Here is a 136,776-nt window from a genome sequence, read left to right as displayed (position 1 = left end):
GTTCCTTTTACACCTCCGTTACGACCTCTTTCATGTCAGCTATGCTGTGTATAGTAGCATGAACCTGAAGCATGAACCTTGTCCAGAAATAAAGCTTTCCCTCTTATGTTTCTCAAAGTGTGTCTTTCAAGGGGTCTACCGCTAGATAAAAACAGTGTTGACAATAATACTAAGTTGTTATCTGCCTTTTCCATACTCCTTCTTTCATGAACGTACAATGGATTTTTCTAAAGGTTATGTGTCCTGTGATAGTGCAATGAACTGAATGCAGAAGGAGTGATGAGACTCCAGATGTCTTCTATTAAGGCAGAGGTTAGCAAAACTGTAAAACAATGCCACTCTTCTCACTATATGTATTTTTTTGTTTTGGAAAACACAGTATCTATAAAAAGATTATTTATGTTGCATATAATGGGTGTATTGTTATCTTAATGGACAAATTAACATTAGAATGTTTTCATTTCTACTAGTAAATATTGATAGGTATAACTCACATAAACAAAAGCTCTTCGTGGTCCTCAATAATATTCGAGAGTGTTAAGTGGTCCTGGAACCAGAAGTGAACTGTTGGCCTATACATTCATTCAAGAAATGTTTACTGAATGTTTATTAGACCCCAAGCATTGCCCACTAGGAATACAGAATTGAGATATCCCTTAAGGTAGCCAGACATGTTACCAGCAAGAACAGCAGGGTATTAGTTAGTTTTCTATAATTCACAGAATCTATTGCAGAGATAGCTGGGAGGGACTTTTTCCAGAAGGATATCAAATTTATTTCTTCAATTTATGTCTAAATGAGGTTATGCATACAGTTATATTTTTGTGTAAATCAAAAGCTTTAATCTACTGAAAGTAAACATTAAAAATATATCAGAATTTTGGAAACCTTTTAATATTTCTTAATTTTCTAAATACAGCAAGAACTATAAGAAGGTACGTGGTTAGGTCTTATGATCTTTAAGAAGTCCTGTTAAATTCTGGTGTGATAGAAAGGCTATAAATTTCAGAGCAAACTAAATAAGTATATAAGTTAAATAAATGCATTACAATGTCAGCTTCTTTACTAGCTGTCCAACTTTGGACAATAATTCTAGTAGCTAACCTTGACTGATTATGTGCTTATTAGGTGCTACATGCTGTGAAAAATGCTTTAGATGGATTATTTGATTATTTGATTTCTAATTCTGGCTCTGCCACTTGACTAGCTGTGTGACACTGGGACAAATTACTTAATGCTTCTAAGCTTAATATATAAATTTACCTCATACGTAAAAATTGGGATGGGTAACAATGGTTCCTCCCTCTTTAGCTTTTTGGCAGAAAGAAATGATATAATCTAGAAGACAAGGACCCACAGGATTTGGCACATAATATTTAATTAATGTGAGAGACAATAATAATATGTGACAGGGCTTGTGACAATAGCTGTGTACTGGAAACCTAATAAGAAACAGTCCCTGCCCTCCCCCATCCCAAGGAACGCACAGGCTAGTGGGGGAGGGGAAAGGGGGGATAAAGGCACTACTGAGCCTAAAGGAAGAAGCAATCCATTCTTTTCTTTTAACATCAAGAAGAACAAACATCCAGTTGGACCAATTTGGTAGATCTTCACTAATAAGATATTTGAGTTAGTCTGTTGAAAGAGGAATAATTCATTAAGAGGACAAAAACTGGAGAGGCTGAAGGACATCTTGAAAATATTAGGAGCATTCTGGGGAATGATAAGCAGTCGGATGTTGCTGAGGTAGAGAGCGCAAAGCAAGAAACATTTTTAGAGATGCAAGCCCACCAGTCAATTCCGGGAACCATGGAGATTTTGTCTCTTTGTGCTTACAACCCCTCTGTAAAAGGAAAAGAAATGTTTTTCATCTAGAGGGCAGTTCTGTTATTTTCCCAGCGCAAAGACCATGTCTGTCTTGTTTACAGTTGTTAAGGGGTCAGTGAACATCCTGTTATCACATGGGTGAATGAACCTCTTTCAGGAATTTATGGCCAAAACACTGAGTAACTCAGTGCTCTGATGGGCTGTGTAAGAAGATTTTGAGACTTCTGGAACTTCCTTATACCATTGTTGTAAGAATTAAACACAGAAGGTGAAGGGCTTAAGATAGAAAAAACTACTTTAATATAAATAGCACTTAGCGTGGCAAGTGCCCAATAAATATTTGCTGTTATTGTAATCATTATTATTAACGAAGGTATTATAGTATTACCACTCTTATGACCAATTACTAATAGTAATTTAATTATTACTTGTGTTACTAATGATAACCAATAATATTATTAATAGTGATAATATGTGTGAAGTTTTCATTCACACCCCCCCAGACAAGGGACTGAGCACCTAAGTTTGTTGAAAGAGTGGAAGCTGAACATGGATGAATAGATAATGAATGAATGAATGCTAGGCAGCATACTAGACCCTGTGGTGGGTACAGCAATAAATCTGGAGAGTAGTAAAATAATCATTTACTCTTTGCTTTTCTCCCGGGGGGGCGGAGCAGCTGGGTGTTTTCTTAGTGGCACATGCCCATCTCTCAATCATAAGGAGTTGCCCACTTGGTCTGGGCCAGCTAGCTCTGGGCTGGGAGCAGAGCAGGGACTAGGAAGGGGGTAAGCAAGTCTCAGCAATGGGTAGAAGTGATGGAAGATATTAGAGAAGGAGTCTTATACTCAAGGGTGCTCCTCTGGGTCACTGGCATGGCAACGGGATTGTTGCCCAGTATGGTGGTTAAGAGTGTAAGTTCTAGTGTCAGACTGCCTGGGTTTGAATCCCTGCTCTGCCTCTTAGCAGCTGTGTGATATAATTTTGGACAAGTCACTAAACCTTAACACCTACCTCGGAAAGTTTCATGAAGCTTAAATGGGATAACGAACCTAAAACACTTTGTACAGACCCCAGCTCAAACTTTAACTGTATTTTAAATTAAAGCAATTTATTTTAATTGCTTTGTGGAGAATCTGCAGGCAGAGATGGAAATCACTCCTGCCTCTCCCAGTGACTTATTATGTACACACTGTACTAAAACTTTAGGAGGCTCTGTGCATCTATGCTCCCTGGAGCTAGAGATTTAAGTCTATGCTACACTGATTCAGTCCTTTTTGTGCTCAATGTGAATATATTAATACCACAAGGCTACTGAGCCCAGCTTTGGGGACAAGCTTTACACTCTGGTATCCTCTAAGTCCTGGGCTCCTTCTTCCAGAGTTGGGGTGCTTGAATTTGCTAAAGCAGGGTCCAATATCCAGGAATAGTCAGGGATGTATATAAAAATATATAATTAACAGGTAGATCCTGTATTCTTATAGTGTTTCCAAAGGATGCTATGGCTTTTTATTTTTTTCCAGTTCTAATTTTCAAATTGATAGGAGACATAATCAAGAGCTAACATCCTGTGCATGTAAATTTCTAGATTTCTGTTTCCCTGTGATCAGCATGTCCAATAGTAATAGATGTGAGACATGTATGTGTAACAGAGAAGAACAAACCTGACCCCATGTTAGATCTATTCCTTTAGCTCTAAACCTTGTGCTCTGTCGCCTGTGCTTAGTCATGCTGGCTCTGTACCTTCGTAAAAGAATGTTGCCTATAGCCTGCAGTAGACCAGACAGCTCGTTCTCAAGGCTCTGACCTTTAAAGGTATAACACTTTCCCATTAAAAAGTTGCAGAACAGAGAATAACATTTGGCTTGTTGGAGGTTTATAGGAACATTGTGACCACATCTATGTGGACAGCTGCAAGAATAAAGGATTTCTGACATAAGAAGTTTGCAACAACTAGCCACATCCCCTCCCCTTTTAGTATGAAAGAAGCCTGAATTCTAACTCAGGTAAGATGGTTCTTTGGGACACTAGTCCACCATCTTCTCGGTCTGCTGGCTTTCTGAATAAAGTCACTATTCTTTGCTCCTCGTCTCTTGATTTATTGGCCTGTCGTGTGGTGAGCAGTACAAGCTTGGATTCGGTAATGTATGCAATTTTTAAAGTTCTAGCAGGGTGCTTCCTTGGTGGTGCAGTGGTTAAGAATCTGCCTGCTAATGCAGGGGACATGGGTTCAAGCCCTGGTCCGGGAAGGTCCCACGTGCTGCATAGCAAGTAAGCCTGCGAGCCACAACTACTGAGCCCACGTGCCACAACTACTGAAGCCTGCATGCCTAGAGCCTGTGCTCCACAACTGGAGAAGCCACGGCAATGAGAAGCCCGCGCACTGCAACAAAGAAGAGCCCCCGCTCACCGCAACTAGAGAAAAGCCCGCGCACAGCAACGGAGAGCCAACGCAGCCAAAATAAATAAATTAATTAATTAAAAAAAAAACTTGAATCTGTACTCAGATTTCATAAAATTTACAGTTAAAAAAATAGATTCATATATCCAAAATTTTCAAAAATACTTCCCAAATGACTGAGTCAAATACTAGTTTTTTAATTTAAATTTAATTAATATGAAATAAAACCATTAATATGGTTGCACTAGTCACATTTCAAATGCTCAACAGCCACATGAAGCTAATGTCTACAGTACCAGAAAAGAGAGGCTTAGATCTTCCAGAAAAACAGCTAACTAACATTCATAGAGAACTTAGGTGTGTCGGGGGTGTGCGCATTATTTTACATTTGTAATTGTAGGTAATCCTTACAACAACCCTGGCCTCCCTACTTTCACCCTTTCTTCCTATGATCACATCACCATGCAGTAGTAACCAGACTGATCTTTTAAACACACGAGTCCTGTTCAAGTCTTAACCATTTTCACTGGCTTCTCAGTCTGATTAGAATAAAATCTAAAATTCCTTGTCATGACCCATAAGGCCTATGTAAGCTGCTCTCTACCTACCTCTCTGACCTCATCTTGTACCACTGTCCCTCTTGGGTGCTGACTACTCTCTTCCTTCCTAAAACACAATATGTTCCCCATCTCAAGACCTTTCTGTTCCACTTTCCCTCTGCCTGATGCCATTAACAGCTCTTCCCATGGTTTGTTCATTCTCATTCTGCAGGTCTTGCCTAAATATCACTTAAGTAGCTCACTCTATTACATCACCCCGTTTCCTTCATACCATTTATCACATCTGTAACAATCTTGAGTATTTATTTACTTGATTATAATAACTCCTTCTACTAGACTGTAAGAGCCACAAGGATTGAGCTCCTGTCTGTCTTCTTTGCTGTGAAATCCACACAGCCCAGCACAATGCCTGCTGCACAATAGAAACTCAAATATTGTATAAATGGATGACATAGATAGGCATTATTATTACAAATGATAAGACTGAGGCTCAGAGAGGTTAAAAGTTTTCCCCAAGGTCACACAGCTAGTCAAACAGAACAAGGACATAAAGTTGGGTCTAACCACAAAGTCTGTGTTTTTCTAAAGAACAAAAGGGGTGGGCAGATATAGTCACCTTAACTGTTAAAGGAGAAGTGGCTTTGAAGGTGATTTATATCTATAAAAAATATGGATATATACTTGGCAGGAAAACTCAGCAGTTTTTCATTGTCAAGCTAATGGCTCAGAGCCTGGTTAAAGATGAGGCCTTTAATGTTGGTAATGGATGGATGAAGGTACCATATAAAATGGAGTCTGACAGTCTTGGAGGGAGTCATGCAGAAGACTGCCAAGGCAAGCATCCTGCACCCACTTGCCCTACTGCCCAACCCCCCTCTGCCCTCAATCTTGGTCATTTGGATCAAGAAAGGGAATTCGTGCCCCAACCACAAATGGAATGACTGAGCTAGGACATTATTTTCCCCTGGGACTCATCCGCTGGACCAAATAATTTATTCTGAGTTAGGACACATACTTCCAACCCTCACTTTACTATATTAAATGTCAATGCTTATTTTAAAGCAAAAAGCATTGTGTTCAGGATGTATAAAGCTTTGCAAGTTCAGGCAGCAGGCCAATTTTGGTCCAGCAGGTGTCAAGGACGGGAGTCAGAGGGAAGAAGGGATTGTTTGCTGAGTGCCAACTGGTCGTCAGGCACTGCGCTGAACATTTTCATCTGTCATTCCCCTCACTGAATCCTCCCAGGCTCCCATTTAAAGGGGGAGGAAATCTTTTCACTCTAGAAAGGAGACTGGTTTCTTTGTCATCCTTTGTTCAGGTCAAAGCAGAGCCAGTGGATATTGGGGGAGCTAAATAACCTACAAATTCCACAGCAAGAAGCTCTGTCCCAGGTTTCAGATCTCAGCTTAGAGGTCTCCTCTCTGGGGGCTCACATTTTAAAGAGGATGCCTCTAACCACACCCCACCACTCCAGTGATTCTCTTTCACAGGGCTCCATTTCATGAATCATGGCACATTAAAAAATTATTTTCAATTATTTTACTTACTTCTTGTCTTTTCTGCTACAGATAAAGCATAGCAGTTTTAGAGCAAGAGTTGGCAAACTTTTCCTGTAAAGGGACAGGTAGTAAATATTTTAGGGCCTGTGGGCCATGTGGTCTCTGCTGCAACTACTAGACTGCTATTATCACCTGAAAGCTGCCAAAGACACCATGTAAATGAATGAGAACATGTGTGTTCCATTAAAACTTTATTTACAAAAGCAGACATTGGGCTGGACTTGATCAGTGACTGTAGTTTGCCAATCGCTGTTTTAGAGCATGGATTGTGGCATCAGACTGGCTGAGACTGAATCCCAGCTCAGCCCCCGACTAGTCCTGTAAACTTGGACAAGCTCCTTAACTTTAATAAACTTCTCATTCCTTATCTATAATGTAACATGGGGTAATAGTATTTTCCTTCTAGGGTGATTGGGAAGCATAAATGAATTAACATAAGTAAAATACTAGAACAGAGCCTGTCTCTTAAAATTTTTAATGTTAATGACATTAGTCTTAAGTGTCAGGAGGGCAAAGTCCACATCAGTTGTGCTTGGCACAGTGCCTTGCAAAATGTAAGCAGTCAAGGAACACTCGTAAACAAATGAATGAGTAAATGAATGAATGAGTGAATGATCTCTCACTAGGATCATAAGAAAACCAGGGTTTATTCTCTGTTTTTATATATATATATATATATATATATATATAAGAAGGCTTTTCTTTTTCATTTTTAGTAGCATAAAAATTTCCCCTAATCCTAACTTTTAGCTGGGTTCTTCTCTATGAGGCTCAGACACCAGAATCAGATTGACATTTTCTCAAAGCCAGAAAAAAAGGGCAGCTTCCATTGTGCAAACCAGACATCCTCTGCGACAAAAACATCCCAGAGTATTTCCATGAATCCTTGGGGAAACCAATCAAAATACCAGCTTGTTTAGGAACCATCTTCCTTGGCCAAGCTGACTACCTCCCAGTATCCTGTGTCTTTGAGTTTAAGACTGTGAAAGCACTAAGTAACACCCCAAACATAATTTGAGGTCATTTCTAAAATATGATTTAGCAAGTTAAGATATTTGTAGATATTTACTTTGCTATTTAAAACATTAATTATGGGGGCCTCCCTGGTGGCGCAGTGGTTGAGAGTCCACCTGCCGATGCAGGGGACACGGGTTCGTGCCCCAGTCCGGGAAGATCCCACATGCCGCGGAGCGGCTAGGCCCGTGAGCCATGGTCGCTGAGCCTGCGCATCCGGAGCCTGTGCTCCGCAGTGGGAGAGGCCACAACAGTGAGAGGCCCACGTACCGCAAACAAACAAACAAACAAAAAAACATTAATTATGGTCACCTCAGCAGATTTCTTGGATGAATAAATATTTGATAAATATTCACAGGTATTTTAAAGGCACAGATTATGAAACAAACCAACTTTCTCAATTTTCCTGTCATTTGTCCAATTATCCCTGTATTTAGAGATTACAGAGGAAATGACTGGCTGATCTATCATTTTTTCTTTTAAGCATGGTACATTGGCTTAAGTTTTTCAGAGCCTAAGGTATGGAGTTATATGACCCATTGGAGAAATCTCATTTTATCTCCTTGTGTTCATAAGTAGTTCCATCCGAGTGCATTTAAGGTGCAATTTCCCCTTTATTATTGAATTTTATACTAGTTCAATCCCACTCTGGCACTAGGAAAATATATGGCTGTCTCAGGACACTTGTCTAGAAGTGATAGAAAAACACCAGCACCTCTGGGAAATACGTCTAAGGTTGGATAATTTAATAACCCTTATCATTTACTTAGTACTTCAGAAGCTGACTGTGCATAATTGAAAAGGCATAAGCTCTGCATCTGTGTGTGCTCACATGCAGATTTCTCTGGTTCTCCTAGCAGTGCTTAATTAGATAAGGCAAGTATTATTCTCATTTTACAGAAGAGAAAACTAAGGAAATGGAGAGCTGAAGGGTCTTGTTCAGGATGACCATGATAGCTAGTGGCATAGTTTCATTTACAGCCAGAGGGACAAAGAGATCTCATGTTTCAGAAGCTTTGTCTCATTTGTTCCATGGACTCCTTGGTAGTCTGCTGAAGGCTATGGACCCCTTCTTAGAAAATGTTTTTAAAGGCATAAAGCAAAATACACAGGATTATGAAGAAAATAAATTATTCTGAAATATAGTTACTAAAATATGAGAAAAAATTTGTAAGGTAGATCTATATAAATGTATGTCTCTTTATTAACACATTAAATATGGCAGGTCTAATAACTACCATAGTTTTTTTTTTTTTTTTTTTGCGGTACGCGGGCCTCTCACTGTTGTGGCCTCTCCCGCTGCAGAGCACAGCCTCTGGATGCACAGGCTCAGTGGCCATGGCTCATGAGCCCAGCCGCTCCGCGGCATGTGGGATCTTCCCGGGCCAGGGCACGAACCCGTGTCCCCTGCATCGGCAGGCAGACTCTCAACCACTGCGCCACCAGGGAAGCCCACTACCATAGTTTTGAGGTAGTGATGAACATAAATGATAACTTAACATGTCTGAAACAACTATAATATGCTCTAAAATATCTGTGATTTCTTTTGGAGAAAAAGTCACAGATTCTCCTAATATTACTGTGGTCCGTTGCCTACAGTCATAATAGAAGGAAATGCTAAATTTCAAGTAGAGGTTAGGGAAAATAGGAATGAAATAGTTTTCCCCATCCAAATTCACAACCCTTCTCCCTGAATTTTATCCATGGTCCCGACAAGGTTCTGTAGACCTTAAGTTAAGAACTCCTTCTCTAGTCTAGTCCTTCATAAAGCAGATGAGAAAACTGGGGGCCAGAGAGAGAAAGTGATTATTTAGGATTGCTTAGCTATGTAATAGCAGGGATAAAACTAGAACCCAGGGCTTCCCTGGTGGCGCAGTGGTTGAGAGTCCACCTGCCGATGCAGGGGACACGGGTTCGTACCCCGGTCCGGGAAGATCCCACATGCCGTGGAGCGGCTGGGCCCGTGAGCCATGGCCGCTGAGCCTGCGCGTCCGGAGCCTGTGCTCCGCAGCGGGAGAGGCCACAACAGTGAGAGGCCCGCGTACAACACACACACACACACAAAAAACAACAACAAAAACTAGAACCCAGGGGTTGAAAAGGCCTTCCTTACAGGGCTATTATGAAGAGTAAATACAATAATATATGTAAATGCTGGCACAATATCAGGCACACAACAGCCATCTTGCAAAAAACATGGCCACCTGATGCAGTGGAAGCACACAGAGATGGGACTTTCTGGAAATCTCCTTAAATAAAAGGGGGACAGAGTCAGCTGTATGTGCCTTTTGCCCGTGTCCCTTTCCTTTTCCTGCCTGGAAGAGAGACATTGCGTCCACATTAGAAGGACAGTACAGGCAAATGCTAGAAGGGACACGGGGCTCTCCTCATGGTATGGAGCGGCCGCATTAACCCTGGGTCACCTACCCCCAGACTTCTCACACGACAGAAAAAAATCTGACTTGCTCAAGCCACTGCTACTTGTGTTCTGTTATGTGCAGCCGACTCCCTCACTGACACACAGCTCTTGCTGGCTGGGTGGCTGACTGTCTCTGAGCGTCTCACTCTGTAAGCGCAACACCAAGGTTTTCTGGTGAGGATCAGGGGATACGTAGAACTTAACGCAGTGCCTGGCCCAATTTCAAGTGCAGAGTTAAAGGCAGCTGTTGCTACTATTTCTGTTTCAGTGTCTCGCAGTTCAGTGCTCTTTCTTCCGTATTGGCTCACAGCTTCAAAACCACACTCACCATTCCCATCTACCCCCCACCTACCCCCAGCACCCCTCTCCCCTCCCTCTGGTACACATGCCTCTAATTCAGCCTTGATTAAATGCTTATCATGTCTCACAGAAAGGAACAGTTTATGAAAATGCTGACAGAGGCAGAACACCTAATAATTAGTGGCTAACAACCACAGACATGGAAGCAGTTAGGAGGTTTATATGAATTCAGGGGATGAAAGCAACTTCTCATTTATTCCTCAGATTTCTTGCATAAGCCCTTGAGATGTTATTTCTGCCAGCAATGCTGACTTCACAGGAAGAATGTGGGATGAGAAGTGAGTGGTTGTAGGGGGCTGTGAATACCCCTTCCACCCCGCTCCAAACACCCCTTCAACCCCGCTCCTGTGGCCACTCTGCTGGACCTTTACCATCAGAGCTGGGGCCCTACGGGTGGTCCTCTTGGCCTATGGTCTTGTCAACAGGACGGCACTATTTCCCCACCTGGTCCTTTCCTTCCTTGGACATCCCTTTCCCCAGCACTGATGGATTGGGGACCACTTGGGATGCTAATGCCTTCCAAAGTAGGCTTCCTGAGCCATGGGGCCTAGAAGCGAGGCACATGGCTCTCTACACTCAGGGCTGTCTGGGCCTCTGAAAGTGTACTGGGCAGGCTAAAATTTGGCACCCCTTCCAATTAATATCCTCTTATCATCATCTGTTAAAATAATATCACTAAAAAAATTCAGGTAGGAGGAAAAAAATGCCGGTAGAAGAAATAAGACTAAATTGGAATCCCAGCACCACTCCCCAGAAGTGATATTAGCAACAGTTTGCTGCATATCCTTCCAGAAAATTTTCATACACTGTAATGGACTGAATTGTGTTTCCCCCCTAATTCATATGTTAAAACCCTAACTCCCAATGTGACTGTATTTGGAGATAGAGCCTATAAGGAGGTAATAAAGGTTAAATGAGATCATAATGGTAGGGTCTTACTCCAATAAGACTGATGACCTTATAAGCAGAGGGAGAGACACCAGGGATGCGTAGGCCAGGGAAAAGGCCATGTCAGGACATGGTGAGAAGGCAGTCATCTGTAAGCCATGGAGAGAGGCATCGGAGAAACCTACATTGCCAACACCTCGAGCTTAGACTTCCAGCCTCTGGAACTATGAGAAGATAAGTTTCTGTTATTTAAGCCACCCAGACTGTGGTATGTTGTTATATGGGCAGGACGATTTATCAAAATATTTCATTGTGCTTAAACTCTCTCTTTCTTCCTTCCCCCTCTTACTAAGGAGGCAGTCGGCATTTGCAATTCCTTAGCTCAGGGGTGGCTGAAGTGTCTACCTCCTTAAGAGGTTTTCTTCACTTCCATTCCCAGGAGTACTATACATGTTTGCCAACATTCTCTCCAAAAGTATATTGTCAAACTTTGCCCTTCAGATTTTGTTTAGTGGGGATGAATGAACAGATTTTCTACAAATACAAATGCATAGGGAATTCCCCGGCAGTCCAATGGTTAGGACTGCACTGCCACTGCAGGGGGCATGAGTTCAATCCCTGGTCAGGGAACTAAGATCCCGCAAGCCACGCGGCACAGCCAAAAAAAAGAAAAAAAAAAAAAAACCAAAACACATAGAAATAGATTAACCACCCAGTAGGGCCTATTAATGTTCTAAGAAAAAAATCCAGGGGAGCATCTCTTATTGTTCCATGTACTTATTCTCTTGTTAACTCTCTTTTGTGATTTTTCTGAATCAGACAACTTTTGGGGAGGTAGGTTAAGGGGTACAAAATTAAGATTATTTAACAAATTATCCAGGTCCATTATTTAGTTTCAAAGTTTCACCTCTGGTGAGGTGCCCACTGATTTTGTGAGGCTAACTTCAATTATTTTCAGCATACTTTAGTTCTACCCCACCTGCGTGGTTCAAATGAATTAATCACTCTTTACCACCAGGCACTTAGGAAGAAAACAAATTAATTATTTTCTGGTGTGGGCAAAAAGGAACAGCAAGAAGCAACATCAACTATCTACCTTCCACTCCTCTTTCGCCTGACTTCAGGGCAGAAGACACCCACAGATTGAGACCTATTTTCTAGGTGGAGGTCTCTTACCGAAAGTTTAACACTCCTTCTGGATCAGTGCGTAGAACTTTGGTCTCCCCCTCCTGTGTCTGGGAGTCCCAGGATAGGGCTGCTTGTGAGGCCATGTGCTGATGGATACATACAAACAGTCCCGGGGTTCAACAAGGACCCCTCCCATGCCTGACCTTCCAGTCTTGTCCCTTAGCTTCCCACCACCCATCTCTTCCAAGTTTGTAAACAGGACTTTTCTACTCTAGGAGCTGAGTTCAGTTAAGGAGGCTCTTCTTTTGTCTGGGTTCTGCTGGGGAGTTGTACGAAGTTATATCTTGACTTGTGATACCTTTTGAGCCAAAACATAATCATCATTTGAATACCTATTTTTTTTTAAACTCTGTTTTTAAAGGGAGAAGAAACATTTGTATGAGAATGTTCCCAGGCACAGGCAGAACTAGAGCTTTACGCAACCTACTCTTTGCCATGATTACCAATGTTTTGTTGACTCTGATCAAACACGTGCACTGTACAGAGTTAGGTCTATGTTAGGAAAGAGTGGATTCTAAAAAAAATCTCCCCATCAAGAACTGCCTTTTAGAGCAGGAATGAGACCAATTAACTTGTCCACTAATTTATCCCAGTGATGTTTTAGCATTTCTTATAGATCCTCCCTCCCCTCAGGAAGCTACAGAGCTGGTTTGCTATTTAACCCAGCTGTCTATGCTAAAGTCCTTGGGCTCTCAAGGCATCAGTTTGAAGGACATTGGAAACTCCTCAAAATGTTTTATCTAGGAAGATTTTTCTAAGAACTAAAGCACAGAGAGCTGCTTTTATTATACCTTAAAATGAACGGCCCTTTAGATCTTAGATTTAGAAACAGTACTTATTTGGGGGCTTCTTAGTAATCCCTGCTCTGAGGGGCTCCTTGAATAGGATGAATGATGAGAAGAAGTCTGAGTGCTTGTGGAGGCTGCCTGGAGAGCTATTATGACCTCTTCTCACAGGAACGGACTCTGCCAGTAGCATCCTCTTGGGAGGGTAACTGGGACAAGCAGGGTGAGCACAACTCATGAAGACCTGTTTCTAACAGATCCTCTCACTTCGGGAGGATGAGGTGGGGTTTGAGAAGCAGTGAGTCTGATCAGGTTGATTGATTCTTTTCACCATTCATCCATCCCTTCCCCTGCTGAGGATTTCTGTGAGGGAGTCACAGCTGAGTCCCCAGTTACCCTCAAGGTCAGCTTCAAGGGCCTTGGATGAGAAGCCAGTTCCTGTCTCCTCAGCTTTAATTTCCAAGCCGCAGGCCTCCCTGGCTCACTCCCCTCGCTCCATCACAGTGACACAGTGACAGGGTGGGAGATGGGTGAGGGCTGGTACTAGCCGAGTCTTAGCCAGAACTTTGTCCACAGCCCATAATTTACACAGGTTTGCTGGCCTCTAGACCCTGAGAAGTAGCAGCAGTAATTGAACACTGTACTGTTTCCCACACTTCAGTCATTAGCATAGCCACACCATGATTTTTGCTATTTCTGTGGTCCTCTATTATTTTAAAATATATATTTAAAAATAATTTCCCCACTTAATAAAATTTTTTTTTTTTTTTTTTTTTGCGGTACGCGTGCCTCTCACTATTGTGGCCTCTCCCGTTGTGGAACACAGGCTCCGGATGCGCAGGCTCAGCGGCCATGGCTCACGGGCCCAGCCGCTCCGCGGCATGTGGGATCTTCCCGGACCGGGGCACGAACCCATGTCCCCTGCATCGGCAGGCGGACTCTCAACTACTGCGCCACCAGGGAAGCCCTAAAATCTATTTTAAAAGAAAAATTTTATGTAATCTGCATAGTTGAAATACTAGTGCCACTTGCTCCAAAGAGAAGTTTTCAACAAAAGTAAATACAATGAAAACAAAACAATATGATTAAAATTGAGCTCTGAGGCTGCCTATCTAAAGGGCTGCGCCTGAGGTGTGCTTTCTCTGTACCTAAACAAGAGATGGGGGGAGGAAGAGAGAGAGAGAGAGGTTGAGAGAAAGCGTTAGAGGGGTGTTAGGGCTTTACTAGTATCAAAGTCAGACTTTCAATTTGACGTAATGGGAAGGACTAAAAGACACTGAAAAGAGTTACTTCCTCATTTTATGGTCTAATATTATTGCCTATTCAGTGTTTTACTTAAGTCATCCTGTGGGTGGTCAGAGAGCAACGTACACTAGCTGAGCAGTTATGGCATCTTAAAAAGTTAGGACCAGAAGCATGTAATGAAATCAACTTCCTTCTTGCATAGATGAGGGGATATGAGGACAAACTAAAATTTTTTATTATAGTAAAATACACATAACATGAAATTTACTATTAGTGACATTTAGTATATTCACAGTTTTGTGCAACCATCACCGCCATCTAGTTCCAGAACACTTTCATCACCCCAAAGGCCTCCCTGTACCCATTATCAGTCATTCCCCATTTCCCCCTCTCCTAGCCCTGGCAACCACTAATCTGATTTCTGTCTCTATGGATTTGCTGACTCTAGATGTTTTATATAAATGGAATCATGCATCTGGCCTTTTGTATCTGGCTTCTTTCACTTAGCATGATGTTTTTAAGGTTCATCCATGTTGCAGCATGTATTAGTACTTTTCATTCCTTTTTATGGCTGAATAATATTCCATTGTATGGATATACCACATTTTGTTTATCCATTCATCAGCTGATATACATTTGGGTTACTTCCACCTTTTGGCTATTGTGAATAGTGCTGCTATGAACATTCACATACAAGTTTTTGTTTGAGTCCCTGTTTTCAATTCTTTTGGGTATATACCTAGGAGTGGAATTGTCAGGTCAAATGGTCATTCTATGTTTAAGTTACTGAGTAACTGCCAATCTGTTTTCCATAGGGGTTGTACCATTTTACATTCCCACCAGCAATGTACAATGGTTCCAGTTTCTCCATATCATTGTCATCACATGTTACTTTCTGGGCTTTTTGTTGTTGTTTTAATTATGGCCATTTTAGAGAGATGGAATAACTAACTTTGATGGAACACTAATTCTCCGTTTCTTCTCTAATTAATTCTCCACTCAGCAGCCAAATTAATCTTTCCAAAATGCACATCTGATCACATCACCCACTTTTTTGATCCCAATCTCTTAGGATGAAGACAAAAAAACCCACCTAAAGTCCTCCAGACCCTGCATGGTCTGGTCCCTATCTGCCTTTCAATCAGCACCATGAACCCTGGCCTTTCAGAAAGCATCCTCTTGCCAGAGCATGGGCTGTTCCCTCTGCCTGGAATGCTCCCTTTCCCACTCTTTCAAAGCTTAGCTCAGGCTTCATTTCCTTAGGAAATCCACCCCCAACCAGGCCAGAGGGCTGGTCCTCAGCTGTCAGAGCACTGTGCATCTTGCCTTTTTAACACTTACCCCTGTCTGCAGTTACACATTTATTCATGTCATTATTTGATCCTGTCGGGGAGCTCCACCTTCATTCTACTTGCAGAGCAGAGTCAGCCAACGAAGCTTTGGACATTGCTTGAACATGGAGCAATTGTCTTTTCTCTTTTCCATTCAGTCCTCCCAAGGAAGGAGGACAAATTTTTCCTTTCTCTGCATTCCTTTGCTCAAAGACCAACTTTTCCTCCCCAAAAGCCTCATCAACCATGCAGAGCTGTCTGCCGGGTTTGCTTGATTCTTAAATTCAAAATTTACTTACAGGACAATAAAAAGCATGAACACTGTTAAGGAAATGAAAAGACAAGACAAACTGGGAGAAAATATTTGCAAAGCACGTATATATCAAAAGAATTGGGCCTAAGATATATAAAGAGCTCTTAAAAATGAATAAGAAGATTTAAAAAAACAATAAGAATGAGCAAAAGATTTGGACACATGACCAAAGATGTACGGAGGGCAAATAACACAAAAAAGATGTTCAATATCATTAGTCATTAGGGAAATGCAAATTAAAGCCACAAGGGAAACTATACACCTACTAGAATGACTAAATTTGAAAGGACTAACAATACCGATGTTGGTGATGAGGTGGAGCTTCTAGAAATCTCACACATTCTTGGCAGGAATGCAAATGGTACAGCAATTTCAGAAAACAGTTTGGCAGTTTTGATAAAGTTACCATACAACTCAGCAATCTCACTGCTAGGTATCTACCCAAAAGAAAGGAAAACAGACATACATTCACACACAAAGACTTGTAGGCAAATGTTTACAGTACTTTTATTAGTAATACCCCCAAACTGGAAACAACCCAATGTCCATAAACTGGGGAATTAATAAACAAATTGTGGTTTATCCATAAAATGGAATGCCACTCATCAATAAAAAAGAAATGAACTACTGATACATGCAAAACATGAATGAAAAGCATAATGCTAAGTGGACAAAGCCAGATACAGAAGGTTATATACATATGAAAAAGTTTTGTGTTTCAGATGCTAGAAAGACCTCCAAACAGCTCACAAGATTCCACTCTGAGAGACACAGGGTCTGGACACCAAGGTGGGGAAGCAGCATAGGGTTGTGGCGGTGTGACGTATTGGGAGATTGGGATTGACATATATACACTAATATGTATAAAATAGATAACTAATAAGAACCTGCTGTATAAAAAATAAATAAAATTCAAAAAAAAAAAAAGAGAGACGCGGGGTCTGATGAGGTGACTAAGACTCAGGTTTCCCATATTTAGTTCCTCCAGGGAGGATTTCATCTGTAGGACACTGGGGAAAACTGTAGGGAAGATCAGTGGTTTCTAGGACTGAAAGTGGGAAGAGAGTGACTGCATAGGCGCATGAGAGAAATCTGGGGAGTGTTGAAAATCTTCTACATCTTGATTTTGGTATTGGTCACACAAATGCATACGTTTGTCAAAATTTATCAGACCATACTCTTAACAAAAGAGTTAAAAAATTTTTTAAACTATTAAAAAAAAATTGAAGTATAGTTAATTTACAATGTTGTGTTAGCTTCAGGTGTACAGCAAAGTGACTCAGATATATATATATATATATATATATACACACACACATATATATACACATATATATGTATATATATATATTCCTTTCCAGACTCTGTTCCATTATAGGTTATTACAAGGCATTGAATATAGTTCCCTGTGCTATACAGTAGGTCCTTGTTATCTATTTTATACATAGTAGTGTGTATATGTTAATCCCAAACTCTTAGTTTATCTCCCCCAAGAGTGAGTTTTATTTTATATAAATTATACCCCAATAAAACTGACTTAAAAACTTACTTGAGGGGCTTCCCTGGTGGCGCAGTGGTTAAGAATCCGCCTGCTGATGCAGGGGACACGGGTTCAAGCCCTGGTCTGGGAAGATCCCACATGTCGCGAAGCAACTAAGCCTGTGCACCACAACTACCAAGCCTGTGCTCTAGAGCCTGTGAAACACAACTACTGAGCCCCTGTGCCGCAACTACTGAAGCCCGCGCTCCTAGAGCCCATGCTCTGCAACAAGAGAAGCCACCGCCATGAGAAGCCCGTGCACTGCAGCGAAGAGTAGCCCTCGCTTATCGCAACTAGAGAGAAAGCCCGTGTGCAGCAACAAAGACCCAACGCAGCCAAAAATAAGTAAATTAAATAAAAATTTATATTAAAAAAAACTTCCTTGAAACTCAACAATAAAAAATAATTTAATTTAAAAATGGGCAAAGGACTTGAATAGATATTTCTCCAGAGAAGATATACAAATGGATAACAAGCATGTGAAAAGATCCTCAGTGTCACTAACCATTAGGAAAATGCAAATCAAAACCACAATGAGATATCACCTCATACCCATTCAGATGGTTACTATTTAAAAAAGAAAAAAACCCCAGAAAATAACAACTGTTGGTGAAGATGTGGAGAAATTGGAACCCTTGGGCACTGTTAGTGGGAATGTAAAATGGTGCAGTTGCTATGGAAAACAGTATGGCAGTTCTTCAAAAAATTAGAATTACCAGATGATTCAGCAATTCCATTTATGGATATATATATATGTAAAAGAATTGAAAGCTGGGTCTTGAAGAGGTATTTATACACCCATGTCCATAGCAGCATTATTCACAAAAGCCAAAAGATGGAATCAACCCACATGTTCATCAGTGAATGAATGGATAAACAGATTGTGGTATATACATACAAAGGAGTATTATTCAGCCTTAAAAAAAGGAAACTCTGACATATGCTACAAAATGAACATTATGGTAGGTGAAATGAACCAATCACAAAAAGACAAATACTGTACATGAGGTATCTAGACTAGGCACACTCATGGAAACAGAAAGTAGAATGGTGGTTGCCAGGGGCAGGGGCGGGGAGGTGGAGGGTGGATGAACTGTTGTTGAACGAGTTTCAGTTTTGCAAGATGAAGAAGTTCTGGAGATTGGTGCACAACAGTGTGAAATGTAGATATATTTAACAACACTGAACTGTACACTTAAAAATAGGTAAGATGGTAAATTTTATGTTATGTGTATTTGACCACAATTAAAAAAAAAACCTTAGAGTACCTTAGGAATATATATATATTTTTTCTATATACAAAAAAGCCAAGATAGGGAATATATGAAATAAAAAGAGAAGACCTCCTCTGTTCCTCTTTTTTTCCCTAGTACATACTCTCACTCCCATTTCCGGCTGAGAATCATACATTCAAACATACAGCTTTAAAATGTACGTAAATGGGATGAAACTCTATGTATGATCATGTAATCTGCCTTTTCCATAGTGTCCACCTCATTTTAGAGATTTTCTATGTCAGTATACAGCCAGGGACCTCATTCTTGCTAACCACCACATTGCATTTCACAACAGGGATGTGCATAATCTATCTAAGCGTTTTTCTCTGGATGGACAGTTGCATCATTTCCATGTTTCCCTTCTACAGACAAAGCTGCAGTAAACATCCTTGTACATCCCTGGGGGCTTGTAAGAGTCTCCCTGTGGGTCAGAGGCCTACAAATGCTCTGCTGAAGGAACGTTTACTTGAAATATTTCAGATATTGCCAAACTGTCCTCCAAAATGTCTGCACTAAGATCACCCCTTAGCACTGTATGAGGTTGCCTTTGTCTTCACACTCTCAACAGATTATCAATTTAAAAAATATTTCCTGGGCTTCCCTCGTGGTGCAGTGGTTAAGAATCTGCCTGCCAGTGCAGGGGCCATGGGTTTGAGCCCTGGTCCGGGAGGATCCCACATGCCGCGGAGCAACTAAGCCTGGGCGCTACAACTACTGAACCTGCGCTCTAGAGCCTGTGAGCCACAACTACTGAAGCCTGAGTGCCTAGAGCCTGTGCTCCAGAACAAGAGAAGCCACCGCAATGAGAAGCCCTCACACTGCAACGAAGAGTAGCCCCTGCTCACTGCAACTAGAGAAAGCCCACATGCAGCATCAAAGACCCAATGTAGACATAAATAAATAAATAAATAAATTTATAAAAAAAAAAAGAAAAAAATATTTCCTGCTGTGCTTTCAGAGGCCTCCAGAACACCACAGCCACGCTGCCCACTTTTTCCACTGACAGTGGGGACCAGCTAGGTTGTGTTTCTGTTGTCTCTCCCTCTAGGAATACCCTGCCTTCCTCTCCCCTCACTTCTCCTCCACTTTGCCTTCCCAAATCCTTCCAGGTGGGCTGCAGCTCCCCCTCCTCAGCAGTCTTCCTGGATGCCCCTGCCTCACCTTCTCCCTGGAGGCCTCCATGTAGTCAAGCCTTACCTAACTGCACTTTCCACTGCTTCTTCAACAGCTCCTGTTTCTTTATCTAGAGCTTCTCAGCTTTTCCCACTAAAAAATCCCTAACAGCAGGAGAGAGTGAATGCAGAACCCAGAATGTCTGGGGAGGTCAACTGCAAGTGGCTATAGGGAGAGGAAAATTTCTTTCAAGTCCCTTGTTTATCTTAAAATTCTAGTTTTGTATTAAAAGTGTTTTAATTCTTGTCTCACCCCATAAAACTGGCACTCCAGGAGATGCTCCACATTTATCCCATAGTTTTGTGAAGTCCCTGGCACGCCTCTGTAAAGCCCAGGGAGAAAAATGCAGTCTGAATCTGATCTTCCTCACTAGTCCCAAAGCTCTCCAGAAAGGGACTCAGATGTACACCTACCTGTCGGGTACAGGGAAGAAGTTCAGTAAATCCACTCCCTTGGTGTTTGGTGCACTTCCGTCTCTTCGACTTGAATCCTGGGGAGGCCAGGGAATTGCAAAGCAACTTGGTGCGTTCACACTCCCGTCGCTTAGGCGCGTTGGACGGCAGGTGGCGCCCGGGTCCTCCTCAGCGCCGAGCTTGCCCCACTCCCAGCACCAGCTCAGGGGAAGGGGCAGCGGAGCGGTCTCAGTCACTGCGGTGTCTAAAGAACTGTTTCCCCGTCTCTGCACGTACAGAGGAAGGAAGGCCGGCTCTGGGCGGCAAGGAGAGGCCCCGGAAGGCTTCGTTTCTGCTGCGCGCAGATGGAGACGCGGCGGCGGCGCGCGGCGGCGGCGCCCGACCCCGGGCGCCCGCAGGAGAGCCCCGCGCACCTGGGCGTGCACTGCGCCCCCGCCCGGAATGGCGAAGGTAGCTTCCGGCAGTTGCAGAAAACACAGAAACCGAACGCCAAATGTTTATGAGCCTGCAAGAGGAGGAAATTGAAACTTCCTGGTGTGACTGGAAAGGCATGAAAACAGCTGCTGTTTGGTTTCTGGAAACCGTCTCTCCGAGCTTGTTACAGCATCGCCCTTTTACCCCCTGGCCTAGCTTCTTCCTCGCTGGAGGCAGGGGTGGGGAGGTCAACAATCTGGGGCAGGAGGGTCAGATGAGAGTTTCCCTTTCTCTGAAGCCACCTGGGCTTAAGGCAGGTGGCAGACAAAAGTCAGTGACCAGGGGAGAGAGGAATGGCTCTTCCAACTCAGTGTTTACCCAAGTGGGTCCCCGAAGACAGCAGACCCTCTAGGGGATCTGGAGGGGAGTAAAATCTGATCCTTTTCCTGACGGGGTGCAGGTTAAAGTACAATGCTTCTTAACATGTTGTCTACAGACCACCTCGATCATTTGCTAAAAATGCAGTTTGTGGAGCTTTACTAAATCAGATGGAGGAGGCCAGAGGTGGTAGTGCTGAGTCTGTATTTCTAATAAGCCCTTGAGTAGCTCTTCTACTCTCTGAGTCAGAGAACCACAGCCCCAGCCCTGTGTACTAAAAGCTGGCAGCTCAGATACAAGAACCAGCCTCTGAGTGCCCATGTCCTTCCAAACTGGGCTAGCTCTAGTCCCACCGGTCAGAGGGTGCAAATTTGGTCACACGAATAAGTATAATCGATATTTCTGCCCAGTAAACCCCCATCTATCGAGCCTCAGGCCTTCTGAGTCTCCCCCAATATTTCTGGAGCCCCTGTGAGTTCCTTTTCTCCCCCCACCTCCGTAATAACTGCTTTCCGCAAGTTGCATGAAAGAGTAGCCGCAAGTGTGACCAGTGCGGCTCCCTCACCTGGTGCTTCCAGAGCTCACCCTCTCCTGTGGGGTTAAGTCCCCACCCGCCCAAAGCTGCAAACCCTCAAGGCCAGATGGAGATGTCTTCCCTTTAGGTCTCACAGCACCCAAACCAAGCTTTGCTCCAAACAGAATGCTTCCGTTTCTAGCTCAGGATCAGATTTTGTCATCAGGGCCCAGAGGTAGTGCTGCTTGGGCTCCCAGTGTCCCAAAGTTCTTTGAGGAAAGAGCTTCTTCAGAGATTAAAAGTGGTGTACTGGTAAACTGCTTTCCAAAAAAGAAAAATCAAAGCCCTGATTTGTCACGTTTACCGATTCCTGTGGTATAAATATTCCCATCACTGCAGATTTTAAGCAAAGTTGGAAAGAGGCGCTCATCATCAGTCTCACAGCTGGGAAACGGCGGCACTGGCACAGCACTCCCTGAGGGCTGGCCAGGGACCAGATACCAGAACATCATTCATTCATTCAACAACTATTTACTGAGTGCCTGCTATATGCCAGTTGCTATTCTCTGATCTGAGGATCCGGAAGTAAATACAAGGGATCAAGCTCTTGCCCAGGTAGAGTTCACCTTCTAATGGAGGAGACAGCCCATAAATAAATAAGTAAACAAACAGGTCAGCTCTTGATAAGTGCTATAAAATAAGGAAAGCCAGGTAAGGAGCTGCAGCGATGGGTGATCTATTTTACAACCAGTGATCAGCAAAGGCGTCTCTGAGGTGGTGACATCTGAATTGAGTCCCAAAGGGGTGACAACTGTAAATATCTGGAGTAGCACAGGCAGAGGGAACAGCAACGGCAGAGACCCTAAGAAAGGCGTATCCCTGGTGTGTTCATCAAGGGGGCCAGTGTGTTTCTAGAGCAGAGGGAGGGGAGAGTATAGCAGAGGAGGTGGGAGAAGAAATGGGGGAGCAGAGCATTGCATGCAATGTGGATTTCTTGTAGTGGGAACTCATTGGAGTGTTTGAGCAGGGGCATGGTCTCATTTACTTTTCAAACGGACCATTCTTGCAGCTGGGGAGGGTGGTACAGATGGACAGTTTTCTAAGCGGGAAGCAGGGAGTTGAGTTGGGAGGCAACTGCTGGAGAAGGTGATGGTGGCGGCGGTGAGAAGTGGATGGATTCCAGATACGTTTTGCAAAAGAGGCCATCAAGCCTATTGACGGTTGATGTGGGGTTTGAGATCCACAGGGAAGTCAAAGAGACTCTGGGATATTTGGTTTGTGTAATCAGGTGAATGGTGATACAGTTACTGGGATTCGGGAGGAACCAAGAGGTCAGCTGGGAGCATGTGAAGTTTGAGCTGCCTATGAAAGGCCTCGGCTGGTGACATGATTTGGGAGTCATCACGGTGTGGATAGACTTTAACGCCACGGGACTGGATAAAGTCACCAGGGAGGGAAGAGGAAGGTCCAAGGACGGAGCAGTGGGGACCTTCAACACCGAGAGGATGGGAAGATGAGAAGGCTCTCTGCTGAGAAGGAGTAGTCAGCGAGCTTGGAAACTGTGCGAAAGAAGTGCTTAAAAGTACAGAGGAGCCTGATCAGTTGTGCTAAATGCTGCTGAGAGGTGCGGGAAGATGAGGACTGAGAAAAGGCTTGGCTTTGGCAGCATCGAGGCCCTCCATGACAAGCATGGTTCCCAGGAAGTGGTGGGGATGAAAGCCTGTTTACAAAGGACGGGAGAGGAAACGGGGGAGAGCAAGTGAAGACATGGAGTGTAAACACGAAGGGGGGTTCTGTCAAGGGAAATAAAGTAGGTCGGCAGCGGGAGAGCGGTAGAGACCAGTGATGCTGGGAAAAAGAGAGCATTGTCTCTCTGTCCCCTGATGCCCACCTACAAAACTGCCCTTGTGGACTCCTTTGATTTCCTGCATGTCAATTCATGCCCAGCAGATGCTGGGGAGGGCCCCTGGGCCACCGGCGCAGGAGGCACAGTCGGGCTGTGAATTCCAGTTTCCATTCGGCTGGCACTCCCGCCACATCCCCCTCGCCGAGGCAGAGAGGCTGGCTGGCTCTGTCTACTCACCACTGTATCCTAAGCATGGCTGGCTTGGAGGAGGCCTCAGCAATATGTAGCAAGTGGTTGAAAGAACACCGGTCCCTCAGAGACCTTAGGGACAATGCTCAAGGACAGCTGTGCTGGAATAGCTGGGGCTTCAACCTTGCAGTGGGGAAGATCCAGTGCCTTCTGACATCTCCGTGTAGGTGATTTCAAGTGGGGGGCAAGTGAGGGGGAGAATCCTGCCCGGGTGTTTCCCTGGGTGCATCACAGCCAGGGGCTGGCCAGCCTCTCGGGCTCGCTGGGGCAGCAGAGTGTTCCAGTTGGGAAGGGGAAGCCCTGCTGACTCTGCTGTGTCAGGACAGCCACCGGTCTCTGCCCTGGGAGCCCCTTCCTGTGAAACCTGCTGGCTTGTCCTGGGGTCAGCTAGGGAGGGATGGAAGGAGGCTGCTTCAGCCCTGATGCTGCAGCAGGTGCTTCCTCATCAATCCCTGCTTTGCGGACGCTCATAAGGGATGGTCTCGAGCTAGATTAGCTGTGTGGACTGGATTCCTCAGCCAGGTGTGGAGTCAGCGAGCTACATCCTGACGTGTATCACGCATGCGGAGCATCTAAGTGGCTGGATTCACCCTTTGGATGGGGATTGATTGGACATTTGGGTCGTGAGTGACATTTGTGATTTTCACTCACGTTTCTGCCCCACGCCTTTCTGCCCTTTCCCTTCATTCAAGCAGACAGTAGGCTTTGTGCTTCATTCCTTCCAGTGAGGCATGGATGGCGGAAGCAGGAGAAGCTTGCAAGGTTTCCCGGCTTTTGTTTTCTAAAAGCTCAAGACCAGAGACAGGGCAGAGTCAGAGGGAAGGAGTAGGGAGCTTGGAGAAGCAGGAAGGCGAGAGGTGCTTCCTTCAACATACAAAGAAGGTTGTTCCAGGTAAGGGGCGTGTAGAGCAAAGTCAGAGGGGCTGCTCAATTCAAATTCTGGCTTTGCTACCTGGAAACCACCTAATCTTGGACTAGTTACTTAAACTACTCTAAGCCTAAAAATGAGACAGTAATAATGTCTACCTCACTGATGTGTTCTAACATTTTGGCTTTAGTCCCAGGGCTCTTGGGATACCTGTTAAGGACTGAATTGTGTACTCCCCGCTGCTGCCCGCCCCCTTCCGCCAAGTTCATATATTGAAGTCCTAACCCCCACTACTTCAGAATGTGACTGTATTTGGAGATAGGGTCATTAAAGAGGTCAGCAATATAAAATGAGGTCATTAGAGTGGACCCTAATCCAATATGACTGGTGTCCTCAGAAGAAGAGGACATTTGGACACAGACAGGAACAGAGGAAAGACTGTGTGAGATCACAAGGAGAAGTCAGCCATCTACAAGCCAAGGGGAGAGGCCGCAGAAGAAATCAACCCTGCTGACATCTTGATCTGACTTCTGGCTTCCAGAACAATGAGAAAAAAATTTATACACACACCCAGGACTATTATTCAGCCTTGAAAGAGAAGGATATCCGTTTGCAACCGTATGGATGAACCTGGAGGACATTATGCTAAGTGACATAAGCCAGACACAGAAGACAAATACTGTATGATCTCACTTACATATGGAATCTAAAAACATTGAACTTACAAAAACAAAGAGTAGAATGGTAGTTGCCAGGGGCTGGGAGGTGTGGGAAATGGGGAGATGTTGGTCAAAGGATACAAAGTTTCAGATATGCGGGATGAATAAGTTCTGGAGATCTGATGTACACCATGGTGACGATAGTTAATAATACCGTATTGTATACTTGAAATTTGCTAAGAGAGTGTTCTTGCCACACACACAAAAAGGTAACATGTGAGGCAATAGATATGTTAATTAGCTTGATTGTGGTAAGCATGTCACAGTGTATGCTTATATCAAAACATCATGTTGTACACCTTAAATATATACAATTTTAACTTGTCAATTATACATCTATAAAGCTGGGGGGAAAAAAATCAAACCACAAAGTGCAAACCCTTCCTGGCCCTAGGGGTAATGGTTGTAAGTGTGGGTTCCAGGGTCATACTGTCTAAGTAGAAATCTTAGGTCTTCCCTTATTTAAGAGTTATCTGTTGCCGTAAAGCAAAATTGGTGGTGCAAAACAGCAATAGTCCTTCATTATTATCTGTCATGATGCTGGGTGTTAATTGAGCTCAGCTGGGTGGTTCTCACTCAAGGGTCACTTACATGTCTGGGGGTTGAGGCTGGCTGTTGGCTGGGACCTCAGCTGGCAGGTACATCTACTGTGGCCTCTTCATGTGGTCTGGGCTTCCTCATAAAATGACAGGTGGGCTCCAAGGGCAAGCATCCCAAGAGAGAAAGACATGGGGATTGAATTACGTTACATGACTTTGGAAGTCCCACGGGGTCACTTCTGCTGCATTCTATTCAAGGAGTGAATAATTAGACTTCACCTCTTAATAAGAAGAACCTGCAGAAATATTTGAAAACCACCACATCTTCCAAAGTCTGCATCCTTAGCTTCTCCAAGCTTCAGTTTCCTCATCTATAAAGTAATGGTAAACATAGTCCCTTGTTCATAGAAATGCTATGAGAATTAAATGAGAAAATGTGTATGTAAACCCCCTAGCACAGTGCCTGGCACATAGCAGTTGCTCAGAGATAGTGCTTATTCTAGGGATAGGGATTATCTCATTACTGTCCACCCAAGCCTTTTGAGGTAGGCATTTGATCTCCATTTTACAGAGGGTGGGACAGAGATCCTAAGATGATATGTAACTTTCCCAACCCAAACATCTGCCCAATTCTCAATAAGGGTTCCCCTCTGGGAAGGACAGATGACATTGGAAAACAGTTACAACTGAGTTTCTGAAGGCCAGGGATAAGCAGAAAGCCTCGCCTGGAACAGTGTTCCTCAAACTACTACGGTTCTTGCACTGTAAAATTAAGTTAGTGAGCCACAATTGGCACTTTAAAAAAAGTGACATCTAATAATACAAAATGAGAAATACCAGAGTACATTTTGTAAGTAAGGATAAATTTTATGAAACTTTTGTTCCTTATATCTGTGTGCATTAGTGGTTTTCAACTGTGGGCAATTTTGTCTCCCAGGAGACATTTGGAGACGTCTGGAGACAATTTTAATTGTCACAACTGAAGGGGGCAGGAAATGCTACTGACATCAAGTGGGTAGAGGCCAGGGATGCTGCTAAATATCCTACAATTCTCAAGACAGCCCCCTCCCCACTCCATAGCGATGAATTATCCAACTCAAAATTTCAACAGTGAGGAGACTGAGAAACCTTGATATCTGTATATCTATATCTACATGTACTGAGTTGCAATGTGCAGTGTTCCATCCTGTGGGTTGCAGTCAAAGAGTGTGAGAGCCCCTAGACTAGAAGACTCCTTGTGAGTCCAGCTCCTGAATCTAGTTCTGCCACCGAGATTTGCTCACCAGGCCCTGGTAGCATCTGCCCCTACTCGGATGATCTGAACGCACTATTCATTTTCTCCTGGTTTTCTTTTATTCTCACCTCTCCCCAGATAGGACTTCTCTCAGAAGAGTTGGAGTGTGGACATAATGTAGCTTTAGAAGAGAACCCTCTAACACCTGTTAATCCTGGTTCAGACAAAAGCTTTTAACTTTCCTGTTGGCCAGTGCTGAGACCCTAGGTTTCTCCCTGTTTCCTCACAGCGAGGATACTGACGTAACCGCTATTACTAGTTGAGCATTTCCTATATGCCCAACACTTCTCAGTTCCAAGCATTGGCTCATTTATTCCTCATAGCAACTGTGTGAAGAAGATTCTATCATGGCAGTCTTTCTAGTGTGGGAACTGAGGCTCAGGGAGGTTAAATCACTTCACTGGGACCACACAGCTGATGAAGAGCAGAGCCAGGGTTTGAACTCAGCCCTAAGGACCAGGGTGTACCACCACTTTCCAAGCTATGTTTTGATTGGAATCTAGGCTTGAAACACATCTATCTCACAGACAGATCCAGTAGGAGAGAACAAATTCTAGGTTGGGGCCAGGCAGTGTGGAGTCTTGTTCTGACTATCCCCTTCATCAGCCATGGGACCTGGGAAAGGAACAAGTGGTTCAGCTTCCTGGTCTGTCAGGTGGGGATTCCTGTACCTGCTCAGCCTGTCGTAGGAAAACTGTGCTCTGGCATCACTTTGGACATGCAACTGCTTGGGCCAGACCTTTACACACCCACCCTGTCACCTCTCACATCTCTCACCTCTTTTAGACCCCTCCTCGCCCGGGTTCTCATCTCTGACCTCTTAGATCCTCCTGTATTCATCAGCTTGGGCTGCCAAACAAACTCCACAGACTGGGTGGCAGACATTTCTTTCTCACAGTTCTGGGGGCTAGAAGTCCAAGATCAAGGTGCCAGCAGACCCTGTCCTTGGTGAGGACCCTGTTCCTGACTTGCAAGTGGCTGCCTTCTCACCGTGTCCTCCCATGGTGGAGAGAGGAAGCGCTGGTATCTCTCCATCTTTTATTTTTTTTGGTATGCAGGCCTCTCACTGCTGTGGCCTCTCCCATTGCGGAGCACAGGCTCTGGACGCACAGGCCCAGCGGCCATGGCTCACGGGCCCAGCCCCTCTGTGGCATGTGGGATCCTCCCGGACCGGGGCATGAACCCGTGTCCCCTGCATCGGCAGGTAGACTCTCAACCACTGTGCCACCAGGGAAGCCCTCTCCCTCTTCTTATAAGGGTACTGATCCCATCATGGAGGCCCTACCGTCATGACCTCAGCTAAACTAATTACCTCCCAAAGGCCCCACCTCCTAACACCATCACATGGAAGGTTAGGGCTTCAACCTGCATCCTTTCTCCCTTGAATTCCCAAAGCCCTTTACTTACATGCCTCCAATGGCACTGACAATGTCTGTGTCCCTTCAGAATTCTTGTTTGGAGGGAATGTCCAATCTCCTCTTCCAGACTGAAATGTTCATGAGTGCAAAGGCTGCGTTTTATTTGCCTTTGTTTCTTTGGCTCCCAGATCAACAATCATTTGTAGACTAAATGAAAGAACAAACGGGGGCGTGACATACAGGTGTAAGTGGTTGCCGGATTTCAGGTGGTGTTTGGTGGAGACACAAACATGCTTTCAGCAGAAGCAACTGGCACTATATGTGAGGGCAGTCACCAGGTTTTAGCACGTTCCTCTGCTCCCGAGCAGTTCCGGAAGCTTCTTATATAGATGCTGCTTTTCTGAATGAGGCCATCAGCAAGGGCCAATGCTGTTTATCTTACTAATCACTATGACGTTGTCTCCAAAAAGTAACTCGTCTGTGAGGATTGTGCATTGAGGAGAGAACAAAAGCGGCATCATAGATCAGCAGAGCTTAGGGGTGTCTTTGGCTCAATGCTTCTGATTGTCAGACAGTAGACAGAAGCCTAAAGAGGGGGGAGACTTAGGAGCTGGGCTATGACCAGATACCTGGCCTTTAGACTCCCATCTCCACCCAGGTGGTGTATGAAAGCACTAACAACAGAACCACAGTGGGTGTTGGGTAGGCAGGGCCCAGCTGACATTCTTCAGATGCCACTTCCTACAGGAAGCCTTCCCTGACCAGAACTGCCCCCTGCCCCAGCTCACATCATCAAGTTAGAGGTAGGAGCCCCTGCCATGAGCTCCCCTAGCACTCTGTTCTCCTACTATGATAGCACTCCCACACTCATGGTGAGGTAACATACACTCGTTCATTCAAAAATATTCGAACACTTAACCAGGTGGCAAGCACTACTTTAGACGCTGAGGATACAATGCTGAACAAAACAGAAAAAAAATCCCCACCCTCATGGAACTTGTATTTCTAGTGTGCATGGGGAGACAGACAAACATAAAAACAGATAAAATATAAAACATGCTAGGCAGCAATAAGTGCTATGGAGAAAATAAAAGTGGGAAAGGGCTATAGGAGGGGCTAGATGACGTGGGCAGTGAGGAGGTCAGTTTTAAATAGGACAGTCAGAGGAATCAGATGACCCCTGAGAGGTGACCCTTGAACAAAGATGCAAAGGAGGTGAGGGAGGAAGCCGTGTGGAGAGAAGGAGAGCTAGGTAGAGGGGCCAGCAAGTGCAAAGGCCCTGAGTGGGGAGCCAGGCTCCCCAGTCTGAGGAACAGTAGAGGCCAGCGTGGCTGGAGCAGAGCGGGGAAGGAGAGGGCTGAGAGGTTAGAGCAGGAATGGGAGCAGATTGAACATCTGTCCCCTCTCCACCTCCCAACACCCACACTTCAGCGAACTAACTCATACACTGAGGCTCTGACTGTAGCCAAGCCAGCCAGTCCCATTGACTAAGGGAAAGCCAGCTTAGTCCCATTGACTAAGGGAAAGGTTTTCCAGGGGAAGCCAAAGAAAAACATGGCCAATGCTTGGTTCTTAAGTTTCAGAAGGCAGGTCCAGGTGTAATGTGGGAAGGCTGTGGAAGGACGCAATTTCTTCTAAGTTGACCCAGCCATGCCTTTGTATCCTGACTCTCACCCTTAGCCAGACAAAATAAAGATTCCATGGACTGGGGGGGTAAGGTGAAGACCATACTGAAGGAATCTGCTGAGAGAAGGTGGGGTAGCTAGAGGCTGCCATGTCTGTTTCCAGGTTTGGTTGGAAGCCAACCCCTAATTTGAGCTGAGGAGTGGTTGCTGTTCTACTTTTTGGCATCTGGTGAGGACCTCTTGGTGACAGCAGGCAGGAGGAGGCCTGTTCTTCATCTGGAGGAGTGATGCTCAGTACTTTGCCTAGGTCCCATGCAGCCCACTCCCAAGATCCCAGGGCACTTATCCATCACCTCCATGCCCCAAATGGAAGATGGAGCCTGACACTTGGGGTCTTACCAAGTGAGGGTGGTGGTAGACGCCCAACTCCTGTCACACACTCAAATTCCCTGGTGACCTGCCCACCTCTCATCCAGGCTGGGCTCCCTGAGGGCTAGCATGTCTCGTGTGTATATTTCTCTCTGGATTTGGCTACTTCTGTATATCAAGGGAGTAAAATTTGTTGAAAAGTTTATGGGTTCCATATGTCTGTTGGGAGATTTGGGGGGCATGAATTGTAGGTGACATTTGGGCTGTTATGCTTACTTTTCTTTGGTTTTCACCAGATTCTTAAAGGAGCTTCTGGTTTAAGAAAGTTGAGAACTGCGGGAAAGAAGGATATGTAAGGTAGCCCACAGGTAATAAAAACAGTGCCCAGTCTGGGCCAAGCTCTTTCATATGTTGTCTCATGCCAACCTTGTGAAGTCAGTGCTGACCACATCCCCTATTTCCACACAGGGCAATCAGCCTCAGGCCTAAGTAGCTGGTTCAGACAGTGGAGCTGGGCCTTGAACCCAGGTACATGCTCAGAGCAGCCCTGTGTCCCCTCCTCCCACTACTTCGTCACGGGATGCACTATCCCTAAGACATCCAGACTTCTCTCAAACACCTATTCTGGCTTTGTCACTCTAGAATGTTCTATAACATTATTTGATTAAATTTCACTTTTCCTTTTACTTTGGGCTGATCATCACCTTGAGTAATATGTTTTTTCATGCTGTAAGACATAAAATTCTTTTACTCTGTCATAAACTTGTGTCTTTCTTCTTCAAGGTGGACCCTGAGTCCTAAAACCCTGATATCTGACGAATAGTACCAAATTTGTTTTGTCTTTTTACTCACATTTTTTAAACTTCATATATCAAAGTAATGAATTAAATAACTAATACCTCTGCAAATAGCTACCACTTATTGGATGTTCTCCAGGTGACTGGCATGGTGTCATTTTTACCCTCATGACCTCATTTGATCCTCCTAATGCCCCTATGAAGTAAGTACTATTATTATCCCTATTTTACAGTTAAGGAAACTGAGGTTTAGAACCCATGGCAGGAGTGGGATTTGAGCCCAGAGCTGCAGGATTAACTACTACCCTTGCCAAGCCACTTCCTTCTTTACTTCGGTTGGTGTAAAGAAGTATCCCTGTGCATGCCTCAGGGGTGACAAACGACCCAGCAGTATTTGGGTAGTTAGAGATGATAAAGTAGGCTGCTTTGTGGCCAGTTGTGAGGTCAGAGCAGAGAGGACATGTTCACTCCAAGGGCTCCTGAGGAACTCGAGGCCTTCCTTGGGGTAGATAGAACACAGTGAGGCAGCCTGGAGAGGTCAGCATAATGCAGGCCCTGGCTGGGGGCACATATGGAACCTAGCCCTCTACAGGGATGTGAGCCACTGCTTGGCCAACCTTCCTTCTGGAAAGAGGTAGGAGGCTGCCACTGCTTCTTTGTGCTGCCTGGGTGGCCTCCAAGAATCAGTAATGTGTGAGGTCATTGTAACTGAGCACCTCAGGAAATACCTTTGGTGACTGTGGCTTCAGATATCTAAAGTCCAAATTATAACTTGCATTTGCCCAGTGATTCACAGTTCAGTATTTATGCCACAGTGATCTCATCAAATCCTTTGTGCTTCCTGCTAGGCTGTGAAGATCATGTCCATTTGATAGATGGAGAAACAGATGAGAAGAGGCAGGTAAATTGCCCAAGGTCACCCAGAGCCAAGACTTGAAGCCAGGTCCTACTGACTCCAAGTCCCATTCACCAGGGATTTTCAAACTTCACGCCGTGGAGCCCTCAGGTGCTTGGGGTAGGCGAGGGGAAGGGGCTGAAGACATGGAGGAGGAGGCCAAGGGGGCGAGGCTCTGTCCTCTTTTCTTCACTTCACTGCAGACTGCACTTGTATCAGGATTCTGTGTCAGACTTGTTTGAAAGACTTGTGTTGCTAAGCAAATGTTTCCAGAGGACTATCCCAAACTGTTCCTTCTTCTCTGGGAATTGGGTGCAGGCTCTTTCTTCCCTAGGACTCCCTTTTCTCTACAGCAGCAAGAAGAAACCTACTCTCTGTTGGAGGATATACTCAACCCCAAGATGGCAGCACAAGGGAGGAGAAAATGTACTGCACAGGGATGTAGCAGATCCAGGTCTTAGTCCTAGGTTAGTGTGACTTGGCAAGTTATTTACCTCAGTCTCTCCATCTGTAAAGATGAGGGGATTGGCCTAGAGAATTCTGAACATTGTTTTTTCAAACAACTAGTGAATCTGGGGTATCATGCTTAGTTCATAGGATCTTAAACAGAGGTGAGTCACTTGAAATTGTATGAAAATGTAATTTTTTTGTATGTGCATTTTTTTATCTGGAAGGTATATTATAGCTTTCATTAGAGTCTCAAAGGGGTCTGTGATACAGAACATCTAGCTTCTCTGGATTTTTTATTTTTCTTTTTTTGGCAGATATGCTGGGAAATCTTACTTCTCCTTGGGGAGGGGGCTCAAGTTGTAAGAATGGTGTGAGAAAGCTATTTGCAGAAAGGAAACAAGTGTAACATATAAAGATAAGCAGAGCTAAAAGATGGGAGCTAGATGAATGATAAGAGCCAGTGAGCAAGCTAACAATACTGTTTAAGCCCCTTGATCCAGCCATGCCTGATACCCCTACACTTTTCAGCTAAATGAATGACTGCCTCTCCCCCACTAAGGGATTTTCTATTTCAATCGCCTATAGAATAAATGACTGATGTGCTAATATTACTGGGAGAAGCTCTCACCATTTGAAAAATTAATGAATCTCAACTTAGAAAAAGCAAAGCAGGAAGAGAAAGGGACTGGGGTGGGGGTTTTCCTCTTAGGTTCTTTTTTTTAATTTCAGGGAAGAAAAATGCTCCCTGTTTTGTTCCCTATCCATTATTCTTTTAGCAAACTGGTGGCTTTTAGAGGCAGAAAAGACCTTAGAATCAATCTTTTTTTCTTTTGCGGTACGCGGGCCTCTCACTGCTGTGGCCTCTCCCGTTGTGGAGCACAGGGTCCGGACGTGCAGGCTCAGCAGCCACGGCTCACGGGCCCAGCCGCTCTGCGGCACGTGGGATCTTCCCGGACCGGGGCACGAACCCGTGTCTCCTGCATCGGCAGGCAGACCCCCAACCACTGCGCCACCAGGGAAGCCCCTTAGAATCAATCTTGTCATTACATAGATGGGAAACCAAGATCCAGAAGAGATGTGACCTTCTCAAGGTCATAGAGTAAATTGGTAGCAGCGCTGAGACTAGAACGGAAGTTACCTTCTTCAAGGTATGCTCCTCTTCTCTGCGTGACTTTCCTCAGTGCTTCTTTCCCAGGCAGGCTGGCCAGTTAGCCGAGCTTAGGAGGGTTCCTGTGCCCATAGGTATTGCATTGACATACGGATCCTTATCTTGTCCAGAAAATTCTGCAGTCTGGCTCTCTTTTTCAGGTTCCATGGGCACAGGCAAATAATGCAGTGTTTGGTCAGAAGATGCTGGAGGAGGTAAGGGACCAGTCCCCTCACAGGTGACAGGCCCACCTAGGGTGCTGGCCTGCTAGCTCCAACTAGGATCCGGGTCCTGGGGATCAGGGCCAGGCCAGACATTGCCCTATGTTGTCCACAGCAGGAAGATTTGGATATGGGAACGGTCAAAAGCAGGCAGGAAGGATTCATGGGACAAGTCCAGGGCGTCACTTTCGGCCACAGGGTCAGATTTGTTTAGCCCTGAAGGGCAGGAATGGCAAAGGCAGAAACGGGGTCAAGGGGGGCCGGCACAACCACTGCCCACAGGGCCAGCGGGAGAGACGGGGGCACACCTTAATGTGAACGAAAAGGCAACTCAACATCTGCCTGCCACCCCGTTCACAAACTACTCAAAGCCGCACAGAAGAAATGACCTTTAATGTCCGACTTTGCTTCCAACCCCGCCAAAGTGCCACCGTTCAGTGAAGTACAGGAGGGGCTTGCGAGGTACTAAGTCACGAGACAAACAATGCCCTGGGTGCCTCCTGGGCACCCACTCGCTCTGCCCCCGCGCGGGCGGCCACACACACGCACACACGCAGACCACACGTACACCGCACAGACACACGCACGTGCACCCACGGTTAAATACATGTACAGAGGGACTCGTTTAGATATATACACAGAGAGAGAGACGGAAATCCCGGCTGGCGTCGGGTCTCCCAGGCTCTCAGCATGCTCGGCCCAGCTCTCCGCGCTGTACCTGGCACCCATGCCCCTGCCAGAAAAGCAGCTGCCCCTCTCCCCGCCCCCTCCCCCCGCTTCCCCGTGGGGCCCTGTCTACCGGGGCCGACACTCCCCTCCCCCCCTCCGCCCGCCCGCCCCCCACGATGATTGGCTCCCCAGGGAAAGGAAGCGGTGCGCGGGGCCCTAAAACTGCCCGGGCGCCAGGGGCATGTTGCTTTTGAAGCCGGGCTGCCCGTTGGCCACGTCGGCTGCGGCCTCGTGGCCCCCGTGGCTGGCGTCTCCGTCGGTCCCGGGGCTCTCGTGCTCCGCCAGCAGCTTGAAGGTGAAGAGCGGGCTCGAGTCGTGGCGGCCGCGGCGGCCCGGGGGCTCGGGCGCGGGCAGGCTCAGGAGGGCGCCAGGCGCCTTCCACTCCGGGAAGGCGCACAGCTCGACGGGCGGCGGCGCGCCGCGGCCCAGGTAGCCGGGGCTCGGCGAGGCCGAGGGTAGGGTCCGCTGGCTGCCGCTCAGGCAGCTGCCGCTGTCATCCAGCGAGTCCTTGCGCGACTGCGACCGCTCCAGCGAGCCGCCGCGCGTCCACGGCCGGTAGGTGTAGGCGCAGCCGCCCAACAGGCGGCGACGGCGGCGGCGGCGGCCGCCGCGGCACTGGCACCCGAGGATGCGCACGAAGGCGCGCTTGAACTCCTTGCTGGAGCACGGGTAGATGATGGGGTTGAGGCAGCTGTTGAAGTAGCCCAGCCAGAACACCACCTTGAACACGGCGTCAGGGGGCTTCAGGGTGGAGAACAGGGAGCCTGCAGGGGGAAGGGGTGGGGTGGGTATGGGCAGAAAGACAGACAGCAGTTGGTGAGTAGTCAGACCCCTCTCTTCGATGTGATCGACCCAAACATTGTCAACCTGTGGCATTCCTGCCTCCAGGCCTTTGCCCAGGCCAGTTCCTCTACCTGGAATACTGCCCTTTACATCTCAAAATAAATGACTCCTACATTCTTTTTTCAGGCCAATCTCCATCACTTAACCTTTGCCCATAAAATCTTTTCTGATCTAGCTAAAACAGCATTCAAACTCCCGTATCTCTAGATTTCCTAGGGCAGTGCTTACCACTTTCTACTCAAATGATAATAATAATCACCCACAATTGTACAGCTCTTGGGTCTGAGGCACTGTATTGGCACTTTACCTGTATTATTTTATCCTTCACAAAATGCCATGAAGTATTTTCCATGGCAAATATGAGATGTATTAAAGACCTAAAGGTGAAAGGTAAACCTTTATAAGGTAAAAGAAGACAAGGTAAAGGATGATCTTATTGATGGAGAGGTGAAGCTTAACACTTCAAAAAGATAAACTATGGGGCAAGAATGGGAGAAGATTATTTACAATGTCTAAGACAGTCAAGGGATTGATATTTAGAATATATAAGGACTCCTGAAAGTCAACAAGAAAAAGACAGCATTCCTAGTAGATAGTGGGCAAAGAAAAGGAACAGGCAACTTACAAAATAGGAAACCCGAGGTCTAATGAGCATATGCCAAGATGCTCAAACTATTAGGCAGTCAAATAAAGTGAAAACCACAGAGTGATAGAACATCTGTTAGGTTGGCAAAAATTAGAAAACTCGATAGTGCCAAGTACAGACAAGGGTGTGGAGACATGGGAAGTCTCCTGCTGGTGGAGGCAGAGGCTGTGAAGACCTTCTGATCCCATTAGGAATATAGATACCTCCTGACCCAGCAATTCTGCTCCAGGGCAGAGCTCTCAAAGAATTTTCACACAGGTCCATCGGGGGCCATGTACGGCTATGCTCAGGGTGGTGTTTATGGTGACAGAGAGTTGGAAAACACTTGGGTGCCCCTCACTGGGAATTATGGAAAGGTAGAGTGGAGTACATGCATAGCACAGCAATTATGCAGTACTTAGAAGTCCTGGATGACATGTCCAAAAAGCAATATGGAAAGATCTTAAATACATTGTTCTTTGTGAAAAAAGTAGGAAACAATGAGATTTATACCATAATATCTTTTGTTATAAGATACAACCAACCACACACATTTTCAAAAACATTTTCAAGTTAAAAAATATTATACATATCAAATACAAAATGGGTGCCTAAGGGTGAGGCAGAAGGAAAGGGGAATAAGGGATGGGAATAAAAGGAAATAAATCAATAAAGTAAGAGAGAGGCCTGGCTTAGATCGATGACAATGAGGTGCTATGAATTGGGAAACATGATTAACTCATCCCTGTGAATTTGAGGTCCCAAAGCATCTAATGGCAATATTAAGTTAAAAACAATTCCATTTTAAATGCAAGGCAGTTGAGACTTGGAGAGGTTAGATGACTTGCCCCAGGCCACGCAGCATGTTTGTAATATAGCTGGGATTTAAACTCAATTCTGTTTGAATATGAAACGTGATTTTTTGTTTTGAATGCTATTAATCATACCCTCTGTGGAAAAATGAGAAACTATTAAAAAGCAAAAAGGAAAGAAAAAATATTTTAAAAGCACACATACCCATAATGCAGAGACATCACATTTTGGTACATAAACTTTCAGATTTTTTTCCTGTTGTATATATGTATGTAAATGCTTTTAAAAATGCAAATATACTTTACAGAACATTTCGTAACTTCAAACCGTGTCCCTAAGCCAGCCACTCCACCTGCAGTACAGTGACTTTTGTATTCCTGTCTTATCTCCTCTGTTACAGTGTGAGCTTCCTGAGGACCTGGTCTTTGGGATCACCTTTGAATCCATTTGTTGAAGGAAGAACAACTGAATGGGAGAAATCTTAGCAAATCGTGAAGTCCAACCTCCTCGCTTGGCAGATGGAGACACCGAGACCCAGAAAGTGGCTGAAGATCCCACAGTTGTGGCATAGATGCTACAAGAATCCCTATTTTGTATTGCCCTTGAGTTTCCCCCCTGTAGCACTTGCCCTTCTTGATTATTTGAGCTTTGGCTTGTTGTTACAGGGAGCCTCCAACTTCTCTGCTTGGCAATGCAGGGGTGGTGGCTGGGGGGAGATGGCCAGAGTTCCTGGTGCGGGGTTAAACCAGAGAGGGGTTAACTTGGAAAGAAGGTTATCCATAATCCGGGTAAGTGCTAACTATACATAGAAGTATGCTGACCCTTCTCAACTGTGGGTTAGCTCTAGGTGGGGGGGGGCCAATGAGGGCGCCACCTCGTGGCCTGATTTGTGACAAGGCTTGCACCATTAGGTTTTTGTCCCACTGTCCCAGATTCTCCTTTGGAATAAGACACTGGACAGAAGGCCCCAGTGGAAATGCAAATATGACGTGTGAACACCTAGTACCCATGATGGGGTGAGTTGTTTCTGCCTAGGGGGATGGTCTTGTTTCTGTCACTGAGTCTAAAGGGCATAGTTAAACTGGTCTTGACAAAAATGGGAAACTGGAGAATAAATTTGGGGAAGTGGAGAGAGAGAGGTAACACTTGGAAACCTTGTGAATTACCCTGGACGGTAAATGCTGGTGAGCGTGAGCACAGGTAGGCACACCACCCATGAGGACATGTTAAGGCCTGGGATAGAGGCTGGGGAGGCACAGACAGCTGTGGCAAAGGTGGGCAGGATCCAGAGCAGGAAAGCATACTTGTAACTCTTGACAAACTTGTAACTCTGCTTGCCAATCCTGTTGAAGATGTTAGTAAAATGGTCAATAAATGGCTTAAAGGGTGTGTATCCTGAGGGACCAGCTTTTAAAGGATACACAAATAACAATAGTGCTAATAGCTAATATCAGAACCGTCAATCACATTGTGTGTGCTCTTGTACACATCTTACACTAAATCCTTTACACCATTTGCGCATTTAATGATCACAGTAATCCCTAGATGAAAGGACTACAGTTGGTCCTATTTTTTTTTTTAAATATTGACATATGTCCTGAATTTTAAAATTTATTTATTTATTTATTTATGGCTGTGTTGGGTCTTCGTTTCTGTGCGAGGGCTTTCTCTAGTTGCGGCAGGCGGGGGCCACTCTTCGTCACAGTGCGCGGGCGTCTCACTATCGCGGCCTCTCGTTGCGGAGCACAGGCTCCAGATGCGCAGGCTCAGTAATTGTGGCTCATGGGCCCAGATGCTCCGCGGCATGTGGGATCTTCTCAGACCAGGGCTCGAACCCGTGTCCCCTGCATCGGCAGGCAGATTCTCAACCACTGTGTCGCCAGGGAAGCCCCCAGTTGGTCCTATTTTATGGATCAGGACACCAGCATATAAGAGTCGTAGCTTTTTACATTTTTATACATTCATTCATTCATTTGTTCATTCCTTCATTCCACAAATACGGAGCTCTGCTAAGTGCCAGGCATGAGGCCAACCTGTGGGGATACAGACAAACAGGGGTGTGGGCTCTGCCCTGTGGCAGTCCACAGGCTTGTGGAAAGGCTGATGCATTCACAATTCATTGCCACAGAACACACATGGCTTTATGATAGGGGCATAAGTATCATTCTGTACCCCTGTGCCACGTGGCATTTCTTTCTAGGTTCTTCTTCACCTCCATCACAACGGAAGCACCTTGTCAGGGATAAAGACTGTCTGGATCTTTGTCTTTATTTTCTTACAAAGCACTCTCCAAGGACCATGGGGCTGAGATGTGCTCAGCCAAAGGGAAGGGGGTGATGCTGACTTTTCTCATGGCATTTACTTACAGCCACAATTTGAGTTTGGGCTCCCTGAGTTACTTGTTCCTCTGAGAAGAAGGTCATTCTTTGCCTTCAGCCGCTTTAGGCAATGTGGCCTGGTGACTTGAGCTCAGAGCTTGGGATCACAGAGGCCTGGTTTTGCATCCTTTTGGTGTATTGGCTGTTTGACTTCTGAAAAGTTAATTGGCTCTCTCAGGCTAAATTTTCTTATCCATAAATTGGGGATAACATCTGCTTCATAGGGTTATTCTGAATACATGAAAATATCCATGTAAACATACGTGACACAGGGTCTGGCACCTTGAAAATTCATAAATGGTGGCCATTTTCCAAATATACTTTATATCCTGGCCCATTCATTGCCCTCTTCCAGGAACTCTGCTCTGATTAACCCTACCCGACTCAGACTGAATTCTTCATTCTGTACCCCACAGAACATATACAATCAGACCTTATTCTGTTATTTTATTGTTTGCCTGTTAATTAAGCCATCTCAGGGCTGGCTGAGTCCTTGTTTACCACCCAGACTGTAAATTCCTTCTGGGTAGAAACCATATCTTTATTTCTTTTCTTTTCCTTTCCAGATTTGTATATTTTTATTACAAAAGTGACACAATGGAGAATGAATAGGGGGAGCACAGAGAATTTTTAGGGGAGTGAAACTACTCGGTATGATGCTATATTGGTGGATATATGCCATTATACCTTTGTCAAAACCCATAAAATGTACAATACCAAGAGTGATCCCTAATGTAAACTGTGGACTTTTGGTGATTATATGTCAGTATGGGTTCATCACAGTACCTTCCTGTCAATTTGAATATGAACCTAAAACTGCTCTAAAAAATAAAGTCTATTGGGCTTCCCTGGAGGCGCAGTGGTTGAGAGTCTGCCTGCCAATGCAGGGGACACGGGTTCGTGCCCCGGTCCGGGAAGATCTCACATGCCGTGGAGCGGCTAGGCCCGTGAGCCATGGCTGCTGGGCCTGCGCGTCCGGAGCCTGTGCTCTGCAACGGGAGAGGCCATAACAGTGAGAGGCTTGCGTACCGCAAAAAACTAAAAAAATAAAAAACAATAAAGTCTATTTAAAAAAACCCTCACTGACCCTTAAAAAACTAAAAATAGAGTTACCTTATGATCCAGCAATCCCACTCCTGGGCATATATCCAGAAAAGATGAAAACTATAATTCAAAAAGATACATGCACTCCAATGTTCATAGCGGCACTATTTATAATAGCCAAGACATGGAAGCAACTAAGTGTCCATCAACAGATGAATGGATAAAGAAAATGTGGTGTGTGTGTGTACACACACACACACACACACACACACACACTGGAATATTACTCAGCCATAAAACAAAATGAATGCCATTTGCAGCAACATGGATGGACCTAGAGATTATCACACTAAGTAAGTCAGAAAGAGAAAGACAAATACTATGTGGTATCACTTATATGTGGACTCTAAAATGTGGCACAAATGAACTTATTTACAAAACAAAAACAGACTCACAGACATAGAAAACAAACTTATGGTTACCAAAGGGGAAGTGGGGGAGGGATAAATTGGGAGTAGGGGATTAACAGATGCATACCACCATATATAAAGTAGATAAACAATAAGGATTTACTATATAGCACAGGGAAGTATATTCAATATCTTGTAATAAACTATAATGGAACAGAATTGAAAAAAAGAATATATATATATCCGAATCACTTTGTTGTACACCTGAAACACAATATTGTAAATCAACTATACTTCAACTAAAAAACCCCTCACTTACACCTGCTAAATTAAAAAATTACACATTACAAAAAATCTATATAATATACAGTGAAAATCCTTTCTTCATTTAAGTGGACAGGACCAGAGTTAACAGTTTTGTTTTTATCCTTTCAGACGGATCTTTTTTAATGGGGTCATATACATACCTTTCCCCAAATTTCTTTCTTCACTTAGAATACATAAAAGATATTTCCCCATGTCACAGCATTACATTCTGTCCTCTGGATATAGAGTAGTTCACTAAACTCTTTCCTGATGATAGTCAAGTAGGTGATTTCCAATTTTTGGCTATTACAAACTGCAGTAATGACAAGCCTCATGCATTTCGCTTTTTGCACGTTTGAGTGTTTCTGCAGGCTAACCTCCTTCACGAGCAATCACTGAGTCAATTCCACATTTAAGTCCTGACAGCTAGCCAAACTGCCTTCTGAACTGGTCGTACCAATTTACCCTCCTCCCATCGACTGTGTATGAATGTGATATTTTCCCTACACCTCCACAACTCTGGGTGTGGTCAGTTCTTAATCCTCACGTGTTTGGAAGCTGAATAATGACCTCACCTACCCTCTTGTTCCATTTGCATTCTACTTTGCTTCGTCCTCCTGCAGACCCCAGCATGACTCTCGCACCCTGAGCAAGCCCTCAGTGACTTCTGACAACGACTGCCCTTTTCTCGTTAGATTCCGATTCCTGGGACAGAATCCTGGTTCTCTCACCAGACACATGACCCTGGGCAAGTTTCATACTATACCTAAGCTTCAGTTTCCTCATCAGTAAAATGGAGCTAATAAGAATACCACCTTCCCTGGGTTGTTGTGAGGATTAAACATGGTAAAACATGTAAAGTTCTTACTAGCTTGTTGGGTACCAGGTTCCTGCCACCTCAATCAACTCTGCATTAATGCTTAGTAACCAAATAATAATTATTCCTGTAAACCACTCATTGGGCTGGAAATCTAATTACAGGAAACCTGTTTGATAACTTGATGTATCATTTTGGGTAAGTTGCTTTCCCTTTCCGGGCCTCAGTTTCCCTCCTTTAAAAAAATGTATTTTTTTATTTTACTGAACTAGAGTTGACGGACAATATTATGTTAGTTTCAGGTGCACTACATAATAATTTGACATGGTTTCCCTCCTTTAGTTGAGTGGTTTGATCTGAGTCCTGTCCAGCCTTAACATTCAGAGTCTCCTCGAGGCCAGAGCTAGAAGTCCTGCCCATCTCCAGACCCACCACAGAGGGGCAGTGCGGGTCAGGGACTGGACTGCCAGCTGCCTTGGATTCCACACATATGTTGAACCCTTCCCTCCTCCCTCACCTGCCAACAGCACAGCAGCCACGTGGATTAGTGGCCCTGTTTGCTACGCCAGCCTGCCCTGGGGGGGAGCCAAGAAGCCCTCGTTAATTAGGGAAGGTGCTGAGGCCCTTGGGGCGTGAAAGCGGATTGGTGACAGGGATCTTTTTCTCTGGGCACCCAAACAGACCTTTGGGGGCCAATGAAGCTGCCAGGAGAGGAAGCAAATACCAATGGGAAATGTGGGTTCCTGGAAGCCTGCTCTCTCTGCTGGAAGCCAGGGCTATGCCTGCTCTTTGCCAGGGCCACTAACTCGCAGTGCATGTCCCTGAGCCTGTCTCCACTTCTCTTGCTCATGAAATGGTCCCACGCTCTTTGCCCTGTGTCTTAGCATCATGGCTTGGCAGGACTCCGAAACCTTCTTCCTTAACAGAAGGTCAGTCAGGGTGAGTAACTTGCTCAAGGTCACTCAGCTGGTGAATGGCAGAACGATGGCCAGAACCTGTTCAAATGTCCTTCAATTGATCCAACAGAGATTTATCGAGACAATGGAGTCCAGTGGTTAAGGACCTGTTCAGACATCACAGGCAGGTACAGCTGGGTTCAAGTGCTGACCCTGACTTCCCAGATGAGTGAACTTGGGGAAACTACTGGAGCTCTGTTTCCCAGAAAGTGGGGATGGTGATAATTCTTTTCTGCATGGATGAGTCGAGCTTAGGCTTGGTAAGTGCCTGGCATGTTGAAAGCATGCAAAGCTGTACTCAAAGTACAGTCTGACTGCTTCAAACACAACTACTGTTACTATTGCCAACACTGCTATCACTGCCAGTACTACTGCCAAGAAGATGAAGAAGGTGGCGAACAGGATTAGATCTCCCGTGCAGACCAGGCCTCGGGACTCTCACCCTGCTGCTCTTTCCAATACAGGCCCAGGAATGGGACTCCAGGTAGTTCTGGAACTTGATGAAATTGTATGTGATGTTCATGCATTTTTCTGGGGGAGAATCCATAGCTGTCATCATGGGCTTGGGTCAGCAACCCTGAAAGGGTTAAGCCTCAAGTCTAGGCTAGACCCATCTCAAGTCTAGGGCTTCCTAAGCATCAGTCATTCTACCACCCGGACCACCCGTTACTTAATGCTTTTCTTTAAATCAACTCACTTTCGGTATCTAAGCTAAATTTGTTTTAAAAAAGGAAGCTTTCTATCATCATTTAAAAACCTGCATCATTTGCTATAAACAGAATGCAATGGTAGAGAAAAATAAGATGAAAACTAAACAATATTAGCACCTCTGGATGCCTCCATACAGTAGTGGGTCTGAGCCTGCTCCCTTTTTCAGAAAGGGAGATTAGCTGGGGTTGAGGGGTGTTGAAGACTTGCTGGCCCTAAACTGAGAGGAATTCATTCCTCTTTGAGGACCCAAAGGATTGAAAGAGAAGTGAACAGGGAATATTTTCTCACTGGAGAACCCAGCCCCTGGCACACAGTAGTGCTAAATAAATATCTGTTCACTGACCGACCGATTGAATATGTGACTCAGAGTTTTTTGTGCCATCTCTAGCTGTCACTTCAAGCTATCTTGCACATCACTCAGATCTGTAGTCATTTTGAGTAGCATTATGGGTGCAGCCCTGGGAAACCGCTTGCGGGAGGCCACATGGCTCCACTCGGTTGCCTCTTGCTAGCCTCTTACTGAGGTTTTTTAAACAGGTCAAATGAGACAACACCTCTGAGAGGGCTTGGAGGGGTTGAAAGCTGCACACCTGGATGGGGTGAGCAGGAGGCAGAACTTGAGAGCGGAGGGATGAGGCAGCAAGCAGATGGTGCAGTGAGCCCACTCACATCACTTGGGCTTTGCATGCCTGAGGGCGACTTAGAGGCATGGTGAAGTGCAAGGATCAAAAGCTAAAGTGGCGACTTCCCTGGTGGCACAGTGGTGAAGAATCTGCCTGTCAATGCAGGGGACACAGGATTGCGCCCTGGTCCCGGAAGATCCCACCTGCCGCGGAGCAACTGAGCCCGTGCGCCACAACTACTGAGCCTGAGCCCTAGAGCCCACAAGCCACAACTACTGAAGCCCGTGCTCTGCAACGAGAAGCCACCGCAATGAGAAGTCCGCGCACCGCAAGGAAGAGTAGCCCCCGCTCACCGCAACTAGAGAAAGCCCGCACACAGCAATGAAGACCCAACGCAGCCAAAAACAAATAAATAAAATAAATATATTTTTGAAAAAAAGCTAAAGCGGAGCAGGACCAGCACAAGGAGAAGGACTTCTTGGCTGGACCATGGTCCCAATGGGTCACCTTAAGGTGCTATTTAACAGATCTGAACAGTGAACCTCCCTCCACTCTTCAAAACCCCAGGGTTTGTTTGTGGAGTAGTAGCTACTATTTAACAAGCTCTTATCCTGTGTCAGCCACTGGCCAAATGCCTAAATATCTTTACGCCCATTACTCCTTCAACCTGTCTGCTCCAAAGGCAGCCCAGCATGACTGCGCCTGGCACGGCTCTAGGGGGCGCCACTTCGCACTGCAGTCTATAGCGTTCCTGGTGACTGGGTCCAACCTGCCGCGCCCGCTGGAGGCCACAACTATTACACTTGGGGGAATGGAAGGCAAGTTGCTCCAGGTCACAGACCTAGTGGGGGATAGAGTTTGAATATGAATCCAGGAAGCCCTAACAGAAGCTGTCAATCACTTCCAATACAGTTCATGGGGAAACAAAATACACATGTTGGTGTGCATAAAGGACAGGAAAAATATACATGAAAGGAGACATCAACCATGTATATCTTTGGGTGGTGAAATTATGCATGAATTTTCCCTCTCTGGGCTTTTTGGTGTTTTCCAACATTTTCTCCATAAACACGAATTAGTTTTGTAATTGGGAAAAATCCAATGAATATTATTTTAAAAAAATGAAAAATGAATCAAAAGATACTGTGTGTATGGGGTCCTAGTTATATGTCAGCCAACTATCTTATGTTCTATTTCATTTAATCCCCCTGACAGTTCTATGAGCAAAGTGGGATTATCCCTACTTTACAGATGAAGAAATGGACCTGCAGCTAGAAGGCAACACTTGCGCAAGGTCCTCCACAGGTAAGAGAGAGAGAGAGGTTGGAAATGAGATTTTTTGTTGTTAAGCCCAGCAGCCTCCTCTGTTAGTTCCTGATGTGCCTGTCAGTTCCCTGATGTGCCTTATCCTCTTACTATAGGGCTCTTTAATATTCCTTCATTAAATACCGGTTGAAGGAATGACCAGTGGGTGGGCTTGGAGACTGCAGCAAGGCATAGAGGGATGTAAAGCATCATTTATCTGGTCCCCCCAGGGCTGGGTGGTTTGTAACATCCCTCTGAGCTCTGATATTCTGGGTCTGTAGGATTATCAATTTGATTTGACTTATTTCACAGTCAGCATCACACAAGCAGACATCTCAAGGGAGCCAGTGGGCGGTGAAACCATTTTGATCAGCTTGTAAATAGAGTGGAGCTCCCTTTCAATGTGGCTGTTATTAGGAGCACTTGGCTACACCTTTAGCCAAGCCAAGTCTCCCCAGTGGAAACAGTCTGGTCCAAAAAAATTCAAACATTGAAAACACTAGTTGCTAATTCTTTCAGCACTGGCTTTGTGAAGGAAGTTTCCTTGGATTTGGAAATTCCCTTCGAGGTTTTTCCATTTTCATTTGCTGCTTAACCCTGGAATGAGATCACAAAATTGTCTAACAAATACAGTATCCTTGGGGCCAAAGAGACACATGTTAAGATTTACAGCAAATACTGAAAACAATAATAATCACCAGAGCTACCATTTATAATGAACTAGGAACCAGTTATTAGGTACTATGTTTATAAATATTCTCTCATACAATCCTTCCAGAAGCCTTGCTATTAATATATCTCATTTTACCGATGAGGAAACTGAGGTTTAAGACATTAATGAAGTCACATGTCTAGTAAGTGGTAGAGTTAGGATTAAAGTCTAACTCTGAAGTCTACTCACTGGTTCTTACTCACTGTTTAATAATAAGAAAAAGAAGCTACTATTCATTTCCTTAAGCACCAGGCAATTTCTCCCTCAACTGGGAACAATCTTTCTCTTCACCAAATTGTCAAAGTATTTTATCTGAGGCTAAAATATGGCATTTATTACTTTCTATATTGAATTACAGCTGCTTAGGGCTATGCCACATCTCCTCAGATTAGACTGTGAGCTTCTAGAAAAAATAGTTCATGTCTGATTCTTCTCTTTCTGCTCAGGGCCTAGCACAGTGCCTGACACAGGACAGGCACTCAGCCAACATGTGTTACAAGAATAATATTAGTAATAAAAATGACAAAACCAAAAATACGTTAGCCTCTGGCTACTCAAAGTGAGGTTCATGGGTAAACAGCATCAAAATCACCGGAGTGCTTGTTAGAAATGCAGAATCTCAGTGATCCAGTGAATCAGAAGCTGCTTTTTAACAAGATCCTGAGGTGAGAAGCATTGCCTTAGTCCACATTATAATTTTATTGTAAAAATTGTTTTCCTGGGTGTCTTGGGCTTCATGATGGGCAAAGGCTGGGTTCAGAACCACCTCACCATGGGACTGACTTCCTTGTCCCAAACCCTCCAGCGGCTCCTGTAGGTTATAGGATAAAGTTCAAACTGCTTCGGCTGGAATTGAAGACCTGCTCAACTTGGCTGCAACGGACTGATTCTTCACAACACGAGTTGACCTTTCCGGCTCCTTTCCCTGTATCTACTCTGTCCACTGGTCTGAGATGCCCATTCCTTTCCCCTCCTCCTCTCCATCCCTTCCAGGCCTGGCTCAGATTCCTCCTTGTCATAACCACAGCCCATGATGCAGAGCTTCCTGTGAAGTGTGAAAGCAGAAGGAAGGAGTGAGTAGGCTGTGAAGACCTGCTCAGATCCAGGTAACCCGACACACCTTAGCTAATTTCACTCCCACAATAAGGCATGAGGGAGAACTGGGTTCTGTAATTCTCAATTTTCAACTTACAGATGAGGAAATAAAAGTCTTCAAGTGTATGGAACTCACCTGATGTTATACAGCTATTAAATGGTAGAGCTGGTATTCAAACCCAAATCTGCCTGGTCTCAAAGCTGGGCAGTTTTCACAACACATGATACTGCCTCTCAACTCTTAGAATAGTTCTGGTTGGGGGAAGGCTAGAATTATTTACTTCTTATTTATAATGGTCTTTCTATATATTTTATATGGTCATTAAAACACAGAAGCCAAGAATTTTGTGGCACTCTACCTCGATGGTTCTTAACCTGAAAATGCTGGTTATGCAAATAATTTAGCATCATATAATTTCAGGGGCTCACAGACTCACTGAATCCCATCCATGGGTACCCAGGAGGTGCACAGTCACCAGATTAAGAGTCTTCTGCTATTCTCTCCACAGAATTCTATCACAACAGCTGTTGAACTTATTTATTTAAGAGTCTGTCTTCCTTGTTTACAAGCTCCTCAAGGCCAGGGTCAACCTTACTTTTCCTGTTTCTCTAGCACCAAACACAGAGCTTGGGTTATAGTGAATGTGTAAAACTATTTGTTGAGCACATAACCTCCTCTTCATGTGCCTGGCTCAGTATCTGGTTCATAGTAGGTGCTAGGTAAATGGTTGTGGAGTGATTCTCTTGCTTATAATGTGCTTCCTTCCTCTTCTGTATTTAAATGGTAACCACAGGCCAATGCCCAGTCAGTTTTCATCTTCTTCCTGAAATCTTTCCTGACTGCTCCAGGCTGCTTCTCCTATTTCCCATCAAAACAAAGGCCATACCACATGGATTCATATGGAATGTCATTCTTAAGAGATGTGCCACTTGTCTCTTTAGGCAGCATCAAAGCTCTTTGAAGACGGAGTCTGTGTTCTGTACTTCTAGCACAGGACTGGGCATGGGGTCCGTGCCATCAGTTGCCTGCTGGTTACTTGATGGACCCATTCCAACTTCAAAGAGGGAAGCGACCTCTTGGCTTAGGCCCAGAGTTGGGAGCAGATGGGATGGAGGACTTTCTGCAGCACTTAAGGGTCTATCTTTGATGCCAAACTGAGTGTGTTCCATGCTTTGACCTCAATGGCAATTTCCCCATAGAACCCTTTTAAAACTGAGTGTTGGGGGGAACATATGTGAAGGAAGCGATACAACTTTATGAAGGGGCATAAAAAGAAGACATGTATAAATGGAGAGACATAGCTTGCTTTAGTATAGAAAGTCTCCAAGAAAACTTCAGTTCTTCCCAAATTCATCTGGAAATTCAAGATAATCTCATTAAAATACCACCAGGTTTTTTTTGGGGGGGCGGTAGAGGGGGAACCTAAATGATCCCAAACTAAATATATGGAAGAATACAGATTATAGAAGAATAACCATGAAAAAATAGCCAGGTCAATTAAAATAAATAAAGAGGAATGGTGGGAGTGGTGTGGGAAGATGGGGAAACTTACCCATACAGAGAGTAAAATCGATCATAAAATCATATCATACCATAAAAGTAATTAAAAATACCAGGGCAGGAGGTGCAAGAAAATGCAGATAGATCAATGAAATTATACATTTATAAACAGAACCAAATATCCATGAGAATTTTATATGCCATTTCAATGCCTGTGGGGAAAAAACAGATTATTCTCTAAGTGGTGTTAGGACAACAGTCTCTAGCTATTTAGAAACAAATAAAGCTGGATCTCTACTTTCTTACATTAAAATAAACCCAGATGGATCTAAGATTTTAAATATTAAAAGATTATTAAGATATAAGAAGATGGAAGTGAATATTTTTTATGATTTTGAAATAGGAAGGATCTTTTTAAGTATGACAGAAGTTCAGGTTCCATAAAGAAAAGTATTGCTGTGTTTCCCTAGACATTTTTATAAGGTCATAAACTTTGAAAACAAACTTATCAGAATTGAGAGAAACATTTGTAAATTAAAGGACAGTAAAAGGAATATTTCTAATACACAAAACTCTCTTTCAAATCAAGAAGACAAAGCAACTCAATAGAAAACAAAGCAAATCATATGGATGAGGAAGTAACAAGAATAAGTACAATGGACAGCCAGTGAATTAATGAAAACCTCATGAAATCATTTACAAAGCAAATAATGCGAATTAAAAAGCAGCAAAATATTTCAGGTCTATTAGTTTGGCAAAAGTATGAGAAAACAGACATTTGCATGCATTCTGTGTGGGGCTACAGATTTTGGGTGGAAAACTGGTGTTATCTGATACAATTTAAATGAGCATAACTTTAGCTTTTGATGTAAGTACTCAACATCCAGGAATTTATCCTACATAAGTACTCTTAAAAGGGAGCAAAGATAAAAGTACAGGAAACTGCAGTAATGTTCCCCCCAAATGGGAAATAACCTAAATTCCAGCCATAGGGGATTATGAAATAAACCACATAGCATCCACGCATTGAAAAACCATACATCTATTAAAATGGTAAGCTAGGTCTACATGGAATGAGGCCCATGCCAGAGTTAAGTAGAAAAAATAAAATTTCAGGAGAGAATGTCTAATATCTGATTTTTATAAAAAACATTTTTTTTGTGTGTGTGCGTGTGTGTGTCTTCATAGAAAAAAATCTGGGTGAATGTGAAAAAAACTGTTCATAATGGTTATCTCTGGAGGATGGCTGTATGGGAAGATTTTCACTTTTTATTTAAAATTCTTTTTGCAATGAACAATCATTGCTTTTGTAATTAGAGGGAAACAGGGAGAGAGGCAGGCGGGAAAATGAGAGAGAGAGAAAGAGATAGAGAGAGTGGTTGAGAATATAGGGGGAAAGACCCAGCCTAGGGCTAGAAGCTGGCCGACCTTTATTCAGGGTCATCACAGTTCTGGGCCTCGTTTCCTCATGTATGAAATGAGGGGGTTGCATTAGCTACAGGGGCTCCCTGCTTCTTGGATTGTCAGCTGTGTTCACTCCATTGCAGAGGTGGAACAGATATGAGGGGGAAAATTTACAGATATACCTGTGGCCAGAGTGTCTTTGAGCCTATAACAAAAAGGCTGTGCAATACTGGATGCTGCCCTCAGAGGGAGCAGATGAGCCTGCTGCTTGGCTGAGAAGCTCGGTACCCTGGGATGAAAGGCTCCAGAAAGAACAGGGACAGTTACTGGCTTTGGGGAATCAGGCGGTAAAACGCTGAGATTGGACCACTTAAGCCATTAGGCACCGTGCAACGCCTTTCATCCCTTCTCTCAGCAGCTGTCCACTGACTCCCCTGCCTTCCTCTTTCTGACTCATCCCTCTGATCTGTCCTTTGGCTGGTGGTAATCCAAACTTTTTCCTATAACCACTGGCTTGCCAGGTTCAGGTTGGGACCCCTGCACAGCTCTGCATCTCCTCTCCACTTGTCAGGCCTGGTCTGGGATGCACTCCTCCTCTGGGGGCCACACCTGGGCGTCATGCCTGCCTTGTCACCTGCAGCCCTTAGAGTGAATGATGCCAGCCTGCTGTCTCTAGGGCGTCTTGTCTTCTCACCAGAGCCCTCGCCTGCCTTTCTTTATCCTGAGGGCCAGGCACATCGCTGGTGTCATGAATATTGTATGATGAAATGATTAGTCTTTGCCACTGCATACGTGCCGCTGTCCAGATTTTAGCAAAGCAGGGCCTTCTCCTGCTTCTCAGTCCAGGTCCACAGACATGCCATAAAATGACCCTGAAATTGCTGCCCTTTCTCATAGCTCGAAGGCTCCTCATTGCTAGGAAATTTGCAGATGCAAGTGCCCGAGGGACAATTTACTGCTCAACTCAGAGATGGCCTATAGGACAGAGAGCTGGCTGGACTTGCTGCATCCATGGGAGAATGTTTTCTGAGAGTTTCCCTGAAGGGACAAGATGTAATTCAGTATTTACTGCCTATGCTGTTTATATATGTGTAGCCCAGACATCAGCTGGGGGCCTTTCCACCCCTTGAAAGCTAGGCGAGATGATTGTGAATGTCCCTTTTCCATAACCCTGGGATGTCCAAAGCCCTCCCTCAAAGTCTCTGGATTCCTGGAGTGGGGCAGGGGGAATAACTTCATTCCCACCACTCTGCTTCTTGGGCTCTATTTCCCTTGATGCCTGCTCTGCTTATACCACCTGGAAGCAGTGCTGGGCTCCCTGGCCCCCTCCTTGTCCTCTCTCACCTCAGCTCCTCTCCTCGCAGATTGCTCCAAGAGTTCCAAATTCTTATTGATTTTTTAGGCAATAATTTCTGTTCTCTCTTCTGGTAGCTTTGGCATCAGCCTTGTTGAGGGCAGCGAGGAAGAGGGGCATGGAGGTTGTGATGGGGGGGGAATGGGTTTCACTTTCTACCTTCAGCTCTATTTAAGATTTTTCCTAAAGACAGTTCCTTTCCTCAAATTACTAGATTTTCAGAAAATACAATTTCTTCACCTCTTTCATGTAAATATACATGAAATATATTCTCAGTTTGATGCAGGTTTTTAGATTATTGCTTGCAGCGGGAGGTCCCCAAGCTTTGTCCCACTTTACAGAGAGTCTTTATCGAACATCCCTTAGGTACCTGGAACTGGTTGAGAATTTAATCCAGGAGATTAACATTGACTGGGGAAGCAAGGAGATTTCAACAATTATTTTATTCAGTACCTATAAGCCGGTGAGGTGAATACAATTTTATGCCCATTTTATGGATGAGAAAAACTGTGGCTTAGTGCAATTAAAGAAATTGCTCAAGATTACACAGTGGTGGAGATAGGATTCAATTCCAGGTCTGACCCTGGAGCAACTGATCTTTCTGCACCTCAGTGCTGATTCCCACAGACGGGGGACTTGTTATATCCCTGGAATGTTCTGTGTGAAGGCACCTAGAAGAAAACCAGGAGGTGCTGGTCACATGTTGGGATGGAGAGATAAGTGTGGGTGATAGTTTGGGAAGGAGGAGTTACTTGACTTTGCTACTTTCAGAGAACTTTCCTGCAAAAACGATTTCATCTTCGCACATTTTGAGGAGACAGGAGTTGGAAAGGCAGGGAATTGCATCCCCTTTGTGCATGAGGGTGCAACGGCAGTGGGGCAATGTGTCTCAGAGAGCTGGTGACCTCAGGATGTTTAGAGCCTGAGAGAGGAGGCCTGACTTCCTGTGCAGTGTCCTGATCACAAGTTAGGTGGAGAAGTCGTGCTGACTCTCGTGATAGTTCGAAATGGACTCAACGTTTACGATGGTGCCCAAGAAAATACAGAAGATGGTGGTGATCTGAATTTAATAACGACAACAATAAGAATAGCAGTTACCGTCTACTGCTTACAGGAGGCAAGCACTGTATCAAACTCCTAACATACATTATCTAACTCTGTACTCAGAACATTTCAATGTGGGAGGTAGAGTTACTGTCCCCATTTTACAGATGTTGAAATTGAGGCTTAGAAGTAATTTGCTCAGAGTCACAGAGATATTAAGTAGTAGAGTTTCTGCTCTCCCATCTTCTGCTATTTGGACCTGGTGAGGAAGGCCATCAAAACACCAAAGACTAAAAGGACATGTAAAAACACTGAGCAGATTCCACAAGGGAGTACAGGGTGCAGGGGGAAACAGAAGAGCCATGTTTGGGTGTGAATATACTAGTTTTCAGATGACTTATGTTCCCAGCCAAATCCAGGAGGAACTGTAATTATTTAGAATTGAAAAGTCATCGTCTGCCATCTCCTGGCCTTGTGAATGTAAGTCCCAGGGACCCAAGAAGGTGGGAGGAGAATGGATGCTTAACTCACAAATCCTTCCATCATCTGTAGATGGGCAATGCCAAGAACATAAGCGAGAGGACAGGGCATAGGATGGAGAAAAATTAATAAACAGAGATCAAAAGATAGAGTTAAGCCAGACAATAAAAGGGCAGAACAGCCCCCTTTCCCATCACCACCCCTCCTCACATTTCTGACGAGGATATGGTGGTCTTGTGCAAAATGAGACCCCAAGGTGGCCATGGACGGGCAGCAAGGACAGGGCAGCTCAGGTTCCAGCCTGAGGAGCTGCCTGCATCCTCTGTGTGTGTCTCGTGGTCTGGTAGCCCTAGCCTGTCTATCCAGATGGAGCTGAATTCTCCACTGGGTCACCCAAAAGGTGACCCAGTGAATTAGCAATTCACTCCAGAGTGCTAATTCCTCTGTCCACCTCCTTCCTCTCAGGCTGGGACCAGATGTTCCACCCCCAATTCTGAAAATGCTACTGAGCCTCAATGGATCATTATTAAACACGGCCCCCAAAGCACATGCTCAGGCCAAGGAAAGTTCCCAGAAAAATCTTCCTGGCAAAGCAGCATCACAGCAGATGGATGGGCAAGGTCCTGGCCCTCATGCTCCCCTCCCCTCTTGTCTTCATCCAATGCTTCTGATAGGAGAGGGGTGGGTAGGGTTGGTGGAGGCTTGACTGATCTGGGATGAGGCTTTCCAGACCATAACGGAGCAAGATGCGAGGGGAGATCGTGAAAGACACTAGTGTGTGAAGAAGAGCATTTGGCAGAAGGAGCCTTGTTCTTTGGAGGCTGCTGAAGCGCACCAATGGGGTCAGGTCCAGTGATGGCCTGTCCATCTGCTCGGAGGTCTTACTGGTTTGGTGGAGGACAGCATGACCTCAGGAGAGAGTTTTGACCGGGGTACCTCCACTCCACAGGGCAAATGAACTATTTTAGTGCCTAGGCATTTTATTCCAGCATCTTCTGATCTGGTTCCTTACACTGCAGGATTGTTAAAAAGAACAGTCTGGTGAAACCAGCATTTGACTGGGTTCATTAGCCCTGTTTTTAGTTTTAGTTTCAGTATTGTTGATATATCGATCCTCTAGCAAGCATAGGAGTTCTTAATGGTGTCTGTGAACTCCTGAAAAATATGGGGTTATTTGATGTGCACATGTGCATTTTCTGTGTAGCTGCTTCATAGCTTCCATCAGATTCTCAAAGGGGCCCATGTACCAAAAAAAGGATAAGAACAATTGGTTTAAAGAAAATCAATGTTTCAGTTGGGAATTGGGTTGCACGCATGCTCTAAAGAGCATGAATAAGCTATCAGAAGTCTGAGCTTCATTTCTCTAATGACAGTACAAATTAATAGTGTCCTGTGCTGGCGATGATGCAAGTGAGTGGGCATTCATATCCTGACGGTGGGAATATTGATTGGGACATGCTTTCTGGAGGGCAATTGGATGATATGACTCAGAGACCTTACAATTTTATGTTTTTAGTTATCCTGAAATTACAATTCTAAGAATTTATCTTAGTGATTAAGGGTGCTGCCTCTGGAGTCATTACCTATGTCACTGTGGGCAAATTACTCAACCTCTCTACTCCTCAGTTTCCTCACCTGTAAAATAGAGGTAATATTACTTATTCATAGGACTCCTGGGAGGGTTAAATTAGATAATATGAATGAGGTATCACCTCATACCGGTCAGAATGGCCATCATTAAAAAGTCTACAAATAATCTAGAAACAATAAATGCTGGAGAGGTGTGGAGAAAAGGGAACACTCCTGCACTGCTGGTGGGAATGTGAATTGGTACAGCCACTATGGAGAACAGTACGGAGGTTCCTTAAAAAACTAAAAATAGAACTACCATATGACCCAGCAATCTCACTACTGGGCATATACCCTGAGAAAACCATAATTCAAAAAGAGCCATGTACCAAAATGTTCATTGCAGCTCTATTTACAATAGCCCAGAGATGGAAACAACCTAAGTGTCCATCATCGGATGAATGGATAAAGAAGATGGGGCATATATATATATATATATATATATATATATATATATATATAATGGAATATTACTCAGCCATAAAAAGAAACGAAATTGAGCTATTTGTAATGAGGTGGACAGACCTAGAGTTTGTCATACAGACTGAAGTAAGTCAGAAAGAGAAACACAAATACCGTATGCTAACACATGTATATGGAATTTAAGGAAAAAAATGTCATGAAGAACCTAGGGGTAAGACAGGAATAAAGACACAGACCTACTAGAGAACGGACTTGAGGATATGGGCAGCGGGAAGGGTAAGCTGTGACAAAGTGAGAGAGAGGCATGGACATATATACACTACCAAACGTAAGGTAGATAGCTAGTGGGAAGTAGCCGCATAGCACAGGGAGATCAGCTCGGTGCTTTGTGACCGCCTGGAGGGATGGGATAGGGAGGGTGGGAGGGAGGGAGATGCAAGAGGGAAGAGATATGGGAACATATGTATATGTATAACTGATTCACTTTGTTATGAAGCAGAAACTAACACACCATTGTAAAGCAATTATACTCCAATAAAGATGTAAAAAAAAAAAGTCTACAAATAACAAATGCTGGAGAGGGTGTGGAGAAAAGGGAACCCTCCTACACTGTTGATGGGAATGTAAGTTGGTCCAGCCACTATGAAAAACAGTATGGAGGTTCCTCAGAAAACCAAAAGTAAAATTTCCATAGGCATATACCCACTCCTGGGTATATGCCTGGACAAAACTCTAATTCAAAAAGATACATGCACCCCTATGTTCATAACAGCACTATTCACAATAGCCAAAACATGGAAACAACCAAAATGTCCATCAACCTATAAATGGATAAAGAAGATGTGGCATATATATACACAATGGAATACTACTCAGCCATAAAAAAGAATGAAATAATGCCATTTGCAGCAACATGGAGGCAACTAGAGATTATCACACTAAGTGAAGTAAGTCAGAAAGAGAAAGATGAATATCATATGATATCACTTACACATGGAATCTAAAACAGGGCACAAATGAGCCTATCTACAAAACAGAAACAGACTCACAGACATAGAGATATGAGATATATATATATATATATATATATATATATATATATATATATATATAAAACTGAGTCGCTTTGCTGTACAGCAGAGACTGGTGCAACACTGTAAATCCACTATACTTCAATTAAAAAATAAATAAATAAAAAAGATAATACATGTAAAACAGTACAGTGCTTGAGTAATAAATACGCAATAAATGTTAGTTATTATGATTTAGATACAAGGATTTTATTGCCACATTATTTATCATAACTAAAATTTTGAAACAATCCCAAATATTCAACATAACTGATTGGTTTAATGATCCATATATCTCAACCATTAAAGATTAAATTAGTGAATATGATTTGAAAAGTGTTCATAATATAGCAAAAGACAAAGAGTAGGTTACAAAATAGAATGTACGATATCATCCCATAGAAAAATGGCTGAATAAATATGCATCAAACATTTCAGTAGTTATGTGTGAAGGATGGCTTTTTTACTACCTTCTTTTTGTTTTTCTGTATCTTCTAAACTTTTCTATAACGAGTATATATAACTTCTTGCAATAAGACAAAACAAACCCAGTAAAAGTTACTTGAATTAAAAAAAAGGATGACTGGAGATTGGTTCAAGATGGCGGAGTAGAAGGACGTGCTCTCACTCCCTCTTGCGAGAACACTGGAATCACAACTAACTGCTGCACAATCATTGACAGGAAGACACTGGAACTCACCAAAAAAGATACCCCACATCGAAAGACAAAGGAGAAGACACAGTGAGATGGTAGGAGGGGCTCAATCACAATAAAATCAAATCCGGTAACTGCTGGGTGGATGACTCACAAACTGGAGAACACTTATACCACAGAAGTCCACCCACTGGAGTAAAGGTTCTGAGCCCCAAGTCAGGCTTCCAAACCTGGGGGTCTGGCAACGGGAGGAGGAATTCCTAGAGAATCAGACTTTGAAGGCTAGCGGGATTTGATTGCAGGACTTCGACAGGACTGGGGGAAACAGAGACTCCACTCTTGGAGGGCACACACAAAGTAGTGTGCGCATCGGGACCCAGGGGAAGGAGCAGTGAAACCAGGGGAGACTGAACCACACCTACCTGCTAGTGTTGGGGGGTATCCTTAGAGGTGGGGGATGACTCTGTCTCACCGTGAGGACAAGGACACTGGCAGCAGAAGTTCTGGGAAGTACTCCTTGGCGTGAGCTCTCCCAGAGTCCGCATTAGCCCCACCAAAGAGCCCACCAAAGAGCCCGGGCAGGCTCCAGTGTTGGGTCGCCTCAGGCCAAACAACCAACAGGGATGGGACCCAGCCCCACCTATCAGCAGGTAAGCGGATTAAAGTTTTACTGAGCTCTGCCCACCACCAGTCCCGCCCATCGGGAAACTTCCACAAGCCTCTTAGCCTCATCCACCAGAGGGCAGACAGCAGAAGCAAGAAGAACTACAATCCTGCAGCCTGTGGAATAAAAACCACGTTCATAGAAAGATATACAAGATGCAAAGGCAGAAGGCTATGTACCAGATGAAGGAACAAGATAAAACCCTAGAAAAACAACTAAATGATGTGGAGATAGGCAACCTTCCAGAAAAAGAATTCAGAATAATGATAGAGAAGATGATCCAAGATCTCGGAAAAAGAATGGAGGCAAAGATCGAGAAGATGCAAGATATGTTTAACAAAGACCTAAAAGAATTAAAGAACAAACAAACAGAGATGAACAATACAATAATTGAAATGAAAAATACACTAGAAGGAATCGATAGCACAATACCTGAGGCAGAAAAACGGATAAGTGACCTGGAAGACAAAATGGTGGAATTCACTGCTGGGGAACAGAATAAAGAAAAAAGAATGAAAAGAAATGAAGACAGCCTAAGAGACCAATGGGACAACATTAAACGCAGCAACATTTGCATTATAGGTGTCCCAGAAGGAGAACAGAGAGAGAAAGGACCAGAGAAAATATTTGAAGAGATTATAGTCGAAGACTTCCCTAACATGGTAAAGGAAATAGCCACCAAGGTCCAGGAAGCGCAGAGACTCCCATACAGGATAAACCCAAAGAGAAACACGCCGAGACATACAGTAATGAAATTGGCAAAAATTAAAGACAAAGAAAAATTATTGTAAGCAGCAAGGGAAAAACGACAAATAACGACAAATACAAGGGAACTCCCTTAAGGTTAACAGCTAATTTCTCAGCAGAAGCTCTACAAGTCAAAAGGGAGTGGCATGATATACTTAAAGTGATGAAAGGGCAGAACATACAACCAAGATTATTCTACCTGGCAAGGATCTCATTCAGATTTGATGGAAAAATCAAAAGCTTTACAGACAAGCAAAAGTTAAGAGAATTCAGCACCACCAAACCAGCTCTACAACAAATGCTAAAGGAACTTCTCTAAGTGGGAAACACAAGAGAAGAAAAGGACCTACAAAAACAAACCCATAACGATTAAGAAAATGGTAATAGGAACATACATATCAATATCACCTTAAAAGTGAATGGATTAAATGCTCCAACCAAAAGACACAGGCTTGCTGAATGGATATAAAAACAAGACCCATATATATGCTGTCTACAAGAGACCCACTACAGACCTAAGGGACACATACAGACTGAAAGTGAGGGGATGGAAAAAGATATTCCATGCAAATGGAAATCAAAAGAACGCTGGAGTAGCAATACTCATATCAGATAAAATAGACTTTAAAATAAAGAATGTTACAAGAGACAAGGAACGACATTACATAATGATCAAGTGATCAATCCAAGAAGAAGATATAACAATTATAAATATATATGCACCCAACATAGGAGCACCTCAATACATAAGACAACTGCTAACAGCTATAAAAGAGGAAATCGACAGTGACACAATAATAGTAGGGGACTTTAACATCTCACTTACACCAATGGATAGATCATCCAAAAAGAAAATTAATAAGGAAGCACAAGTTTTAAATGACACAAGAGAACAGATAGATTTAATTGATGTTTATAGGACATTCCATCCAAAAACAGCAGATTACACTTTCTTCTCAACTGCGCACGGAACACTCTCCAGGATACATCACACCTTGGGTCACAAATCAAGCCTCAGTAAATTTAAGAAAACTGAAATCATATCAAGCACCTTTTCTGACCACAACGCTATGAGATTAGAAATCAATTACAGGGAAAAAAACGTAAAAAACACAAACACATGGAGGCTAAACAATGCGTTACTAAATAGCCAAGAGATCACTGAAGAAATCAAAGAGGAAATCAAAAAATACCCAGAGTCAAATGACAATGAAAACACGACGATCCAAAACCTATTGGATGCAGCAAAAGCAGTTCTAAGAGGGAAGTTTATAGCTATACAAGCCTACCTCAAGAAACAAGAAAAATCTCAAGTAAACAATCTAACCTTACACCTAAAGGAACTATAGAAAGAACAAACAAAACCCAAAGTTAGCAGAAGGAAAGAAATCATAAAGATCAGAGCAAAAATAAATGAAATAGAAACAAAGAAAACAATAGCAAAGATCAATAAAACTAAAAGCTGGTTCTTTGAAAAGATAAACAAAATTGATAAACCATTAGCCAGACTCATCAGGGAAAAAAGGGAGAGGACTCAAATCAATAAAATTGAAATGAAAAAGGAAAAGTTACAACAGACACCGCAGAAATACAAAGCATCCTAAGAGACTACTACAAGCAGCTCTATGCCAATAAAATGGACAACCTGGAAGAAATAGACAAATTCTCAGAAAGGTATAACTTCCCAAGACTGAATCAGGAAGAAATAGAATATATGAACAGACCAATCACAAGTAATGAAATGGAAACTGTGATTAAAAATCTTCCAGCAAACAGAAGTCCAGGACCAGATGGCTTCACAGGTGACTTCTATCAAACATTTAGAGAAAAGCTAACACCCATCCTTCTCAAACTCTTCCAAAAAATTGCAGAGGAAGGAACACTCCAAAACTCATTCTATGAGGCCACCATCACCCTGATACCAAAACCAGATGAACATATGTCAAAAAAAGAAAATTAGAGACCAATGTCACTGATGAATATAGATGCAAAAATCCTCAACAAAATACTAGCAAACAGAATCCAACAACACATTAAAAGGATCATACACCATGATCAACTGGGATTTATCGCAGGGATACAAGGATTCTTCAATATACACAAATCAATCAATGTGATACGCCATGTTAACAAATTGAAGAATAAAACCCATATGATCATCTCAATAGATGCAGAAAAAGCCTTTGACAAAATTCAACACCCATGTATGATAAAAACTCTCCAGAAAGTGGGCATAGAGGGAACCTACCTCAACATAATAAAGGCCATATACGACAAACCCACAGCAAACATCATTCTCAATGGTGAAAAACTGAAAGCATTTCCTCTAAGATCAGGCACAAGACAAGGATGTCCACTCTCACCACTATTATTCAACATAGTTTTGGAAGTCCTAGCGACTGCAATCAGAGAAGAAAAAGAAATACAAATTGGAAAAGAAGAAGTAAAACTGTCACTGTTTGCAGATGACATGATACTATACATAGAGAATCCTAAAGATGCCACCAGAAAAGTACTAGAGTTAATCAATGAATTTGGTAAAGTTGCAGGATACAAAATTAATGCACAGAAATCTCTTGCATTCCTATACACTAATGATGAAAAATCTGAAAGAGAATTGAAGGAAACACTCCCATTTACCATTGCAACCAAAATAATAAAATACCTAGGAGTAAACCTACCTAGGGAGATAAAAGACCTGTATGCAGAAAACTATAAGACACTGATGTAAGAAATTAAAGATGATACCAACAGATGGAGAGACATACCATGTTCTTGGATTGGAAGAATCAATATTGTGAAAATGACTATACTACCCAAAGCACTCTACAGATTCAATGCAATCCCTATCAAATTAGCAATGGCATTTTTTATGGAACTAGAACAAAAAAATCTTAAAATTTGTAGGGAGACACAAAAGACCCCGAATAGCCAAAGCGGTCTTGAGGGAAGAAAACGGAGCTGGAGGAATCAGACTCCTTGACTTCAGGCCATACTACAAAGCTACAGTAATCAAGACAACATGGTACTGGCACAAGAACAGAAATATGGATCAATGGAACAGGACAGAAAGCCCAGAGATAAACCCAGGCACCTAAGCTCAACTATTCTACGAAGAAGGAGGCAAGGATATACAATGGAGAAAAGACAGTCTCTTCAATAAGTGGTGCTGGGAAAACTGGACAGCTACATGTAAAAGAATGAAATTAGAACACTCCCTAACACCATACATAAAAATAAACTCAAAATGGATTAAAGACCTACATGTAAGACCGGGCACTATAAAACTCTTAGAGGAAAACATAGGAAGAGCACTCTTTGACATAAATCACAGCAAGGTCTTTTTTGACCCACCTCCCAGAGTAATGGAAATAAAAACAAAGATAAACAATTGGGACCTAATGAAACTTAAAAGCTTTTGCACAGCAAAGAAAACCATAAACAAGACGAAAAGACAACCCTCAAAATGGGAGAAAATATTTGCAAATGCATCAACGGACCAAGGATTAATCTCCAAAATATATGAACATGCAGCTCAATATTAAAGAAACAAACAACCCCATCCAAAAATGGGCAGAAGACCTAAATAGACATTTCTCCAAAGAAGACATACAGATGGCCAAGTAGCACATGAAAAGCTGCTCAACATCACTAATTATTAGAGAAATGCAAATCAAAACTACCATGAGGTATTACCTCACACCAGTTAGAATTGGCATCACCAGAAAATCTACAAGCAACAAATGCTGGAGAGGGTGTGGAGAAAAGGGAACCCTCTTGCACTGTTGGTGGGAATGTAAATTGATACAGCCACTATGGAGAACAGTATGGAGGTTACTTAAAAAACTAAAAATAGAACTACCATATGACCCAGCAATCCCACTACTGGGCATATACCCAGAAAAAACCATAATTCAAAAAGACACATGCATCCCAATGTTCATTGCAGCACTATTTACAATAGCCAGGTCATGGAAGCAACCTAAATGCCCATCGACAGACGAATGGATAAAGAAGATGTGGTACATATATACAATGGAATATTACTCAGCCATAAAAAGGAACGAAATTGGGTCATTTGTAGAGACGTGGATGGACCTAGAGACTGTCATACAGAGTGAAGTAAGTCAGAAAGAGAAAACCAAATATCGTATATTAACGCATATATGTGGAACCTAGAAAAATGGTACAGATGAACCGGTTTGCAGGACAGAAATTGAGACACAGATGGAGAGAACAAATGTATGGACACTAAGGGGGGAAAGTGGCGGGGGGTGGCAGTGGTGTGTGATGAATTGGGAGATTGGGATTGACATGTATACACTGATGTGTATAAAATGGATGACTAATAAGAACCTGCTGTATAAAAAAATTAATTAAATTCAAAAAAATAAAAAAGGATGACTAATCTTAGTTGAGAAATGCTTTGTGGCCTTGGGTAATCATTTCTGCAAAGGTTCCTTTCTTCGTGTCTAAAATGAGAGTTGTACCTCTTTCTTCTTGAGAAACTGGGAAACCCAAATGAAAGGGTGAGGGTGGATGTGCTTTGTGTAGGGTGAGACCTGGCATGTGCAGAAAGGCAGGGGTTTTTAACCTGAGAAGCTTTCACAAAATAATCTGTGTTGAAATGCAGGAGGGCCCCAGAGACCCAGCTGTCTGAACTTTGAAAACCTGCCCCTGGCTCTGGACTGAAGTCCTGCTATGATCAACTCTGGGGAACTTGGTATGGATAGAGGATGCAAGGCACAGCGACTTTCAGCTACGAAAATTGGTCTGCAGTCAGGATCCCAAGTTTCATCTCTGTGAAACTGATTGGCAAGTGTGGCCACGCTTACTAATTAGGCAGCAGCAATGTAATTAATCAAATCAATTCCCTTCATGATGCAAAGCCAAAGAACCCAGGGACAGCTTGAGCTTGGAAGAGCTTCCAGAAAGCCGGAGAACATGACTTACTCTGCCAGAGATGTTAACGTGGTTAATCTAGATTGCTTTGTTAATTGCTGGCTCCCTTCTCAATAATGGATAATATGGTGACACAGTGTGGCTCCTGTGTCCCTCACGTGGCCAGGCTCTGGGTTGGGTGATTTAAATGGTGCCTGTTTATTTTTTCCCTGGATTTACAGCAAGCATTAAACTTCATCTGGCTTCAAGAGCCTTTGCTTTCTGGAAGGAAGCAAAGTTATAGCCAGGTTCCCCATTTCATTTATGAATAGCTTTACCATGAATTTGAAAGTCCATGCATTAAAAAAAAATGTAAATGGGAAACCACTAGCAGAAATGCGGCTTATTGCAGGAACCAAATGTTGAGACCAACATTTTCAATTTCTTAAGTACTGATCAGAGGAAGAAAAACATGAGAGAGGTTGCTTTGGTTGAGTGAAATGAGCTTGGGATAAGAAGACAGACAGAGCTGTTTCCAAGTCTGGTCACTATGAGTCCTGAGAACTTGGGCCAAATAGCTCACCTTTCCTAGCCTTGGTTTTCTTAGTTATACAATGAAGAGAATGGTAACCTCAAAGGGTTGTGAAGGTTAAATAAGATCACATACTGAAACACCTTAGCTCAGTGCCAGAGACATAATAAGTGCTCAGTAAATATTAGCTCTCTGCCAGTGTCTTGTCCCCTGAACAAAGCCCGGAAATCATGGCTTTGTACTATTACAGACTTGTGTATCCCAGTCCTACTGTCTGTGCTGTTAGATTTCCAGACTGTTCTTCTAGACAACAGCAACTTGCAGTCTTTCCAGAATTTGCACACGTGATTTTTAAGAGGGGGGCCTAACAGAATCTGGGAGTGGGAATTTATATCAAGTTTGAAAAAAGCACATTCAACATTACATTAGATTTTTTTATATGAATACACTTGTTGTTCTCATACTACCCATCACAGAATACAAAGCTCAAATCTCTTGGCTGGTTGTATAAGAGAATCTCTGACTGCAGAGGGCATGCAACTTTCAGTTTGGAAAAAGGGGTCATGGGTTAAGCAAGATGGAGAAAAGTGATTTACAGAATGTCATTCTGGAAAAACATACTTGGAATGCCAGAGACTGATAGGAAGGGGGTATGAGGGGAGCTTCAGGGTGTGGATAATCTTTTCTTTCTTGTTTTGGGTGCTGCTTACAGGGATGTGTTCACTTTGTGAAAACTGACAGGGCTCTACCCTTATGATTGGTGCACTTTTCTGTATGTATGTCAGACTTAAATAAAAAGTTTAAAGAAAAACAAGTGGCACATAATTTGCACGCATTCAGCATGAGATGGGACAAGGCCTGAAGATATCTCACGTCAGCTTAGTAAGGAAGGTTGGGTTCTCTGTAAAGCCTAGATCATGTTTTTTCCTGGATGGTTTCGCTTTTTATATGTAAGGACAGAGCACAATCCCAAACCTCCATCACCTCTCTCCTGGACCACTTCTATAGCCTCCCAAGCGCCCTCCCTTGCCTCCACTCTTGAGCCTCTACAATCCATTCTCCACTTACCCACAGAGGTCTTTAAAAAACATAAATCAGATTATATTTTTTCCTGCAAAACCTTCCAATGACTTTCTACTGCACTCAGAGAAAACCGTAAACTATCATGACCCAGCAGGCCGTACAGAATGTCCATGTTATCTTTCTGCCTGACATCCTTCGTCATCTCTCTCCTCTTTCTCCTCACTCCAGCACTCTGGCTGCCACTTTCTTGTGCCCTCTAGTACACCATCTCTTTAGTACATACAATTATATACCATTTTCACTTATATATCGAGTATTTGTCCATACCCACCCCCCAAGAATGGCAGCTTCATGAAAGTGGAGGCTTTGCCTGTCTCATTCACTCTTGGAGCCTTAGTGCCTAGAAGAGACCATGACATGTAGTAGGTATTTAACATGTGATCTATGGGATCTTTGTCAGCCTCTCAACCTCTGAACTTCAGTGCCTGTGTCTGTAAAATAAGGCTAATAATAAGTCTCTCCTCTCATCTCTAGGGCTGTTGTGGAGATTGCAGGAGATAATGTATGTGAGGCACTTAGCACAGCACCCAGAACATTGTACAAATGGTGGCTGTCCTCACTGGGTGCTAATTGCAGGGCTTTGTTAATCTTACACCTACTAGAGGCCTCTGATTCATTTATCATGAGCAAGCAATCATCTTTTGTCAGGGACACTTTGACAAAATTGTAACATAGCATGTCGAGAGACCAGATTTCCCAACATCATTCTGATGTTTCTATGGCTGTTAGCCATTCTCTCCATGTCAATCAATAACTGACTGATTAACAGAGATCTTGTGCTACCGATCATTCTTCAAAAGACAGGGCAGATGAAATTTGTATCTAGAAGAATGAGCAGCCTGTGGGACACTGCGCCAGGGACAGACATATAAGAAATGGAAACACAGGAGCAGGACACTCAGGCCAGGAAATGTTGGCTGGTGAGAAAGCAGACTGCCAAGGCTCTCCACTGTAAAAAATGGGATCATTTGTTCCTGGGGCATCCCGAGTACATTGGTATCTTTAGAAGTGCTTTGTTAAAAAAAAAAAAAAAAAAAGCCTGCTTGAAAGGTTCACAGGGAATAGGACCTGTCTGTTTTAAGAAGTTCCCAAAGGTAAAAGTGGTCTCTATAAGATGGGGATGTAAATAAATGGGCAAATCTTGGGTAAAGACCCTCATTGAATGATATACAGCTACTGATCTGAAAGGAACAGAAGACCCAGAAAAATAAAACTGGGGAGTGAGAGTCAGAGAAAGAGAGAGAGAATGAATGAGAATGAGAGCCAATCATGGGTGTAAGTCAGTCACCCAGTAATAATATACTGATTGGAAGAAAACCATCACAGAATTTTAGCTACAAAATGAGAAAGTATTCCTTTGTGCTCTTTTTCATTTTATCTTTTTCCTTGTGATCTGGTGAAGAGAAGATTGAAAAAATTTGGGAAAAATCAAGTGAAAAGCAAATCTCCTCTTCTCTCCAAACCCTGAAAAAAAAAATCTGCTAAATAGGTCACATGCAATGTCTTAACCATCTCAGCAGAGGCATAGGCTACAGGAAGCATAAAAGAATTTCAAGGTTTTACCTAGATAGAGCTGGTTAGTGAGAGGTGATGACAGGTGACACAGAGAGGAAATCATCCAATTAACAAGTTTAATCAGGTTGGAGCTCAGGCCCTTCAGGTCTGGAGCTCTCTCAGCAGGGAAACCAGAGGAAGTAGCCCCACGGGAGTATTTTCAGCTCTAGAGGGTTCAGGAATAGGCAAAGTTTAAGAGTAAGTTTGTATTCCTGGGAGAATATATGAGGTCAATTAACAAAGTATCTGATTATACTTAGGTAGCTTATTTCTTTGAAGCATGCTCTTTGTTATATCTTTCTTTATTCCTACAGGGATGATCTAATTTATGCTTTTATTTTTAATAAAGAGAGCTTTAACACTTGTTAATTACACACATAAATGAATACTTTTTCTTTGTAAAAATCAGAACCTATCTTTTGAACACTGCCCCTAATTCCAGCCCCTTCCTTCACAGGTGGCTACTGTTATCTTTTTGGTGAATAACCTTACAGTTTTTTTTTTTCTTTGTACAGGCATTCGAAGATATTGCAGGTTTGGTTCTAGACCACCGTGATAAAGCGAGTATCACATGCAGTAAAGTGAATCACCCGAATTTTTTGGTTTCCCAGTGCATATAAAAGTTATGTTTACATTATGTACTCTATTAAGTGTGCAATAGCATTATGTCTAAAAAACAACGTACATACAGTACCTTAATTAAAAATACTTTATTGCTAAAAAATGCTAACCATCATCTGAGCCTTCAGTGAGTCATAATCTTTTTCCTGGTGGAGGGTCTTGCCTCTATGTCCGTGGCTGCTGACTGATCTGGGTGGTAGTTGCTAAGGCTGGGGTAGCTGAGGCAATTTCTTAAAATAAGACAACAATGAAGTGTGCCACATCGATGGACTCTTCCTTTTATGAAGGATTTCTCTGTAGCATGCAATGCTGTTTGATAGCATTTTACCCACAGTAGAACTTCTTTCAAAACTGAAGTCAATCCTCTCAAACCCTGCTGCTGCTTTATGAACTAAGTTTACATAATATTCTAAATCCTTTGGTGTCATTTTCAACCACAGCATCTTCACCAGGAGCAGATCCCATCTCAAGAAATCACTCTCTTTGCTCATCCATAAGAAGCAACTCCTCATCCATTAAAGTTTTATCGTGAGATTGCAGCAATTCAGTTACATCTTCAGGCTCCACTTCTAATTCTCTTGCCATTTCCACCACATCTGCAGTGACTCCCTCCATTGAAGTCTTGAACCCCTCAAAGTCATCCATGAGGGCTGAAATCAACTTCTTCCAAACTTCTGGGTTAAAAAAAATTTTTTTTAATTGAAGTATAGTTGATTTACAATGTTGTGTTAGTTTTTGATGTACAGCAATGTGATTTGGTTATACATATACATATTTTCATATTCTTTTCCATTATGATTTATAACAGGATATTGAATACAGTTCCCTGTGCGATACAGTAGGACCTTGTTTATTTTATATATAGTAGTTTGTATCTGCTAATCCCAAACTCCTAATTTATCCCTCCCTCACCCCCTTTCCCCTTTGGTAACCGTCTATGTCTGTGAGTCTGTTTCTCTTTCATAGGTAAGTTCATTTGTGTCATATTTTATTTACTTATTTACATCTTTATTGGAGTATAATTGCTTTACAATGGTGTGTTAGTTTCTGCTTTATAACAAAGTGAATCAGCTATACATATACATATATCCCCATATCTCCTCCCTTTTGTGTCTCCCTCCCACCCTCCCTATCCCACCCCTCTTGGTGGTCACAAAGCACCAAGCTGATCTCCCTGTGCTATGCGGCTGCTTCCCACTAGCTATCTATTTTACATTTGGTAGTGTATATATGTCCATGCCATTCTCTCACTTCGTCCCAGCTTACCCTTCACCATCCCTGTGTCCTCAAGTCCATTCTCTACGTCTGTGTCTTTATTTCTGTCCTGCCCCAAGGTTCTACATAACCATTTTTTTAAAATTCCATATATATGTGTTAGCATACAGTATTTGTTTTCCTCTTTCTGACTTACTTCACTCTGTATGACAGACTCTAGGCCCATCCACGTCTCTACAAATAACTCTGTGTCGTATTTTAGATTCCACATATAAGTGATACCATATGGTATTTGTGTTTCTCTTTCTGACTTATTTCACTTAGTATGATCCTCTCTAGGTCCATGCATGTTGCTGCAAATGGCATTATTTCATTCTCTTTTTAATGGCTGAATAGTATTCCATTATGTATATTACCACATCTTCTTTATCCATTCATCTGTCGATGGACATTTAGGTTGCTTCCATGTCTTGGGTATTATAAATAGTGCGGCTGTGAACATTGGGGTACATGTATCTTTTCGAATTATAGTTTTGTCTGGATATATGCCTAGGAGTGGCATTGCTGGATCATATGGTAATTCTATTTTTAGTTTTTAAAGGAATCTCTATACTGTTTTCCATAGTGGTTGCACCAATTTACATTCTCACCAACAGTGCAAGAGGGTGAGAATGTAAACTTAAAGTCACCTTTTCTCCACACCCTCTCCAGCATTTATTGTTTGTAGATTTTTCGATGATGGCCATTCTGACTGGTGTGAGGTGATGCCACATTGTAGTTTTGATTTGCATTTCTCTAATAATTAGCAATGTTGAGCATCTTTTCATGTGCCTATTGACCATCTATATGTCTTTGGAGAAACGTCTATTTAAGTCTTCTGCCCATTTTTGGATTGGGTTGTTTGTTTTTTTTGTTGAGTTGTATGAGCTGTTTGTATATTTTGGAAATTAAGCCCTGTTGGTCACATCATTTGCAAATATTTTCTCCCAGTCTGTATGTTGTCCTTTCTTTCATTTGCTTATGGCTTCCTTTGCTGTGCAAAAGTTTATAAGTTTGATTAGATCCCATTTGTTTATTTTCAGTTTTATTTCTATTGCCTTGGGAGAGTGACCTAAGAAAACACTGGTATGATTTATATCAGAGAATGTTTTGCCTATGTTCTCTTCTAGGAGTTTTATGGTGTCATGCCTTATATTTAAGTCTTTAAGTCATTTTGAGTTTATTTTTGTGTATGGTGAGAGGGTGTGTTCTAACTCCATTGATTTACATGTGGCTGTCCAGCTTTCCCAACACCACCTGCTGAAAAGACTGTCTTTTCTCCATTGTATAATCTTGCCTCCTTTGTCAAAGATTAATTGGCTATAGGTGTGTGGGTTTATTTCTGAGCTCTCTATTCTGTTCCATTGATTCATATGTCTGTTTTTGTGCCAATACCACGCTGTACCAAACTTCTGTTAATGTTGATATTTTGACCTACTCCCATGAATCATTAATGTTGTCAATGGCATCTAGAATGGTGAATCCTTTCCATAAAGTTTTCAATTGACTGTGTCCAGATCCATCAGAGGAATTACTATCTATGCTGGTTACAGCCTTATGAAATGTATTTCTTAAATAGTTAAGAGTTGAAATAGAAATTCCTCCTTGATCCATGGGCTGCAGAATGGATGTTGTGTTAGCAGGCATGAAAACAACATTAATCGCATTGTACATCTCCATCAGAGCTCTTGGGTGACCAGATGCATTGTTGATGAGCAGTAATATTTTGAAAGGAATCTTTTTCCTGAGCAGTAGGTCTCAACAGTGGGCTTAAAATATTCAGTAAAGCATGTTGTAAACAGATGTGCTGTTATCCAGGCTTGCTGTTACATTTGTAGAGCACATGCAGAGTAGAATTTAGCATAATTCTTAAGGGCCCTAGGATTTGTGGAATGAGAAATGAACACTGATTTCAACTTAAAGTCACCAGCTGAGTTAGCCCCTATCAAGAGAGTCAGTCTGTCCTTTGGAACTTTGAAGCCAGGCATCGACTCTCTAGCTATGAAAGTCCTAGGTGAAATCTTCTTTCAACGTAAGATTGTTTTCTCTACATTGAAAATTTGTTGTTTAGTATGGCCACCTTCATTAATGATCTTAGCTAGATCTTCTGGATAATTTGCTGCAGCCTCTACATCAGTACTTGCTGCTTTACCTTGTACTTTTGTGTGATGGAGATGTCTTCTTTCCTCAATCCTCATGAACCAACCTCTGCTAGCTTCAAACTTTTCTTCTTCAGCTTCCTCACCTCTCTCAGCCTTCATGGAATTGAAGAGAGTTAGGGCCTTGCTCTGGATTAGGCTTTGGCTTAAGGCAGTGCTGTGGCTGGTCTGATCTTCTACCAGAACACTAAAACTTTCTCCACATCAGCAGTAAGACTGTTTCACTTTATCATTCTTGTGTTACCTGGAGTAGCACTTTTAATGTTCTTCAAGAACTTTTCCTTTACAGTCACAACTTGGCTAACTGTTTGGTACAAGAGGCCTAGCTTTTGGCCTATCTTGGGTTTCCACATGCCTTCTTCACTAAGCTTAATCTTTTCTAGATTTTGATTTAAAGTGAGAGATGTGTGACTCTTCCTTCCTCTTGAACACTTAAGAGGCTACTGTAGGACTATTAATTGGCCTAATTTCAATATTGTTGTGTCTCAGGGAATAGGGAGGCCTGAGGAGAGGGAAAGAGATGGGGGAGTGGCCGGTGGGTGGAGCAGGCAGAACACATACAATATTTATTGATTAAGTCTTAATTACACAGGCACAGTTTGTGCCCTCCCCCCCGCCACTGAATTACTATAGTAACATCAAATATCACTGATCACAGATCATCATCACAGATATAATAATAATGAAAAAGTCTGAAATATTGTGAGAATTACCAAAATGTGACATGAAGACATGAAGGGATCAAGTGCTGTTGGAAAAATGGTGCCCACAGACTTGCCACAGGGTGGCCACAAACCTTCAGTTTGTAGAAAACACAGTATCTGTGAAGTGCGATAAAGAGAAATGCAACGAGATGCCTGTATTTTCATACATACACTCATAGGAAATAGAATATTGGGGATTTTTTTTAATGTTACATTTTATACTGTATGCAACTCTCTGAAACTTGTTTCCCCCTGCAACAATTTGTCTTGAAGATCTTTCTTACCTACATCTAATTCATTCTTTCTAACTGCTGCACTGAAGTTCACTGTATGGATGTGTCAGGGATTTTTCCTCACTTGCCTACAGATGTACATTTATTTAGGTTGTTTCCCAAGTAGAAGAGTTTTTTTTTTAAATTACAGCTTCACTGAGACTTATCACACACTGTAAAATTCATCCTTTTAAAGTGTACAATTAGTGGTTTCTAGTGTATGCACAGAGTTGTACAACTATCACCACCAGCTAATTCCACAACATTTTCATCACCCTCAAAAAATACCTAGTACCCATTGGCAGTCACTCCCATCTCCCCCTCTCCTCAGCCTCTGGCAAACACTAATTTACTTTCACTCTCCGTGGATTTGCCTACTCTGGACATTTCGTATAATGGAATCACAAAATATATGACCTGTTTGGTTTCTTTCCCTTAGCATATGCTTTTCAAGGTTCATCCATGTAGCATATATCACTACTTCTTTCTTTTTTTGGTCTAAATAATACTCTATTGTATGTATATATCAAATTTGTTTATCCATTTTTCAGCTGATGGACATTTGAGTTATTTCCAATTTTTGTCTATTATGAATAATGCTGCCGTGAACGTTCACATACAGATTTTTGTATGAGCATGTGTTTTCAATTCTTTTGGGTAGATATCAGAAGTGGGATTTCTGGGTCCTAAGGCTACTCTATGTTTAACTTTTTGAGGACCTGCCAAACTGTTTTCCAAAGTCACTGCATCATTTTACACTGCCACGAATATCTATATCTATGTATATTTAAGCAAGAAATAACATATTCATAGGGCAAATTGATGTGTTTATTCTCTTGAGACATCACCAACCATGTCTGGAGTAAGCTGAGAAACACACTAATTTAGTGCTGTCTGGTAGAACCTTCTGCAATGATGTGCTGTCCAGTATGGTAGCCACTAGCCACATATGGCTACTGAACACTTGAAATGTGACTCCTGTGACTTAGGAACTGTATCTTTATTTAATTGTAATGAATAATAAGTTGGATTCGTCTTCTGTGGCCCATGGCTACTATATTGGACAGCAGAGTACTTACTCTCTCCTGTCTGTAAAAACTCATTGTTCCCCAAAAGGTCACCTTAAAGATACTGAGAAAGTGACTTGCCTTCTGGTCTGCACCTCACAGCTCCAAACTAGCTCCTGTCACAGACATCACAGAGAAGAAATTCAGAGACCACAAAGCCTTAAATCAGAACTGCACCACACTGAAATTCAGGAAATTCCCAACTTTTTCAGAGATGTGTTTGGAAAATCAGCCCTTTGTGTACCTCCTTTATGCTTTCAGCTCACTCGATTTGAAGAAGTGTTTAGTTTCTTATTACAAGAGCAATACATATTCAGCACAGAGAAGCATGAGAAGAAAACAAGAACAATTACAGGTAGTTACTGCTAATATCTTTTTTTTTTTTTCTTGGTACGCGGGCCTCTCACCGCTGTGGCCTCTCCCGTTGCGGAGCACAGGCTCCAGATGTGCAGGCTCAGCGGCCATGGCTCACAGGCCCAGCCGCTTCACGGCATGTGGGATCTTCCCGGACCGGGGCACGAACCCGTGTCCCCTGCATCGGCAGGCGGACTCTCAACCACTGCGCCACCAGGGAAGCCCGACTGCTAATATCTTGAGGGGTGTGTGTGTGTGTGTTTGTGCACATACATGGAATTTATTTATATTTCAGCTTTGAGGACAGGAGCAAAACTGACAGTGGAACCAATCTTGTTCCTTGTTCACAGTCCCTTCTCATAGTACCCGTGATAAGGTTTTATTCACTTACTGTGTTCTCACTGTGTGCCAGGCCTGTGCTGGGTGAGACACAGACTCCTGGGGGAGAAGGACATCAAAAACCCATTCATCCCAGTGTCACAAGGTTCTGATAGGGGTGAAGCGAGGCCAGGGAAAGCACAGGACAGGAGTAGCTACTGCCTGGGGAGCTGTGGAAGACTGCAAACGTGAAATGACATTTGAGCTGGACCTCTGAATTGGAAGAATTCATGATGCGGAGAAGAGGGTGAGGGGCGTTGCAGGCAGAGGGAAGAGCGTGTGCAAAGGTTTCAGACATGAGGGAGCCAGGTGTGCTCAGGGAAGGGAGAGTGCTCCTGTGTGGCTGGAGAGGTAACAGCACAGGTCACAGTGGCTTACCTGCTTTATTGTCATTTAATTCTCCTATTCCCCTGATAAGTAAAATGTCATCCCCATTTTATAGGCAGAAAGTGGAAGCTGAGAGAGATGAAATAATTTGCTCAAGGCTGCCCAGCTAGTGAGGGCAGAGCTGGGATTCCCGTTTGTTGAGCACAAAGCTCAGTCTTGAGTGATGAGGGAGGATGGCACCCAGTTGTGAGGAGACTTTTCTGCCACACTCAGGAACTCAGAAGTTACCTGCTGGGTAGTTCAGCAGGATGCTGGCGTGACCGGATCTATGTTTTAGGAAGACACTGTGGCACCAATGCAAAGACAGTGTTGGAGAGAGCTCAACCCACACTGTAAGTAGGTCTTCAGTTTACCTGGGACTGAACCACTCTCAACACACACACACACACACACACACACACACACACACACACACACGGCTTCAAAGATAGGAGCCCCTGAGAATCCAGTGCTTTTTGTTTCTCTCTCCCTCCCCAAATGAAAATCCATGCTAGCAGCCCAAGTTCTGTGTCTTTTCCAGACCATGGTGGGAGGAGGTTGGGGGAAGGGCACATTGCTCCTTGCTGGAAGACCTTGAATAAATCACTTCTCAGGCCCTCTTCTGTAAAATGAAATTCTTAGAATTTCTGTCTTTAAATATCTTTTCCATCTTTTAAACTGTCTAGCTCCTAAGAGCAGTGGGACCTATTAAGGGATTTCACTCTGGCCACACATCATGATTTTTGGAGAGCTAAGATAGTCTCAGACCAGCTGCCCCCAGGTTTAGAGCCTCTTAGCAATTCTTGCATGAGTCTAGAGATCTGGCTTTCTAGGCATCCCTAGACATAAGACATAAGAGATACTTCTTTTGTTCCCAGGCTAGGCCAATGGCTGCAAATAACCTAATTAGGACTTCACAAGCAGCTTGCCCAGTGAAAGGTAATTTAATTAGAGTCTTATTAGTTGTTATAACTACTTTTTAATGAAGCTTTATTACATTCAACTATGCAGATACCAAGCAATTGTGTTAGATGTTGGCAAATGGTTCATTAGTCTTTTTTTAAAAAAATAAATTTATTTATTTATTTTTGGCTGCGTTGGGTCTTTGTTGCTTGCGGGCTTTCTCTGGTTGCGGTGAGTGGGGGCTACCCTTCATTGCGGTGCGCGGGCTTCTCATTGCGGTGGCTTCTCTTGTTGCAGAGCATGGGCTCTAGGTGCACAGGCTTCAGTAGTTGTGGCTCGTGGGCTCAACAGTTGTGGCTCGCGGGCTCTAGAGCGGAGGCTCAGTAGGTGTGGCGCACGGGCTTAGTTGCTCCGCGGCATGTGGGATCTTCCTGGACCAGGGATCGAACCTGTGTCTCCTGCATTGGCAGGTGGATTCTTAACCACTGTGCCACCAGGGAAGCCCCGGCTCATTAGTCTTTGATTTCACTTCTTTTTTTGCATTGTTCCCACCTATCCTGATATTCAGATGCCAGGAGCTCATTTTTCTCTTCAAAGCCAGGTGCAACCTTGAAGGCATACTTCTCTTTCTTATCCCATTTTTCCCATTTCTCTGGGATTCCCTGTCTATTAGAGTTGAATTGGAAGAATATGAAGGATGGGGAAAGGCTTCCCACTGGCCTTCCATATTCTTTAATATTTCCATCATTAATCCCTCCCAAGCTGTACAATTTCAAGGACTTAGGTCCCCTGGTTGAAGTGCAAATGGTATGTTGGAGGCAAACACAGAAAACCATTATTACAAATTAATACCTTAGTGAAGATTAGCTCCTCATATTAGCTAATGGCCAATAAATGAGACTGCAGTAGAATCAACCCTGGACTGAGTAGTTCTGATATTTGTTAGTGTGTAAAGCATGGGGGAAAAAACAAACAAAAGAAGAGTTAGTTTTTACTATGCACGAGGCACTGGGCTAGATATTTTCATATTTATTATCCCATTTAATCCTTTTAACAACCTTGATATGAATGTATTATTATAACTGATTTACAGATGAGAAACAGGAGCACAGAGAGTTTGAGTCAGCTTCAAAGTCACACAGCTAGTAAGAGGAAGAGTGGGGATTTGAAGTCCCAGGACATCAGACAAAGGCTAGAAGAGCACTGAAGTGTGGGCAGCCTTGGCTTCTAGGGGGCAGTATCAGGTCACTGGGGGTTAAGCATTCCAGGGGATCACCTATGGGCAGGTGAACCCCAGGACAGAGGATTGAGGGGCACTAAAGACTAACTTGGCAAGGCTTACAATTTGTCCCCAGCAGGGCTGATCTGTTCATGTTCTGTCTCTCTTCATCAAAAAATGGGCAGTGTGATGTCATCATTAAGAGGATAGGATTTGGTGGCAGGCTGACCTAGATTCAGATCCTGATTCCAGCCCTTTTCTGTAGGTATGACCCTGGGCAAACTGTTTAAGGTTTCTCAGCTGGGATTTTCTCATCTGGAAAAAGGAATAATGGTATCTTCCTTATATTTTTGTGGAAGTTAAAGAATATGTGTGAAGCTTCCAGCCCAGGGGAAATGCCAGTAAGGAGTGGCTCCTCCACTTCGGAATAGGTATTGGTGAGCTGTGTGGTTACAGCAGGCAGGGCCATGGGCAACAGGAAATGGACCCACAGGGAAAGTGAGATCTGGGCTTATTAGGTTATTGCTTCTTAATCTTGAGTGTGCATCTGAATCACCTGGAGAACTTGAGAACCCAGATTGCCTGGCTGCACCCCCAGTTTCTCACTCAGTAGGTCTGGGGTGTCATCTCTACCAAGTTCCTGGGTGATGTGGATACTGCTGGGCTGGGGACCACACTTACAGACTCAGTGCAAAGGCCTTTCATAATGGGTACTCTGTGCATTAACAGTGGCTCTAATCCCTGGACAGAACATTTGGAGTCCATCCGAGCCTGTGGTGAATCAGAGAAGCAGAGCTCTGGCCTCTCTCCTCTTCCCCCATATTCTACCCCGCTTCTGTAGTTTCTTGAGGTTTTGGGATCCAGTCCTTGTGAACAGGGGTCAAAAAGGCTTAATTATGATGCCTTAATTTTTTTGCCATGCCAGTCCTTGGGCCTGCTTAGGTTGAAGGGATATTTGTGGTTTAAATGAATCCATTTTATGGCTGAAAGTGCTGATACAATTTGTTCTTCACAGAGACAAGGAGGGGTTAGGCTCTGAGTAACAACTTCCAATTAATCTATTTGCCTGAAATTTTATATTTTCAATAAGTTTACCACTTTAACAAGCAGGACAGATAGTCTCAGACAAGCAGAAGCAACTGTGTTTGCCTTCTATCATTCTTTTTACCAAGAAGGGGCAACTCACGGAATACTAGTGAGATAATGCACGTGGAAGGGTCTAACATAATATCTTAACAAATAAAAAAATCATAATTTTTTATTGTTTATTGAATAAGTATTTTTAAGCCCTTGTGACAGTGTGCTTTATATTAGGCTTTCTCTACTTTGGCACTATTGAGATCTTGGGACTGATTATTCTTTGCTGTGGGGGGCTTTCCCCTGCATTGTAGGATGTTCGGCTGTATCCTTGGCCTCTCCCACTAGATGCCAGGGGCACACTCCAGTTGTGATGATCAAAAATGTCTCCTGACATCGTCAAATGTCCCCTGCGGGGCAAAATCATCCTTGACTGTGAGCCACTGCTTTACATGAATAATCTTATTTCATTCTCACAAAACCCAGTAAAGTAGGTGTTATTTGTCCCATTTTAGAGAAGAGTGAGGGAGAGGAGGAACAGAGAGGTTGAGCAATTTGCCAAAGACCACCCAGCTAGTAAAGGAGCAGGAGCGGAATTTGAACTCAGGACTGACATAATCCAAAGCCTCATTTTGGACCACCACTCCCCTCAGCCTTTCTAAGAGGACACATCTAGGAAGATGTAGAGAAGAGCGTCTGCTTAATCATATGCATCCTGGTGATTGCCTCTGAGAAGGAGAGAGATGAATGGGATGAGGAGTGGGGCCTTTCAGGTGTATTTGCAACATTTTATTTAAGAGGAGAAAGAAGATAGGTAGCAAACTCAGCAACATGTTAACATTGGTTAAATCTGGGTGGACAAGTCATGGATGTCTCAAATTATTATTATTATTATATTTTTGCGGTACGCGGGCCTCTCACTGTCGTGGCCTCTCCAGTTGCGGAGCACAGGCTCTGGACGCGCAGGCTCAGTGGCCATGGCTCACGGGCCCAGCCGCTCCGCAGCATGTGGGATCTTCCCAGACCGGGGCATGAACCTGTGTCCCCTACATCGGCAGGTGGACTCTCAACCACTGCACCACCAGGGAAGCCCTCAAATTATTTTTAATCCCCCAACCTTTTAATGAGAAGGAACTGGTCCCATTTTTATTTCCCCCAAAGACATAGCCCATTTATAGAATTACTCATAATCCCAATTTATCAACAGATCCTTATTAAATGTATCCTCCAAAGGTGATATTATATTAGAGGCTTCACATACATTAATAGCTGATGTTTTTGAATTATTTACTCGTGTCTGGCACCCAGCTGAGTCATTTTCATCCATTTTCCTATTTATTTCTCACTCCAATCCTATGAGCAGATGATTTCAGTCTTGTTTTACAGATGTATTAACTGAGGCTTAGAGAGATGAGCTGCAGAGCCAGGACTTCAGACCTGGATTTGCCTGATTTCAATGTCCCTGTTCTTTCTAGTACTCCAAGCTGCCAGCCAAACAGAACCTGTGAAGGGCAAGGAAGGAAGGAAGGGAGGGAGGGAGAGAGGAAAGAAGGAAGGAAGGAAGGAAGGGAGGGAGGGAGAGAGGAAAGAAGGAAGGAAGGAAGGAAGGAAGGAGGGAGGGAGGGAGGGAGGAAGGAAGGAAGGAAGGAAGGAAGGAAGGAATAAAAGGAAAGGGAAAGGAAAGGAAAAGGGAAGGTACCAGCCCTTTTTACTGGATGAGGTGGGGTGGGATGGCAGTGACAGAGACAGGTGGCAGGAAAGGCTTTCCTGAGGTTCTGAGACTCCCTGGCTGATCTCAGCTCCTGGCTTAGGATCTTGATCTCCCAACTTGGTGGCAGTGGGTCAGAGTTCATCTCTTCCCTGCCCTGTCCTAGATGCTGGTTCCAACACCTCTAGGTTAAGTACAGTCTGAAAATAACTCTGCCTCTCCATCCTGACTAGCAGTTCAAGGTCGGGATTAAATTACCACCCTGACAAACCAGGGCTCATTGCCTGCCTCTCAAAAAAGCCTCCTTCCCCAGAAGAATCTGCTCAACATGCCATCTCCTTGCTTCTTAAGCAGTGCTCGATTAAATTTTCCATTTGTGAGGCTGGCATCTTCCGAGCCAATTTGAATTTTGCAACTAAAATGTGGTGCATTTGCCATGCCCTTGTCTAAATATAGACTGTCCACTGAGTTCCCTGGATCAGCACAGGCCCCCATGGTCGGGTGCGGCAAGCTTGGATGCCCAGAGGAATCCTTCCTTATTAACTCATCCTTGAGTGCCTCAAAGTTGATTGTTTTCCTGGGGTGGGCGGGGGAGTATCTTATTTTGTTATGGTTTTTAATCAGTACATCAGCCCCAGAGCCTCGAACCACTGATGTGGATCGTGGTGGCCCTGGCAGCCATGTGAAAGATCAAATCCGTTTACACACTGTGGGTGACTGCTTTTTGTTCTCAGATCCTGGGTAACATACACACATTCCAAGGCTGCTGCTTGCTCTGGCTCCCCTGATGGATGGGGTGTTGCATTCCAAGAGGGCAGCTTGCTAGCCCTGAAGTCTGGAAGGCTGACACCAAATTCGTTGGAAGGATTTGAAGCTTTCAAGCCATCTTATCACCTCTGAGGGGAAGCTGACTTGTCACGCAGATGTCTGAAACTTCCCCAGGCAGTGAGAAACTGTCAGCATAAAAAGTGGTTTCTTCAGCTGTGCTGAAACACGCTTAGTGGGAGTGTAAATTGCTACATCCTTCCCAGAGGGTAATCTGATAATACGTGTCTGAGGCCTTTCACATGAGTCTACCTTTTGATCCTAACCATTCAAAGTGGATTTTATCCTAAGGCAATCCTAAAGGGCAAGTGTACAAAAGACATTGAAGAAAAAAGTGCATGTATAAGAAAATCTGTCACAGCTAAAAACTCAAAACAATTGTACATCAAGAGGGGATGGATTATCAAACATACAAAAAGATGCTTAACCTCATTCACAGATATTTCACGTATCAAGCTGGCAGAGATCAAAAAGTTTGATAACAAACTGTTAGGGAATGAGTAGGCACTCTCAAATGTCAGTTAAGGAAATGAAAATTGGTACAATCTCTATGCCGGATGATTTGGCAGTATTTATAAAAATTAAAAAAAAATTTACTCAGAATAGTCCACTTTCAGGATTTTAATTGTATAACGTGGGAAATAGTGAATTATGTACAGGAATATTCACTACAGTGTTGTTTGTAATAATAAAAGATTTGAAACAACCTAAATGTCCTTCTATAGAAGTCTTTTTGGAAGAAAAAGGAATACTATGCAGTATCAAAAAGAATGAGGTTGCTCTATTTATACTGAAGTGGAAAATTTCCAAGATGCACTGTTCAGTGAAAAAAGCAAAGTGCAGAATAGCATGTTATTTCTATTAAAAAGAATGTATAAATATATTTTTATATGCATAGAATATCTCTGAAAGGATGTGCAAGAAACTGGCATTAATAGTTGCCTCCAGGTAGGGGAATTCAATATGTGGGGACCAAGGAACTGAGAGGGACATTCTTTTCATTCTACACTTGGGCCTTGTGAATGTGATACCTTGTGTGTGTCTTATCTATTTACATAAATATGACCACTATTGTCATAAGTGGATTGGTTATATATAATACATTATGGTACCTTCTATTATGGATTGCAATACATCAGTTAAAAGATGTGAAATACAGGGCTTCCCTGGTGGCACAGTGGTTGAGAGTCCGCCTGCCTATGCAGGGGACACAGGTTCGTGCCCTGGTCCGGGAAGATCCCACATGCCACGGAGCGGCTGGGAGAACCTGTGCTCCGCAATGGGAGAGGCCACAACAGTGAGAGGCCTGCGTACTGCAAAAAAAAAAACCCAAAAAACAAAAAACTGAAATGATTCAGTTTTATTGAAACAGCAAGAAGTCCACACTTGATACTTAGTGATAAAAGCACTAGGTGATGTAATTTGTGTATACATACACACACACACACACACACACACGTGAAATAATGTGAAATATGAAATACAGAGGTGTATAAAAAAGTTAATAATCTACTCCTCCTCACTTCTCTTTACCCCTGGAGGTGACTAATAGCTTTTAAAAATAGGATTATATAAAACTCTATGAATTGTCTTTTTCACATAAATATCATGACAACCCTCCTATGTGATAGATCTAACCTATTTATTTTAACAACTTTACATTTTAATATATTTAAAATTCCTTATTTAGTAAAATTGAACATAATCAGGTTAAACCTAAAATATCAAATATTTCTTGCTCCAGTGATTCTGTTTCTAGGAATTTATCCTGAATATGTGGGCACAGACACATAGACAAGAGTACTCACTGAAGCATTGTTTTTAGTATGGAAAAACCAAAAATAACCTAATGTCAATGAGCTGGGAAATTGTTAAATAAAATAGGATATTCCATAGATGGATTACTATACAGCCATGAAAAGGAAAGCAGTAACTATACATTCTGACAGAACTATGCCCAAGATATGCCGTTGAGTGTAAAACGTAACTTCCACTATAGTGTTTATAAAATGATACCATTTGTAAAAATAAACAGGATGTAAACATACATTCCACACACATACACACTCAAATATTTACACATACATACAATGTATATGGATGCTTACAGATAAATAGAATATTTCTGGAACTATACACAATCTGGTAACAGTGTTTGCTCCTGGGAAAAAAGACTGAGAGTGCTGGATAGAGGTGGACCTGGGGTCTGGTGTGGGTAGAATGATTTTTCTTTTTTTTTATTCTTCTTGATTTAAATAAAAGTCAATGCACTATTTTTAAATAAAGAAAGTAGATTTAAAAATTGCTACAAGTGGGCTTCCCTGGTGGCGCAGTGGTTGAGAATCTGCCTGCTAATGCAGGGGGCACGGGTTCGAGCCCTGGTCTGGGAAGATCCCACATGCCACGGAGCAACTGGGCCCGTGAGCCACAACTACTGAGCCTGCGCGTCTGGAGCTCATGCTCCACAACAAGAGGCCGCAACAGTGAGAGGCCCGCGCACCGCGATGAAGAGTAGCCCCCGCTTGCCACACCTAGAGGAAGCCCTCACACAGAAACGAAGACGCAACACAGCCAACATAAATAAATAAATAAATTTATAAAAAAAAAAAAAAAAAAAAATTGCTACAAGTAATCATGCAAGACAGTTACAAAGCACAATGGCATAGTCCAAGTTCCCTGTGGTCCTGAGACTATATAATTTGAAAGAAAAAAGTATAGAAAACCTCATGCCCTGAAGTACATCTTTATAATGTCATAGGACAGGGTTCTTATTCTGGGGTTAGGGAGTCCCTGAACTTGGATGGGAAAAATTATTTTTATTTTTTTTAAAGAATTAACCTTTGGCTGAAAGTTAGCATTTTCTTCCACAGGAATGCAGGCAACAAGCCACAGTAGAATTAGCAGGATTTGTCGCCCACAGAAATCAGATTTACGATATTATATTACGTTTGCTGCAGATATCTTGAAATATTTCCACTTGCCACTACTTCAAGTTATAGTAAATAAATAAATCTGACTTGCTGCTAGATCTTGTTTAATATGTTAATAATGAAGAACATTGGTTTACTCTACAGTAAATTTGTTTTTTCAACATTATAATAGCTATTTCAACATAACTGATTTTCTTTGATATCCTGTGTATCTTATTTTATGTATCTATTGTAAGAAGGGGCTTCACCAGATTGCCAAAGGGGCCCGTGCAACAAAAAAGCCCAAGAACTTTTGCTTAAGATAAAGTCTGCAGAGCTGGGGATAAGGAGTCACAAATGACACTATGAGGGTATACCTGGAAGCAGGTACCACTTTCTCTTGATGCCAGGGGCTGATTGATGGCCTGAATATATAAATCAGAGATGTAATTTTTTTTGTTTGTTCCAGTTGGTAGCACCCCCTCCTCCCCCACCAGCTGCCTCTCTGGATCTCTGCCCGGCCCTGTGCTGGTGGCGTGAGCCCTGGGGCCCATGCCTGTGAATGACAGTGAGCCCGGCTTGCCCTTGGTCCTATTTTAACCTCCTTCTGGGCCATGGCCAGGGTGCTGAGCTCAGCCTCAAAGCGATGCATGTTAGCTTGGCAGGAAACTCTATCTTAAAGAAGAATTTTAAAAAGCGTGCGAAGCTAAGCCCCAGATGCACCCCAGCTTCAGGGGAGCAAGACACTGTGCGCAGATACCCCTGGAAAAAGTTAAATGGGGCTCTGAAAGGAATGGTCCACTTGCATGTACTAGGACTTTCTATTTCTGAACATTTCGGCATGAACTGTTCATTGGTGCGACTTTTACAGCGGACTTTGTGTGCTCACACCGGAGAGGGGCACTTGAGTACTCAAAGGGGACTCACGTGTGCTGCCCCTGGGTGTGGTCACGAGTGTGCTGTTGACACAATCTAAGAACACAAACCTGCCAGTGAGGATGGTACAATGGGCTGACCTATGCTCTGTCATGTCAGGAGGGGGGTGATGAATGGGTGAGGATGCCCCTCCCCCACCATCATTCCAGCCTGACAAGTACCTAGGACATAGCTCGCTTTTCTTCTCCTCCCCCCAATATCAGTTTGGCCCACCTTTCTTTCCGTCTCCTCTTCATTCTGGAGACACTCATCATTCAGAGCATACCATCTGCCTTGTGCTGAAATGGATCCACTCCTTCACTGACTCACTCATCTAAGTATTTAGGGTCAGCCAGCCATGGATTCAGATCCCAGCTCAGTGACTCACTTGTGCAAGTAGGGTAAATTAACTGAATGAAGACTTAAAAATTTCCGACCAACCTTTACATTAATTCCTTTTTCCCACAAAAAACACACCCGTGAAGTTGTGTCTTTTCTCCTTCACTTCATTCTCTCATTATTAATCTTCCTCGGTACTGCTGAGGCCATGGATGCCAGACTCTCTCCTCCCCCATCTCAGGCTTCTCAGTGAAACCAAGGCACCATTGGATGTTCCACTGTAAACACTCTTACTCAGGGAGTTAAAATATCGAGGTACTTTTATCATTCAAATTGAGACATTTTGAGAATATGAGAGGGTTACAGTAATCATCATAGTGCCCTTGGTAACAGACATAAGTGGAGACTGGCTCAGGCAAGGTGGGATGTCTGGTCACCCCATTATAGAGCAATGCTATATCACCTACAAACAGACCCAGTGTATCTTTGGTGCATTTAGCAAAGCTGGACACCTTCACTTTTTTGGGGAAATGCTTTGATATTAAATCAAAGTAGACTTCATGGGATAAATTAGAATGTTGGCCTTCCTTCCATTCATTTTAGGGCCATGTGTGTATGTTGTGTGTGTGTGTGTGTGTGTGTGTGTGAGAGAGAGAGAGAGAGAGAGAATTTAGAATTACATTTGGAGGTGGGGGCAGCATTCACTTCTCAATACCTTGGGCCTTTCTGAAGGTCTTAATCAGGCCCTGCTATAAAGTCACCAGAATTGTGTCCTCCTCTCCTACTTCTGTGGGGACCAACTCTGACCATATCCCTCCCAGAGGCGAGAGGCAGGTGACAAGGGCTGAGAAGGTGAGGGAAAATGGGTACTGACTGGCAAAAGACAGGTCTCCCCCAGAGGCGGTGGAATGGCAACCTTTTATGAAGAATGAAGATGCTGTCCAATTTTCAAGCTCATAACTTGGGTCCACTCCGGTCTTCATCTATCTAATCTTTCTTCATTGGGTCCATAACCAGACCCATATTGGCCGTTTGGTTTCACAAGAGCAGTCAAGACAGTTTCAACGTGCTTGTGGTATTTTCAAGGAATGGGACAAGTCACCTAACCTTTAAGCCCGTTTCCTCATTTATAAAGTGAGCAGAACATTAATACCTATCTGATGGGCTATTGGGAGGTTCAAATGGTAGATGAAGTCTGGCACATACTGTGTGAATCATAGCTGCAATTGCTATTTTTATTGGGAGTCTAGTAGGTACATGTCTCTGGGCATGGAGGACTGGAAGATGAGTGAAACCTGGACCATTTCCTCCAGAGGTTTGCAGCCCAGTAACACTGCTGAAGATGTGCCAATCAGTCCTGATTCCCGTGAACAAATGTGACAAGCACCATACACAAGGTATAAAGGCAGCCATCACCACCAGGGAAAGGGATGGGAACCAGAAAAAACTTCCTAAGAGAGGTGTCTACAAAACTGGGGGTCTACAGGTGGACAGGATTTGGATGTTCAGAGGGTACGGGAAGAGCATTCCTGCCAGAGGGAAGAGTATGAAAAAACACATAGGGTAAGGAAAATGTAAGGTGTATTTGGGGAAACAGCAAACAATTTGAGTTAACGTGCGCTCCTAGCACCCGTGTTAGGCAAAGAGGAAAGACGCGGTCACTGCTTACAAGAAGTTCACACATAAGTCCATCAGTCACGAGGCTGCTAGAGAGAGCCACCCCTGCAGTGTTTGGGGTGGACCATGGGCACTTCCTTAACCTCAGGGTTCCTCTCTTCATGGGACCCTCCAAAGCCCTGGGTGGGATCCCAGCGTGTCTCCTCTGGGTAGTATTATTTTGCAAAGTTTTCATGAGTAAGGTCTATTACATGCAACTGGTTAGGACCACTATCTAATTCCACTCCAACTTCCCTCTGTCATATTTCCCTTCATGTGGGTGTTAGTATAGGGGTTGTGGGCATTTTTGGGAACTAGCTAAGAGTTAAAGATGCATTTCATTTGGGTTCTCTTGAATATACATATATGGTGTGCATATATGTATATTCTTATATACATATATGTGCATTTTCTTTCTGTATAGCTAGGTTATCACTAGTCAGGGTTACTGCAAAGTGGAAAAACAGCTTCTAGAAATACTCTCTTGTCCACGATGACAGCCTTTGTGACAAGAAGAGGTAGGACCAGAGGCTGATCCAAGGTAGGAGAGAGTCCTATGGTGCTGAGATCACACATATGTGGTGAAGAGGTGAATCAAGTTCTGAAATGCATTCAGCCAGAAGTTAGGCTGTGAAAAAGTGTTGTAAATTTCATGTGTTTAACCCCAAAGCCCAAATTTGATAAAAGCCTTAAAGGTATATGGCACTACCCGTAATATGTTGTGAAGCTGAAAAAAATCTAAAGCACCCATACTAAAAGAAAGAGAAATTTTGACTTAGCTTGCTAGGGGAAAGACCCAATTATTTTTATATTCTTTATGTTCTCACCAGGACATGGTGCCTTTTGGTTGCTGAATAACAGGCAGCCACTTGCCCTTCCTTTCCATCTTCTCAGAATTGACTCTGCTTTCCCTAGGGCCTCTCTGGGCTTCCATAAATCAGGGCTCAGAGCCCCACACCTAGTATACCCCCAGTAATGAGCCCTTTAGCTTATTCCGATTGCCTAGATGTGAATCCAGGTTCTGTCACTAATCAGCTGGGTGGCCTGAGGCAAATCACCCAATCTCTCTGAACTTCAGTTTCCTCATCTGTAAAATGGAGATAACCATAGTGTCCATCTGGTAAGCCTCTGGAGAGGAGTGAATGAGAGCCTGCATAGAAAGCACCCTTAGCCTGGTGTAAGCCAGGCACATGGCAAGACCTAATAAATGGAGCTATTAGTATTACTGTTATCAGATGTGGTTAGGGAGCACAGTGACTGCGGAAACATCCTGCAGATGTGGGAGAAAGCAATTTCCCATTGTGGCCTCGTGGCCATCGGTTATTTTTATGAGCCACACATACTCAGGTAAAGGCATCTCCTGCATTAGAGATCTTAATAGGCCCATCTGTGATGGCACTGCAGCTACACACACGCCCACTGGCATTTCTGTGGTCTGTTTCACCCCAGAAGGACTGGGTGCTTCCACAAATGGCCCCCATCCTATCATACCTGACAAGCATGACTCCACACACATCATCCTTCCCCCTCGCCACCCCCCTGCCCCCCGCCCTAAGCCTTTGACTCTTATGGCAAAGCTGAGGCTAATTTGTTTATCCATCACTGAGAGGATAAATCACCCTCCCCCTTTCTTCCTGCTTTCTCCCACAAATATTTATCGTGCCTAACTATCATGGTGTCTCCCATGATTCTAAGACTTCAGGAGACTCACAGTAAAATTTCAAAAAAAATTTTTGGTGGGGACAGACATAGGGTTACCAACTTTTTCTTTTGCCAAGTAGAATACTACACACACACACACACACACACACACACACACAATGACTATCACTATCACTTATTACCATCATCCCATTAAAGAAATGTTATTTCAGTTTCCCAAAATAGACAGGACATAGTCTTTAGAACAAAAGAATAGTCATTTATATTGAGTACATTTGGAAAAACACAGAATTTTCCTAACTCTTCTTTCATTTTGTCATGAGCCAGTAAAAATTTTATCACCCATGGGCACCAGACCTCAGACAAATGTGTGGAAGCACTGTAGTAACAACAAGAATAATATAAAATATGTTTATTGAGTGCCAAATATGGAGTCTAATAGATTCTATCATTTACTAGCTGTGTGACCTTGGGCAATTTACCGAACCTCTCTGAACTCTAGACACAGGGTGATGATCCTTGCTCTGCAGAGGGGCTGTGAGAATTACAAGCTATACAGAACATTTAGTGTTGAGCAGTGTTACCTGCTACATTGAAGACCTGCTTCCACAGGGCTCATTCTCCTCCCCTTCTCCAGGGAGGCTCTAGTTTGAAGAGTTCACCTTCCCTCCTAACAATCCTCTGCCTTCCTCTGTAATGGACTGGCCCGAGGGACTGGGCAGGACTGGGGATGTTTCTGGCTGCACTGGGGGAAGTTTAACCAAACTCTGGTTCTCCAAGGGGTGTTCATTCCAGGTTCCCAGGCATGGGGAGTACTAGTGCTATGCTGGTGGCATAATTGCCTGTGAGAACTGGTTAAAAATTGAGATTCATGGCCCCATCATGAAAGATTCTGATACAGAGGTCTGTGGTGGAGCTCAAGAATCTGTGCTTTTGAAAGCAGTCCCCTGCCAGATGTTTCTAATGAGCAACTGGGTTTGCTGATGGTCATGGCTCCTGTTTTTTGGGTTGGGACATTTTGTCCACTCACCTCATAAGAATGTCTGGCGTATCATTCCTAGCATGGTATCTTGTGAGCCCTGATGAATGGGGTCTGAGGAGATCCTGGGAGGAATCCTCTTGGTTGTGTTTCACCCAGTAACCTCAGGGCTATTCCAGATACATCTCTTATTCTCCTGTATCATAACCAACCCATCCCCAAGTCCTTGAATCCGTCTACTTCTCTCCACCTCCACTGCTACCAGTGTGGTCTAAATTACCACCAGCGCTCACTGGGATTACAGCCTCCTAACTGCCCCATCTCTGCTCTGTGCTCCATGTAGCTGCCTGTGTCATCTTTTAAACACATAATCAGATTGTATCTCTTGTCGGCTTCAAACCCTTCAGTACTGGCCATGGCAATTTATCATAAAATCTAAAATCATTAATGTGGCACAAAAGCCCCTGCATGGCCCAACCTGTGCCTGCACCTCCAGCCTCGACTTGCACCTGCCTCCCGTCTGTTCTCCGGGCTCTGGTAGTTCCCTACCAGCTCCTCCCTCAGGACTTTCAGGTGTGCCCTTCCTTCTGCCTGGAGCTCTCTTCTTCTACCTGCCCCTTTCACTGAATTAACTCCTCCAAACTGTTCAGGGTTCTGCCTAAATGCCACTCAGGGATCCCCGTAATATACCGATCCTTGTTGTATACTTCTAATAGCAGCATACCCCTTTTCTTCAAATCTTTTTTCACGGTTTGCATTTATGTTTATTTGCATGTGTGTATTTTTCAAATTATCTGTGTTCCTCACTAGAACTAAATTCTATGAGAATGTGAAACACAGCTGCTTTGCTCCACAATCTCCACCACAACGCCTGGACCTAGTAGACTTCCAATAAATACATACTTATTCAGTGAATGAATGAATGAATGAATGACTAAAGATGTGGAAACAAGTCCCTATATGAAGGCCAAGATCCCACTTTTTATTCCTGGTTGGGGTGACTAAATGCCCAATGTTGAGAGACCCATGTCATACACAGTGCAGGAGGTATAGAGAAAGCCAAGCCCTGAGCTAGAATGTGGATGACCTTCTCTGATAGTTTATGAGTGAATTTTTTTCAGGGGTGAGTAGGGAATGGTAGAAAGACAGGGTTTTGTAACAGAAGTAGAATAATCAGCTTTTGACAAGGTGGCTCTGGGGTTCCTGGAGAACATTTGCTATGAGAGCAGGTTGGGACCAGAAAGCAAAAAGGTCAGACATCTTTGTGCACTGGACCAGGTAAGTGCCTGTTCTGACAGACATGGATTCAATTCTTGTCTCTACCATATACTTGCTGTGTGACCTTGGGCAAGAAGTCTAACCTCTCTGAGCTTCAGTATATTTAACTGTCAAAAGGGAGCTATTACTTTCCCCTGTCAGGGTAGCTGTGAGGATTAGTGAGATAATGTCTGTAGAGGGCCTAGCAGAATGTCTGGTACATAGTATGTGCTCCATGATAATAGGATCTCACTAGGCTGTGAGCGTCCTGCACGCAGGGGCCATGTTTGCTTTGGTTCAACAACCCAGTGATTAGTACAATGCCTAGCACATAGTAGGTGCTTTAGGAAGTCTTCATTAATGATTTTATAAATGACTGAATGTATTTTCCTGCAGTAAGATCTCCCTCTTCTAGGAAGGATTCCCTGTGTGTAAAATTTTCCCTCACTCAGACCAATTGATTTCCCTGTGAGCAACTCAAATCCCTGTGTTTTGAAACCTCAGAACTGGAGGATTAGTGTGTGTGTCTGTGGGGGTGGCTCTGTCCTGAGTCGTCTCTGAGACCCCCATCCTCCCTTATGCTCTTGTGGGAGCTGGAAATTCATCAGTCCTAATCTGAATGAGAGGACTGGAGAAACAAATCAATGGAGAGAGGGATTCCGATTTGGTTCCAGTACTATAGAGATTACAACTGTTTCTTTGAAGCTGACCATTTATTTGGAGGGGAAAGCAGTTAGTTCAATAATGGCTTCCTGATGCCTTTCAGCATTTTAAAAGACGGAAGAAGGATTTGGAGCGAGGCAAGGTTCCAGTGTTTTCGAAACAACACACCAAGCCCAGCTTCCAGTTGGCTGCCCAGCGCTTCCTGCTACCCACCCGCACCCCCATCTACTACACACCCCCCTGCACCCCAGTGCAACGCACATCCCTCAATAGCCCAGCCGCTTCTTGAACCCTGACTAGGAGGGTGGGAGTTGGCCTTCATTGTAATGCCAGGCAGCTGAAGATTCCTTGGACACCGTGCACATCGCCCATCAAGTAGAAATGCTACTATATTATATTCCAATTATTTCCTGTCCCTCCATGGCCTGATTCCAGGGGCTGAATAAAGAGGTCCTTGTTTGGTGGCTCCATCCCTGCTCCTGAGTAAGTGAGAGCTGGTCCCTGGCCCAACTTGGTGTGAGGCCACAGGGAAAAAGGGTGGGAGGAGATAGGGAGGGTGTTACAGGTGGGGAGGGCTCCACAGGAGATGGGAGGCCTGTCTCTGCAGGCAGCCCAACCTCGCTCCCAAAAATAAAAACAAGGGAGGAAGGAAAACAAATGAGGCCCCTGACCAGGACCCTGTAGGGGGCAAGGCTATTTTCCTTCCTTCCCAGGAGGAATCCCAACCCTCCTCTTCCACGGAGAAGACAAACACAGCGATAGAAATCTCGTGCCATCCAGGCACCTGGAAGTCTATCGCCAACTAGAAGTTTACTCCTACCTGGGCTTCTCTGTTTGCCAACCACTGTCTTCCCCCAGATCTGCTTTCTCCCCTTCTGAGTGAAAAGCCTTTCATGGAAAATTTAGAATTTGGAACCTGCATCAGATTCCAAAGGAGTTATTGTTCTACATCATGCTACTTTTTTTTTTTTTTTTGCTGTACGCGGGCCTCTCACTGTTGTGGCCTCTCCCTTTGTGGAGCACAGGCTCTGGACGCGTAGGCTCAGCGGCCATGGCTCACAGGCCTAGCCGCTCCGCGGCATGTGGGATCTTCCCGGATCGGGGCACGAACCCGTGTCCCCTGCGCCGGCAGGCGGACTCTCAACCACTGTGCCACCAGGGAAGCCCCATGCTACTTTTATGTGGGTGTTACTTGAACTCAGACGAAGTAGAAGCCCACATCTCATTTTGCTCAGATGCTCTTTCTATTGATAAATTACTAAGAACATGTTAATTAAGCACCTTCTCTGTTTGAAACTCTTGAGTAACTTTCGAAGTCCATCCCAAATTCAAGGCCTGGAGTCCACACTCCTTACCCGCCAAGGGTTGGATTTCCAGGGGAGAAGCATGTGGATAGACTCAGCTCAGGGACAGCACACTGGGAGAGCTCCGGGAGATAACGGTTGGTCAGGAAGTCTTCAAGTCAAGGAGAAGAGAAACAAGCTCTGATAGCATCAGGGTGGCAAGAACATCTCACTTTCTGTGGCATGGAAGCCAAGGACCTGAGATGTTAGGAACATAAGGTCTCAGAAAGGCATGGACAGAAAGAGGGGGGAAACTGAAATAGTATAAGTGAGAAGAAACTGAGGGTGGGTGTGAAGAGCAGGACCCAGAGAGAAGCCGCATCGTCCTGCACCACCGCGTGGGTGGTGAAGTGCTAACCTTTGCAGCATTTAAAAACCTGGGTGTCCAGGAGGCTGGAGCCTGAAAGGAGCAGAGAGATCCCCTGGCCGGTGCTTCTCAAAGCCTGGTCTGCGGTCACCTCTTCAGAATCACCTGGTGGGCTGGTTAAACGTGATTCCTGGGACTTCTCTGATTTACTGGCTCGGATTCTCTATGCGTTAGGTCTTAGAAGCTGATTTTTTATCTAGTTCCACAAATGATTCTGATCCTTATTGAAGTCTGAGAGCCCTTGATCGAGTCCAGCCCTCTTGTTCCCTGGAAGTGAGACCTGAAGCCCAGCTGGTAAAGCAACACACCTAAGTTCACAGAGCTAATCTATGGCAAAGCTCATATACATAACTCTATTGCTCCTGACCCTCAGAGCAGTACTCTTTCCATTTCAACATGCTGGCAGCCTCTTCAGTTGTTTCCCCTGCCACCTAAAGTGAAAGCTTGCACCTTTGATCCACTCCTGCATCCTGCTGGGGCTTTGTCTTTCCTGAGGATGCTCTGGTCACAGCCTCTGCCGGCTGAGGATCGGGGGTGGGGGGGGGGCGGTGGGGGGGAAGAAGGAAGAAAGGAAAAGGATCTAGTTCCCTTCTGAGCCTTTAATAACAGGTATTGGCAACTGAATGGAGAAGAAAACACAGTTTTAGCTGCAGGGGGTATTGGGGTTTGGTTTGTACTACTAAGAGCTAACTTTCATTGAGTATTTGCTGTGTACCAGACACTGTATTAAGTCCTTTCCATGCACTAGTGCAAACCCCATGGAGCAAATAGTAATTAGCCCTATTTCGCAGATGAAGAAACTGAGGCTCACAGAGAAGTCATCATTTGCCCAAGGTCACATGTCTAATTATTGGCCAAATCACTCCATGTGCAACCACGATCTTTGTATGGTCCAATGGAGTGTGAACTGTCATCCACTTTAACTGGACAAGCCTGCAAAAGGACCCTGAGACCTTGGGAAAGAAAAAAAGCTGGGCAGCGGGATGTGATCACTACTTGGGGTAGAGCTTCAAACCCTCTCCACTTAACACGCTGAAAATATTTCTGAAAGGCATTAGCTCGAAAGCTAGCCTTAGAAATGACAATATGGAGAGTAGGTTAAACAGTTTTTCTTTATCATTTTTAAACGGAAACTCCCGACATCAGTTTACCCTCTTTCTATTTGGCTCTTTCTCTTGGAAGCAGTGTGTCTTTAGGATTTTTGTTACTTTGGGGATTTGTTTATGTTCAGTTCCAACTGAGCCCCTGGTGTGACTGTAGGCATTAGTGGTCCATGGCAAGTAGCAGCTGTTGTCTCTTCTGATATCACAGCACATGACTCTGTCATAATTACCTCCCTCCATTCATTTTCTGGAGTGTCCCCCAGGGATAGAAAAAGAAATCAAAGCAGATCACTGCCTCAGAGAAGGGACAAGTGTTTCCTGAGCCGTGTGGACAGCATGTCACAGTACCTTCCTCTAGGTTTACCTCCTACCCAGACCTTGGCTTCATCCTTAGAGGAAGTCAGGTAGCCTTTTGAACAACTCACTTAGTAGGACTCCCAAACAAAAGAAGATGGGCACATTTTCATAGGAGAGAAAGGGCTCAGTTTCATACTAGCAGGACTTGGTGTCTGGTAGCTGAAGGTGAGGGGCAACTATAATTTAATTCTGGACATTCCATAACCCACCAGAGTTAGGGATATTTTGGGGTGAAAACTGAGAATGTGTGACCCTCTGGCCGTCTTCCTTCTCTTTCAAATCTCAAGCTTTAGATAAAGGCTTGTTGGGGCTGTGAGGCTGTAAAATGCTCTTATTAACTCGTAATGGAGGGAGTGCATGGAGGTGATAGCAAGTGGTGAAAGGAGGAGAGGGAGAAGGAGCCCTGGAAATGCTGAATGAAAACTGCCTTTCCGTGTACGAGCTGCCTCCCTGCTTCCCAAATGCCGTGTCTGCGGTAACTACAAACTATTTTGTATGCTGCATTAGTGACACCACCTTAGCGGGCACATGATTACTACTGAAATAACGCTGGTGTGATGTTCAAGTCCAGTGTCCTTTTAAATTATTAAACCAAGGCTGTTGAATGAGTCATTGCACATACCAGATTTGCCTCCTGAGGTTCTATTTCAAGTGACTTGTACCTTAGCACGTTTCACTAACACCTGAGCTGGTTCTTAGCCACCTACCCAATCTGCAAAGCCTTTGCAGAACAAACAATATTCCCCAACCTCCAAACACACAGACTGCATAAAAAACTAAAACCCACAAAAAACTTTATAGTAAGCTCACCAGTAAACCCAAGATCTGAAAATGCCCCGTTCCCCTCCGCCAGTTCCCAACTTACCAAGTGGTAGAGCGATGAAGAAGGGTAGCCAACACAAGATGAACATACCGACTACAATGCCCAAGGTCTTGGCTGCTTTCTTTTCCCGGGAGAACTTAAAAAGTTTGACAGCTATGGAACTCCTGGGGTTGTGGCCCTTGGCCTTGGTACTGCTGAGGGTGTCCTCGTGAAAGTTCTTGGAGTGGATCCTCAAGGTCAGCTCCTTGGAGTTGGACATCTCCTTCATGACTCCAGCCTCCAGGTTCTTGGTGGTCCTCTTGGCAACGATGTAGACCCGGCAGTACATGACCAGAATGACCGCCAGAGGGATGTAGAAGGAGCCCAGGGAGGAGAAGAGAGCATAGAAGGGTTCTTCAGTGACCCCACATTCCTTGTCATCATTGGGCGCCGGCTCCTTCCACCCAAGAAGAGGCCCAATGGAAATGACCGTGGACAAGACCCAGACACCGAGGAGTGCCAAGATGGCCTTCCTCCTGGTGACCAGCGACGGGTACTGCAGAGAGTAGCGCACCCCGATGTAGCGGTCGATGGAGATGGCGCACAGGCTCAAAATGGAGGCTGTGCAGCACAGAACATCCACGGCAGCCCAGATGTCACAGAAGATACGGCCCAGCACCCAATAGCCGAGCACCTCCAGGGCCGCGGAGAAGGGCAGCACAGTGAAGCTTAGCAGCAGGTCGGCAATGGCCAGGTTGACAATGAAGTAGTTGGTGGGCGTCCTCAGGTGACGGTTGCAGGCCACAGACAAGATGACTAGGATGTTGCCCACGATGGCAAAGAGGATGAAGGCGCCCAGCACCAGGCCCACGGAGATGGCCCTGGTGATGTCCAGCTGGGGCAGTGTGGAGTTGCTCGAGGTCTGGTTGGGGCCAGTGAAGTTGGCATTTTTCAACTCTCCCCAGTGGGCAGGTGCTGCTGTGTTGTGGCCGGTGTCCAGATCGGGATTCATTTTAGAGTCCGCCCTCCATAGCCAGAGGGGTGACAGGGCTGGGAAGGGCTGGCGAAGGCTCCTCAGCTGCCCTGAAACTTTGCTTCCCCTGTGGTCTTCTTCCCAAAGGCGTCCTCCTGGCGAGAAGTCATCTCCCCCGGGCAGTCCAGCCCGGCAGCACGTCTCCTGTCTGCACCGAGCCGCTCGCTCGCCTGTCAGAGCGAGGAGGAGGAGAGAGGGGACGAGGCGGCAGCTCCAAGTTTAATGGTCCACGTCAGGCGCGCCGGGCCGGGCTCGCGGGGAGCGGCGGGGAGGAGCGGGCGGCGGGGCAGGGGGCGCCCGTCTCTGCCCGGCCCGCGGCGGGTCTGCGGACAGCGGCGCCTCCGCCCAGCTAGCGCCGAGGAGGGTCTGCTTTCAATGAGCCGCCTCTGAGCTGACTGCACGGCGGTGACATCAGGCGGGGGAGCCCGGCGCCCTGACTCCGCGCGGCACTAGGGGGCAATGCGGGTCCAGCGAAGGTGCCCGCAGCCCCGACGCCGCCACCCTGCTCAGCCCGGAGGCGGGCCGCGCCCCCGTCTCCCCGAGGGCAGGCCAGTAGGGGGAGGGTAAGAGGTGGGGGGAGCGGGGGCGGGGGTGGGGGCAGAGTGACCTGAGCGTGGGGATCCCCCTGTCCCCCATCCACAGGTGGCTCACTAGGATTCTTTTTTCCTTCTATTCACTCCGCAGTTTCAAAAGTGGGCTGGGGGTGCTTGCCTTTAGTGAGGGGCGTCTGGAGTCAGCACTCAGATATATAGGGGGCTCTGCAACTTGCGTGGCACCTAAAAGAGGAAGAACTCCTAAGTTAGTCAAATGAGAGGGACTTGAGTCAGATCTGAGACCAACCCCCATCCTTCCCTCCCTGTGAAACCTCTCTGGTCTCATAAGAAAACTCGGAAGCTTCTTGTCATTCATTCATTCAATCACTCATTCATTTAATAGATTGTTAACTGGGAACCCCCTGTCTGCCCTGGGTTCTGTTCTAGGCGCTGTGGGTAGAGTAAATGAACCAAGTAGACAAAGACTCCTGTCCTTGGGGAGCTTCCATTCTAGTGGGAGGAGACAAACAAATAAGTAGGCAAATTCTGAGGTGCGCCCTATGCTGACAGGCGTAGCAGAGAAAATAAAGCAAGATTGGGGAAATGGAATGCTGTGGGGCGCATTTGGAATTTATATGGGTGCTCAGGATTTTCCTGAAGTGATGTTTGAGCCAAGACCTGAAAGAAATGAACAAACTGTGGGCTATCTGGGGGTAGGAATGGGGTAAGAGACCTCCAGGCAAATGGAGAGGGGACTTGGGGAATCCAGATTATTTGTTGAATTCTTTTCCCCTTTCTGCCTGATTTCCATGTTGGACATTCAGCTATAGGGACACACTTCCCAAGGTGGGTGAATGGTACTTAGGAAAGAGGGTATGGCCAAGGATGCCGAGGGAGAGCCTTATGTTAGTTAACATTTATCCACTTGTCGCATCTTCTCACGACACTAGGAAAGAAGGACTATTCTCATAATCATTTTCATTTAGTGGATGGGACACCAAGGTGCAGTGAAATTTAACTATGTGTAAATCCACATGGCCATGAAGGAGTGAATTTGGGAGTTGAACCCAACTGCGTGTCTATTCAAAGTTGAGCACTTAGCTGTTATGTCACACTTTTCCCCCAGAAGCAAGGAAGGGGATGAATTCTCACCCCCAGCTTTATTGAGATATAATTGACATATAACATTATGTAAGTTGATTTGAGACACTTATATATTGCAAAATGATTACCATCATAGTGTTAGCTAATACTGCCAACATGTCACGTAATTACCATTTCTTTTTTTGTGGTGAGAACATTTAAGATCTACTCTCTTAGCAACTTTCAAGTATGTGATATAGTATTATTAACTATGATCACCATGCTGCACATTAGATCCCCAGAACTTATTCATCTTATAACTGGAAGTTTTCACCATTTGACCAACATTTCCCCACTCCAGCCCCTCCCCACCCAACCCCTGATAACCACCACTTAACTAACTCTGTTTCTGAGGATTTTTTTTTCTTTTAGATTCACATATAAGTGATATCATGTAGTATTTGTCTTTCTCTGTCTGACTTATTTCACTTAGCATAATGCCCTCAAGTCTTATCTACGTTGCTGCAAATGGTGGGGTTTCTTTCTTTGTCTTGGCTGAATAATACTCCATTGTGTGTATGTATGTGTGTGTGTATGCCACATCTTCTTTATCCATCCATCAGCTGATGGACATTTGTTTCCATGTCTTAGCTCTTGTGAATAATGCTGCAGAGAACATGGGAGTGCAAAGGAAATCCTTTTTTCATTTGCTTTGGATATATACCCAGAGGTGGGATTGCTAGATCATATGGTAGTTCTACTTTTAATTTTTTGAGGAACCTCCTTACTGTTTTCCATAGTGACTGTGCCAATTTACATATGAGGTAGGGGTGGATTGATTGTTATAGATGGAGCTGTCTTCCAAGTAGTCAGTTTTGGGACCTGAGCTACTAGTGCTGGGAGGGAACTCACATTTATTGAGTTTCCACTGATAGCCAAGCATTTACTCATTTTCTTTTATTCTTCACAACAACTTTTAACAGAAGCATACCATTCTCCATTGACAGTTGAGAAAACCATGGTTCAGAGAGAGTTAGAATATTCCTGAGGTTGTATGGCTTGTAGACATGTGGCAGAGCAATGGGTAGTGAGAGCTGGAGACCAAAAAGTAAAGCCTGGGGACTTCCCTGGCAATCCAGTGGTTAAGACTCCATGCTCCCAATGCAGGGGCATGGGTTCAATTCCTAGTCCAGGAACTAAGATCCCACATGCTACACAGCAAAAAAAAAAAAAAAAAAAAAAAGTAAAGCCTGATGCCTTCTTTACTCTCGTCCAGAATCCTGCATCTAGGGCTTCCTACTTCCTGCCCTTGATAATCACTGTAGCCTGGTATTCAGAGGTGGGGAACCAGGAAGCCATTCAGGGTGATTTACATTTAAGCTCTCCATCCTAAAGGTGTGTCCCTAACCTCATATATATATATGTATATTTGGAGGTGGTAGGATATCATACACCTATCTAGGGATTTAATCTCTCCCATCAAAATTTACAGACCCTCAAATGCACAAAATACACAATTTCAAGGAGTTCCCTGAGATTAAGGAATCTGTGATAGAGATAGCCCTGAAAACAGACTTCTTCTATTTCAATTAAACTGGCTTAAGTTGTATATGAAGATTTTAAAATAAGAGATTGTTTATAGTGATTTAGCTCTTCAAGAGCTAGCAGAACTCTTGCTTGCCCATCTTCCCATTTTGGAGGTGGTCGAGGAGGCAGAGAAAATTGGTAAACTCCCACAGCTAGTCAGGTGCAGAGCGGGTTCTCAAACTCCATTTCCCTGCCCCACAGAGCGGTGCACCTTCCTCTGCCCCAGACAGAAGCCACACACGGCAGCTACTCATGACTTATACAGCAGACTGTGAGACAGGGACGACTTGGGCAGGCCTCTGCCAGGGGTCCTTATGAAGAGGAGAGATTGTCCTTGGTCCTGGGGGGCTCATGTACTGATCTATCTGGAGACAGGGCCTGGGCCAGATGATCTTTTGAGGTCTTCTAGTTCCAGGTGGTCAGCTTCCTTTGCTAGATAAAGAGGCCTCTGAAGGCAACCATGCTGCCCCTTCTCCAATGCACTGTCCACAGCGGTGGTGGGAGTGGGGTCTCATATACTCAGCTCCCACCATCCTCCTATATCTTTAAGTCTAGGATGATGGTGCTTCTCTTGAACTGCTTTACACCCAAGGGGAAGTGGAAGGAGGAAGAGAATGCCAGCAGGTTGGCAGATAGCTGGTGATTATCACAAAGACAGGGATGTAGGAGGGAAAGAGTGGGGCAGAATGAAGAGCAAGTTTCGAGTCCACATTTTGATGGTGGTGGCCCATTTCCCACTTCCCTGGGCATTAATTTCACCACCTCTTGAACAGCCAGCAACACACCATTGAATTTGTAGAGGCTGTGTCTACATAATCACAGTAACCAGCTGCAATGTGAAAACTTAGCCTATCTGACATTTTCCTATAGTGGCAAAAGGCCAGGAAGAAAAAGAGCAAGTCTGAGATACAGATGTGGTTTATAGTTGTTACAAAAGAGGACAGTTTGTTACCTAAATGAGAACTTATGTCTTGATTCAGGTGTCAGGATGTGGAAGGGATTATTGAGCCAGAATGAGGGGTTCAAAACGCTTGTGGATTTCAGACACGTTGTCATTTAGCAGCATCTTTCACGAAAGCAAAACAAACATCCCATCATAAGGCAAACAGGTATTAGCCTTAACAGGAGCCATGTACCAGGACCCCACTAAGCACCTTGCTCATGGTCCTTTCCCTGCTGCTCCTTTCCTCCCTTCACTGGAGATGCCTTTTAACCCCTCTGGCTGATATCTGACCCAGAGAAATGACCATTTGTTTAGGTGTCATGAGGATACAGACGATATTTCATTTTCTTGGTACTCCCTGGGGCAAAGCCAAGCACAGAGCTCTGACTCACTCGAGGCTCAGGGAAGAAGAACCTTTTCATTATCCATCTGATTACATTAGAAACCTCTGATGTTGCAAACTCCCATTTCTGTGAGCCCTCTAGGAGAAGCTGCCACTGAGTTTGACCTGTGGGGAGACCAAGGCTGTGGGAGATTCAGAGATCTGTTTAGAGGACCTGTGGGAGATCTGTCATCTGTGATCATGCAGCTTTGCATGGTATTCCCTCTCTCGCTCTCTCCAGTTTTCAATTCAACCAGCCGTATACAGGAGCATCTACTCTGTGTAAGGGACCATGCTAGGTGCTGCGGGCAAATCAAAGGTGAATTAAATCAAGCAAACAATAACCTAGCACTGAGCTAGGTGCCATGGGAGATGATGATGTTGGTAAAGTGCCCTTCAGAGGGTACCTACTATGTGGCAGGCACTGTTTTAGGTACTCTATGGGCACTTACTTAAATCTTTACAACAATGCAAGGTAGGAATTATCCCCATTTTACATATGAGGAAACTGAGGTTCAGAGAGGCTCTGTGACATGGCCAAGCCCATTCAATGAGTAAGCAGCATTGGTATTCAAAGCATTATTGTCTGGCTCCAAAGCTTGCATCCTTCTCTCTGCACCAGACTGAGATTAAGAAAAAAAAAAAAAAAAAAAAGGGCAGCAGAAGTTTCAGTGTTAGCCCTGAAATTACAGTAGAAGGAAATTACAGTAGAAGACAGAATGTGATCGGGTTCCCGAGCGAGGCAGAGGTCAGGGAAGGGATGGCACGGCAGAGCTGTCTGGGTGAGAAGGTTCTGCAGACGAGCTCCCTGGGTCAGGCTTTCTTGCCTCCCAGGCCAGCACTCAGTCTGCTGAAGATTTGAGAGCCAACTTGGAGTCTACTCCTGCTTCCCTTATTTAATAGCTGCTAATGTGACCTTGGGCAGGATAGTAAAGTGACTAAGAGTCTGAACACTGGCATCAAGCAGACCTGGGTTTATGTCCCACGTCCACTAATTTATTACCTGTGTGTCCTTGGGCAAGTCATTTAACCACTCTGGGCTGTGGTTTCCTCATCTGTGAAATGAAGATCATAACAGTGCCTACCTCAGAGTGCTGAGGTGAGGATTACATGTGATAATGTGTGTAAAGTGCCTAGCACAGAGTAATAGTGAAAATATCAGCACTTAATAATGTGAGTTATTAAGTGCTTACCACAATGTAAGCATTGTGCTCCAAATGCCTTATGTACATTTTCTGACTTAATACTGTTAATAATATTATAAGGTGGATGCTATTACTACTGACATTGTATAGATGAGCAAACTGAGTCTCAGAGTGGTTGCCCAAGGCCACAGGGCTGGCAGGTGGCACAGCTGGAATACAAAGTACCCAGTAAATGAGACTAAAAATGGAAAAAGAATTGGAGGTATGAGGCCTCTGCTTCATGAGGTATACTAGGGTCTCTGGGGACCTGAAGGAGGATTTTTGCCCCTGCTGCAGCCCAGATGGGAAAGAGGAGAAGTACCCTTTCTTCTGAGCAGAGGACACTGGCTGCACTAGAGGCATTTCTTCTAAAGGCAGCAGGTCAGAAGCTCCCAGGAGGGAGGGATTTCAGCTCCCTCTGGGCAAACTTGCTTTTCTCTCTGGTAATTACAATTTGTCAATCTTTGGTGAGCAAGGATTCCCTCAGCCCAGAAATTCTAGATGCACTGCATGTCTCGGTAAGTGAGAGAGAGCTTGGAGCAACCATGTGCAGTAAACTTGTGAAGATTAGTTGACAAGTCATCCAGGGGCTGACATCACATCACATATTCGGGGAGAACCTGGGAGCCCTGAATTGGGGGCTGGGGTGTGAGGGCACCAAAGCATGGAGTGTGAAAAGCCTACTGAGTCTGGAACCAAGAATGGATCCCTGCTTCCTTATGCCCTAGCAGCTTCTCCTGTGGGACAAGGTAAACAGGTCACCAACACCAACGTGCAGTGCTGCAGAGTTGAGGACAAAGGGGAGCGTGTGCTGTTTTCTTGAAAGACTCTGGCTGTCCCTTTACTATCCATGGGCTTTGCCCATCACTTTGTCCAGGAATCTGTCGTGGGCCCCAAATTTCTCAAGAAATGGCCTTTGGGTTGCAATATGGTTTGAAGGTGGGCACGCAGCTGTGTTTGTACCAGGCTCTTCACAAGACAGAGGTAGTTGTCCGTGTTACCAATGGAGATTTTGCTGGGGCTAAAGCTCTTTCAAGCTGCCTTTGTATTGCCACTGTCAGGATTTACTTTCTAAATACACTTGTTGAAACTGTCAAAGGTTAAAGCAAAACATAACAAAACAAAAGTTATGGCAATAGGCTCCGTACAGCTGACTTTTCAAGGCACTGGCCCCTCTGGGCTCCACTGCTACAATCAGGACCCGGACTTCTGAAATGTCAGACCATGAAGGACCCTACAGATCATCTGGTCCAGGGTCAGCAAGCTATAATCCCATGGAACAAATCCAGCCTTGTGCCTGTTTTTGTAAATAAAGTTTTATTGGAACACAGCCATGCCCATTCGCTTGGGTATTGTCTGCGGGTATTTTCACGGTACCCCGGCAGAGTTGTGGAGCTGCAACAGAGACAGTCTTGTAAAGCCTAAAATATTTGTTCTCTGAACCTTTACAGAATATGTTTGTTGCATGTTCTATAAACATTGTTGCATCAAATGTTTATCTAGTCTAACACTCTTATTTTACATGTAGGCACACGAAGGCCCAGAAAGGGGAAGGGAATTACCTAAGGCAGAACCAGAGTCCATAGCCTGGAGATTTGACTCCACCCCCATGGCTCTTTTTTTTTTTGCCACTGCTGTTATCAATTTCTGCCACTGCTGTTATCAATTTCTGCAGCCTGGCATGGAGTCTGAGTTTGAATCCGAGCTTTGGCTGACCAGATGTGTGACCTTGGGCAAGCTACGTAACTCTTTCAGCCTCCATTTTTTCATCTGAGACCTGGAGATAATCCTTTCTATTTCTTGAGATAATCTACAACAACATAGGTGGTTGCAAGAATTAAAGGAACTGTAGTCTATAATGCTTAGGCTGGGACCTGGCTCATAAACAACACTCAGCCAAAAGTAGCACTATTATTATACTGATGTTCTCTGTAATTTTATATGTATTAATCTTATTCCCCTCTCCTCCAAATTTCATAAGAAAAAGTGATATCCCTTCCCAGTGGTTCTTTAACTTTTTGGGTCCTAGACCTTATTAAGAATCTACTGAAAGCTGTGGAAATTTTGCTTTACTCCACACTTTTTCTGAATTCCTTATAAGGGCTTCTTCAGTGCCAAGTTCTTGGCAGGGCCCCTTGATCAATTGATCTCCACCCTGTTATTCTTATTTTTGTTTGCTGAGCCTCTCTCCTGCTAACTCTATCTTGGTGTAACCTCTTCCACTCTTGGGCAACAGAACTAATCCAGTGTTTTACCATTCATCATGGAGCAGAACTTGCACTCAATAAAGTAAATGGACGCTGGCCTTTCTTGTCCTCCCAGAGTTCACAGTCTAAGATGAATAACGGGAATGTGTGTCTGAGGACGTAGAGAGAATCGTGCCTGACAGTGATCAGTGATGTGAGTTAAATAAGGAAACACATAAATACATGACATAGGTCTCATGTTTCTCCGATCTTCCTCTTCCTCTTTTGGGTTCTTTGAACCAATTACTTGTGGTGGCCACCAAGTTCAGAAAGGTCTAAAGGAAGTGGTGGGAAACTTTTTCCTTGGGGGCATCTAAAAATTGTATCTGGACAAAGTGTTAGAGCCAGCTTTGGAGAGGACAGACTGGGCCCCTGGGGACCAAGGCAAGGAATGATGTCATGGAGTGATTTCTGCCTTCTCTGGTGGGGGTGACAGGGTAGGACCCTGGGATGCAGGTGGGCATACTTGGGAAATGTGTGTGACATCACTTCAGGCCCCGGGGCATGGCAAAGGAAGGAGGAATGTGAGAAAGAGACAGTTTTCTTTGCCCATCTCTATTGTGTCCTGAGGGATGCTGGGACAGGAAATGCCCAGCGTGTCTCTACTGTTTACTGGACGCCAGACGGACGAATTTAGAAGGTTGCCTTGGTAGTCGTGAAAAGATGAAGGGAGAAGGAGGAGCCTTGGTTTTCTGCCTCTTGTGGGACTGCCCTGGTAAGTGCTGGGGGTTAAGGTATGTGGAAGAGTTTGTGGAAACTTCTAGATAGGAGCACCTGGGATAATCGCAGTTAGATGCATGGTGTGAATTACAAGTTCTTGGAAGGGCTTCCAAATATCTCCCCAATCCTTTGGAGTGTTATCCATTTAGATGTAAGCATTGCCCTCTTCTGAATCACCTATGTTAATTAACTATGAGTGCAGTTATGCACCAAGCATGTGTCAAGCTAATTCACAGGCATCATCTCATTTAACCCTCCAAACAGCACTTTTGTGGAAGACACTATTGGCTCCTATCTACAGGTGAGGAAACAGGATAAGAGTGATTAATTAACTTGCTCAAGATTGTTCAGAGATGGGATTAGAACAGAGGTGGTTTGATTCTAAGTTGATACTTTTCACCTCTCAGATAACCCAAGTTTGGCTGCAGGCTGACCTCACTGATAAAATGACAGAAATTTCTGGGCACCTCAGCAGGCCAGAGACATGGGTCAGAAAGGCAGAAGTTGATGTGGTCTGTGTACTAATCGCACAATGCAAACACGGGCCCTTCTCTGGGTTGGATCTGAGGATTGCATCTCTCCTCCTAACCCCTCCCTGGGAACCTCAAATGAGATCAAGGGCTTGTATCAGGCTTGAGCCTTAATTCTTCCAAGAAGAAGGGGAAGAGACCTGATCTAATAATTGCTTTAAGGACTGCAAAGGTTATTGACCCCATGATGGCAATCAATTGTTGTCTATCTCGGGGTGGGAGGGGGAGAGAGAGGGAGAGGGAGAGAGAGAGAGAGAGAGAGAGAGAGAGAGAGAGAGAGAGAGAGAGAGCGCGTGAGCAGATATAGCCTCCAAATATAGCATGAGAGATATCAGTTAGACTTAAGGAAATAGCTTATTAAGCATCAGATCAAATTCTAGTTGCTGCTACTTCCTAGCTTTGTGACTTTGTGACTTTACTTCATTTATTTAAGCTTCTGTCTGTTTATCTGTAAAATGGGGATTTAGTATTTACCCCATCAAGTTATTATGAGGATTAAGTGAAACTTTGCCTAGCACCTAGAAAGCTCTCAGTAATGATTAGTTATTGTTGATGTTTTGTATAGTCTTAACATACAACATATTTCTCAGTATCTGGAGTATACTGAGGTACAGATTTTCCTAGTTGATCTCTCAATGGTACTTTCAACCCTTTACTTGCCAGTTGATATAACTGATTTCTTTCTTTTTTTTTTTTCCTTATAAATACCCCTGAACAAACAGTGGCTAGAAAAATAACAAAAATATAAAGAACACTAACTAACATTTGTTGAGAGCTTACTGTGTGCTAGGCTGGTGTTATGTGCTTTACATGCACTGTCTCATTTTAATACAAGAATTCTATCAGGTAGGCAGAAATAATATACCTGGCCTTTGAGAAGCAACCTGTGAGATTGGCTCTACCACACCTAGAGACCCCAGGACTTGCTGGAAATATTTCTTCACACAGAGAACTCCAAGTGAGGTTGGAGGCCAAGCCAGTATGGCTATTGGTGGCCTTGGGCAGTAGGCTCTGTGAGCTTGCTGTGCAGAGGGAAAGGGAAATGGCTTGGTCCAGCAGGCAAGGCAGCCGGATCTCAGCCTGTAATTCTTGGTCCCTGGTACAATTAGTGTCAACAGGAATTTTCCCTGTGTAGCAAGCCAAAGGCTCACAGACTATAAACCATCATATCAGAGGCCGACCATTTGTGCCCTAGAAAGGCACGGAAGGAAGGGGGACCCATGTGAACCTCCACTGGCCCCCGATACTGCAGAGAACCAGATCCACAAGAAGGGAAGAAGAAAGGAGGGAAAAGGGCAGGGAATATATATTTTCAAGTAAATCAAGTAAATCCCAGGGGTGGAGTGGAAAGTGAAGAGCAAAAAAAAAATTCAGCCTGGAGCTATTTTCTCTCAAGTCAAGCTGTCCCTAAAACAGTTGGCCCAGCTCCAGGTATAAAAGCTCAGACCTTTGTTGTCACCTGAAAACTTCAGAATGTTTCCTTGCTCAGTCTGGAGGACTGCCCACCTCACCTCTTCTTGGTGCTGCTCCATTGAGAACCTAGAAATTTAGAAAGAAATAGGGAGCCATTTAGCAGGCAAAAGTTTGCCTACACAGCCTGTGATGCTCAAACTTTACTGAGCGTAACAGTCACCTAGAGTGAGCCTTAAAAATGTAGATTCCTTAAAGACGCAGACCTACTGGAGAACGGACTTGAGGATATGGGGAGGGGGAAGGGTGAGTTTTGACAGGGCGAGAGAGAGTCATGGACATATACACACTAACAAACGTAGTAAGGTAGATAGCTGGGGGGAAGCAGCCGCAAGGCACAGGGATATTAGCTCGGTGCTTTGTGACAGCCTGGAAGGGTGGGATGGGGAGAGTGGGAGAGAGGGAGACGCAAGAGGGAAGACATATGGGAACATATGTATATGTATAGCTGATTCACTTTGTTATAAAGCAGAAACTAACACACCATTGTAAAGCAATTATACCCCAATAAAGATGTTTAAAAAAAAAAAATGTAGATTCTTGGGTCCTAGCCACAGATATTTTGATCCAGTAGGTCTGAAGTGAGGTCCAGGAATTAATATTTTTCACAAGCAACCCAACTGATTCTACTGCATAAGATCGGCACATCATGTTTTGAGAAACATCACTTCAGTCTATCATCCCCACTTTACAGATCATCAAATGGAGGCCCAGAAAGTACAAATGACTTAGCTAAACGTCTCACAGAGAGGGTTCTTGGAGGGTCTACATCTTAAACTTAGATTTTCTGATTACCAGTATTGCTAGTCTTACCTAAGCTGGACCCATTAAAAGTGACTTTGGCCTCCATTTGCTGTGGCTTATTCCTTGCCAGGGGCCTACGGTTCTTCACATCTCAAGTCAAGGGTCAATTCTTCAGGGAGATTGTTTTGCCCCTCCCCACCTCAGTCTAGGTGAGGTTCCTTTCTTCTCTGCTCTCAGAAAACCACACCCCTCTCCTTCATGGCATTCCCCCTGGTTTCTGTTTACTCACTCCTCCACGTGATTATTGGATCAATATCTGCCTCTCTTCCTAGACTTCATACTCAATGAGAGCAGGCACAGTGTTTCTTTTTGCTCATCCAAGGAGCTAGCACACTGTCTGATGGATTGTATGTGCTCAATAAATATTTATTAGATGAGCAATAGAATGAATGAGTGAATGAAAAGGACAGGTTGATTTCAGCCTTAACTGAAAGTCAAAATAAAGAAAAATTTGTGAAACTTTTGTCCTTCAATGGGCTTTCTCTGTTTAGACATTTTTTTTTTTTTGATTCTTCTTTCTGACCCACCTTTTTGATCCCAAAATCTAATCCCATCCCTAAAACCAGAGCTTCTTGCAGGCAAAATTGTGTAGAAGGAGGTTTGCTTTCTTTGATCACCTGTCTATTTCTTTAATCTATTTTTCCAGTGAATTCTGTGTTGGAAATCCATTCTCCTCTATGCAACCCTCCCTCACTTTCAATTCTAACCCTTGCCTAAGATCCCAATGCTCTCTGACAGGTGTGAGGTGATATCTTACTGTGGTTCTGATTTTCATTTCCACGATGATTAGTGATGCTGAGCATCTTTTCATGTGTCTGTTGGCCATTTGTATATCTGCTTTGGAAAAATATGTATTCAGGTCCTCTGCCCATTTTTATTTTCTTTTATTTTTTTAACATCTTTTTTCAAGTATAATTGCTTTATAATGATGTGTTAGTTTCTGCTGTATAACAAAGTGAATCAGCTATACATATATCCCCATATCTCCTCCCTCTTGCATCTCCCTCCCACCCTCCCTATCCCACCCCTCTAGGTGGTCACAAAGCACCAAGCTGATCTCCCTGTGCTACGCGGCTGCTTTCCACTAGCTATCTATTTTACATTTGGTAGTGTATATATGTCCATGCCACTCTCTCACTTTGTCCCAGCCTACCCTTCCCCCTCCACTTGTCCTCAGGTCCATTCTCTACATCTGCATCTTTATTCCTGTTCTGCCCCTAGGCTCTTCAGAACCTTTTTTTTCTTTTTTTACATTCCATATATATGTGTTAGTATACAGTATTTGTTTTTCTCTTTCTGACTTAATTCACTCTGTATGACAGACTCTAGGTCGACCCACATCACTACAAATAACTCAATTTCATTTCTTCTTATGGCTGAGTAATATTCCATTGTATATATGTGCCACATCTTCTTTATCCATTCATCTGTCAATGGACACTTAGGTTGCTTCCATGTCCTGACTATTGTAAATAGAGCTGCAATGAACATTGTGGTACATGACTCCTTTTGAATTATGGTTTTCTCAGGGTATATGCCCAGTAGTAGAACTGCTGGGTCGTATGGTAGTTCTATTTTTAGTTATTTCAGGAACCTCCATACTGTTCTCCATAGTGGCTGTATCAATTTACATTCCCAACAACAGTGCAAGAGGGTTCCCTTTTCTCCTCACCCTCTCCAGCATTTATTGTTTGTAGATTTTTTGATGATGGCCATTCTGACAGGTGTGAGGTGATACCTCATTGTAGTTTTGATTTGCATTTCTCTAATGATAAGTGATATTGAGCATCCTTCCATGTGTTTGTTGGCAATCTGCACATATTTGAAGAAATGTCTATTTAAGTCTTCTGCCCATTTTTGGATTGGATTGTTTGTTTTTTTGTTATTGAGCTGCATATAAATTTTGGAGATTAATCCTTTGTCAGTAGCTTCGTTTGCAAATATTTTCTCCCATTCTGAGGGTTGTCTTTTCATCTTGTTTATGGTATCCTTCACTGTGCAAAAGCTTTTAAGTTTCATTAGGTCCCATTTTCTTATTTTTGTTTTTATTTCCATTTCTCTAGGAGGTGGGTCAAAAGGGATTTTGCTGTGATATATGTCATAGAGTGTTCTGCCTTTGTTTTCCTCTAAGAGTTTTATAGTGTGTGGCCTTACATTTAGGTCTTTAATCCATTTTGAGTTTATTTTTGTATATGGTCTTAGGGATTGTTCTAATTTCATTCTTTTACATGTAGCTGTCCAGTTTTCCCATCACCACTTACTGAAGAGGCTTTTCTCCACTGTATATTTTTGCCTCCTTTATCAAAAATAAGGTGACCATATGTGTGTGCGTTTATCTCTGGGCTGTCTATCCTGTTCCATTGATCTATATTTCTGTTTTTGTGCCAGTACCATACTTTCTTGATTACTGTAGCTTTGCAGTATAGTCAGAAGTCAGGGAGCCCGATTCCTCCAGCTCCATTTTTCTTTCTGAAGATTGCTTTGACTATTCGGGGTCTTTTGTGTTTCCATACAAATTGTGAAATTTTTTGTTTTAGTTCTGTGAAAAATGCCATTGGTAGTTTGATAGGGATTGCATTGAATCTGTATATTGCTTTGGGTGGTACAGTCATTTTCACAATGTTGATTCTTCCAATCTAAGAACATGGTATATCTCTCTATCGCTTTGTGTCATTTTTTATTTCTTTCAACAGTGTCTTACAGATTTCTGAGTACAGGTCTTTTGTCTCCTTAGGTAGGTTTATTTCTAGGTATTTTTTCCTTTTTGTTGAGATGGTAAATGGGAGTTTTTCCTTAATTTCCCTTTCAGATATTTCATCCTTAGTGTATAGGAATGCAAGAGATTTCTGTGCATTAATTTTGTATCCGCTACTTTACCAAATTCACTGATTAGCTCTAGTAGTTTTCTAGTGGCATCGTTAGGATTCTGTATGTATTCTCATGTCATCTGCAAACAGTGATGGTTTATTTCTTCTTTTCTCATTTAGATTCCTTTTATTTCTTTTTCTTCTCCAACTGCTGTAGATCAAACTTCTAAAACTATGTTGAAAAATAGTGGTGAGAGTGGGCAACCTTGCCTTGTTCCTGATCTTAGTTGAAATAGTTTCTGTTTTTCACCATTGAGAACGATGTTGGCTGTGGGTTTGTCATATACGGCCTTTATTATATTGAGGTAAGTTCCCTCTATGCCTACTTTCTGGAGGGTTTTTATCATAAATGGGTGTTGAATTTGTCAAAAGCTTTTTCTGCATCGACTGAGATGATCATACGGTTTTTCTCCTTCAATTTGTTAACATGGTTTATCACACTGATTGATTTGTGTATATTGAAGAATCCTTGCATTCCTGGGATAAACCCCACTTGATCATGGTGTATGATCCTTTTAATGTGCTCTTGGATTCTGTTTGCTAGTATTTTGTTGAGGAGTTTTGTATCTATGTTCATCAGTGATATTGGCCTGTAGTTTTCTGTTTTTTGTGACATCTTTGTCTGGTTTTGGTAGCAGGGTGATGGTGGCCTCAGAGAATGAGTTTGGGAGTGTTCCTCCCTCTGCTATATTTTGGAAGAGTTTGAGAAGGATAGGTGTTAGCTCTTCTCTAAATGTTTGATAGAATTTGCCTGTAAAGTCATCTGGTCCTGGGCTTTTGTTTGTTGGAAGATTTTTAATCATAGTCTCAATTTCAGTGTTTGTGATTGGTCTGTTTATATTTTCTATTTCTTCCTGGTTCAGTCTTGGAAGGTTGTGATTTTGTCAGAATTTGTCCATTTCTTCCAGGTTGTCCATTTTATTGGAATATAGTTGCTTGTTGTAATCTCTCATGATCCTTTGTATTTCTGCAGTGTCAGTTGTTACTTCTCCTTTTTCATTTCTAATTTTATTGATTTGAGTCCTCGCCCTCTTTTTCTTGATGAGTCTGGCTAAAGGTTTATCAATTGTCTTTATCTTCTCAAAGAACCAGCTTTTAGTTTTAGTGATCTTTGCTATTGTTTCCTTCAATTCTTTTTTCATTTATTTCTGATCTGATCTTTATGATTTCTTTCCTTCTGCTAACTTTGAGGGTTTGTTGTTGTTCTTTCTCTAATTGCTTTAGGTGTAAGGTTAGGTTGTTTGTTTGAGATGTTTCTTGTTTCTTGAGGTAGGATGTTTTGCTATAAACTTCCCTCTTAGAACTGCTTTTGCTGCATCCCATAAGTTTTGGGTCATCGTGTTTTCATTTTCATTTGTTTCTAAGTATTTTTTGACTTCCTCAGTGATCTGTTGGTTATTTATAGTGTACTGTTTAGCCTCCGTGTGTATTTTTTACGGATTTTTTCCTGTAATTGATATCTAGTCTCATAGCATTATGGTAGGAAAAGTTATCTGATATGATTTCAATTTTCTTAAATTTACCAAGGCTTGATTTGTGACCCAAGATATGATGTCTCCTGGAGAATGTTCCATGAGTACTTGAGAAGAAAGTGTATTCTTTTGTTTCTGGATGGAATGTCCTATAAATATCAATTAAGGTCATCTTGTTTAATGTGTCATTTAAAGCCTGTGTTTCCTTATTTATTTGCAGTTTGGTTGATGTGTCTATTGGTGAAAATGTGGTGTTAAAGTTCCCTATTATTATTGTGTTACTCTCACAATAATTTCCCCTTTTATGGCTGTTAGTATGTGTCTTATGCATTGAGGTGCTCCCATGTTGGGTGCATAAATATTTACAATTGTTATATCTTCTTCTTGGATTGATCCCTTGATCATTATGTAGTGTCCTTCTTTGTCTCTTGTAACAGTCTTTATTTTAAAGTCTATTTTGTCTGATATGAGAATTGCTACTCCAGCTTTCTTTTGATTTCCATTTGCACAGAATATCTTTTTCCATCCCCTCACTTTCAGTCTCTATATGTCCCTAGGTCTGAAGTGGGTTTCTTGTAGACAGCGTATATATGGGTCTTGTTTTTTTTATCTGTTCCGCCAGTCTATGTCTTTTGGTTGGAGCATTTAATCCATTTACATTTAAGGTAGTTATCGATATGTATGTTCCTATTACCATTTTCTTAATTGTTTTGGGTTTGTTACTGTAGGTCTTTTCCTTCTCTTGTGCTTCCTGTCTAGAAAAGTTCTTTTAGCATTTGTTGTAATGCTGGTTTGGTGGTGCTGAATTCTCTTAGCTTTTGCTTGTCTGTAAAGCTTTTAATTTCTCTGTCAAATCTGAATGAGATCCTTGTTTGTAGAGTAATCTTGGTTGTACGGTTTTCCCTTTCATCACTTTAAATATGTTCTGCCACTCTCTTCTGGCTTGCAGAGTTTCTGCTGAAAGATCAACTGGTAACCTTACGGAGATCCCCTTGTATGTTATTTGTTGTTTTCCCTTGCTGCTTTTAATATTTTTTCTTTGTATTTAATTTTTGATAGTTTGCTTAATATGTGTCTTGCCACGTTTCTCCTTGGATTCATCCTGTATGAGACTGTTTGTGCTTCCTGGACTTGATTATTTCCTTTCCCATATTAGTGAAGTTTTCAACTATAGTCTCTTCAAATATTTTCTCAGTCCCTTTCTTTTTCTCTTCTTCTTCTGGGACCTCTATAATTTGAATGTTGGTGCATTCAATGTTGTCCCAGATGTTTCTGAGACTGTCCTCAATTCTTTTCATTCTTTTTTCTGTATTCTGCTCTGTGGTAGTTATTTCCACTATATTATCTTCCAGGTCACTTATCCGTTCTTCTGCCTCAGTTATTCTGCTATATTGATTCCTTCTAGAGAATTTTAAATTTCTTTTATTGCGTTGTTCATGATTGCTTGCTCTTTAGTTCTTCTAGGTCCTTGTTAAATGTTTTTTGTATTTCTCCATTCTATTTCCAAGATTGTGGATCATCTTTACTATCATTACTCTGAATTCTTTTCCAGGTAGACTGCCTATTTCCTCTTCATTTCTTTGGTCTGGTGGGTTTTTGCCTTCCTCCTTCATCTGCTGTGTGTTTCTCTGTCTTCTCATTTTGCTTAACTTACTGTGTGTGGGGTGTCCTTTACGCAGGCTGCAGGTTTGTAATTCCTGCAGTGTAATTCCCACTGTTTTTGGTATCTGCCCCCAGTGGCTAAGGTTGGTTCAGTGAGTTGTGTAGGTTTCCTGGTGGAGGGGAATGGTGCCTATGTTCTGGTGGATGAGGCTGGATCTTGTTGTTCTGGTGGGCAGGATTGCGTCCAGTGGTGTGTTTTGGGGTGTCTGTGACCTCATTATGATTTTAGGCAGCCTCTCTGCTAATGGGTGGGGTTGTGTTCCTGTCCTGCTAGTTGTTTGGCATAGGGTGTCCAGCATTGTAGCTAGCTGGGTCTCAGTGTTGAGATGGAGATTTCTGGGAGAGCTTTTGCCGTTTGATATTGTGTGAAGCCGGGAGGTCTCTGGTGGACCAATGTCCTGAACTCAGCTCTCCCACCTCAGAGGCACAGGCCTAACACCCGCCTGGAGCACCAAGACCCTGTCAGCCACACAGCTCAGATGAAAAGCGAGAAGTAAGAAAGAAAGAAAGAGAAATAGAGAAAGAAAGGAAGGAAGGAAGGAAGGAAGGAAGAAATAAATAAATAAAGAAAGAAAGAAAGGAAGGGAGAAAGAGAGAGAGAGAGAAGGAGAGAGGGAGGGAGGGAGGAAGAAAGAATAAAATTATTAAAATAAAAAATAAAATAAATTATTAAAAATAAGATAAAAAATTAAAACGTAATAAAAAAAGAAAGAAGGAAAGAAAGAAGAGAGCAACCAAACCAAAAAACAAATCCACCAATGATAACAAGCTCTAAAAACTATACTAAAAACAAACAAACAAACAAACAAAAAACGGACAGACAGAACCCTAGGACAAATGGTAAAAGCAAAGCTATACAGACAAAATCACACAAAGAAGCATACACATAAACACTCACAAAAAGAGAAAAAGGAAAAAAAAATCTTTTGGGAAGTCTGAGGTCTTCTGCCAGCATTCAGTAGGTGTTCTGTAGGAGTTGTTCCACATGTAGATGTATTTGTGATGTATTTGTGGGGAGGCTAGTGATCTCCACGACTTACTCCTCTGCCATGTTGAAGGTCTCTCCCTCTGCCCATTTTTAAATTGGGTTGTTTGTCTTTTTGATATTGAGCTGTATTAGTTCTTTGTATATTTTGGATATTAACCTGTTACTGGATAGATTGTTTGCAAATGTCTTTTCCCATTCAGTAGGCTGCCTTTTTGTTTCACTGATAGTTTTCTTTGATGTGCAAAAGCTTTTTAGTTTGATGTAGTCCCATGGGTTTATTTTTGCTTTTGTTTCTCATCCAAAAGACAACAAACAGCAAGTGTTGGCAAGGATGTTGAGAAAAGGGAACCCTCTTGCACTGTTGGTGGGAATGTAAATTGGTGCAGAGATCATAGAAAACAGTATGGAGCTTCCTCAAAAATTAAAAATAGAACTGCCATATAATCCAGCAATTGCACTTCTGGGTGTTTTCCCGATGGAAACAAAAATACTAATTAGAAAAGATACGTGCGCTCCAATGTTCACTGCAGCATTATTTACAATAGCCAAGATATGGAAGCAACTAAGTGCCCATAGGTAGGTGAAAGGATAAAGATGTGATGTAGGTATACACACACACACCACACCACACACATACCACACCATCCACCCCCCCACCCACCCCCCCCACACACAGGAATATTGCTCAGCTATAAAAAAATGAAATTTTGTCATTTGTGACAACATGGATGGATCTAGAGAGTATTATGCTAGGTGAGATGTCAGATAGAGAAATACACTGCGTGATCTCATTTATATGTGGAATCTAAAAAACAAACAAAGCAAAAGGAAAACAGATTCATAGGTACAGAGAACAGAGTGGGGAGGGGTGATGGGGTGGACAAAATAGGCAAAGGAGATTAAGAGGTACAAATCTCCAGTTATAAAAAAACAAGTCACAGGGATGTAATATACAGCAAAAGGAATATGGTCAATAATACTGTAATAAATGTAAGCGGACAGATGGTTACTAGCCTTATTGCGGTGATCATTTCATAATGTATGCAAATGTCAAATCATTATGTAGCATACTTGAAACTAATGTAATATTGTACAGCAACTGTATTTCAATAAAAATAAAACTCCCAGTGCTCTCATATTGCTTCCAGTCACCCCTAATCCTAACCTTTCTAACCTTCTGTTCCTGGTCAAAGTCCATCTGTCCAACGTCCTATTTCCTGAAGGCCCTGTGCATATCAGGACAACTGTGTAAAGTGACGGCTTCCTGCCAACAGTGGATAGTGACCTAATCTGTTGCTCCTTCTCCTCCCTTTTAATTTGATCATCATTCTCTTAACCAAGGAGGTGGTCAAAACTTTGATATTAGGAATCATCCTCTATGGAGCCCAAGAAGCAGTGATGGTAGGAGGAGGTTTCTAATGATCAGCAAATATTTACTGAGCCCTGTGTTAGGGTCTGAGGGACATACAAAGATGAATAAAGAGCATTTCTTCTTCTCAAGCATCTTTATGGGAAAACAAGCATTCAATAACAGTGTAGGAGTCCAGTATCTTGTTGCTTGTCAAACAAACGATGGTAAACACATTATGAGTTTAAATCAGACTGTGTGTATAATACACTTTGTATTAGGCCTGACACATAGTAGGCCCAGTCAGTAATGTTAATTCTTCTTCCCTCTTAGGGAGGGATAGATTTTTCAGGGCTGGAGTAGGTTAGCTGGCCTCCACTTAGGAGGGGTTCTCTCTTAGCAGCTCTGGGAACATATTCAACTTGTGAAGAAACTTTTTCAACTCCATAAATGTACCCATTTTTATTCAGAACTGATTTCTATTAAGAAACAATTATAGGGGCTTCCCTGGTGGCACAGTGGTTAAGCATCTGCCTGCCAATGCAGGTGACACAGGTTCGAGCCCTGGCCCGGGAAGATCCCACATGCCGTGGAGCAACTAAGCCTGTGCGCCACAACTACTGAGCCTGCGCTCTAGAGACCGCGAGCCACAACTACTGAGGCCACGTGCCACAACTACTGAAGTCTGCGCTCCTAGATCCCATGCTCTGCAACAAGAGAAGCCACCACAATGAGAAGCCCGCGCACCGCAACAAAGAGTAGCCCCCGCTCGCACAGCAACTAGAGAAAACCCGCGCGCAGCAATGAAGACCCAACGCAGCCAAAAATTAAAAAAAAAAAGAGTGGTGACCTCCCAAAACAACACTGCAAGGGCTGAGTCACTTTAAAAAAAAAAAAAGCAACAATTACAGAAAAAGAGTATATATTTATATGTATAACTGAATCACTTTGCTGTACACCTGAAACTAACACAACATTGTAAATTAACTATACTTCAGTTAAAAAAAAAGTAATTACAGTTGACCCTTAAACAATGGGAGTGGGGAGAGGGGGCAAAGGAGGGGTTTAGGGTCGAGAGAGGAGGGTTTACAGTCAGCCCTGGCCCTCTGTATCCGTGGTTCCAACTGGGAATTGTGTAGTTCTGTACATAGTACGTATTTATTGAAAAAAATCTGCATGTAAGTGGACCCGCACAGTTCAAAGCCATGTTTTTCAGGGTCAACTGTGTTCTCTTCACATTCAAGCAGGTCTCCTAGGACCCAGCTGATCCACACCTTTTTACTTGATGTGTGTACACAGAAGAGAGAGAATCAGAGCTGGAAGGGACTACAGAGGTTGTATGGCTCTTCCCTCATCTCAGAGATGCTGAAACGGAGGCCAGACAAGTGACATGATGGTGGTCACTCAGAGCCAGAACCAGGACTGAGTCCTCAAATATCCAGCCCTAAACTCTTAAAAATAAATATACTTAACATAACTGTATATTATTTGTATTATTCAACCACTAAGCAAATGAAAATAGCTTTTAAAAAATTATCAAAGTATGTGCTTATGGTAAAGCTATGGAAAGGTATAGAAAACAAAAGGGAAACATTATAAATCAATTATACTCAATAATACTTTAAAAAAAAGTATTCTCTATATGTAAAAAAAAAACAACAAAAGGGAAATCAACTTTTTATTCCACTATCCAGAGACAGCATCTCTATAAACATTTTTGGCAAATGTTTTTCAGACTTCACACACACACACACACACACACACACACACACACCCCATGCTGCTTGGGCCCCTAGCCTCCATTCTACATCCCTCTGCACTCACAGCTGTCTGCTGAGCTCCCCACCTCTCAGACCCAGGCTGACCCTCCCCTGTGGCTCTAGGGGTGGACAATCCGACCCAATCAGAGCCAGTGAGGGCCCAGGGACTCTTTTTTCATGGGATTTGAGGATGAGACTACGTAAGGTTTGGAGCAAGGTCTGCAAGTATTCCAGGGAGGGCCTACCTGTCTGGGTCTGGAGCTGAATGGAGCTGAGTGATATTGTCTGTCCTTCCCACACTCTCCCATAGTACTTACTAGAATAATCTAGTAAGAGTAGATTAGAGTAGCTAGCTGGCTGTTACCAGTGTATTCGATTCTTAAAGGACTTTGAGCAAGTCACTTTACCTCTCTGACCCAGTTTCCTCATCTCTAAAGTGGGATACTACTTGGGAGATTATCGTGAGAATAATCTACTACTACTGCTATCAGTACAGATCATAATAACTAAATTTACAACTGCCTCTGTTAATTGTTTGGTGGGATCAGGACTTAAGCCAAGCAGTTTAATATATTGTTTTATTTACTTTTCACATCCACAGAGAGTGGAAGGGGGATCTGCTTATGATTGCTTGTGTAAGTGGTGAAGGAATGAAGTGCAGGACCAGATTCCAGCTGCTCTAGTTCCTGTCACAGTCATTTTGGTAACTGACCCCTTCTGTCTCTCTGAATGTCTGGTAGGCGGATCATGGTGTATTTCAGAGCCTCTTGGCTGGGGGCCACCCTTGCCTTCTGCAGAGGCCAGGACACTGGTTCCAAACTAGAGTGAGAAGTGCTTGTCGGGCTGTCGCCTAGAGGCTGGGGCACTGGCCAGAGCCCTCTCTGTCTGCAGTGCCCCCTCCCTGGCTGGGCCCCAGTGTTCCCTAGGTAACCACAGGGACGCAGTACAGATTTATGGCCCCACTGCTCCTGAGCAAGTACCTTACATGTTCTGTCTGAGAGCGATGGTGTCTGGCTCCCAGATGACTCATCGGGAGGAGAACAGACACAAGTGGGTGGCACAGAAGGAACGAAAACCCACTTCTTACATCCCCAAAGCAAGAACACCAAGAGAATTGCTCCATCACACAGACTGTTAAAAAGGCAAACGTAAGGTAGATAGCTAGTGGGAAGCAGCTGCATAGCACAGGGAGATCAGCTCGGTGCTTTGTGACCGCCTAGAGGGGTGGGATAGGGAGAGTGGGAGGGAGACACAAGAGGGAAGGGATATGGGGATATATGTATAGGTATAGCTGATTCAGTTTGTTATACAGCAGAAACTAACACACCATTGTAAAGCAATTATACTCCAATAAAGATGTTAAAAAAAAATAAAACTACCATGAAGTATAAGAACATAATAAAATACAATACAGAAGCTTTGTGCTAAATAGGTTATTAGGTGAGAAGTCCAACAATAATGAAAAAGAGCTTATAAAAATATTAGGAAAATATATGATAGAAGAAATTCCCTAAGTATGTTCTTCAACAAATCTAGTTTTGTCAATGAATTGGCTAAATAAACTGGCCAGCATGAATAAAAAAAAAAAAGGCTCCCATTTTATATAGATGGGGATACTGAGGCCCTATTCCATCTGCTCCTTCATGGATGACATGAACATTTGCTGAGCTTTGTGCCAGGCTGGGTTAGATCATGTGGGAAACACAAACATGGAGAAAACACAGACTCTGCCATCAACAGTGCTATTGACTAAGCAAGGGGCTAAGACGTGGAATAGGGAACCATTACCAGGGAGGGACGTTAAAGTGTGGGAGGGCTCTGAGAGTTAGCTGTCAATCATTTGTACTTAAGTAGGTTCAACTTCACTTCACTTCACTTCATTCTTTTAGCATCTACTTACTAGGTGCTGAGGACAGCGGAGATGAACAAGAAACCCCTCAAGAAACTTTTAGAAAAATGTTGGGATTTTCCTCAAGGTAACATCTGGTTGATTTTAAGAAAGTTAAATGATACAGAACTGAAATTACATTTTACAGCAGGTTCATTAGTTCATACTGGTAGTTAGCAAGTTTTATTTATTTGTAAAGTATTGTTCTTACTGGGATTCTATTTGGCCTATTTGGCTGGTGCTTGAGGCAGGAGGGGATGCACCTGCTGATAAGTCCCCTCAGTTTTCCCTCTGAGGATGGCAAGCACGCTGTTCTGAGACAGAGGGAGAAAAATAAGATCTTTCTGGGTCCTTGCAGAGAGTGAACTATTTTTGTTCTCCACTCCTGGGGAGCTTGTTAAAGTAACACATGTATTTTACATAGTGAATATTTCTACATTAATGTGCATATTTAAAAATAATACCAATACTTCCATATGTAGGTGTTCCCCTTCAAAGTGGTCACTTCAGGAGGCGATAAGCTTGTTTCAATAATCCAATTAAAATTAATTTTTCTCTTCTTTCAATATTGTTTTCGAACCAATGCACATCTTGTGATCATCATGGTGGAGTTAAACATTCATTATTTGAGAGCAGATTTTTAGAAGCAACCGATAGTCTTATGAAGGCATCTAGCACTGGTCCGTGGCCTCTCTGTCCTACATTCCTTCCATGACTTCCCCTGTGCTGTTCTGTATGGCTGGGGGCTAAGTCCCCACTCCAGGCTGTAGTTCCCAGACTCCCTTGTCATCTGGCTTCTAGCTGGGTTTGGTCAGTGGTGGACATGGTGGGAAGGAGAGAAACAGGAGAAGTCAGGACATTTCTCTCTCTTCTTCTTCCTGAGAGTTGTTCCATGACTCCTCCTGCACCAGACAGGTTCAATAATATCTATCTCAGTCTCTACCTCTACCTCCATCTCTATCTCCATCTCTATCTATACCTATATATATCTCAATGGCTTGCTATATACCAGCATGAACTTTCTATAAAATATAATACAAAAGAGATTTCACTCACTCACAATAGCAAACAAATATGTAATACCCAGGAATAACTTTAGCAAGAAATGTATAAGACCCAAATGGAGAAAATGACAAAACTTTAGTGAGGAGCGTGAAAGAGGACGTGAACAAATGGAAAGATGTACTGTGCTTCTGGAAGTACTGTAAAGATGTCAATGCCCCACAGTTTAATCTAGTTATTTAAGTAATTTCATCTGAAATATCAGTGGGATTTGGAAGGAACTTAACAAAATGACTCCAAAGTACTTCTGGAAAAATAAGTGCTTAAGAATAGCCAAAATTTTTTTTAAAAAGGAGGGCTATGTGGAGGGAATTTCCCTACTAGATTAAAATGCTGGATAATGACACTGGCAGAGGGTAGGCTGGCAGACCATTGGAACAGAAGAGATCATCTGAAAAAAGATCCAACTATACATGAAATTTAAAATGTGATAAAGGTGACATTTCTGTTCTTCACAAATGGTGTCAATTTTGGATATTTGGAAAAAAATAAAGTTAGAGCCTTACTTCTCACCTTACATAAAATACAAATTCCACACAAATTTGAGAGTTAAATGTGACCATCTAAATCATAAAAACACTAAAAGAGAGCATAGGTGCATAGTTTTAGCTTCTTAGGGTTAGAGAATTCTTTTTAGCAATAGCATTTAACATCAGAAACCATAAAAGAAAGAGTATAAACGCACCATTGTAAAGCAATTATACTCCAATAAAGATGTTAAAAAAAAAAAGAAAGAGTATGTCTATAAATGAAAATGTAAAACTTATGTGGCAAAACCTCCCACACGATGAAGTTAAAACACAAAGGATAGGGACTTCCCTGGCGGTCTAGGGGTTAAGACTCCGTGCTTCCACTGCAGTGGGGTGCGGGTTGGATCCCTGGTCGGGGAACTAAGATCCCACATCCTGCATGCCACGTGGTGCAGCCACACACACACACAAAAAAAACCAAAACCACCCCACAAAGGACATATTCAAAATACACATTCAACTTATTCAAATAATAGATAACTAATATTGGATATTTAAGAAATCCTTTTGATCAATTACAAAAAGATGAATAACATCCAAATAAAAATGTGAAAAGGACATGAATGGATAAATCTTAAATAAAATACATGGATGATCAATAATCATATACAAACTTGTAAAAGAAAGACAAATCGCATAACAATTATATCTGGTTTTTACCTACTGGGCAGATAGAAAAGAATAAAACTGAGTCTAAAAGGTCTGAAAAGGGTGAGGAAAAATTGATTGTTTCATACAGCGATGGTGGGCATGCAAATTGGCACATTGTTAAAGGGCATTTGACAGTATGTCAAAGGACTTGAAAATATGAAAGCTCTTTAACATAGCAATCCTCCTTTTTGGAATTTACCTCAATAAAACAAGCAAACAAATGCATAAAGATCTGTCATCACAGTTTTGATATAAAAGCAAAGTCACACACACACACACACACACACACACACGCTTGTAACCTGACTGGAAGCAGCCTAAATGTTTGCCACAAGGGAACTGCTTAAGACATTACTGTACATCCACACAGAGATTGCCACGCAGCCATTTAATGACGATGTAAAATCATGATGTTGTATATATTTAAAGACATTCTTCTCATAAAATATTGAAAGTGAAAAAAACCAGGATGCCAAACGATATAAATAGCTCAAATCTACTTTTATAATATATAAATGCTTTAAAAAGAGGTAATAAGCATATAGGCAAATACATTAGCTGAGATTATATCTGAGTAGGTGGAGAGATTATAGATGATTTCAAAATTTTCCATATTTTCTGAAGGTATTCTTTTCTTTTTTTTTTTTTGCGGTACGCGGGCCTCTCACTGTTGTGGCCTCTCCCGTTGTGGAGCACAGGCTCCGGACGCACAGGCTCAGTGGCCATGGCTCACGGACCCAGCTGCTCCGTGGCATGTGGGATCTTCCCGGACCGGGGCACGAACCCGTGTTCCCTGCATCGGCAGGCGGACTCTCAACCACTGCGCTACCAGGGAAGCCCATATTCTTTTCTTTTTAAAATAACAGACATGTAATCAACTGCCTCCCTCTCCCCCAAAAAATTATTTTGAAAGGGCAAAGTCAATTGGAGCCAAATATGTTAAATAATGTAGGAATCAAGATGGAAGGCTTTTTTCCTTAGAGATCCACTAAAGCTGTACTTACCCATTTTCCCACAAACATTTTGGCCCATTTTGTTCCTTCTGCTAGAAATAGTCTTTCCAAGCTGCCTTCCTCCAGTCCTTTCCACCTATGAGATTCCTACCAGCCTCTGAGGGTTATAGCTAAGTCCCTGTGGACCTCCCTGGCCCTACTGCAGCCGGATCTGCTTGCTCCTTCCTCAGCGCTTCCACAGCACTGTGGACACGGCACCAGCACAGTCCACACCTGCCCCCAAGTGTCACAGTTTCTGGGGATTGTCCTATTCCCCTCCCTTCACAGGAGAATCAAGATGCAGTTTTGCAGGCTGGGATGAGGGTGGGGAAGCCCCAACAGAGAACAAAAGACATCAAGTTGAAGGGAGCTCAATGCTCACAACCATGAAGGTCCAAATTCAGGAATGAGGGCGTGACCAAATCTGGCTGGGTGGACTTAAATTGGAACCAGAGACGTAAGACCTATCAGATGACCATGTGCTTGTAAGGACACTTGGTTCGAGAAAACTAGCTCCAAGTAACTTAAGCAAAAACAGGACTTTATTGTGTTAGTGGGGTATAATAAGCAATTCAAAACCTGGCATGTATCTGGGCTTCAGTAGCAACTGGACCCAAGTGTTCAAGACCCTTTGGATAACTCCTCACATACCATATTTCACCTTTGTTTCTTTCCACAGGATGAAACCCTCTTTCTGTGATCCACAAGATGAGAAACAAGACCACAAAAAGCTCTAATTTTTACATCTCAGCATGTGGGCAGCCAGAAAAAGCCTGGCTCCTTTATATCAGTCTTGTTCCAAAACTCCCACAGAAGGGCTCAGGTAAATCTGAGGATCAGGGGCTTACAGCTGGACCAATCGGCTGTGGCTAAGCTTTGGTAGGTGACTAGCCCTGGACCATCAACACTGGCCAGGGAAAGGGGGTCACATTCTTCTGGGAAGGTATCCATGGTGACCATATAGATGAGAGAGGGACAGTTCTTAGCAAGAAGGTGCCTCATAGGTATTCACTGCAGAGCACATAAAGATCCAGAATGGGATGGAGGAAAGAAGAGCCTGAGGGTTTGCCTAGAAAACCACTTAACATTTGAAAATTATTATTATTTTTATTTTATTTTATTTTTTATGGTACGGGGCCTCTCACTATTGAGGCCTCTCCTGTTGCAGAGCACAGGCTCCGGACGCACAGGCTCAGCGGCCATGGCTCACAGGCCCAGCCGCTCCGCGGTATGTGGGATCTTCCCGGACTGGGGCACGAACCCTTGTCCCCTGCATTGGCAGGCGGACTCTCAACCACTGCACCACCAGGGAAGCCCTGAAAATTATTTTTAAGAGCCAGTCAGAGTGTAATGTTTGAATAGACTGGACATCTGCCTCATTTTTTCCTTCTAAATTATAAATGCTTTGAGGTTCTGGACTTTGCTGTTGTTGTTGTTGCCATCTTTCAGTGTTTGTTATAGCCCCTTCCACCTAATGAGTGGGCAGTAAAGGACTGTTTTAATTTTGATCTAGGGGTTCTCATTGGGGGTTCTGCAAACTGGATCTGTAGACCTTTGGAAAAGAGGACTGGATGTATTTGTGATATTAAAAAAATCCATAGCCTGACTCCCTAGGTGACTGCTTGGCTGACAGCACTCATTTGGAAGTGGACATCTTAGTAAGCATAGTAATACACCTGTTGCATTTCCCCAGGCCCACTGTGTATGTACGACGTGTGTGGGAGAACCACTCGAATGGAATCTGGAGTGCTCATCGTGATGAGCATCTCAGAGCATCATGAAGACCTCCCATTTCTGCTGGGCTCCTGTCAGTGATACCAAGACCAGTATTGGCCAGAGTTAGAGGGTGTAAAATTCACTCTTTAGATTCATGAATTCATACATTTTCAGTTAGGATACTTTTAAAGTTCCATGACTGCTTAAGCAAAAGGAATTTGTTGGTTCACATCAGAGAATGTCTGGCTTCAGGAGAAGATTGGTACAGGGCTCATACAGTCCAACCAGAATACAATTTCTCTGTTTTGATTTTGTGGTTTTGGTAAGGGCTCTGTTTTAAGACAGCGTTTCCGTTCATGCTCAACCAACTTAACTGCCAACACTTCCTGAGGCTACATCCTTCTATTCATATCTAGTAGGAAAGATAAAGCCCACTTCAAATCCCTGGACTTGAGTCTCATTGGCTCTGTTTAGATCGAACTCTGAACCAGTCACTGTGGCTGGGGGTTAGAAGGTGGATGAGATGCCTTGCTTGGTTTAGCTTAGTTATATGCTCATGACTAGCATAAAGCTTAAAAGCTGAGAGTGGGGAAGGCAGCTCCCCTTACCCCCAAATTGGGCTATGACATCACAGAGGGGGAGGAGACCAACAAAGGTGAACAACAAAGTTTACCACATACACAGTTGGTAGGGATTTTGGGGATCCTGTGGTCTAACAGCTCATTTCATAAGTTATAAAACTGATGCCCAGAAAAGTCAAAGAGATTGCCCCAGGACACTCAACAAATTAAGAGCAGGGCCAAGGGCTCTTTACTTCCCCATTTGGAGCTCTTCGCACTAAAGCACCTACTCTTTAAGGACCCATCGCTACAGCTCAGGTCATCATCTTCTACCTCAGTTTTCATTTCCATGAGGGATCATAGCAGCAGGGCTGCTGAGTACATTAGTGCAGGTTATGGACTGCACAATTCCAGGGGGTTCCATTTATATCAAAATCTATATGAATGACACTCATTAGAGTTGTGAAGAGCATGTGTATGGGCATAGTAGGAGTCCTTCAGTAGGGATGGCAAATACTTATCACATGTAGTGACACTTCTTCTAGTACTCATGACAGGCATTACCTGTCAATCATGTTACTCTTTCCGACTAAACTCAGATTTAATCTCAGAATCTTTCTCAACCCAACCCTCTTCGTTACCACCAGTGTTCAACTGTAGCTGGCACTTGGGCTAAAATCTATTTGCCTTCCTATACTAAAGTAAGTAGCTCACATCTGTCCTCTGAATGATTCCCCTCCCAAATCTCTACCTTAGCTTCTATTCATTGGTACTAGCATCAGATAGTGAGAAAACTCCCAAGCAAAACAAGCAGTCAATACTGTCAGGGTAACTTCACAGAATGTTTTAAAGATTAAATGAGATAATACAAGTAAAGTCCTTAGACAGTGACTGGCATCTTGCAAAGGTCAATAATTAGTAATTCAAAATTAAAACATTTAAAAATCACCTTGTTGGAATCTATAAACATATGTTTAATGTGCTAATAGCTCCTAATGTCTGTATTCTTGATTTAGCCACTAGGTTACAAACGTAAGTCAGAGTATATATAATTTGCTGAGTATGACTGAGAAGTAGATGCTTATCAGTTTCAGTTGTCACACTCTCTCACCCCCCTCCACACACACACATACACACACACACACACACACAGTCCTTCTGGGGATCAGGTTCTGTGATCCAGTGGCTTCTAAAATCTAGAAATCTAGGGGGCATAATTCTTTCTGTTCTTATGCCTTATGACTATCTCAGGAGTCAGTCTCCTCTCTCTTCTCTTTTCCCTTGCTTTCTGTGTTCACAGGAAACCAGTGAACTTGAGGGGTTGTGGTGGTGACAGGGGTCAAGAGGGGCCATCCTTCAGTGGTTCTTATGGGTGATACAAAAGCAGCCAAACACACTTGGTAGGACCACAGACATCAGCATAACTTGTTTCTTTCTTTTCTTTTCTTCTTTCTTTCTTTCCTTCTTTCCTTTCTTTCTTTTTCTTCCTTCCTTCCCTCCCTCCTTCCTTCCTTCCTTTCTTTTTACATCTTCATTGGAGTATAACTGCTTTACAATGTTGTGTTAGTTTCTGCTGTATAACAAAGTAATCAGCTATATGTATGCATATATCCCCATATCCCCTCCCTCTTGCATCTCCCTCCCACCCTCCTTATCCCACCCCTCTAGGTGGTCACAAAGCACTGAGCTGATCTCCCTGTGCTATGCAGCTGCTTCCCACTAGCTATCTGTTTTACATTTGGTAGTGTATATATGTAAATGCTACTCTCTCACTTGTTGCAGCTTACCCTTCCCCCTCCCCGTGTCCTCAAGTCCATTCTCTACATCTGCATCTTTATTCCTGTCCTGCCCCTAGGTTCATTAGAACCATTTTTTTTAAGATTCCATATATATGTGTTAGCACACAGTATTTGTTTTTCTCTTTCTGACTTACTTCACTCTGTATGACAGACTCTAGGCCCATCCACCTCACTACAAACAACTCAATTTCGTTTCTTTTTATGGCTGAGTAATATTCCATTGTATATATGTGCCACATATTCTTTATCTATTCATCTGTCGATGGACACTTAGGTTGCTTCCATGTCCTGGCTATCGTAAATAGTGCTGCAATGAACATTGTGATACATGACTCTTTTTGAATTATAGGTTTCTTTCTTTAAAAAAAAATTAAAAAAATTATAGTTGATTTATAATATTTCAGGTATACAACATAGTGATTCAGTATTTTAATAGATTATACTCCATTTAAAGTTATTATGAAATTATGACTATTTCCCTGTGCTGTGTAATATATCCTTGTTGCTTATTTAGTTTATACATAGTAGTTTATGTCTCTTAATCCTCTACCCCTATCTTGCCCCTTCCCGTCCCTCTCCCCACTGGAACCACTAGTTTGTTCTCTATATCTGTGAGTCGGTTTCTGTTTTGTTATATTCATTCATTTTATTTTTCAGATTTCACATATATGTGATAACATACATCAAATATATTATTTGTCATTGTCTTATTTCACTAAGCATAATACCCTCTAGATCCAACCAAATTGTTGCAAATAACAGAATTTCATTCTTTTTTATGTCTGAGTAATATTTCATTGTATATGTGTATGTCTATCTATCTAATCTATATCTATATATATCTCATCTTCTTTATCTATTCATCTGTTGATAGACACTTAGGTTGCTTCCGTAACTTGGTTACTGTAAATAACGCTGCTATGAACATTGAGATGCATGTATCTTTTCAAATTAGTGTTTTCATTTTCTTTGGATATATACCCAGGAATGGAATTGCTGGTTCATATGGTAGCTCTATTTTTAGTTTTTTTGGGAAATGCCATACCATTTTCCATAGTGGCTGCACTAATTTATACTTTACATTCTCACCAACAGTGTACAAGAGTTCCCCTTTTATCCACATCCTTGCCAACATTTGTTATCTGTAGATTTTTTGATGATAGTAATTTTGACAGGTGTGAGGTGCTATATCATTGTGGTTTTGATTTGCATTTCTCTGATGATTAACGATGCTGAGCATTTTTTCATGTGCCTGTGGGCCATCTGGATGTCTTCTTTGGAAAAATGTCTATTCAGGTCTTCTGCCCATTTAAAAAAATTGGGTTGTTTTGATTTTTTGATATTGAGTTGTGTGAGCTATATATATATATATTTTTTTTGGGGGGGGTATTAACCCTTCACTGGTCATATTATTTGCAAGCATTTTCTCCCATTCAATAGGTTTTCTTTTTGTTTTGTCAATGGTTTCCTTCACTGTAAAAAAGCTTTTAAGTTTAATTAGACCCAATTTGTTTATTTTTGCTTTTCTTTCTTTTCCCTTAGGAGACTAATCCAAAAAAATATTGTTATGATTTATGTCAAAGAGTGTTCTGCCTATGTTCTCTTCTAGGAGTTTTATGATTTCAGGACTTACATTTAGATCTTTTACCCATACTGAGAGGTTTTTTGTTTTGCTTTATTTTTGCTTTTTTTTTGTATATGGTGTGAGAAAATGTTCTAATTTCATTCTTTTACATGTAGCTGTCCAGTTTTCCCAGCACCACTTATTGAAGAGACTGTATTTTCTCCATTGTACATTCTTGCCTCCTTTGTTGTAGATTAAATGACCATAACTGCATGGGTTTACTTCTGGGCTCTCTATTTTGTTCTATTGATCTATGTGTCTGTTTTTGTATCAGTTCCATGATGTTTTGATTGCTGTAGCTTTGTAGTATAGTCTGAAGTCAGGGAGCGTGATACCTCCAATTTTGTTCTTTTTTCTCAAGATTTCTTTGGCAATTCAAGGTCTTTTGTGGTTCTATATAAATGTTAGGGTTATTAGTTCTAGTTCTGTAAAAAATGTCATGGGTATTTTGATAGGGATTGCATTAAATCTGTAGATTGCTTTAGGTAATATGGACATTTTAACAATACTAATCCTTCCAATCCAAGAGCGTGGGGTATCTTTTCATTTCTTTACATCATTTGCAATTTCCTTCATCAATGTTTTATAGTTTTCAGAGTATGGGTCTTTCTAGGTATTTTATTCTTTTTGATGCGATTGTAAAGGGGTTAATTTTTAATTTCTCTTTCAGTTTTTTATTAGTTTAAATAGATTTTTGGTGGAGATTTTAGGGCGTTCTATACATAGTATCATGTCATCTGCAAATAGTGACAGTTTTACTTCTCCGCTTCCAATTTGGAACCAGCACATCTGGTTACTTTAAATGGAATCATAGGCAGAACAAGCGGAGATACCACAGAACAGCCTTGCCCAGGACTTCTCTCACTGTGGTTTGTCATCCTGACCAGGCAGAGGGAGGAGAGAGGGAGGGTGAGAGAGGGAGCAGGGAGGGGTGGCGAGTGTTATTAGCTTAATGCCATTACGACTGGAGCTGTGCCAGCCCCTGGGCTCTCAGCCATACTTATTTTTTCAGGCGTCAGTGCTCCTTGTCCTTATCCTGCTACTGGACCTTTTATAAGTGCACAAGGAAGATGTGGCCAAACTCCTTGGCTATCCACATAGATCAGAGTGACAGAGAAGGTCCCAGCAGGAGGGGACTTTGAAGATCATGTGACCCAGAGGCTTTCTTTTATAGATGAAGGAACAGGGAGTCCAGAAGGAAAATCTAGATTCAAATGTTCATCAACAGGGAAAGGCCTAGGTTCTTTTAAAGACCTAGATGGGACAACTTTGTGGACCGTAACCTGTTGGCACTTGACCTTGAAGAGAAGTGGGCAAGGATTTCAGAAGCCTTGGAAGAACATTAGAGGAGATATTTTCAGAGGCAGAAAAATTTTTAAAAATCACTCTGCTTAAAAGATTGGTTTAAGATAGCAGAGTAGAAGGATGTGCACTCACTCCCTCTTGCTAGAGCACTGGAACCACAACTAACTGCTGAACAATTATCGACAGGAAGACACTAGAACTCACCAAAAAGGATACCCCACATCCAAAGACAAAGGAGAAGCTGCAGTGAGACAGTAGGAGGGGCGCAATCACAATAAAATCACATTCCCAAACTGCTATGTGGGTGACTCACAAACTGGAGAACACGTATACCACAGAACTCCACCCACGGGAGTGAAGGTTCTGAGCCCGTCAGGCTTCCCAACCAGGGGGTCTGGCAACAGGAGGAGGAATTCCTAGAGAATTACACTTTGAAGGCTAGCAGGATTTGACTGCAAGACTTCGACAGGACTGGGGGGAAAAGAGACTCCACTCTTGGAGGGCACACACAAAGTAGTGTGTGCATCAGGACCCAGGGGAAAGAGCTGTGACCCCACAGGAGACTGAACCAGATCTACCTGCTAGGGTTGGAGGGGCTCCTGCAGAGGCAGGGGATGGCTGTGGCTCACCTCAAGGACAAGGACTCTGGCAGCAGAAGTTCTGGGAAGTACTCCTTGGCGTGAGCCCTCCCTGAGTCCGCCATTAGCCCCACCAAAGAACCAGGTAGGCTCCAGTGTTGGGTCGCCTCAGGCCAAACAACCAACACCAGCCCCAACCATCAGCAGACAAGCAGATTAAACTTTTACTGAGCTCTGTCCAACAGAGCAACACCTAGCTCTACCCACCACCAGTCCCTTCCATCAGGAACCTTGCACAAGCCTCTTAGATAGCCTCATCACCAGAGGGCAGAGAGCAGAAGCATAAACAACTACACTTCTGCAGCCTGTGGGAGAAAAACCACATTCACAGAAAGATAGACAAAATGAAAAGGCAGAGGACTTTGTACCAGATGAAGGAACAAGATAAAACCCCCCAAAAACAACTAAATGAAGTGGAGATAGGCAACCTTCCAGAAAAAGAATTCAGAATAATGATAGCGAAGATGATCCAGGACCTCGGAAAAAGAATGGAGGCAAAGATCAAGAAGATGCAAGAAATGTTTAACAGAGACCTAGAAGAATTAAAGAAGAAACACTTAGAAGAGTCAAAGAACAAACAAACAGAGATGAACAATACAATACCTGAAATGAAAAATACACTAGAAGGAATCAATAGCAGAATAACTGAGGCAGAAGAATGGATAAGTGACCTAGAAGACAGAAGGGTGTAATTCACTGCCACAGAACAGAATAAAGAAAAGAGAATGAAAAGAAATGAAGAGAGCTTAAGAGACCTCTGGGACAACATTAAATGCAACAACATTCACATTATAGGGATCTCAGAAGGAGAAGAGAGAGAGAAAGGACCCGAGAAAATATTTGAAGAGATTATGGTTGAAAATTTCCCTAACATGGGAAAGGAAATGGCCACCCAACTCCAGGAAGCATACAGAGTCCTAGGCAGCATAAACCCAAGGAGAAACAGGTTGAGACACATAGCAATCAAACTGACAAAAATTAAAGACAAAGAAAAATTATTGAAAGCAACAAGGAAAAACTGACAACAGAAAAGGGAACTCCCATAAGGTTAACAGCTGATTTCTCAGCAGAAACTCTACAAGCTAGAAGGGAGTTTCACAATATATTTAAAGAGATGAAAGGGAAGAACCTACAACCAAGATTACTCTACCTGGCAAGGATCTCATTCAGATTCGATGGAGAAACCAAAGCTTTACAAATAAGCAAAACCTAAGAGAATTCAGCACCACCCAAGCAGCTCTACAACAAAAGCTAAAGGAACTTCTTTAAGTGGGAAACAAAGGGAAGAAAAGGACCTACAAAAACAAACCCATAACGATTAAGAAAATGGTAACAGGAACATATATATTGATAATTACCTTAAATGTGAATGGATTAAATGCTCCAGCCAAAAGACACAGGTTCACTGAATGGAAACAAAAACAAGACCCATCTATATGCTGTCTACAAGAGACCCACTTCAGACCTAGGGACACATACAGACTGAAAGTGAGGGGATGGAAAAAAGATATTCCATGCAAATGGAAATCAAAAGAAAGCTGGAGTAGCAATACTCGTATCAGATACAATAGACTTTAAAATAAAGAATGTTATAAGAGACAAGGAAGGACACTACATAATGATCAAGGGATCACTCCAAGAAGGAGATATAACGATTATAGATATATATATGCACCCAACATAGAAGCACCTCAATACATAATGCAACTGCTAACAGCTATTAAAGAGGAAATCGACAGTAACACAGTAATAGGGATTTTAACACCTTGCTTACACCAATGGACAGATCATCCAGACAGAAAATTAATAAGGAAACACAAGCTTTAAATGATACAATAGACCAGATAGATTTAACTGATATTTATAGGACATTCCATCCAAAACCAGCAGATTACACTTTCTTCTCAAGTGCACATGGAACATTCTCCAGGATAGATCATATCTTGGGTCACAAATCAAGCTGTGGTAAATTTAAGAAAACTGAAATCATATCAAGCATCTTTTCCAACCACAAAACTATGAGATTAGAAATCAAGTACAGGGGAAAAAAAGTAAAAACACAAACACATGGAGGCTAAACAATATGCTACTAAATAACCAAAAGATCACTGAAGAAATCAGAGGAAATCAAAAATTACCTACAGACAAATGTCAATGAAAACACAATGATCCAAAACCTATGGGATGCAGCAAAAGCAGTTCTAAGAGGGAAGTTTATAGCAATACAATCCTACCTCAAGAAACAAGAAAAACCTCAAATAAACAATCTAACCTTACACTTAAAGGAACAGGAGAAAGAAGAACAAACAAAACCCAAAGTTAGCAGAGGGAAAGAAACCATAAAGATCAGAGCAGAAATAAATGAAAGAGAAACAATAGCAAAGATCACTAAAACTAAAAGCTGGTTCTTTGAGAAGATAAACAAAATTGATAAACCATTAGCCAGACTCATCATGAAAAAGAGGGAGATGACTCAAATCAATAAAATTAGAAATGAAAACGAAGTTACCATGGACACTGTAGAAATACAAAGCATCCTAAGAGACAACTACAAGCAACACTATGCCAATAAAATGGAAAACCTGGAAGAAATGGACAAATTATTAGAAAGGTATAATCTTCCAAGACTGAACCAGGAAGAAATAGAAAACATGAACAGCCCAATCACTAGTAATGAAATTGAAACTATGATTAAAAATCTTCCAGCAAACAAAAGTCCAGGACCAGACGGCTTCACAGATGAGTTCTATCAAACATTTAGAGAAGAGCTAATACCCAACCTTCTCAAACTCTGCCAAAAAATTGCAGAGGAGGAAACACTCCAAAACTCATTCTACTAGGCCACGATAAACTTGATAACAAAACCAGACAGAGATATTACAAAAAAAAGAAAATTACAGGCCAATATCACTGATGAACATGGATGCAAAAATCCTCAACAAAATGCTAGCAAACAGAATCCAGCACCACAATAAAAGGATAATACACCATGACCAAGGGGGGTTTATCCCAGGAATGCAAGGATTCTTTAGTATACACATATCAATCAATATACCATGTTAAAAAATTGAAGGATAAAAACCATATGATCATCTCAACAGATGCAGAAAAAGATTTCAACACCCATTTATGATAAAAACTCTCCAGAAAGTGGGCATAGAGGGAACTACCTCAACATAAGAAAGGCCATATATGACAAACCCACAGCCAACATCGGTCTCAATGGTGAAAAACTGAAAGCATTTCCTCTAACATCAGGAACGAGACAAGGATGTCCACTCTCGCCACTATTACTCAACATAATTTTGGAAGTGCTAGCCACAGCAATTAGAAAAGGAAAAGAAATCCAAATTGGAAAAGAAGAAGTAAAACTCACTGTTTGCAGATGACATGATACTATACATAGAGAATCCTAAAGATGCCACCAGAAAACTACTAGAGCTAATCAATGAATTTGGTAAAGTTGCAGGATACAAAATTAATGCACAGAAATCTCTTGCATTCCTATACACTAACAAAGGAAGATCAGAAAGAAAAATTAAGGAAACAATCCCATTCACCACTGCAACAAAAATAATAAAATACCTAGGAATAAACCTACCTAAGGAGGTAAAAGGCCTGTACTCAGAAACCTTTAAGGCACTGATGAAAGAAATCAAAGATGACACAAACAGATGGAGAGACATACCATGTCCTTGGACTGGAAGAATCAATATTGTGAAAATGACTATACTCCCCAAAGCAATCTACAGATTAAATGCAATCCCTATCAAATTACCAGTGGCATTTTTCACAGGACTAGAACAAAAAATCTTAAAATTTGTATGGAGACACAAAAGACCCTGAATAGCCAAAGCAGTCTTGAGGGAAAAAAATGGAGCTGGAGGAATCAGGCTCCTGGACTTCAGACTATACTACAAAGCTCCGGTAATCAAGACAATATGGTACTGGCACAAAAACAGAAATATAGATCAATGGAACAGGATAGACAGCCCAGAGATAAACCCAGGCACCTAAGCTCAACTGTTCTATGAAGAAGGAGGCAAGGATATACAATGGAGAAAAGACAGTCTCTTCAATAAGTGTTGCTGGTTATAAAGCAGAAACTAACACACCATTGTAAAGCAATTATACCCCAATAAAGATGTTTAAAAAAAAAAATAAGTGTTGCTGGGAAAACTCAACAGCTACATGTAAAAGAATGAAATTAGAATACTCCCTAAGACCGTACACAAAAATAAACTCAAAATGGATTAAAGACCTAAATGTATGACCAGACACTATAATATTCTTGGAGGAAAACACAGGAAGAACACCCTATGACATAAATCACAGCAAGATATTTTTGATCCACCTCCTACAGTAATGGAAATAAAAACAAAAATAAACAAATGGGAACTAATGAAACTTAAAAGCTTTAGCACAGCAAAGGAAACTATAAACAAGAAGAAAAGACAACCCTCAGAATGGGAGAAAATATTTGCAAATGAATCAATGGACAAAGGATTAATCTCCAAATATATAAACAGCTCATGCAGCTCAATATTAAAAAAACAAACAACCCAATAAAAAAATGGATAGAAGACCTAAAAAGTCAGTTCTCCAAAGAAGACATACAGATGGCCAAGAAGCACATGAAAAGCTACTCAGCATCACTAATTATTAAAGAAATGCAAATCAAAACTACAATGAGGTATCACCTCACACGTTAGAGTGGGCATCATCAGAAAATCAACAAACAACAAATGCTGGAGAGGGTGTGGAGAAAATGGAACCCTCTTGCACTGTTGGTGGGAATGTAAATTGATACAGCCACTATGGAGAACACTATGGAGGTTCCTTAAAAAACTACCATATGACCCAGCAATCCCACTACTGGGCATATACCCAGAGAAAACCATAATTCCAAAAGACACATGCATCCCAATGTTCACTGCAGCACTATTTACAATAGCCAGGTCATGGAAGCAACCTAAATGCACAATGATAGATGAATGGATAAAGAAGATGTGGTACATATATAGAACGGAATACTACTCAGCCATAAAAAGGAATGAAATTGGGTCATTTGTAGAGATGTGGATGGACCTGGAGACTGTCATACAGAGTGAAGTAGGTCAGAAATGTTGCTTCAGTCGCATAGTTCCCATTCATCTGTCGATGGACACTTAGGTTGCTTCTATGTCCCGCCTACTATAAATAGAGCTGCAATGAACATTGTGGTACATGACTGTTTTTGAATTATGGTTTTCTCAGGGTATATGCCCAGTAGTGTGATTTCTGGGTCATATGGTGGTTCTATTTTTAGTTTTTTCAGGAACCTCCATACTGTTCTCCATAGTGGCTGCATCAATTTACATTCCCACCAACAGTGCAAGAGGGTTCCCTTTTCTCCACAGCCTCTTCAGCATTTGTTGTTTGTAGATTTTCTGATGATGCCCACTCTAACTGGTGTGAGGTGATACCTCATTGTAGTTTTGATTTGCATTTCTGTAATAATTAGTGATGTTGAACAGCTTTTCACGTGCTTCTTAGCCATCTGTATGTCTTTTTTGGAGAAATGTGTATTTAAGTCTTCTGCCCATTCTTTGATTGGGTTGTTTGCTTTGTTGATATTGAGCTGCATGAGTTGCTTGTATATTTTGGAGATTAATTATTTGTCAGTAGCTTCGTTTGCAAATATTTTCTTCCATTCTGAGGATTCTCTTTTCATCTTGTTTATAGTTTCCTTTGCTGTGCAAAAGCTTTTAAGTTTCATTAAGTCCCATTTGTTTATTTTTGGTTTTATTTCCGTTACTCTAGGCGGTGGATCAAAAAAGATCTTGCTGTGATTTATGTGATAGAATGTTCTGCTTATCTTTTCCTCTAAGAATTTTATAGCGTCCAGTCTTACGTTTAGGTCTTTAATCCATTTTGAGTTTATTTTTGTGTATGGTGTTAGGGAGTGTTCTAATTTCATTCTTTTACATGTAGCTGTCCAGTTTTCCCAGCACCACTTATTGAAGAGGCTGTCTTTTCTCCATTGTATAGTCTTGCCTCCTTTACCAAAGATAAGGTGACCATATGTGCATGGGTTTATCTCTGGGCTTTCTATCCTGTTCCATTGATCTATATTTCTGTTTTTGTGCCAGTACCATAATTTCTTGATTATTGTGGCTTTGCAGTATAGTCAGAAGTCAGGGAGCCTGATTCCTCCAGCTCCGTTTTTCTTTCTCAAGATTGCTTTGGCTATTTGGGTTTTTTTTTGTTTCCATACAAACTGTGAAATTTTTTCTTCTAGTTCTGTGAAAAATGCCAGTGGTAGTTTGATAGTGATTGCACTGAATATGTAGATTGCTTTGCGTAGTATAGTCATTTTCACAATGTTGATTCTTCCAGTCCAAGAACATGGTATACCTCTCCATCTGTTTGTACCATCTCTAATTTCTTTCATCAGTGTCTTATAGTTTTCTGCATACATGTCTTTTGTCTCCTTAGGTAGGTTTGTTCCTAGGTATTTTATTCGTTTTGTTGCAATGGTAAATGGGAGTGTTTCCTCAATTTCTGTTTCAGATTTTTCATCAGTAGTGTATAGGAATGAAAGAGATTTATGTGCATTAATTTTATATCCTGCTACTTTGCCAAATTCATAGATTAGCTCTAGTAGTTTTCTGGTAGCATCTTTAGGATTTTTTATGTATACTACCTTGTCATCTGCAAACAGTGACAGTTTTACTTCTTCTTTTCCAATTTGGATTCCATTTCTTTCTTTTATTTCGCTGATTGCTTTGGCTAAAACTTCCAAAACTATGTTGAGTAATAGTGGTGAGATAGGACAGCCTTGTCTTGTTCTTGATCTTAGTGGAAACGATTTCAGGTTTTCACCATTGAGAAAGATGTTGGCTGTGGGTTTGACATATATGGCCTTTATTATGTTGAAGTAAGTTCCCTCTATGCCTACTTTCTGGAGAGTTTTTATCATAAATGGATGTTGAATTTTGTTGAAAACTTTTTCTGCATCTACTGAGGTGATCATATGTTTTTGTTCCTTCAATTTTTTAATAAGGTGTATCACATTGATTGACATGTGTATACTGAAGAATCCTTGCATTCCTGGGATAAACCCCCCTTGATCATGGTTTGATCCTTTCAATGTGCTTCTGGGTTGTGTTTGCTAGTATTCTGTTGAGGATTTTCATATCCATATTCATCAGTGATATTGTCCTGTAGTTTTCTTTTTTTGTGACATCTTTGTCTGGTTTTGGTATCGGGGTGATGGTGGCCTCATAGAATGAGTTTGGGAGTGTTCCTCCCTCTGCTATATTTTGGAAGAGTTTGAGAAGGATAGGTGTTAGCTCTTCTCTAAATGTTTGATAGAATTCGCCTGTGAAGCCATCTGGTCCTGGGCTTTTGTTTGTTGGAAGATTTTTAATCACAGTTTCAATTTCAGTGTTTATGATTGGTCTGTTTATATTTTCTATTTCTTCCTGGTTCAGTCTCGGAAGGTTGTGCTTTTCTAAGAATTTGTCTATTTCTTCCAGGTTGTCCATTTTATTGGCATATAGTTGCTTGCAGTAATCTCTCATGATCCTTTGTATTTCTGCAGTGTCAGTTGTAACTTCTTTTTCTTTTCTAATTCTGCTGATTTGAGTCTTCTCCCTTTTTTTTTTGATGAGTTTGGCTAATGGTTTATCAATTTTGTTTATCTTCTCAAAGACCAGCTTTTAGTTTTATTGATCCTTGCTATCGTTTCCTTCATTTCTTTTTCATTTATTTCTGATCTGATCTATATGATTT

At 42.9% G+C, this 136,776-nt stretch overlaps 1 protein-coding gene across 1 annotated transcript; it reads right to left on the bottom strand.

The window, feature by feature from the left end:
- Nucleotides 1-34,805: 34,805 nt before the first annotated feature.
- On the bottom strand, nt 34,806-94,756 carry ADRA1B (adrenoceptor alpha 1B). The gene is made up of 2 exons (XM_065873668.1): nt 93,687-94,756; nt 34,806-35,469 (listed from the first exon to the last, which is right to left on the bottom strand). The coding sequence occupies exons 1-2, from the start codon at nt 94,633-94,635 to the stop codon at nt 34,862-34,864; spliced, it is 1,557 nt and encodes a 518-aa protein (XP_065729740.1). The 5' UTR covers nt 94,636-94,756; the 3' UTR covers nt 34,806-34,861.
- Between the last annotated feature and the right edge of the window lie 42,020 nt (nt 94,757-136,776).

Source organism: Phocoena phocoena, chromosome 3 (genome assembly GCF_963924675.1).
Source record: "Phocoena phocoena chromosome 3, mPhoPho1.1, whole genome shotgun sequence".
NCBI lineage: Eukaryota > Metazoa > Chordata > Mammalia > Artiodactyla > Phocoenidae > Phocoena > Phocoena phocoena.
This window is presented reverse-complemented; position numbering and strand designations above follow the sequence as displayed.

Coding starts and splice junctions, on each gene's coding strand:
- ADRA1B (XM_065873668.1), bottom strand. CDS start 94,635: ATGAATCCCGATCTGGACACCGGCCACAACACAGCAGCACCTGCCCAC. Junction 35,470..93,686: donor CTTCATCGCTCTACCACTTG/GTAAGTTGGGAA, acceptor TTCCCCCTGCAG/GCTCCCTGTTCTCCACCCTG.